At 38.6% G+C, this 144,179-nt stretch overlaps 8 protein-coding genes, 1 long non-coding RNA gene and 3 pseudogenes across 18 annotated transcripts in view; 5 read left to right on the top strand and 7 right to left on the bottom strand.

Annotated features, from left to right (window-relative positions):
• The window catches only part of LOC104599232 (metal tolerance protein A2 pseudogene), a 7,155-nt pseudogene extending 2,303 nt beyond the window's left edge, over positions 1-4,852 (bottom strand). Inside the window, exons 1-2 of one of the 3 annotated variants that reach the window (XR_016082966.1) lie at positions 4,396-4,818; positions 4,087-4,195 (exon numbers count right to left, since the gene is read on the bottom strand). The product of XR_016082966.1 is annotated as a metal tolerance protein A2 pseudogene, transcript variant X2 (transcript). Of the gene's footprint in view, positions 1-3,951; positions 4,024-4,086; positions 4,196-4,395 lie in introns of those variants that run through there. The other 2 variants (XR_016082965.1, XR_016082968.1) reach the window with 2 other exon arrangements.
• A 13,778-nt stretch (positions 4,853-18,630) lies between these two features.
• On the top strand, positions 18,631-21,721 carry LOC104599231 (ABC transporter G family member 6-like). Its single transcript, XM_010261678.3, has one exon. The coding sequence runs from the start codon at positions 19,157-19,159 to the stop codon at positions 21,413-21,415; it is 2,259 nt and encodes a 752-aa protein (XP_010259980.1). The 5' UTR covers positions 18,631-19,156; the 3' UTR covers positions 21,416-21,721.
• Positions 21,722-42,747: 21,026 nt separating this feature from the next.
• LOC104599230 (FKBP-type peptidyl-prolyl cis-trans isomerase) lies at positions 42,748-43,622 on the top strand. Its single transcript, XM_010261677.3, has one exon. It carries the CDS (start codon positions 42,890-42,892, stop codon positions 43,490-43,492), a length of 603 nt encoding a protein of 200 aa, XP_010259979.1. The 5' UTR covers positions 42,748-42,889; the 3' UTR covers positions 43,493-43,622.
• A 14,041-nt stretch (positions 43,623-57,663) lies between these two features.
• On the bottom strand, positions 57,664-69,011 carry LOC104599229 (LisH/CRA/RING-U-box domains-containing protein). Its single transcript, XM_010261676.3, has 7 exons — positions 68,347-69,011; positions 68,033-68,227; positions 66,455-66,577; positions 62,838-63,023; positions 58,965-59,098; positions 58,433-58,619; positions 57,664-58,022 (listed from the first exon to the last, which is right to left on the bottom strand). Exons 1-7 carry the CDS (start codon positions 68,641-68,643, stop codon positions 57,921-57,923), a joined length of 1,224 nt encoding a protein of 407 aa, XP_010259978.1. The 5' UTR covers positions 68,644-69,011; the 3' UTR covers positions 57,664-57,920.
• Positions 69,012-71,194: 2,183 nt separating this feature from the next.
• Positions 71,195-74,837, top strand: LOC104599228 (zinc/iron-chelating domain protein). Its single transcript, XM_010261674.3, has 5 exons — positions 71,195-71,584; positions 72,520-72,598; positions 72,699-72,786; positions 72,892-72,994; positions 74,477-74,837. The coding sequence occupies exons 1-4, from the start codon at positions 71,336-71,338 to the stop codon at positions 72,983-72,985; spliced, it is 510 nt and encodes a 169-aa protein (XP_010259976.1). The 5' UTR covers positions 71,195-71,335; the 3' UTR covers positions 72,986-72,994; positions 74,477-74,837.
• A 1,856-nt stretch (positions 74,838-76,693) lies between these two features.
• Positions 76,694-83,662, bottom strand: LOC104599227 (uncharacterized). Of its 2 annotated transcripts, XM_088896997.1 has the most exons (5): positions 83,346-83,662; positions 81,600-81,775; positions 81,425-81,503; positions 77,722-77,914; positions 76,694-77,156 (listed from the first exon to the last, which is right to left on the bottom strand). In XM_088896997.1, exons 2-5 carry the CDS (start codon positions 81,626-81,628, stop codon positions 76,951-76,953), a joined length of 507 nt encoding a protein of 168 aa, XP_088753123.1. In that variant the 5' UTR covers positions 81,629-81,775; positions 83,346-83,662; the 3' UTR covers positions 76,694-76,950. The 2 variants fall into 2 exon arrangements, with proteins under 2 accessions (XP_088753123.1, XP_010259975.1); XM_010261673.3 differs by lacking the exon at positions 81,425-81,503 and having other exon boundaries at positions 83,346-83,656.
• On the top strand, positions 79,280-79,946 carry LOC148802132 (AP-3 complex subunit sigma pseudogene; annotated as a pseudogene).
• A 3,833-nt stretch (positions 83,663-87,495) lies between the features above and the next one.
• ALS3 (aluminum sensitive 3) lies at positions 87,496-89,693 on the bottom strand. The gene is made up of 3 exons (XM_010261672.3): positions 89,257-89,693; positions 88,170-88,415; positions 87,496-88,031 (listed from the first exon to the last, which is right to left on the bottom strand). Exons 1-3 carry the CDS (start codon positions 89,485-89,487, stop codon positions 87,717-87,719), a joined length of 792 nt encoding a protein of 263 aa, XP_010259974.1. The 5' UTR covers positions 89,488-89,693; the 3' UTR covers positions 87,496-87,716.
• Positions 89,694-93,366: 3,673 nt separating this feature from the next.
• LOC104599223 (uncharacterized) lies at positions 93,367-106,534 on the top strand. Of its 3 annotated transcripts, none has more exons than XR_016081871.1 (3): positions 93,367-93,936; positions 98,457-105,816; positions 105,908-106,534. It is a non-coding gene; the product is annotated as an uncharacterized LOC104599223 (long non-coding RNA). The 3 variants fall into 3 exon arrangements; XR_016081872.1 differs by having other exon boundaries at positions 93,368-93,936; positions 98,457-105,270; positions 105,908-106,530; XR_735493.2 differs by lacking the exon at positions 105,908-106,534 and having other exon boundaries at positions 93,403-93,936; positions 98,457-98,912; positions 99,130-99,726.
• LOC104599222 (uncharacterized) lies at positions 103,352-104,504 on the bottom strand. 2 transcript variants are annotated; one of them, XM_010261670.3, is made up of 3 exons: positions 104,052-104,504; positions 103,791-103,964; positions 103,352-103,696 (listed from the first exon to the last, which is right to left on the bottom strand). In XM_010261670.3, the coding sequence occupies exons 1-3, from the start codon at positions 104,502-104,504 to the stop codon at positions 103,514-103,516; spliced, it is 810 nt and encodes a 269-aa protein (XP_010259972.1). In that variant the 3' UTR covers positions 103,352-103,513. The 2 variants fall into 2 exon arrangements, with proteins under 2 accessions (XP_010259972.1, XP_010259973.1); XM_010261671.3 differs by having other exon boundaries at positions 103,791-103,961.
• A 5,921-nt stretch (positions 106,535-112,455) lies between the features above and the next one.
• LOC104599221 (chitinase 2 pseudogene) lies at positions 112,456-113,683 on the bottom strand (annotated as a pseudogene). Its single transcript, XR_016082811.1, has one exon. The product of XR_016082811.1 is annotated as a chitinase 2 pseudogene (transcript).
• An 8,514-nt stretch (positions 113,684-122,197) lies between these two features.
• On the bottom strand, positions 122,198-124,643 carry LOC104599220 (Tetratricopeptide repeat (TPR)-like superfamily protein). Of its 2 annotated transcripts, none has more exons than XM_088898894.1 (2): positions 124,416-124,643; positions 122,198-124,329 (listed from the first exon to the last, which is right to left on the bottom strand). In XM_088898894.1, exon 2 carries the CDS (start codon positions 124,297-124,299, stop codon positions 122,647-122,649), a length of 1,653 nt encoding a protein of 550 aa, XP_088755020.1. In that variant the 5' UTR covers positions 124,300-124,329; positions 124,416-124,643; the 3' UTR covers positions 122,198-122,646. The 2 variants fall into 2 exon arrangements, with proteins under 2 accessions (XP_088755020.1, XP_088755021.1); XM_088898895.1 differs by having other exon boundaries at positions 122,198-124,321.
• Between the last annotated feature and the right edge of the window lie 19,536 nt (positions 124,644-144,179).

Raw genomic sequence — 144,179 nt, 5'->3', positions numbered from 1 at the left:
AGAAAAAGAAAAGAAAATGATTCCGCTGATTCTTCCATATTGTAACTTGATTCTCATTAGCAGAACCACGGGAACCAATCACTGGAATCATTCCATAGAAGTTGCAATGATGTGTCCTATTACAGAGATTAATTCAAATCTCTAAAGTTTGTTAAACTAAAAACTTGATTGCAGGAAGAAACTTATATTTCCTCAATTTTCTTGGAGGATTCATGCTAGTATGCCAAACATCTACATCTTAGCCATTAAATGTCTAGATTACAAACATACAAGTAATCCAAGAAAGAGAAGGGCTGAGAATTATCATCTGTAAAAGACAAACTGTAGCATGCTGACCAGGATCTGTTTCAATATGTACCTGGGAGATTCTAGAGAAATAGTGGATCTAAGCAAGCAAAGTGAGGAATAGGTACATACTTTGAAAAGAAACCACTATCTATACCTAGAGAAATCTTGGATCTTTCCATGCAAAACAAGTTTACTAGTTGAGTCATCTAAGAAAAAAGTCTACCATGTAGCAAAACTGTTGGGCCCCAAAACCCCACATGACCCCTTTTCTACCCTCTTCTCATGGGGCAAATTCCAGTCCAAGAGATTGATAAACCCAGTCCAGGAGCCCTTGACAATGTCTAAAATAAGCCCATTTTTTACAGGTATTTTGTAATTTAAATTAATAAATACCTAGTTACCTACAAAAAGGGCATTAAAGTACTCATCTGGTGGCACCCCTCTGTTGGCTAAATTAGAATTTTATGGAAACGTTATTAGTTACTAAACTTTGACCTATGTAGTCTGGGCAACAGAGGACCATCAGGAGTGTTAAGTGTTTAGAAATGAAACGGGAACACTTCTAAACATTTTCCCTGGACCATTGGGAGATGGGGACTAGATGAGCTGAGTTAGTAACCGTGCTACATGCCTTGAGGCAGGGAAAATCATTGAACTACAGGAATCTAGTGGTTGAAGGGGATTTTAAGGTGGTGGTTAGTTGGATGAAGCACAATAAACAAGGGGCAATTAGGGAACAACTCTTTTGGGATCAAATATAAGGGAAAGAAAATGGGAAAGTGGTAGGCAGCTAGCTGAAAGCCTAAGCTAAGGGTTGTATTGCTTTTCTGGAAAACAGTGTGCATACATATCATTCTTTTATATAATCAAGAAAACCTCTTTTTTTTTCTGTAAAACCCCATGTTACCAATCGAAAAAAAAAAAATCTAATTTCTTTAAGCATGTAAGATAATCTCCATAGACCTCTTCAAAAGACTTTGCCCCATCTGATTGTATTTGAAGATTTTCCTTCAATTGAACGGAATGAAGTTTTTTTGCAAGGTGGCACTATAACAATGGAAAGAATCTGCAATTCATACTCTAATCTTCACCCATACACTATAGTCAACCAAATGTATTGCTAAAAGTGCAGCCGTCATAATTGCAGATTCTTTTTCTTTTTGAGTAGTAAAAGGTAGAGAGAAATTTATTAGAAAAAAAGAAAAGGTAAATCATTACAGCAAAAAGAGGGTATTGAGATACTAAAGCAAAATTAGAAGTCTCAGCTACAGTGGGACTTCTACAAATGCACAAGACCGTAGACAGCTTATGCATAAGTTTCAATAATGTCCAAGGCATTCAACAAAACTGCTACCGAAAGATGATCTATCAACATCTTGAAAGTCTGATGATGTTGATATCCATTTTGGGATAAGAGGTCCAATATCTGCATATAATATAACATCCAAGAAGGCATCTCTTCCTATCAAAGATTTGTCTACTCCATTCCCTCCAAATCCCCAAGCAAACAGCAAAAAAGGATCACGCTGTAGAATATCTTTGTCCTAGGATCTCTTCAGAAGCCACCAACAGCTAATTTCATAAGGGAAAGAGGGGCTGAACATTTGTTGGTGAAGTAGAACAAAGAAATATGTTCAACAAAAACCACCATGCTACAGTGTAAGGACTAAGAAGAGGTGGGTAACTGACACCTTATTGAAATCACAAGTATGGGTTTGCTGCCAAGTGAGAAATTAAATTCTGGATGTGGGCAATGCAGCCAACTGATTTTTTTTTTTTTTTTGTAATGCCTTCATAAAATGTTTTACCATGAACCTCCCATTGGAACACATCTTCCACCAATAACATACAGATCTGAAAAGGTCAATTATAGTAGCTCCAAACTTAAGAGGGAACCATATTCCTCTATCTTAACTTCAAAACATCGTATTACCATAATGTCTTTGGAGTTGAGCCTGCATAATCATGGACACAGATCACATAGTTTATCCCCTCCCTCATCCACCATCCTCCCAAAATCAAACGTAAGATCCCTCCCCATCTATAAATTTTGTGAAACTAGTAAATTCTCAATGAAAATTCATTACTTCCTTCTGAAGACCCACCTTATAAAGTAGACAAGGATTTCACTCCCAATGGGGAAACCCACAGTCCAGAAAAATTTAGGGGCCGTTTGGCAAGTCTTTTTGGGAAGATCTTCTGGTAGCTCTGACGGTCAAAATACGCATTGAGCTTTTGCATGAAGATCTGAGCAGCCCAAAGCTAGTTTGGCTACCACGCATCTTTTCCCGAAATCAGCCCAAAATGGATATCTTGCGTCTTTTCGGCGCACCGACTTTTGGCAGCTAGATATGTTATGAACCAAACAGAAAAAAAGACCGCGGTGCGGTCTGCCAGGCTTTTAAACAGCCAAAATACCGTGTGGAAAGATATGCTAAACGGGGCCTCATAGTATGGTTGATGTATCAGTTTTCCAGGTATAGAAAACATGTAAATATGATGAAGTGTGGCAATCTAAAACATTGAAGTCTGTAAAGACAGTAAATAACAGAGATCAAAGATATGCAAGAACCAACTCAAAGCAAAAACATCACTTTGGATCAGATTACAGAATGCAACTAATCTGATTTAGACTTGAACAACTAACACTATTAGAAAGGGCTGAATTCCATATGGAACGAGCTAAAATACAATATATGCAAGAGAAACCCAGCCCTATCATTGAACAAAAAAACAAAAACCCAGCCCTATCAATCTATTGAAGGAATGAATAGGGCATATGTAGCTAAATATGAGGTTGCTGATTTTGCAATAAGAACTCTCCAGTTTGCAAATTGTAAGCAATGGCAATTAAGGGAAGAATTATACTTTTCTAAAAATCATCAAATTTAGTGATTAAATACCAGCAACTCAACCAAAACTCAAATTCAGTGCCACTTTTAAACAGTGAACTGAAATATTTGTTGGTTCTCTTTGTTTAGTAAATCAAATCACAAAAGTACATATATTAAAGACTGAAGACTGTAAAATAACTAAACTTGGGTTTAGGAATGGGTAGACCAAATTAGTGAGGTAACTGATGAGGAAATGACTGATAAATATACAGATAAGAGGGAACTTCCGAAACTTTGCAACATAAGTTTTATCAATTGAAATCCAACTTTACACAGTAGAATAGAGCAGATTTTTTTTTTGATGAATAACAGAAACTGGTTTATTAGATTAATATAGAGAGAGTACAAAGGTGATAAAGGGAGAGATAAACTCTCTTAACTCTCCCAAAGACAGACAACATAATTACAATACAGCCCAAAATAAACGATCCCTTCCCACCCCCTGCTTTGGTAGTGTTGATAAAAAATAAGTGTCTCAAGAAACACTATAAACGCATATGGTAAACTAAGCAACAAACAACAGTCCACAAGGAGCTAATTCATAATAATTACAACTAGACAAGTATTTAATGATAAAACAGTATATATATATATATATATATATATATATATATATATACCCTGAGATGAAAATTGATAAACCTGTGAAGTGAAGTAAGTGTGCTAATGGACTCTCAAATTGATGAAGTGGATTGTTTTATAACGCCAAGTGGGTCAAACAAATTTTCCAAACTTGCATAGTGTTACTATACATTTTCTACCAACTTACCTATAACAAATTGCAGTCTCTAAGTTTTGCATTTACATGCTTATGCCTAGAAAAGAAAATAACCCCTTCAACTGTTCAGTCTTGATCCAAAATGTCCAATAGCTTAATATACAGGCTGAAGCTATTGTCGTTTACCTGGATTCAATCCCTTCGGGATAAGATATGACCAAAAGTGAGGTTGTTTCAGATTCAGGCGCAACTAAGACCTAATTCATCACTTTTGTACCCGATTTTACTGTTCAACCTAGCCAATATTATAATAAACAAGGAAATTTATTAACTACCGGAAAAACAAAACTGACATGTCACAAGGGAACAATAGAGAATAAAATACATACAAACCCTAGCAGACCAGTGATAATAATAATAATAAGACTGAATTGAAGATAGACTCAGAATAATAAAAAAAAAAACAAAGGAAAAGGATGAATATGACATACATACCTGAAGACTGGTTTTATTATCCTCTTTCTTAATGTTATATTATAATAATTGCAAGAACAATGATCTTTGAGATGGGATTCTTAGAGCAACGTTTAGTGCTATACTGCTATTGTCATTGTCGACACAGCAATGGAGATTCCGTCTTTTCAATGAGGAAAATGAAGTTTCCACCAAGTTGAAGATTTTCTCTATGATCAGACATTCAGAAATTCAGACACTCACTCTCTCCCTATCTCTCTGAATCAGTGTCAGACCGACGCGGGTGATAACATATTGAGATATAAGGCAACGCAGGAGCGGAATCTGATTTTGGAGTTGGAGATGAATAGATGATCTTTAAACCAGAACCGGAGACCATGGAACGTCCAAAATCGTCGGAAGCGTTTGGGACTTGTGCGAATTATTTGCTGCTTTTGATAACACGAAAGCAAAACCTTGTTTTGTCATTTACTAAAATACTCTTATAGTTTTATCAATCAATTTACTAAAACGTACCTTATAATTTTTATTTTATTAAAATATTTTTATAGTTGCAATCAATTTACTTAATCTATCTTTCATTAAATAAGAATAGAAAATGACAGTTTTAGCCTTAATATCCATTTAAATAAATTTAATCAAAAGAAACTAAAAACAAAAATGTCATTTTTGTTGCTAGTAAAACATGGACAAACACTTTTTGTTTTCAATTCAAAAAGTGTTGAATTTTTGGAATAAACCATGGTTTTTAAAAATGAATCGGTGACTGAGAACCGGTCAGAGGTCCGGTTATCAGTTCGAACGATCTGATCGTTCGACCCAAACGGCTAGCCCGTTCTGACAAAAAAAATAATTAAAATTGGAAAATGGTCAAAACCGTTTGAACGGTTAATCGGTCGATTCAACGGTTTGCTGACCAAAATCAACAGTTTTGAGGGAAAAAGCGATTTTCGAGGAAAACGGAACCGATCAGATGACCAGTTCCCGGTTTTTCCAGTCCGACCGTCTGGTCCAATCCGATTTTGAAAACAGTGGAATAAACAACCATGGATCCATACTCTTAAACGTTTTTCACTCAGTTTAGGGGTATTTTGGAATAAACAACCATGTGTCCATGCCCATAAACATTTTCAAATGGCAAAACAAATAATTCTTAATGAAAGGTTGATTAAATAAATGGGTTGCATAATATAAGAGATATTTTAATAAAATGCAAATTATAAAATAAATTTAAATAAATCTGTAAAACTATAGGGGTGTTCTAGCAAATGAATTTTTTTATAGATAAAAAGAATTCTTATTTGATACTCGACCTAAAGCCCTAACTCTTTTTTGAGATTCTTTTAATAGAGAGGGGTACGTATTATGATAATGTTCTACAAACCCTTTGTTGATTGACACGAGGGGTCTCTAGATGCATCTAAAATGTAAAAAGTAAAGGTAAAATTGAGAATGCTGGAAAAGTGCATGAGAGTGAGTTTCAGATAAAAACCAAAGTAAAATTCTTTTTCTTTTTACCAATTTTGTTTTTTAAGCATAAAAACCATTTTTTAAATAATCATCAAATTTATTCAAATGCTAAAAAAAACTAGCAACTAAATTCATGCAACGCATGCGATTAAATAAAAATTTGGTAGGAGATTCTAGACAATGGTTTTATGTGCATATTAATTCATAAAAGATGTAGTCATAAAATATTATTCAACAATTTTTATAATATTCAGGTAATTATGAATATTATAAATATAAACATCATGTTATTTTTTCTCCAATCATTAAGCATCTTTTTTCACTATCTTATTAAATAGCTTGGGTATTCTTCTTATGACTAATCAAGCTATTTAATAAGATGGTGAAAGAATGAAAAATGTTGATGATTAGAGAAATAATATGGTGCCTATTGTTAGGAATAAGGGTGATATACAAAGTTCTAATAATTATCAAGGGATTAAACTTATAAACTATACTATAAAACTCTAGGAGAAAATAATTGAATAAAAAATATGGTTTGAAACAAATGTATCAAAGAACCAATTTGACTGTATGCTAGGGTGACCAACCATGGAAGCTATATTTCTTTTGAGACGATTGATAGAAAATTTAGAGAGGAGAAGAAAGATCCTCATATGATGTTCGTTGATATAGAAAGGGGGTTCAAAATAGGTATTTAGATTTTTATTATATACAAAAGTGTGAATGTAGTGTGAAAGGTTTTTTGGACCAAAATTACCCTCTATTTCTTTATTTGAGAAAGAGTATAAAAGTCGCTTTATTATAACTTTAATGTCAGCTTCAATGGCTACTAAAATACCCATATTTGTGTATTTAATCTATCTCTAATTGTAAGGATTGAAAATGTAACTTTAATTATTACTTTCCACCTCATTTAATTTCATCTAGTTAAGTTTTATACTTAACTGCTTAAGGTATTAAATCACATTTTCTCTTATTAAATCATATATATTTTTAAGTTATTTTTCACTAATAAATGCTACTAATTAGATCTATGTCAATATTTTTAATAGTATAAATCCATATATTCAAAATTGACTCAAAAACAAAACCATTCTTTATCCAAGTGGTGATTAAGCAATTCAACCATCCAAATCAAATTGATCAATCTAAGAAGTCATAGTTATGTAATAAAATTTTTAAAATAGAAATAAATATAGAAAATTAAAAAAATGTAGAAAAATTAGATAAATTTATGTAATCAAATTATTTTTATTGACAATGAAAATGAAATACATAATTTAGAATTGACCAAAAATGAAATATTAAAATTAATAATAAATAGTTCAACTTTTGGGTTAAATGTATTAAACTTTAATGTCATAAATAAATAATAAAAATTAATAAAATATAAAAATACAAAGATAAAAAATACGTAGGTTTTGCAAAAAAAGAGCATTCAAACACATCTATAATATCATATATTTATCATATTAAAAAAAAGTAAGTGTAAAATACTAGCATTAGTTTTACACACAAAAATACAGAAAAAAAGAAAATTATAGTAAAAATTGAACACATCTATAATTCTATATTTACACTACTATTAAAAATATGAATAAGATTGCAGAATTTTCTTTTGACTAAAATACTCATTTCTGAATTAAGTTCCAATTTAATTGTGAGGTTTAAATTGTAAATTGAACTATTACTTTCACCACATTCAATTCACTCTATTTAAATCTTACACTTTTTTTGATAAATGAACAAAAAAAAAGATGCACCAAAAAATAATACATTACAAAATGAAGAATCTATCCAAGCAGTATGTGTGCAAATGGATTGGATCATGATCTGATCCTTTTTGTTGAATTCGGATATCCCTAGTCCAAATCTTCGAATCAGATCAGGTTGGATAATAAGGTTCGATAAAAAATTGGATCGAATTTGGATCACTCCCTATCATATATAAGTATGCTATTTATTTATTTATAAACATATTATTTATATTGCATTTTTGTAAATTTGTTATATTATTTATTTTTTATAACAAATGTATATATATGATGAAAATAGTTGAAAAGATTCTTGCATTTTTTTCTTTATTTAAATTGTTATATTTTAATTTTCTTTTAATATTTTATTATTTTTTTAAATTAAATTGGAACACATCAGATCCAAATATCTGATTTCCTCATCGAATTTGTATTCAAATCCATTTTTATGAGACGTGATTGGATCTGCTATTAATAGTATTGGATCAGATTCGGATATACCTTGATTCAAATCTCATCCAATCTATTTGTATCCCTAGCAAGTAGGTAGTTTTGTCAATGATACTGAAACTTTACAACTCAATTCGATTATCACATATTTAGATGAGGTGTTTATGTTATCAGATTTGGATTTTGCAATGTACATCCAATTAATAATAAAAATTATAAAATATAAAAACAAAAAAGATGCATACAAATTTATAGAAAATTTTGGATATATTACTACTATTATTATCATCATCTAGAATTTTTGCACGTGCATGCTTACTAGTTTAATTAAGGATATGTATGAGATAACACAGATGGGAAAGATTTCAGATTTTACAGTTTGCCCTTATCTATTTGCACTAATCTTAGATGAATTAATTAAATATATTCAAGAGGAAGTTCTACGATGCATGTTGTTTCTGGATGACATTGTTTTAATTGATGAAACTAATGAAGGACTAAATGTAAAATTAAGTTTATGAACAAATGCTTTAGAAACAAGATGTTTTAAAATAAGACTAAAACAAAGTATATGCCATGTAAATTTAGTATTAAAAGGAGTGTAAATTAACATACACACGATTGGAAACCAAGAGATAACTCAATGTAACTATTTTCTATACCTTGATTTACTAATTCATAACAAGGGAGAGATTAAGGAGGATATCACCCAAAGAATTAGAGAATGATGGACAAAATGGAGAGGTGCATTTGGACTTTTATGTGATAGTGTGAATACCACTTAGACTAAAAGGGAAATTCTATAAAACATTTGTGAGGCCAGATATGTTGTATGGAGCATAATTTCAGGTAGCCAAGAAACAATATGTCTAGAGAACGAATGTGGCAGAAATATGAAAAGCAAGATGGATGAGTGGAAAAACTAAAAAGGGTAGCATTAAGAATGAAGTTATCCATAAGAACCTAGGAGTAGCTCTAATAGGTGATAAAGAGAATAGACTAAAATGGTTTAGGCACGTGCATAAAAGACCACAAATTGCATCAGTTAAAAGAAGTGTTTTGTTACACATTGAAAGGGCTAGAAGAGCTCGGATAGACAAAAAAGGACATAAGTAGAAATAGTAAAAAATGATTTAAGCACTAATAATTTAACTTCAAATATGGATTTAAATAGAATGGATTGGTGAATTAGGATTGATTCATGTAGCCCGCCCACCCCATATAGTTAGGATAAGGCATGGATGATGCTGATGATTTAGGTAATTATGATATGAGAGGAAAAAGTGAAATACATAAAATTAATATGTATATTAAATAAACAAAGAGTTGAAGAATCATATCTCACAAATAAAAATATAAAAAGATGAATAAAAAAGGATAAAAGGACTTTCAAACCTGAACAACCCACCTAAGCCTAGGTTGAAAAGCTTGGCATTTAACCTTGGTTTAGGTTTGGACTTGAGGTCAATGTTTATAATTAGTCTTGGGTAGATCCAACCATCTAAATTATATAGAGGTGGCAATCTTACTTGTCCTTGTTGGGGCTCCAACTTGCATTGCCCCAATTGGAGTGGGTCTTTGTTTGTTGATCGAGTTTGATGTGGGTTTGGCACCCCGCCTGATCACAAATCAAAGAGGAGAGGTGAGGGGTCCTCTCACCATAATGGTCACACAAACCTCCTCCTCCTTTCATTTCTCATACATGTGTTTAGTTATTTTTTAAATTAAATCATCGAAAATATAAGAAGTTAAAATAGAAAAAAAAACATCTCCAGTCTTAATTGTTTGTAATAAATTTATTATTGCTCTCACTAATAAGATCTCTCCCTCCCTCTCTCTCTAATAGTCAATATTTGTAACATCTTCTCTCATCTCATTAAATTCCAAAACTAAGCAAGGTTGCCATACATATATAGTTCTTTTTACTTTTTCTTTTTTTTTCTAAATGCTATAAACTCCGGCCATTACAATGAATGACAATAGTCTCGGGTGCTCATGAAAATGAAATTTACTAATATGTGGCATTCTTGGGCAGTCGCAAATCAACGAGAAGCTTTATTAGACTTTGTGTTATTTGACAAACTGTTAACGTGGAAAAGTTCTACCTAAGTTATTACTTTATTAGAAACTTCTTATTGAAATCTTCCCATAGAAGGTATTATGGTAATAGCTAGTTCTAACATATACAGGCTAAGTAAGTAAGAAACTGTGAGAGGCTGGTTGAAATTGAAATGAACCTAAGTTCTAACGTTAGAATTAGAGAGCATAAACATTCTTGTATAACTAACCATAATAAGAACGGTCCTTCTCGTCACTATAATATATTCTCTTGGCATAAATTCCAATAAAAGGTAGATAAAAAGGATGGTCCACCATAACAACAAGAACCAAGAAAGAAAGGAAGGAAACCCACTCAGTCTTTATAAGGCAAATTTTGTCATTACACTCAAATCATCTAACAGTATTGTTGTACCGCACACTTGCAACCTATTCTTCCATTTGGTATGATTAAAGGAAAAAACTATGATGCAGAAAACATATGGTATGGAAAGAATTTTGACCAATCAAAAACCCACTCATGAATTTTGATAAATAATATCTGATTGGCTACCACGTTTATGATTCCAGTTGATTGGTCAAAAGTTTTTCAGATATCATATCTTTTTCATATCATAGTCGAAACCATGATTAAAATGATCACGTGGTTTAAATTACATCATACCCGAGATGTATTTGGAACTTTTAGGTTGATCGATATAAATTGTTATTTCTATTTAAAATTTCAATTATAAATCTCATGATTAATCCTATGCATGCATTTTATAGTTAAAGTGTTCATCATTTTGTACTGATTAACTCAAAATATTTCAAGTACAAACAAGAATGGTACCAAAAACAATCTCCATTGACTGTTTTTCAAATGTGGTGTGGCTTGTCATCAACAAATGTGATATTTTGTGGATCACAACCATCTGTGGATGGTCTAAAATTGTGGAATAAAACCCTCAAACGAATAACCCATAGCCATAGGTGTGGCGTGTTCTGAACAAACTGATAAAAAAAAATTACATTACAAAACTGTGGAACATACTTGACCTTAGGGTCTAGATGTAAAACTTTAACCTAAACTCAGGTTGGGCCTAGGTTAAGAACCTGCCTTGAATTAAATCGACTATGAAGCAAAAATAAAATAAAATAAATTAAAATAACCTAAGCATACTTGACCTTCCTTCCATGATATTTTTACACCATATATATGCATACTCCTGGGTTCGATCCCTAGTGATGACAAGTTAATAATAGCAATAGGACAGTGTCGGATCTGATCGGATTTGATAGGACTTGATTTGAATTTGAATCTTATCGGTAAATCGGATTTTCAGATTTGATTTGATATCTGACTTATTTTCTTTAAAAATAATAAATTATTAAAAGGAAAATAAAAATAAAAAATATAACAAATTTATAAAAATATAATATAAAAAATATTTATAAATAAAAAACTAGCATATATATGTATTATATATATTTATATTTATAAGTATATAGTATATATCAGATTGGATCTTCTCGGATCGGATAGGGGTGATCCGAATCTAATTCAAAGATCCAAACATGAGTGACCCAAATTCGACCAAATAGGATTGGATCATAATCTAATACATTTTTACTCCAAAATAGCAAAAACAAAAATAATACTAAGTTCAATCCTACAAACGGATGGACTTTAAAGGCCTGATATGTTGGTCCCTTGTATCTAAACCGTCCCAAATATGTAGGCCTCTTGATAAGTTTGAACATTAAAGCTTTTGAAGGTTAGATCCATTCACTCGTAGAGGTTCATATCAACCACTGATTTAAGTATGTATATGTTTGGTTCCGTTTACATTTATTGACGGTGCCACATAGGCACCATGTCAGCAAATGTCTCATTAATTGTATTTGTGTACCGAAGTTTGCAAAACTGTGCGCCTCTCCCGTTTCAGGAAGCTTCATTTTGGAGTTTCCTAAAACGAGTAGGCATTTATTGGCATTTTGCTTATGTGGTGCCTAATGACGCTTATGTGTCATAAATGCCCTCATTAAATGCGTTTCTCGGTTTTACAGTCACACAAATACAAATTATTTACTGAATAAATGTAAATGGAACCAAACACCCTGTGTGGTTAGTTGTGTTGGGTTTGATAAAAAATAAGCTCGCTCAACTTTCTGTTTCTCTCTTACCAGAAATAGACTGAAGTTATAGTTCTGGAGATATCGACCATTCTAAATAGCACCGTGTTTGTGCTTGGGCCTGTTGGCAAGATAGATTGTTTATTGTGAGTCTGTGACATGTTAGTATGTTACATGAGATTAGGGTGACAAAGAAAAACTGAATCGGAAATTTTGGTTAATCAAATTGATTGGATCGATATTTTGGAAAAATCGAAGGTATTGGTTTGGTTTCAACTAATCAACGGTTAACTAAATCAATCGATACACACGTGCACACACACACACATATATATATATTATATATATATATATTATAAATGAGTATATATGTATTATATATTATAAATATATATTTATAATACATAATATATATTATATTTATAATATATTATATTTATTATATATTAATCATACATAATATTGTGAAAATCGAAAAAATCAAAAAATGATAAACCGAACCAATGGTTAACTAAACCGATTGACCAGTTAACCAATTGGCTTTAATTCAATTTTGGTTACCGGTTTTCCAAAAACTGATACCACCGGTTTGATTTGAAAAAAAAAAGCCCAACTGAACCATGAGCACCCCTACATAATATGAAAGTAACCACTAAACCAAATGTACAAGTGGCCAAGTGGGGTTGATTAATTTGAAGAATTTCAACCAGTTTGGGCTTGGGTTTAAATTTGGGCCATTGGAAATTTGATAAAAGTCCAACCCAACCTGATTCCTAGTTGCACCAATTAATCCAAGCTTTCATTGGAATAGGTGGACTGGATATGACCCTTGACCACTAGAGGGGCGTTCTCTCATGTGAATGGTTTTGTAGTTAAGAGTTTCAGAAACAAATCAAAACTATCTGACTTGAAAACAAATTAGTTCTTAAAAGAAAAAATTGAAAATATGTTTTTGATATATGTGCTATTTATTTCAAAACTCATATAAGAAAAAGACGTGTGATCATGTTTCATAAATCATATAATAGCGTTTTAAGAATCATTATTAATTTGGATGGTTTCAGAAAACATAAATAGTTTTCTAAAACAAAACCAACTTGTTTTCTGCTTCTCAAAATAAAAATACCATTTAAGAGCATATTTCAATTTTTTTTTACTGATGTGGCAAATTAAAAAACAAATGAAAATAAAAACATTAATAACGTAAAACGCCACCTTAGATTTATTTTCCCAATATTTCCAGTCCTGGGTGTGATTTCACGCACGCCTAACGGCCCAAGTCCTAACACACATTTGATTTGAGGGTCAAGTGGTCAACGAACTCCATGTTCGACGGCTACTCTGCAATAAATTTGTTTTCAATGACTTTGGCTAGTCATCGCACGATTCCTCTAATCTGCATAACTTGTATTTGCAGCTAGCTAGCCAGGTTAGAGTATTATGTCGATCCATTGAATTAACTTTGAACGGGCAAAGCGAGGGGTGCAACGTACAAACAAACAAAACAAACCACAGAAGGCTGATACTGATACTCATAGTCCTCCTTGTGTCCACCTTTCACGCAATGTGAACATGGCCATATCGTTCACAAACCCAAACCCAAACCCAAACCCAAATCCAAATCCAAATCCAAATTTACCAGTAGTGTTACCGAAAGCCCACATACACTGTTACTACTAGTACAAAAAGGAAAAAGCTTCTTCCAATAAAACGGAGAACTTGGAAAAAAATAACAACCATATCACTGTAGAAATGGATAGCCTCAATCACATCACAAGTATTACCAAACAGCCCTTTACTAAAGCATTACCACAAAGCTTATAATGTTACAATATTACGATGTACCTAGTATCGTTTGTTACTAGCAGATCTGAACTCAACAGCAACACCATAAATGATAGTCATGCCAAACACTACCTAATTGTAATGAGGTGATCTCTTGGGAATCTTGAGCAGTTCAAGGATATTCCTTACATCAGCAGTAGTTTTGTCAATAATTTCAGTGATGTAACCTCCTACCAGACGATTAGATTGGTTCCAATTGTTGTATTTGAGTTTTGGAAGCATTTGTTCTTCACTCCACAAATTCAGTACTTCATTTTCAGAGATTGGAATGTGAGACTTGGGTCTACCAATCTCTCACTCTCTCTCTCTCTCTCCATCTCAATCAAGAGGAAAACTGATCAAATGTACACAAGTTGCTAATGTTTATAATTACAGAGTAAGGATACTTTAGGATTCGAGTTATGGATGTGGTGGTCGTTGAGAATTATGTATATAAGGCAAAGTTTGTTTCGGTGCAATTTCATTTGCATTGGTGCAGAAGTACGGAAATGCAAATGAGTTAAAGTCCAATTTTATCTTACTTTTGTTATAGGTTTCGTGTTATTTGTTTGGAGCGCATAAAAAGCAAAATAAAAATTAAAGTAGAACAATTTAAAAGCCAAAGCAATAAGTTGATGGTGCAAATTAAAGTAGAACAATTTTGTGGCTGTGTTTGGTTGTAATGCGTATTTATTTGCACCGATGTAAAATCATGGTAGTGCAAATGATTTTGGTGCAAATTGTGATTTATTTTTATTTTAAAATTTACCTTATTTTGTTTGATTACAGTTGAAGTAAAATAAGACCTGAAACAGAATAAAGTAAAACCCAAAATAAAATTAAGCTAAAATTTATATTCTTTTCATTTGCACTCCCATGCATCTATACTAGTACAAATAAAATTACACTGCAATCAAGCATAGCCTATGGCTCAATTTGGAAGGAGTACAACTACAAATATGCACAGTTCAAATATATAAAATATAAGGTTTGTGCTCTACAAATTTGCATCTATACTCCTTCCAAACTGAGCCTATTTTGCAAAATTTTCATTTGCAATTTTGCACTCCCATCCATTTATAATAGATGCTCATTTTGGAAAGAGTGCATATACAAATATATATATAGAGTAAAACCTTATATAGAATTTCTAAATCTTGTATTTTGCACTCCTCCCAAACTAAGTCAGAAGAAATGAAATTGCATTGTAAACAAACACAACCTAATACCCTATTTCAGTTCAGTACAAAAGAATTCATCAATCATGGGGCATTTCATGGGTTTCTGCTTAACAAGAATTACAACTTTATAAGATATTCAAAACTCAAATTTACAGAATATCTACACGTGAAGTATAAGTGAGATCACGTAACTATTTGTTTACTCTTTTTGGGCCAGAAGACATTGTTTCGATGTAATCATGTGCGTGGCCGTGACAGCGCTTGCATGGGCCCAAGCCCACACTGTACTTGCCAAATAATCGCCCCAATAGGCCTAACTCATTCTAGCTAAATTTTTCTGAATTGGTATGTTCAAATTATTTTTTTTGACGGGTATGTTGAAATTAGTTGTGTTTGTGAGATTTTAATATTTCGTAAAAGGCCAAATAGGGTGTCTTATTATGCCTCTAGGCTGGGCCAAACTTATGAGGATCAGGGCTGCGCTTGTCTGGCCCATTTAATTATTTGGCGTTCAGGATTGACCTCGAGCTTTGACCCACCTTTCCTGTACATAAAATCAGTTAACCATGTAAATGTAAACTCTAGTCTCTAGGCCTATATGACTGTACCTAATAGTGAGGAAAACCTTAGGGAATCCTTCCAACACTATTAACATAATGACACCCTAGCTTTGGATTCAACCTGGCAAACTGTATTTTTTGTTTTTATTTGCACCAGCACAAATGCATAGTGGTTTAAATGAAAAAATTGCAAATTCTGGTTGATTTTTGCTCCAAGTTTCAGTTAATTTTGAAGTTCCATACATTTTGTACTGTTGTGCTAAGAAACGAAGCCCTAGTTTACTTCCAGCTAAAAGGGAATGGGGTCCGATTCAGTCTTTGGCTTATTCAAGATTATACTGAAATTCAATCTAACCTTATTGAAGTTCAACAAACTCCTGCATTGGTTTGCCTATGGAAAGGTTAAATTTATGATGCATCCACTGTATTGTATTGTATAGTAAAAGATGTGGTTAGTTGAATATAATGGTAAGTAGGGGTGTGTCCAATGTGAGTCCATTACTAATGGACCAGGTCCAATCCAATCCAATAAATACTTTAGACCATTCAGTCTGGACTATTCTAGTTCAATATGTCTTGTTGGTCCATTTAATTCATTCAAATTGATTTTGATTTAAATGAATCCAATCCAAAACCGGTCTATTGACACCCTAATGATAAATACATTTTGTTAAACATGAAAATATGCTTTTCAAAATATAAACCAATAAAAAATAAATAGATTTTTAACATTATTGGTTGAGATTTAGATTTAACGGCAGCCAATATATATCGTAAACCGTTGCAACCTTTTTCCTTGGCCTAAAACTACATTCCTTTTCTTTTGTTCTTTGTGAAACATCAAAGCCTGAAAAGGAACCGTTCCTTTTCCAGTTTTCCTATTCACGTATATACTAAAGAAGTTGTTGAAAGACAAAAAGACAAACAGGTTCAATTCATGCCAAGGTATGTGACCGATATGTGTAAATGGGGGGGTGTTTCTTGTCATTTACTTAGTATGTGCTTGGTACCGTTTATGTTTATTGAATAAACATTTATTTGTTGGTAAAATCAAGAAATGCAATAATTGCAACCGTTTATGACAACTGGGCGCCACTAACCTCAATTAGATGCCACTTTTCGAAACAGTGAATAAACGCCTGACCGACCGTTTATGAAAATTTCAAAAAATAACTCTACAAATGACTAACATGCACATAAACCAAAGTTCATTTTTTACATTTTGGATGTATGTAAAATAACAAAAAAAGAAAATGCTGAGTGGCACCATCAAGAAAAACATAAATGGTACCAAACATCACCGTAAAAACAAGTTAGAAGAATAAAAAAAAGTCCGTCAATTTATCAAAAGCAACCACAGCCAAATGCGGAAGTAAATTAGAAGCAGGCAACAACGTACATGGCCTAATCCTCTAATATGCTTTGAAATTAGACATTTCAGGCTCAGTCACGACATGTACATGATTACGCATATTTCAGTCTACATCCACCAATTTGACCAAAAGCCTCCATAAAATAAGCTTTTTGTATAGGTGTTTGTTAGCTCCAAATTTGGTAAACTCTGGCTCAGCTAAACTAACTACCCGCGTAACAAATTAGATAGACGCAGGATTAATTTCCTATTTCTCATCCTGGGATGAATAACGGGCAAGGTCGAATTTTAGAGACCCACCTCCCTCCAACCTGCCCAAACCTTCCTTCTCCTCCTTGTTCAAGAAGGGAAACGATTCACGTAAGCTTGAAGCCGCCATTGACCCAGCTGACTCGTATGCTTCAGTGGTTGAACCGTCTGATATGATGTTTATCCTACTTGGGTTCCATATTTACACAGATCTGATCAAAGGGCCGAACCTTAGTTGAACAATACTCCAATCCAAATGGATGATTGGGTCACAGAGACCCTTATAAGTAATAATTCACATAGGAATCCAAATGAAAATTGGAATGACATTTTCTTCCCAAAGGAGGGGGCCATTTCCTCATCAAATGGGGAAATGCCATTACAGCCGGATTGAGAATAGGATTCTAATTTGGTCCAACCAAACAATTAAAATCATAATGATTCATACCCCTATTCCCATGAACCAAATGAGACCCAAATTCATAAATCACACAAGCGACCCCAAAGATACCTGGATCAGTTTCAGTGAGGACCCTGGACGCACTTAGCCGTAGGTCCTGATTTAATGAAGAGTGAGGAAGGTTCTCAGTTCTCACATAACCAATGTGATCGTGATTGGGTGCGACTCTTATGAGTTATTGCAGCCTTCGTACGTCTGATGTTAAAAGTCATACGCCCAAGCCATTACTACATATTTGATAATTCCACCCAGATGCAATTGGAAGTTAAAATATTTCTCGGAGTAGAAAGTATTGACAACAATTTTCTTCACACAAGACCTTCAGTCCACAGTAGATAACCACCCATACCTAATCGGCTAATCCCATCGTCCAATTAGTCCAAGAGGACTGGAAAGAGGAAACAGAATGGGGAGGCAGAGTTGAGAGTTGAGAGTTCAAACCCCAACCCCCACCCCCTCGAAAAGGACCATTTGCCACGTGTCAACATCCCAACCGAACACAACAAGCCACGTGTCTACTCGTGCTTTCGTGAAGAGAAGAAGACGTGTAGACATGAAATTAGGAGGTGTAGGTCACCATTAATTCGCCACCCATGTTGTATTCTTTATATTTAGAAAAAGAAGAGATTTAATTAAAACATAACCCTAACACACGACACGACACGACACGACACGCATCATATCATATGATATGATGGTTATCGGATTCGGAGTTTAGTAATAAACTTTGATAAAAATAAGAATTAAGAAAAAATTATAGGTGAGAATGAAGTCAGAAGGTCTTGTGATTTTAGTTGAAGGTGCAGCCGCAACCTCTCACCTACTTGGCGCCCAAAAATGGTTAAATGGGTCTCCTACTCTCCGCTCGAGAACGGTGCCTTAAAACGGCGAAGAAGGAAAATAGTTAAAGGCGGTTTGGTAGTCGTCATTAGTGGGGTCATCCTTCTCTCTCCTTCTACTAGTCTGGACTCTGGTCTAGTCCTTCTCGAGTCGAGTACAGTTGTATTCGTTCGTCGGCCAACTAGGAGCTTGGAGGGAGAGTTCACAATTTAACCTTGGGGTTTGGGATGGGTTTAGTCTGGTCTAGTCTTTCTGTGACTGTGGTGTGAGGTTCGTTTCGTTAAAACCCTAAATAACCCCATAAGCTACCGTTAACGTTAACCATTTACCAATCTCCTCCTCCTTGGCAGTCGTACTCGTTCGGTTCCTCCCCCCTATAAAACCAGATTATATAGAGTTGGTTTTGGGTAATAGAAAGTTAATACCAGGCCTTCTCTCTGCGCCCAATGTCTCGCGTCGGAACCGACGAGAATATCCCGGCGAGGTTGTTCGTCGATGATAAACCAGGTTTGGAGACAAAACATGCCTTAGAGCTCCAGGGTCCTGCTGGGACACCACGCACCAGGTCCTCTCCCACTCTAGGTGAACTGCTGAGGCGGGTGGGAGAGACGCGGTGTGAAGCCTCCGGTAATGAGACTCCGCCGCACCAGGTGGTCAACATGAGCGACACCAGCCTCGACCCAAGGTCTCTACCTTTTGTTCTCTCCTTCACCAATCTGACGTACAGCGTCAAGATTCGCCGTAAGATTTCGTTCTCAACGTGTTTTCACCGAACCAATAGACTCGGAACTACAACGGAGCCTATCGATAACGAGCCTAGTAGGTTCACTAATACAAAGATCCTGTTGAATGATATCTCCGGCGAAGCCAGGGACGGAGAAATCATGGCTGTTCTTGGCGCCAGTGGATCGGGGAAATCAACTTTGATTGATGCTCTTGCCAATCGCATCGCCAAGGGGAGCTTGAAAGGGTGTATAACCTTGAACAATGAAGCTGTTCCTTCTCGTCTACTCAAAGTGATCTCTGCGTACGTCATGCAAGACGACCTTCTCTTCCCGATGCTAACCGTCCAAGAGACCCTCATGTTCTCGGCGGAGTTCAGGTTGCCCCGCACGCTCGATAAGTCGAAGAAGAAAGCCAGAGTCCAAGCCCTGATCGATCAGCTAGGGCTCAGAAACGCCGCCAACACGGTGATTGGCGACGAAGGCCACAGAGGTGTCTCAGGCGGAGAACGCCGTCGGGTTTCCATTGGAATCGATATAATTCACGACCCCATCGTATTGTTCCTGGACGAGCCAACGTCTGGACTAGACTCGACGAGCGCTTTCATGGTGGTGAACGTCTTGAAGCGAATCGCTCAGAGCGGGAGCATAGTTATCATGTCCATACATCAGCCGAGTTACAGAATCATAGGCCTTCTCGACCGTCTAATATTTCTGTCACGTGGACAAACAGTGTACAGTGGCTCGCCGGCAAATTTGCCGAATTTCTTTCGCGATTTCGGGCACCCGATTCCAGAGCACGAAAACCGGACCGAGTTTGCGCTCGACTTGATCCGGCAACTCGAGGGATCGCCGGGTGGAACCAAGAGCTTGGTTGAATTCAACAAGTCGTGGCAGCAAAACGTGAAGCATCCAACGATCCCTGAACACAACCAACATGAGCACTCGCTCAAGGACGCAATCAGTGCAAGCATTTCAAGGGGGAAACTGGTTTCCGGGGCGACGAATGATGCGAGCCCTATGTCGTCGTCGATGCCAACGTACGCAAATCCGTTCTGGACCGAGATCGCTGTGCTATCGAATCGATCGGTGACGAATTCGAAACGGATGCCGGAGCTGGTGGGGATCCGTTTTGCAGCAGTCATGGTGACTGGTTTCATATTGGCTACCATATTCTGGCATGTGGACAATTCACCCAAAGGAGTTCAAGAGCGACTGGGGTTCTTCGCCTTTGCCATGTCCACCACATTCTACACCTGCGCCGAGGCGCTCCCAGTGTTCCTGCAGGAGCGGTACATATTCATGAGAGAGACGGCTTATAACGCTTATCGTCGTTCTTCTTACGTTCTATCTCACTCTATAGTGGCCATACCTTCTCTGATCTTCCTGTCCTTGGCATTCGCGGCGATAACGTTCTGGTCGGTGGGTCTGGCCGGGGGGTTTTCTGGGTTTCTGTTCTATTTCCTGATAATCTTCGCTTCCTTCTGGGCTGGGAGCTCGTTCGTGACCTTCCTCTCGGGAGTGGTGTCTCATGTGATGTTGGGGTACACGGTGGTGGTGGCCATTCTTGCATACTTCCTCCTGTTCAGTGGCTTCTTCATCACCAGAGACCGGATTCCGGCATACTGGATATGGTTCCATTACATATCGTTGGTGAAGTACCCATACGAGGCGGTGCTGCAGAATGAATTCCTGGACCCGACAAAATGCTTTGTGAGAGGTGTGCAGATATTCGACAACACGCCTCTTGGGGTGGTTCCGGAAGCTCTCAAGTTACGGTTGCTGAAGACGTTGAGCAATTCGTTAGGAATGAACATCGGCAGCGACACCTGCGTGACGACGGGGGTCGACATATTGAGGATGCAAGGGATTACTGATCTGAGCAAGTGGAATTGCTTGTGGATCACAGTGGCCTGGGGCTTCTTTTTTAGGATTCTATTTTACTTTGCATTGTTGTTGGGGAGCAAGAACAAGAGGAGATGATGAGATTCAAGTTACAAATTACAACATCAACAACAACAAACAAAACTGCCATTACTACTCTAAACTGAATCAACACTTCGGCGGGGGAGGGATTTTTTTTTTCTTTTTACTGTACTCTTTTTTGGGTTTTCCTTATGAATTTGACATGGTGGTGGGCGGAGGTAAATGGGGCTGGGTGGCTGAGTTAGGTACTTTTGTGTAAGTTACATAAGACTTTCTTTCCTTTTTTTTTCCTCCCTCTGTTGCTCCGTATTTATTTGTGAAGTTTGTGCTTAAATCAATGAAAATTCTTAATAATTGGACAAATTCAAACTCTCTGACATTCTATTACAGGAATTACAGGCTTTTTCTTCTCCCATTCTGAGGGAGAATTGCATCTTCTCTGCATATTATTATGTCCATAAAATGAAGCAGAGGTTAAACCAACTGTTAGAATGGAAATTAATGGTCTGTAATTTCTAGTACGTTATCTCGAGTCACATTGTTTTACGTAACGCACTTTGATTAAAAAACCACGGTTTGTAACGTACAGTCGCAAGTCGCACTCGCACATTGATTTTTCTTTTTTTAAAGAAGAGTTGACATCCGACTCCAACGAAAAACGGGAGAAGTACGGATACACACGATGCAGAATTCTCCCTATAAACACATCTTACCCGTAAATTTGACATCGATTCACGGTCAGGATGCATTCCTCCTGTACTTTGGGGCTATGAAATTTTGATCTGGATCATTCTCTCAACGAAAAACGGGGACATCGGCCATGGAAATTAAAAATCAGTTTAAAATTGAAAATGATGTTTTCAGTTTTCAGGAAGGGCAAATTTCTTGAAGTATCCAAAGGTTTAGTTAATTAACTATCTACCTCTACTGTTATCTTATCCTTGTGACAATTGACTATTATCTTAAACTATCCTTATGAAAATTGATTAACTCTACCCTATCGCTAACGTCCTTAATATTCTGTCAAAATCCTTACACACGTGACACCATCTAATGTAAATATTATCCTCCATCCCTCTTCTCTTCACTTCCTCTGTTCTTCTCTTCGACCTTCTTTCTTTGACAGCAACACCACCGTCTGAGTTTTTCTGTCTCTCTGATGCCATTTTCAACGTTTGAAGCAAGGGGGTTCAGCAATGGAAATACCACAATTAATTCCAGTGTTAGTCACCCTTTTCGCTCTCTACCCCGTTGAGCAATAACAAGCTGGCAAGCCCTTCGAAATCAAGAAAACCGCCATTACCGAACTCATCAACAACAGAACAGCGAAGTTGACAGGTTACGAATAATTGGAAGAGAAGAACACAAGAAACCTATGAAGAATAGAAGAAAAATGTAGCTCTAGCATCCCACCACACTCCCCTTGTTCCTTGCCATTTAGAAAGCCGTTAGCAGTTCCCTGAAACATCGATCTGACACAGAGATGGATTCCATCTGCTCGGTAACCAGGACTGTTGATTATCCTCCAATGGGTCTTGAATCTGGGTTCTGGCACTGGCATTGTCATTTGGCCCAGAACATAGTGAGTGAGAACAAGATGCATTTGGGCACCAAAGCATAAAAACCACCACGGCGCTTGCCAACACCTGGCCGAACTCAAACTAGATCATCCTCTGCTATTTCGTGAATCCTCCTCTCCCTCCCAAGGTTTCACCCTTTCGCTTTCGTACTCAAACTCGGATCCACGTCCGCTGTCATCTGCTCCCCAACTCATCCCTCCGAGACCAATTGTTTGAAAACTGACCCAACGACCTGAATCAATTGTGGAGGATGGTGATGGCGAGTAGGGATTGCAGGAGCAGAGGCGACGGAAAGAGCCCAAGGAGCCGTTGGAAAGAGATTCCACGTCAGGGTTCAGTTTAGGAGCTCTTGAAGTTGGAGAAGACAGAGGTAGAGATTGCAAAAATGAAGAGCTTTAATGCGGTTAAAACTGGCACTCGAGAATATAGAGGACCAGCTTGAGTTCTTCCATGTAAGTTTCTGGAATTTCTACTTCGTATGGCCAATCAGAAAGTGAGGAATCAATGGATGTAGCAACATTCGTCTTCAATCCACCAGATGCGAAGTACAAGGGCAACATTTTTTCTCTTCGGATTGTGAAATTTTTTTAGCAGTTGAGTTTTATTTTGAAAATTGAAGAAACAACGGAGGGCAAAATCGATATTTTATTTTTTCCATTACTATTTAACCACGGCAACAATTATATATGAGAAACAGTAGAACTTTAAAACAATACTAAAACAATAGGGTACCGTAGAGATGGTTTAAAAAATTAGAACTTTCAAGAATCATCCCTTCTCACACACGAGTCACACTCTCATACATACTATTCTCGTGCACATGTTTTTTGACTCTCCCTCTCTCTCACACAAACACACACACTCAAGTCTCAAGTTCTTAATAGTTACTCCACGTCTTTGACAACTTTGCTTTCACATGCATCTTACGTAAGAGCAGTTTAGGATAATAGTCAGTCGTCGCATCGAGTAAACTTAAAGTGTAAACGTTGCATTCCGAGAAACAATGCATGATGAATACGAGTACATGCATATCGCAAGAGCCCGCATGCAAGTATTCTCGTATCGTCTTCAATTCTACGAATCACCTTACTACATCACGACAATCTATGTATGTACTAGTGGGGCCATTCTTATGCTGATATGGCCACCGGCCGCGGCATGAATTTTCTTACCTTCTTAGCGACGGTTTGGAACCCAACATGATAAGCCCCGATATTGAATTGGATTTAAACTAAAATCAGACATTGAATTGGATTGATCGATCTAAAATGACTCAAAGTATTTATTAAATTGGTTTAGATATTTATATTAAATTAAATCAAATTGAAATAAATCCAATTTAATTGACACCCGTAAATATAACAAATCATGATTGGCGGGTTATCCTCATGATCATGTGGAAGACATCACTCGCTTACACTGATAATAACATCTCAACCAATCCAATCTTTGGTGTACCAAAGGTAATATGAGTATATGTTTATAGATATACATGTATGTAATCATAAAAAGTTGAGTGGAAACGCATTGAGAAAGGAAGCTGAATATCTTATTCTCACATGCATGTACCATTCTTTAACACATTAATTGCTGCAGTAAGTGCAATAAAAGTACAGGAAAAAAATGTGCAGCAAATCCTTTTTGTAAACAGGAAGGGAGTTTTCACAAGCAAATTAGCATTTAGATAAGAATCCTGATTTGAGAACATCCAATTTTGATTGAGTTTTCAAGTCATGCCAAAACCTTGTGATCATGGAACAGATACGCCACTCTCATCAAATAAAAAATAGTGCCCCTATATAGCTTATTAGTTGTATAGCAGCGTTGGTATACATGATCTGAGTTTTGCCACGTGGCCTTATCATTTACCATGAAAATTGGACCATTTTCTCTTTTATTAAAGGAGAAAAAGTTTTTTTAGGTATACATCTCGGCCTTTTGGCTAATATCAAGTGAAATAGAGCGAAAGTGATGAAGTTTAATTTGGAGAGGGGTACCCCTATGATTATCCCCATCTATCAGGGGTACCCTAATCAACACTTATTTAAATATAAATTTGGAGACAGGATAATTTATGTGGGGATGGGCTTGTAAGCGACTCATTTGAGGCTGCAAATCTCTTATAAATAAAAGCTATGACTGCAAAAGGAAAAGGAGAGGAAATTCCAATACATGTTTGAACCTTTTCAATACGGCTGAGTTAAAGTCTTTATCTATGGTGCTATATTTTTTACCTCTTCCAAAATATATTTTGAATGTCTTGATCTTCGCTACATGTATGTATGTATGTATGCATGCATGGGCGGAGTCAAGGGGGGATCTAGGGGAGTCATGGCCCCTCTTATGGTTCAGAAACTTCCCACTGAAAAACAGTTTTTCATGTAAATTTTTTCTTCTCCCCATTTTCCATCTCAATGGTTGGCCCCCCTATGAGCCCATCCATATTTCATTTATGTTTTGACCCTTCTTATAACAATTTCCTGACTCCGCCCCTGTATGTACGTATGTATGTATGTATGTATGTATGTATGTATGTATGTAATACATATATGAATTTAATAGGTTATATTTCTCTTACATGGAGTGACCTTGTAATCAATATAGACCATTTGATTCTGTTGTTTGTTGATGTTTTCAACGATTAAGTTTCAATATAAATATACTGCCCCATTTGAGAGTACTTATTAGATAACAATTTATCCTAATAAGCACTTATGAGTATTTGATAAAAAAAGGGCTTATTTTAAATAAGGATGATATAGGTATTTTGAAAATTATGTGGTAGGCCAAAATGAGTCATAAATGCAATAAGCACTTATTTCCCTGAAAAAGAACTTATTCAGCTTATTTACCAAATATACATAACAACTTATTGGTGTGCAGGCCCCTGGCCTGAAATAAGTGCTTATTCCAATAACTAAAAAATAAGCACTGCCAAACTGGAAAGAAGTGAGTGATTATTTTTTTCTATAAATACATGTTGAGAGAAGTATAATAGGTAGTTAAGATTCCTTTTGTACTCCAAATTAACTTGCTAGATGTGAAATTTCATGGATCATATGGGTAATTCACTAAAAAAACCCAATTATGCATAGATAATGTTAATTGTTAAGAGTATTGTCTCAATCAAACCACTGGCATCCCACGATCACTAACAAAACCACCAGAAGACAATCCAGCAGGGACCTCAATACTATATCCCTTCAACTTCAAGGCAACCCAAGCAACAGAAACAATACATCTCCAGGTAGAAACTTACTGCTCAAATGACAAAAATTAGTACGGGGACTGATCAGGGTCCTGGATTTACCCAAATCTTGGGAGGTTATTATTTACCCAAATAAATGAAACTTGGAAATCATTATTTTGCCGAAACATGAATATGAGTTTTTTTCTTTCCTTGAGACCCACCGACTTATTTGCCCTCATTTACCCAAATCAATAAATCCATTCGGGATTTCCTACTCACTTTTCCTGCCCATTCTCTATCCACCGTGAATTAGAGCCAAACGTCTCTGTTATGAATTGAGAGATGTGTAGCTGCAATTCAGCGCGGGTGAAAAGTGGGTAGGAAAAGTGAATAGGAAATCTGGGCTCGGTATTTGAAAGACTATCCACTTCAGCCTCTTTAAAAAATTCATGCAGAATGTTTTAAAGCAATTGAATCAGCTTAGCTGCAGCTACTCAACCCTCCCAAACAGGCACTAAAGTTAATGCGCAGAGATGGTTTAGGATCCTTTAATTTATTCAAACTTTGTGAAGAAAATGGTTTTTGTTTCTCTTTAATTTGTATGATTTCATAATTCTTTCAGGTTGGCTGTATTGCAGCTAAAATTACGTATTCGCCCTATTTAAGTGAGTTTGGTGTGATAATAGTTGCTAGTGTTTAATGCAAACCGAATCTTCAAGGACATCCATGAAAAATGGAACTATCTTTTCAGGCTTCTAGATGAGAGACTCTAGCTTCTGAAAACAAAGAGATATAAATAAAGCAAGAAGTAATTCAACATATCTGCTAGCTGTGAGGTCCATGCATGTACCATAACTTTGAGTCTGTTCAAGGCTATTTTAACTAAGCCGCATCTTAAGCCACGTGAAGGTTTTGCCAATTCTAGATCCAAAGTCCAAACGCCAACTACTCAAAACTGTCCCCGGCTTAACAACTTTGAAATATAAGATGGCCGCCCCTTCATTAATAGGGATAACTATTGTTCAATTTTCTTTAACTTGGTTTTAGGTTTTATTTTAGGGTCAAGAATTTTCCATCATTTTCTATTAAAATAACAAGAAAAGGCAAATTATAGATAATTGTCTAATATTTAATAATTAAAATATCGATATGATATCTAATACAAGGCATATTATATTAATTCAGATATGTTTGGATACATCAATCAGCAGGTTTTTGAAACACTTAAAAGTTTTGTTTATCTTTGCCAATCCCATGATCATTGTAAAATAAAAAAAAAAAGAAAGTAAAAATAATAAAAACAAAAAGGAAGAATATTGGCCATATCAATGCGCATGGGTATCAATATTTTAATCCTTCGTCTGTACTTTGTGTCAATGCCACTTAGACAGCAATATATAACTGTATTTGGTGAAAAATTTGGAAAGCCAAAATCAACTATCAGTCAATTATTTAAAGGGCTTTCCACTCCAGTCTTTTTGAATATCTCAAGGTTTTTAAAATCGAATCTGACAACAAATTGGTTAGGGGTCCAGTTCCCGGGTTGAACAGTCCAATCATTCGAATCGAATAGATGATCCATTCTAATAAAAAAAAAAAACGGTCAAACTCTTGAATGATTCAAATGCCTAGGTCAGTGGTTTGCTGACCAAATCAACAGTTTTTAGAGAAATAACAGTTCTGAGATAAAACGAAACCCATCACCTAATTGGTTTCCATTTTCCAATCCAACCATCCGGTCTAATCCTATTTTGAAAACCATGGAATATCTTACAGGGAGAGATTCAAAGCAGCTGAACCAGCTTACTTGAATCTTTAACTCATCCCCCTCAAATGGGCCCAAAAGCCCCGTGGAATTTATGAATTTCAGCACTTTCTCCCAACCGTTATCATATTATACTTATTTTATTTTATTAGACCATTTTGCCATTTTAACTTAGGTTTTTAAAATCCTAATTCTCACACGCTTCTCTTAAACTTTCTTTCAACAAAGTTCATCTTAAGAATGCATTGAGAATGATTGATTCATAAAACCCTTGAGAATGATTTATGCTTTAGAAATTTTATCATTTCGATATTTGTTGCTGTCAGTCCATAAAATTTCAAATAGGCAATTAAGCAATTTTACTTTTACCATCAACCCCGGTTATCTATAATTTACTCAAAAGAAAAAAAATAATTCCAAAGATGACCAGAATTTCGCACAAGCGACATGTGATTCAATTTGCCGCCCAGCATGCAGCATCCCAACTATGCAATTACTTGTTGGGTCTAGGGATGTCAATAAATCGGGTAAATGATAATCATGCAATGACACAATAGGGTTGGGTCGGCTTTAAGCGGGTTTTGGTTTTGGTTTGGGTTTGGGTTTGGGTTTGGGTCGAGGCGTACCCATTCTTGATCGAGTATAGGTGTATTATGTGTGAGGCAGGGTTGTTCAGGTAGGTACTAATCAGGCAAGCCTGTATCGAATCTGACCCGTTGACATCCCTTGTATGCTTCATCCACACAGATATCTGAGTCGTGGCAACCAATCAGGCAATCTAAAGATTCTATACAAGGGACGGGGCATGTTGATGAATGGTTTCTTCATTTAAATCATTTTGAGCCAGACACTCATAATTTCCTTTCACTTGTCTCATAAGAGTAGGAAATATTGGAGGAAACGGGTTTACATGAAGAGGGTCTCATTTTCCTTACATCTCTCGTTTGAGCAGAATATTCGTCATGTGAAGAAAAGAAATGAATGCAATTCAACTGCATACGATCTATTACAGAAAAAAGAAAAAAAAAAAAAACATTTAAGATTTTATGTGGCTAGGCGTTTTGTGCCTCTTTTCATGAAGATCTCTGCAAAATTCACTATCATACGATCCTAGCAAGTAGGAGTGTCAATTGGACTGGATTTGGTCCAATCCGATCCGATCCAATGTGAGTTCATTTTAAATTGATTAGGTCCAACTCAATCCAATGAATGTTTTAGACCAATTTGGATCGGTCCAATTTAATGTTTGGATCGTCTAATTTATTCAAATTATTTTTTATTTAGATTGGTTTCAACCCAAACCTAGTCCACTGATATATATATTCTTATCTTATATCAATGGTCCAGATATTGGCTTAATGCAACCCAATCCAATATAAATTTGTTATGGACGGACTAGGTTCAATCCAATCTAATAAATATTTTTGACCGGATTGATCCAATCCAATATATCTTGTTGTTATATCCAATCCGTCCAAATTGATTTTGGATTGGACGGGATCCAATCCAAAACCGGTCCATTGACACCCTTACTAGCAAGAGGTAACCCATTCCCTAGCCCTAGTGCAGATAGGATTTGATCACGGTCTCTGTCATAATCAGCATGAGACCTACCAACCATAAGGTTTTAGGGGTCTAAAATTGGCACAGTATGGACACGAAACACATTGAGAAAAGCTTTAAAGAAAAGAGCAGAAGTCGAACTACAAAAAAAAAAAAAATTCTTCATTGAATAATTAAGAGAAAATTTAATATAAAAAATTGTCTTAGCTTTTCCCTAACTATTCTTTATATTTGATTACACCCTTATGGCTCCTACAAGAAAACTTCCTAATCTATAAAAACACTCCATAATAGAATCATATTAAAATTCTACAAAAAAAAAAATCCTAATTGAACAAAAATTCAGAAATCATGACTTAATACTAATTTGATAATTATGAAATAGAATAGAAGTCCTGTGCTGACACTACTAGATTGGTAAATTTGAAATAAGATAGAAATTCCGTGCTGATGTTGTATTGGTAAATTCGAAATAAGATGGAAATTCTGTAATAGCGCTATCTTGGTAAAATCAAAATAAGATGGAAATTCTGTATTGGCACTAACTTGGTAAATTCAAACCAGGATAGAAGTTCTACATTGGTGCTAACTTGGTAATTGATTACTTGGTTCAACTAGTAACGTAATTTGAGCTTTCTTATATATGTTGGAGTGGTCCCAACTTATTAGCCTTCTCTTGTAATGCATAAAAAATTTAGGATTTAAGTTTTAAGGTTTAAGGTTTTTTATATAAAAGCCAAGAGGTGATTGGACTGTCAAAGCGTTCGACCATGGTAGGAGCGAATATGTGATAATAACTGAAAAAAATATCACAATATTCATTATTGATCATTCTCTCTGTGAAACAAATAAAACAAAGTTAGGAACTCATGATTGTCCTGAACTAAGAAAATGGAGAGGTAAGTGTTCAAGGGTTGAATTGTCCTGAACTCATGATTCAGACACCAAGGGTCAGGGCTCCTTTTCAAGTCATAAAGAAGATGGTGAGAGATGTAGGTCTTGACTAATTTTCTAAGGAAGATCCACGTGGTATGGAAAATTAAGAAAGACTAGCCGGCAATGGAGAAATCGGTTTGATTTGATTGAGTTAGGAACGTTTTCTACATTTAATTTGATTAGTTAGCTGCTAGTCTCCTGGGATTTATGAGTTTCTTGGTTGATGGGTGGAAAAATCATCCAAAGGAAGAGACTGTGAGGGAGAGAAGGATACTATGCATGCAGTAGCTGCATCAGTGCTGAAAATGAACAAGTTCGATCCATTATGGGTGTTGACTGCGGAGCAACTGCTCTCTGCTCACATTAATGCGAGAGAGTCATGAGTCACAACTCTAAAGAAGGTCAATTGAGTGGTGTCTCCGTTGGTGTGTAAATTGAGTAATCCCAGTGGAGAGATGTAGTTTCAAGCCCGCTTTTTCTGCTCATACTCTTAGAATAGATTAAATTTTTATTAAAAAAGTGTTGTATTATACCAAGAAATAAAAACTTTAGAAAAGAAAGTAAATCACTTGTGGTTTGTGGGAATTGGCTTAATTAGGATCTCCTGTCAACACCCTATCAACTTGATTTGTGGGGCCTCTTCCTTTTTGAAGTCTTTATTTTAATTTTAAAATAGAAAAAGAAAATTTTAAGAGACAAATTAAGAAGAGAGAAAGAGAATGAACGAAGACAAAACCAGTATATTATTCTCTTTCTTTATTTTTTTTTCTTTTGGTATTAATTAATTTCTTAAAAGATGATAATAGCGGGATTGAAAACTGCACCACCTCTCCGATTAATCATGGTATTCTCTTTCTTGTCTGATGCATAAATATGAGGGAGACGGGATTTGGAAATGGAAATGAAAGAAGGATAAAGATGATACATGGGTAAGTGGTAAATTATATTTGAAAATGAGAGGGATTTGACAAAGGATGGTTTTAATTTTTTGGATAAATTTCTTAAATTATTCTTATGGTTTAGCCAATTGATTAAATGTATCCTTACTGTTTGAAAATTGACTAACACTAACCCTATTGTTTCTAACAATTGACTAATACTTCCTTTATCGTTAATATCTGTTAACAGAAGTTGTTTTCTTTTTACTTTATTTTTCATTTAATCAATCCTTGTGGTTGCTGGGTGCAAATTCATATTGTGATCAGTGAACTGATTTGTATTGTCACAGTGGTCTGATCAAGACTTCATCCATATCAAATACAGGGTATCTTGGCCAACACCAACCACCCAGAGGACTACATAACATGTTGATGTGGATGACCGATCGGGTCATCGACCTGTATCCAAAAGTCCACTTCATAAAATATATTTATTGGTTAAGGGTGTTCATGATTTGGTTAATCAAACCATGATGCATTTTCTAGAAGCGGACCAGTAGTAATGATTTTTGAAAATCTGTAATCAAAATCATTTGGTTAATCCATTGACCGGTTTAATTAACCATCGGTTCGATTCATCAAGTTTTTAGTTTTTTAGTTTTTACAATATATATTAACAAATTATTAATATATATATATATATATATATAATATTATATTTTAAATAATAATTAATATATATGTGTGCGTGTGTATTGGGGATTCATGGGATGGGAACTGGGGACAGAGCAGGGTGCACGTTAAGATACTGGTACTTCTCACCTGTTTGGATGCAACTTGTCTTTGCACTACTTTTTGTTAATTAATTAAAAGCATTTTAACCATAAAAAAAAGGAAAAAAAAAATCGAGAGACTGTGATTACGCGGGTTTCAGTAGTATGGCACATATGGATAATGGATTGATTGATTGATTGATGCTTTGTGGAGTATGGAGATGAAGTAAATGCAAACTGTACCCGTACTTGGAATACGATGCCAGTGTTTACTCACATTAATGACACCATTTATTTTAGGTGCATACCTAAAATTAGAGCGATCTTTCTCCACAAGGGACAAAAAAACATAATATCAATCGCCAATAATTAATGAAATATCTTTCCACCATAGTTGTTAGTTATTAGTTATTAGAGAGATAATGTAATGTAATGTGGGTTGAACTGGTTCAAGAATTTGGATAAAAAGAGATAAGTAAAAATAGTTATTAAGAGCCAAAAAAAATATATATCTCGTGAAAATTCTATATATGTATAATTGATTACCTAATTTTCCTAGCTATTTTGTTGTATTACAGAGATTAGTGTAAGTTCTCATCACAACTCATAAGAGCTAAGAGAATTATATACATTTGTAGAGAATTGGGACCTACTTTTAATGGGTCCCACTAGCCTGATAGGATGATGATGTTATCAATTCAACTGAATCATACTCTATTGGAAAGTGGAACAGTGCCAGTAAAGCTTAAGAGATATTTTAAACAATTAAGTAGTAGTTGAAATCTCTTCAATAAAAATATATAAAATTGTTGATATTTTGGATAATGATCCATCCGGCATGGGCCAGGCCCATCTGATGGTGATGTTGATGGTGAATCCTAACACAATACCCAGTAACTCGTATGGTAAGAGCATGATTCTTCCCATTCTTTTACATGTTTTACTAACAAAGTACCGTCATTTATATGAACTTGTGAAAGAGCTGCAAAATCCAAAAGGACGTTTCACTAATAAAGGACAAAAATTCCCGACCCACCGGTTTCAACTTGACGACTACTCTCTCTCTCTCTTTCACTAACTCATATTAGCCACATCACTAGGGATTCTATGGGACCAAAACGGGTCTCCTTCATCACCATCTTCCACCCAAGGTCGTGTTAGTCTGCAATATTTTAATTACAGAGAGAGATTCATTTTCTCGACCAATTCTGATAAAACCAATTCATTTGTTTGATAAAGACAGAGAGACGTGATGTTAATACTGGCCCCACTAATAAAAGACACTATGTATCATCCATTTTAAAGCTAGATCCTTTGCACCACCCGGAAGCTTCAGCTTGGTTCCATTTTCTGAAGAAGCAATTTGCATCCAATGTAGCTGAAAGAACATAACAAAACTCAATAATGGGGAGTTCCCAGACAGTAACCTGTGTCGTTTAATATCTGCGGTGCTAACATTTTCTGTCCTCTAATGGTGGACTTGATTGATACAAATCAAAACTAGAGCATGCAAGATGACAGGAAATTAAGTGCTGACAAAAAGGATGCATTGGGGGTACATTCATCTCAATTGCCTTAATAAGCTTGCTTCCTTATAGAAGGGATCTTGATCAACCATCCAATGGTTCTCTTCTTTGGCTCCATTTGTTTCAAGTGAAAATAGTCCGAATGCAAACTCTAACTTACTTTGCGTTTCAGGTATCACTTTGTTTTCTTTGTTTGGAAGGAATAAAATGATTTCACCCTGTTCTATTTCCCATCTCTGTTTCCCTCACAATTAATACCAAAAGAGAATGAAGGTTGTCAGGTAGGGAGAAGATGACGCAAATTTTGCGTTACATTTTGGTAGGGGTTGGCACAAGCCCACCATTTTATTAGTTGTTTTAGCTTGGTTTGGCTCAGTTTTAAATCGAGTTTCAACTTTTAAGTCGAATTCGAGTCTAATATATAGGCTTATTTATTAATCGAGTCGAGTTCGAGCTTGAGCCTAGTAAAGCTTAATTTGTAAAGCTCGCGAGTCTAATCAAGCTGTATATATATATATATCCCTTGGCTTGACATCTTAACAACTGAGGAAACCTTAACTCGAGAACTTAGCTGCTGAGAGAGACATGCAATCAAAGACAATTAAACTCAAGTCAAACCAGACTCGAACTTCTAAACTTTCGACTTGAACCGAACTCAAATAACCAGATATTCAATTCGAATCTACCCCTATTTTTTTGGATGCAAAACTTGGATCACTAAGAAATGAGAGCACTACCGGTTGTTGGTTTAAAAACTTAATTCGAACCACCAAAACGAAATGATTTTCCTAATACGACCACCAAAATCACACCGCTCAATCACGTTAGCTACTTCTTTTCTTTTTAATTTTTCTTTTTTTTCTTTGGACGGATAGATAATTTACGGTTAATGCTGGTGATGACGGCTTACCTAAACAATAGAAAAGCACTATATGCAAACAATTAATCCATATTTGCTACGACCTGGGCTAACACTGAGAAATTACAGCCTTTGATGTATTTCTGTGCCCCCACCTTGAATTAGATGAAGTGCATGACATCAAGGTGGGGACTGTGTGGAGGAAGATATATATATATATATATATATATAATTGAGTGCAAGTCTCATGAAACACGTCAATTGCTAGCTACATTATTTGGTTTGGTTTGGTTTGGTCATTGGTGGAGTGAAGGAGTGGAGTTCCGATCATGTTATCACCACCCCCACACCAACACTTGAACACGTTCTTTCACTTCCATTGTGCAAATGGGAGGCCCGGCCTAAACTTGATGGTTACTGTGCGACGGAAAGTGCTGGCAATCCAGTAGGATTGAAAGCCGACTCTTTGGACAAAAGACAAAAACAAATCTTTTATGGTAATAAGGTCAACTAAAATATTTTCGTTGGTGTGTGCGTTCAACAATCAATTGAGAGAGGAAGACGAAACCACATTTAATTAGAACAAAAATGTCTAAAAAGAACAGCAAATTTGCATGAAATGGTTTCTTGAATTGCAGCTCTCAAGGCCGACAATTGATGTTGAGCAATTTTAGAGGCACTTTTTTTGTATTATTTTCTTTTTCCATGTCCTTTCCTTTTTTCTCTCTCTCTTTTTCTTTTTTTTTTTCATTTTACAACTATTACAAGCATAAAATTGAAGGAAATTGATGAAATATAAGGAGGAAAGATGATATTCTAGGACACATGTTGTACCTAATATCTCTCTATTTTATTTTTGGGCATTTATGTAGCTTTGCCTCATATTAGGGAGGTGCTACATGCTAAACGCCTAAACTTGCTTAGCTGGTTTGGGTGGTTTTAATGTATGTGGGGTATTGATTTTTTTTTTTTTTTTTTGTATTTGGTGTCACTCACCACTAATAATTATATGGGGTACTGATTTGCACACTAAGGGTTTTAATTCTTGACTTCTCAAAGGGAGAGAATTCATCTCTCTGCTAGGGTTCTGAATTTCTACTGTGGAACCAAGTTGGGTTTGCACACCAAAGAGGTGCTGGGTCTAGCTTGCTTCAAGCAAGGGACAATTGCTTCATGTAATGCAAAAATAATGTTAGGATGAAAAGCATGACAAAAGTTTTTCATAGACATTTTTTTTGTAGGTATTTATCAAAATATCGTCACATGGGCACCACAGCATTTCTCCCATTATGCAGATCTGTATACATAAAGACTTGCAAAATCAAGCTGTACATATTTTCGGTTGGCAAAAACTTTAACATTTTACCTAATGAGTAAACATTTATTTACTATTTTATTAATAGGATAACTAAATGTTAATAAACTAATTTATTATATATTATTTTTCTCCATTTTACAAATAAATCAAATACCAACATTTAGTGAATAAACACATGCTAGGTGGTCAATATAGCCAACCTACCTCTCCGGCTCTCCCACGACCCCGGATTCTGGGGAATTAACATAGAGTAACGATTTATCTTTTTCATGTTTTCAGAAAGGAGTAACGATCTATCTTCTGATATTGGAATTTCAGTCCAAACTAATTCGTCAGTGCACGTGGCATATGCTCTTGCAAGCTAAAACCTGTGGTGCAAAAACGACGAAATTATTTCAAACAAAGCTTATCCAGCTGCAAATCTCAGGTTTGGTTGGTTAAATGATCTGGAGTTGACGTTCGATTAGCTCTTGAGATGCAATCGTGACCTCAGGCTCAATTCAGTGAGCTAAGCTCAAATAATGGCAATGCAGCTAGCAGGGTTCATGGTCCCATAGAAGACAGTAAGTTAAGATTAGGTAGGTTTTTCTTGTGTCCTTCACCATGCAACATTTGCACATGGCTGATGGTCGATCAATCATTTTTGTTGATACTTGTTTTGGACTTTCAAAAACTTGTGGAAAACCTCTTCGACCGGTGCTTTCATGCCCGTCAGACACATAAAAAAAATTCTAAGTTAACCAAGTGGATGACGCTGGACAAGACTGATTCAATTGGTGGTCGTCTCTTTGATCATTGTGCCCTTAACATGTTTTATTGATAGCTTGGTTGGGATTTACAAACTTTCTTTTCCATCGTCCTATTTACTTTCTTTGTCAGTTTTTGCACTCTTCTCAATCATCAACAATGACGACGACGACGACAGTGAAGAAGATGACGATACCAACAGCAAGCTTCGAATTATTCAATTAGTGGGCCATCTTCGAATTGTTCCATTTGTAAGGTCTAGAGGCATGATTAACTACCAATCATCAAAATAAAAGTGGTGTAACAAATCTGGTTTCATCTAACAGAAATCCAAATTACTAAGAAGAGAAAAGGGAACGGAGCTAATGCAAAACCAATCAATACTCAACTGATTCAAATACAACTCTTGAAATCAACGTTGCAGCAGTACTAGCAGGCGAATCGATTTGAGAGCAAAATGGGCTGGGCCTAGGCCTAGGCCCAGGCCCAATGTGAAAAATAAAAAAAAAACCTAAAGTCTTGGGCCCAAGCCTAATCCAAGGCCTGAAAATCTAAGCACAGCCTCTGTAAAATTTTGGGCTGGGTCGGTCTGGGCTTAGGTTAGGCCCGCCCAAACTGCACCACTAGTAACAATACATCAAAAACCTAACATCCTGTTAGCAGTTCGAGGTCAAAAGGTGATGGTTTGAAAAACCATTGGTGGTGAAACGAATCATTCTAAACTGAGATCGGCTTCAGTCAGTGCACGGCCCATTCAAATACCGTTCAAACAGCCTTACACTAAGAATATCTAAGTACCTATGTACACTACTTTATGGGGAGATATTCCCAATGCAACGTGATGAAGGGTGATTTGGCACAACCTAGCAAAAAGGGGACATGTAGGCGCGATTTGATCAAAGGATGACAACTCAGCCAGGCAAGCCTAGTTTGCAACATTCGGAGTTCGGGTATTCAGCCACCTCGGTGTAATGGCACCCCAACACCCGATCCAGTTCGGGACTAAAGAGTCGAAGTTTCATCTCGGAGCTAATGAGCCAAAGCACCGCATAACCGACTCCAAAGGCCTTCCCAATAGATCCCAAATCTCTTGAGGTCACGATGAGCCAACAGATCCCGAATTTCCCGAGATCACGATAAGAACACATCTCGGTTCCGCCTGAATCGGATGTAGACGATAAACCTTATCAACGTACTGCTCTCCTTCAAAAATGGAACCAACCTTATCTCCACAACCTGGAGATCTCGAAGATCTTCCGTAAGGCCCACGACTACTCCAGTATATAAAGACTTGAAATCTCAAGGCAAAGGTGCGCGTGATTATCCTACTCACTAGCACTCAAGCTCTCAAGCATCCAGCTCGCATTCACAGCATAAACACTGACTTAAGCATCGGAGCGACCTCGCTGGGTTAGCTACCCCGAGTTCTTTGATATATTGTTTTGTAGATCAATCCAACTCGCTGCCCATTTGGAATTCGGATCGCCCTCCAGCTAGGAATAGCTAGATCGCGCACCATCACAACACGATAAAGGCTGTTCAAACGAGGCTTTGCACTGACTGAAGCCGAGTTCTTCTAAACTTCCTAAGGGTTAAGGCAGCAGGGCTCAGTGCAATTACGTCTTTGTTACACAAAATCTAAGTTGAAGGACCCTTATAACCTTTTTAATTGGGCAAAGCCAAATTGATTTCAACTCAAACATTATTTTTGGGTTGTTATTGTTATATAAACTTGTATTGATTTTTCTGTTATTGTATATTAATTTTTATTATGGTTGGATAAATTGTTGTTAATTTTTATTATTCTAAATTGAATTTTATTTCTTATTATTTTATATTATTTTTTACATAATTTTATTTTTATTTTACTAATTTTTATTATCTTTTGATCATTTCCATTTATTATAAATGGAATTTAAATATAGGTGAACCATACAAAAAATAGTTTCAAGTTAAAACATCTAATGATACACATATACTTGTTAATTTGTTTTAATATTGCTTATTAATGATTATTTTAATTTTCCTAGTTTATGTTAGTAATATTTCTGTTTGACTAACTTTATGTGTTGGCATTATATACTATTAATTATTAATTTTTACTACTATTACATATATGCTATTTTATTAATTTAATATATTAACATGGTAGAATTTCTATGTAACTCCCCATCCGGCCCATCCCCGACCTTTGTTAAGGAGAAAATCGAACCTTCGTCTCCAATGGGGACGAGTTCTTTATCGGAAACCTGAACCCCGAAGTTCAGTATTTTTAAACTAAAAGCATTCTTTGGGAAAAATGATTTACTTAAAAGAAAGAAAAATTCTTAACTATCATCGTTAATCACCAAGATAACATAGAAATCGAAATTTATCTAATATATGGAACATCATTATTGTAATTAAACAGAATTATTCTCAAAATTTGTCAAACCATTTCCCCATCAAGGTGGGCACTTCATTCCCCATCCCCTTTGCCTATTATCGATAAGATATCCTAGTTTTTTCTCACCCTTGCCAAAGCAGTCCCCATAACAACCTTATCAAGTTGGGAGGCTAGATACAAAGCGATTATCCTAATTAACTAAATTAACTTGTGTTATGTTTATTAAGTTTGGTTTTGTTAGTTAATTTAAGTTGACTAAGTCAATTTAATTGATTAAATTAGGTTAATTAATTTATCGCATTAGGCCAATTGAGTTAAATTTAATAAGCTACTAATTTACATAATTGAATTATCTTTAGTAAATTAGATCCACTTAGTATAATAATCAGTTTTGGATACATTACATTTATTAAAAAATTGATAGAAGAGAAAGGTGGAGACAGTAGGAAAAAGAGAGAAGAGGGATAAGTGTAATGACAGGGAGAGAGAGAGAGAGAGGTGAAAACATTAAAAGTAAAATTAAAAATTTATTTAGTGTTACCAAGTTTTATTAAATATAATTATTTGAAATAAAATTTAAATTGACTTTAATATAATTAAAATTAATTTTAATATTAATATTTTTATAAATTTCATTATTTCTTTAATTAATTTATATTACTTTTAGTTTCTAAATAGAATTTAAATGGATTGGAATTACAACCAAGATTTAAAGTATCGATACGTATTGGCCCATATTGTTTCGGGACCCCTACAGTGGATGTATCGGAGGTCTAACCGATTCAAGGGGTAGAGGAACCCTAAACCGGCCCCCCTGAACTAGTTGCGAAAAATATAAAAAAACAATAAAAATGAGTATTGATTTTTGAACCTTGATTACAACTTTTATTAGTTGTAACAATTACTAATTATTTTTAATTATAATAAGATTTTATAATCAATTATTATTTTTTATTACTTTGATTTAATTAGTATTTAATTATTGTCTATTTTTTTCTTATTAGTATTTAGTATATTAGATATTTTTTTGTTATCTTATTTTAACATTTAAAGTTTTACTTAAACATGTATATGGAAGGTGGAGGGAAATAGAGAAAGAGAAAATCTATTGGGGATGTGAGATAGTATTTAAGGGATATTTTAATAAAAAGTTTTAGGTGAGAAATTTTATGAAAATGAGATGTTTTAAGAGGAGTGATTCAATAAAATAACATCATTTATAGCAGAATTAAAAGATAAAAAAGTAGAAAAATACAGAGAGAGAATTAAAATATGGATTTTGGAGTATGATGTGGATCATTTTTTTAATTATATAGTTAGATTCTGTAGTAAAACAAACCTAAAACTGGCTCTAGTTTTTTAGACAGGTAGGTGGCTGAGCAGTCAGACCATCTGGGCCCAACCGGGGTCAGAAAAGGCTGGATTGTGGATTTATATCTGATTTATCCTTATTCAATCATCAAATGAAAATACAAAAGATAAACAATCAAACATGGTACGATGATGCAGTGTTTTGTTTTAAGCAATATTGTTGTATGAAATTGGTATATGGCGCCCATTCCACTGTGGTCCTGGTTCTCTCCAGATGGCACTTCAACGCCTTAAACCAAAGTTCTCTGAAGATTCTCACCCAAAAGGGTTAATTGGCTAAACCTCCTCTCTTCAAAATTTAAAAGAGGCCAGTAGGATGTCTATTTCAAATGGAAAAGCGCGTGATCGAAAACATCAAACGAAGTAGGGTTGTCTTTGGTAACATTATTGTTTCTTCATGAAATGTTTGGGATTGATCACTAGAAATTGGTCTTAAAATATGAGTGGTCATATCATATAATAAGAAACATTTTGGGTTGATTAATACAAATTGATGTTTTTATTTGAAACAATGTTTCATAAGAAACGGGAATGGAATCCAACACAATTCTAACAATACAGCCTAGTAATTTTCAATTCAAACTAGAAAGAAAGAAAGAAAGAAAGAAGTAATTTTCGATTCAAGTCTATCTCGCGGCATCAGTTGTGAATCACAACTGTTGGGCTGAGATTCTGTTTTTTCTTCTTTCTGTGCTTGGTAATTGGAATATCAGCACAAAACTACTTTCAATTTGATGACAAATCTCCATCCTTAGTGAATACCTAGCAATTATACAAGGGATTCCATCGACTATATTGCATAGAAACAAGGTGGATCCAATGTGATGTTATGAATTGATTTTGCTGATTTGGGTAGCATTAGAAGATGAATTGGTATGATGACAAATTCTGGGTCCCCCGAGAAATACATATATGACATGAGCCATCCCCATCTATTACACTTACACATACATGCTTATCCAGCATATATACATACAGAATATATAGCAACTTAACATTGTGGTTTGAGAGCAAAAGATGGCTTGCTTTCATCGTTATCAATTCATCATATTTATTATTACCTAAGTCTTGTCCCAACTAGGGGTTAGCTATATGAATCCAATTTCACTGTTCATTCTGCATAGTGTTTAATCAATTGTTAAATTATGAGCGCTTAAATCAGTTTTTAGGGTTTGTTTGATTCATAGTTGGAATCGGAATCAAAATCCTCTAGATTCAGAATCAGAATGGTCCATTCTCAGAGTTTGCTTGGTTCAGGCAGAAATGAGAATGGAAATTAAAATCAGCAGGAGTGGGACTTCATTCCCAAGGAAGGGCAGGGAAAGGCCATTCCTTCGAATGGGGGAATGCCATTCCAGCAGGAATGAGAATGAGATTCCAATTCCGCCCAACCAAACAGTTGGAATCGGAATAGCCCATTCCAATTCCGATTCTAGACTGACCCTTATTCCTGTAAACCAAACGGACCCTTAGTTTCTTACTACTTTCATGTCCTTTTTGGTCTGTTGTAACTCTTATTCTGATAGTTGCTGGAGCTGGTCATTTTTATTTATTTATTTATTTACTTTTGGTCTCCTATGCATGTGATCAAGCCATCTTAATCCATTTATTTTTCATTTTATCATCTATTTGAGCTATTCATGACTTCATATCCAATCCTATTTTTCTAATTTTCTATTCATTGTCTCATCCATCTTGGTGTATGCGTTTCTATTACACTCGTTGCTGGACTTGCAAATATTTTACAATAATTAGAACATTCTAATTGGTATGGATTGATTTATTGCATTAATTTACTTTCTATATTTATTTATCTAAAGAATAATTTAAGATGGAAGATGGATGGAACAACTTGTTGTAATAAGAGCAAGCTTAGAATCCAGAATTTAGAGTGAGGATTACGGTGTTTGATTTAAACCAAGCTTTGAGTTGAACCTGAGCCTAATACGTAGGTTCATTTGCTAATTGAGTCGAGCTTAAACTTAATGAAGACCAGATTATGAAGCTCGTGGGCTTAATCATACTTATATTATATAATATTTTTAATTTTTTTATATATAATCACAATAATTATATGTATACTTTTTAATTTTTGTATATGTATAACAAGGAATGATTATGTATAATTTTTTATTTATTTACATGAAGGTTGTTGGTTCACTATTGAGCTCAAACCAAGCTGAGATCGGTTTGAATCTAGCGAAATTCAAGCTCATGTCTCTAGCTTTTCCGTGGTGGCTCGGTCAATGAAGAATCCCTCCCAAACGGGTCCTTGAAATGATGCAGAGTTAGAACTTAGAAGCGGCCCCGGCTGCACGCTTCTCCCGGTGGCAACCACTCATCAAAAACATATTAGTAGCCACTAGTCTGGCATGTAGGGGTCCCACCTAATTCATCACAACCGCAAATATAGTTTCTTTTCATAAATATATTTTATTTATCAAGGGCCAAGGGAACGAAGAGTACTAGTGACCAGAGAAAAAGAAAATTTTGGAGGATAAAGGGTGAAGGCGTGAAGCATTGCAAGGACATAAATCCTTCTTCAGAATCCCAAACACAAAACTGAAACGGAGAAAGTGAGCGAGCAGTAGTGAGCAGCCGCCGCAGAGGGATATAATTATAGATAAAAAGAAACAAAAATGGCGATGTTACCGTCATCGTCACCGCCATCGTCGCTGCAGCAATTCTCGAAGCAGTTTCCTGCCGCGTTCTCTCCCATTGTCATCTTCACTGCCAGACAACAACAATCCAGGCCTCTTCTTTCTTTCTCCACTAGAGCTGTCGACCCCGAAACAAATGCTTCGTCTGATACAACCGAAGAAGCATCGGCAGCCGCAGCAGACGACGATGACAAGTTCGAGAGCCGGTTGGCACAGGTCCGGTACAGGTACAGAAGCGGCACTGGGAAAAAAGCGGAGGTCAGGAAGGGCAAGAGATCCAAGAAGGGCTCCGGTGGCGGCGTATTTCTCCCGCCGATTCCACTGAAAGAGCCAGTGTCAGGGAGACTGAAGGTAGACTTCGGATTCAGCCCTTACACGGAGCGGATAAATGGAAGTCTCGCGGCTCTAGGTCTGGCGGCACTGCTGCTGGTGGAGCTGGCCTCTGGTAAGAGCGTAATCAACTACCATACGCCTGCGATAATCTTCGTTCAGATCTATTTCGTAGCCGCTGTTTCGACGCTCTATATCAAGTACGAGAAGGAAAGAATCAGCATCTGGCCTCAATCCCCCAAAAAATCTTAAACATTTCTTCTTATATAGAATTCAAAGAAGAAGAAACACGTTAATGTAGTTCCTGTTCGTTGATCATTTCATTCCTTTCCTCCTTGAAACAATTTTTGGTTTTAGTTAATGAAATCTTCCCTTTTGACAACTCTCCATACTTGATGCAATGTACGACAACCCATTGCTCTCTTCTTGTTTTGGACATTTGATGCAACGGGTGTCTATCTATAATCTATGTTCATTCTGATTATTCCCCATTGCCATTAACAAAAAAGTGGTTCCATCGACTTAGGATCAGGATTCTTTAAGCACAGCGAGAAGTAGTACTCTAGAGGGTATTATCTCTTTCTTTCTTAAGCTTCTGAGCTTTAGTTGATTTTAATTCCAGTAGAGGTAGAAATTGTTTTTGATGAAACTGTTGAGCATAAGGAAGGTAATAGTAGTAGCCCTGCCAAAAGGGTATTCTACTCGAGATGCATGGTTTCAATTAGATACAGAACAGAACAAAAGATGATAAAACCATTTCCATCTTCCGCCTGAATTAGTAATAGTAGATCTTGAGGCCTTACTTGGATAGCCTGATTCCTGAATCAGCGTAGGACTGCAAAGCAATCAGATGATCCCTGACCAGGTCGGGGTCGGGGATGGGGAATGAGGTCCCCACCCCGCCCCGTCCCCAAATATAACATTACCCAGTGAGGGATGTTAGAGTCGTTTCAAAAAAGTCGGTGTATGAGTTACCAACGGAGGGGTGGCTCGTTGGTATGTTATTAGTGGTGCGTGGCACCAATACCAAAAAAAGAGTTACCTTGTTGGTTTGCTGAGAGACCAAGCCATGGGTACAGATAATTCTAGTTTCATATAACTGAACAATGAGCACATGCCATAAACTCTACTGCTTGATAGGGAATGTCTATAACCATTTACCACAAACAAGGAAAGTAGACCACTTTGCAATTCCAACTTAGTGTCAAAGAACTTTTTTGATAACAAAGAAATTTATTAATGAAAAATGAAGATACAAAGCCAGGTGATGAAAAGAGTCACAAGACATCATCAACAAAAAAAAAGGAAACAATCAATACATCCATCTCTCTGATTCTCTCCCACACATTAAAACCTCCCCATGCAACTCTAACAAAAAAACTGTATTTAAATTATAATGCCAACCATTAGCCTCCTCACCAATCCCCAGCAACAGACTAAAAGTAAGAACTTCCCAAAATTATACCCCGCAATCAACTTCTTTCCTTCCTCATGAAAAATCTTATCATCTGTAATCACTCTCATCCCCAATACAACGAAACTCCTTACCTCCTATCTTTTACTCAAAACTTTAAGTAAACTGTCTTTCCCTCCCCCTTATCATACGCAATTTCTACTTCAGAACCCATTTATTCATTGCATTCCCCCTTTTCTTCCTCCTCCCCCTCCCCCTATCCTTATCCCATTTCCCATAGCCTTCTAGTCTCATCCGAACAAACCCTTCACTCCTTTCAGCCCTTTCTTTCTCCTTCTTTTGACTCCCCCTGCTTCAACTTCAATGTAATCAATCATCTGATTCATCTCATTCCAACTCAAAAGCCCTCTATTCTATTATGTTTTTCCTCCTCTATCATCTTCTTTTCTCTTTCCTCAAGCTTCTCAAAAACTCTTTTGGCTGCCTCTAATCCTCCTAGGTAAAACACAATCATCACCTTTGATATCACAGTCTCTTTATCAATCACCTTCTCAGTATCATCCTTTTATTCACCTTCCTTGTTTCATCTATATAAACCTCCTGATCTTCAATCTCCCTTATTATATCTTCTAACACCTCCATTTTTCTTTCTATTTTTTTGGTCAATTATCTTTTCATACCTCCACTTCCCTCCATGTCTTCAGATTTACCACCCCAACAGCCTCACTTCCAACATCGATGTCCCTATTCTTGCAAAAAATTATATCTTCATTAATATTTTGCCTCTCCAGCTCCTCACCATTACCCTTTCTATCAATTATGTAATCTTTCCCTGCTTCATGTGGAAACTCAATTCTTGAACTAAATTCCTTCTGGTCATTGTTCAGAAATTCAACTACCTTTGTAAACCAAATACCATCCTTCATTGTCTTCCTCTTGCATACCTTTTAAACGTCTTACAAGGACCAGCCTCACACACACCATCTTTTAATCAATAAAAAACTTCTGTAATATGTACTATTCTCAGTGTTAGGGAATTCCAACACAATCAACTCTATGCATTTCAGCATATACATCCGCATGCAGGTAGCAAATCATCAATAAAATGCAGTGAAAAAATGGAAATCCACAGACCCGCAAAGAGGCAATTCAGATGAACCAGATTCTGGTCTCCAAGATGTGGTGCCAAGTGATGGTGGCCGGTTGTTCAAAATTGGATATCCAGTAGTAACACCAGGAATTGGACAATCCAAAGTGATTGTACTGGAAACAGTTACGTTCTCTGTCCCAGGAGCACAGCTAACATCAGTTTGACCATAATAATCTGCCCACTGCTTATAGTGGTGTTGTTGATAATGAAGAGGTGCCACAGCTACAGCAGTGTAACTATGAGCACTGCTCGACTCTGAAGGAATATAATTTGGATACTGTCGGGACTTGGGAGGGATAGCTTGCATAATTCCATTCATTCCACAAGTTAAGTTAGTCTGACTAGTATAGTTGTTGCTTGGGTAACCTCCAGTTGTCTAATAATCACCAGCATTATAGCAAGTGCCTGAACAACTTGTAGAGCCCACATAAGACCCTGTATTCTGAAATGAAGTAAGAGGCTGATAAGGAGCACCTGAGTTTTGATACATTCCTGCTTGTTGAGGGTACGGATGGTTGGTTTGCTGTGGATAACTGTAATAATAACCTGGATATCCTGTGTTGCAATAACCATAAGGATCAGTTGAACTTGAGTATGATGAATAGCCAGCATATTCTTAGGACACATTTACTGTTCCAAAACTGGATGAAGTAGAAGCCTGTGACACAGTATTCAAGGCTATCCTGTAAATTCTTCAGAAGCATCTTTGCCTGCTGATCATGACAATAACTCGAAGTTGAATAATTTTCGTTAGCAGATGAGCTGTTATCTGTCATGTGAATGGTCCATGATGCAGTTACAGATCTTGTTTCTGAGGGAAGAGGGGTATGCCCAAGCGTAATCAGCCCATATGAAGATGGATGTCCTTCACTGCTGTCCACAATTTGACGTGGCTGGTCAAGAAAGCAACCAAAAAAAGATGATTTTCATGTTAATCACTCGATCCTTGAATTATTACTTATTACATGTGTCAAACAGAAGTAGCTCAAACAATGCAAAGACATGAAAACACAATGGTATAATGATGATGATGATGTGTAATGCTTTGCATGCAAACGCAGCAATTGGTGTCAGCCTTTATAAGAGATTGAAAAGTTGAACATACAAATATAACCACCAGAAACCCAAATGTATGTGGAAAATGATTTGGAATATATTCTCATTTCGTAAATGCATTCTGGAACATGTTTTTAAGCTGTGTGCCTGCTAAGCTTCTTGATATTTCTGCTTTTTGTATATTCCCAGTGTATTAATGCATGCATATTAATACAATGTACTTTAAAAAAACACCCCCGAACCCAACAAGTTGATCAGACCAGAAAATTAAGAATTTGAATCACATTAAATAATGGTCTCTAAGCTCCTGAGGCCTCGTAATAGTCATAAGAAGTAATCCAAATAGATTAACGTAAGAAGTAATCCAAACCATTTAGTATTGAAAAAGAGTAACTAAAATTATGGTAATGCGTCCAATAAGTAACGTTAAGGCTTTACTGATTCAATTAAATGCAGTTCAAGTTTCAACCGATTAGTTTTGTACCCCAAAAAATATCAAAAGAAATAGAGGAAAGGAACAGTAGTAGGGGTGTAAACGGTATTTGAAAATCTGATTTCGAATTCAATATTCATTATAATTGAATCAGATTCAGATAATTTGAATATTTAATTGGTCGAATTCGGATATCCTATCTTTAACGAATAGTTAATTTGATTCGAATTTGGATATGACCTGATTCGATTCAATAAATATCCAAATTCGATCGATTATTTATTTCTTATATAATATATAAAATATTTTATATAATTTATATATAATAATTAAGTTATATAAATAATTTATATATTTATATATTTTATGTCAATAAAATATTTATTAATTATCTAAAATAATTAATTAATCGAATTCGAATCAAATCGAATATTCGAATATTTAACTGGATTCGAATTCGGATATTAATTTTCAATATCTGTCGGATATTGAATCGAATTTGGATATTGGATTTTCTAATCGGATTCGAATTTGGATATTGCCTAATCTAATTTGAACTCAATCCGTTTACACCTCAAGGAATCAGTAAGGGAATTGATGGTATGCGATCTGGAAGATGGTGCACGATTTGGAAGTTCCATGATTAAGGATAGCTTGGATGTTGGACTATGTAGGTCGCTTGGTCTAGTTATAAAGAAAGAGAAAAGATCAGAGTACCCAGGATATTTTACTCGGTGTGGGCACTCCGATGTTTAAGTCAGCGAATTGGAGTTTCTTGAGAGCTAGAAAGCAAGAGAGAGCTAGAGAGCCTGAGTGCTAAATCGTGCGTACCTTATGAGGTTGGAGGTAATGCCCTTATATAGGCGAGTTGTTGTGAGCCTCATGAAACACGTCTGGGATCTCTGGCCTGTCTGGTTCAGAGGTGAATCACGCCTAAAAGTGGACTCCGTGTAAGCAAATAATGTCAATCCAATTCTACCTGAAGCAGGCGAGGTGATAACCAAATCTTTGTGGCATCGTGATCCCGGGGAATTAGGAGGCGATAATCCACTTAAGGTGGAGGTCGCTCGACACGTCAGGTAGGTCGCTAACCAGAAACAGGTCAGATTGGTAAAATCAAGTCGCCTCTTACGCCGATCTGAGGTCTTGCCTAGCTGTTCGTAGTTTGGCCTACCGGGGTAGTGCTGAGGTCGCTGATGTAGTTGTGAAGTGTCTGAAGTGCTCCTGGGTCTACTTACATGGTGTTGAGGTGTCATTCTGTTGTTCTACAATGCCTCGTGTCATCATATCATTGGAGGACCAAATTACACCTCATCAATTGCCCCCCATTCCCAAGTCTAGCATGATCAGTCCAACGAGGGAGTAGTCTTAACCCGAGGTGATTTGGTCCGATTTCCGTCCTTGTTTGTGGTCTAACCAATGGCTCGAGATCAGGTTAGTTTGGATAGTCTAGCCTAGGTACAAGGTAGCGTATTGGCGACGCACAAACGCCACGCAACCATTAGGTCGTGCAGACGTCAAAAATGCGCTAAACTGATTTCACCTCAAAATATGAACCGTCGCACCCTTGCGAACCGTTGGATCCAACCGATCTCAACCATCCATAGTTCGGTTCATCCATCTATAAATAGGACCCTCTGGGGCCCATTTCTCTTGTTCCTATCTTTGGAGTTCTAGTGAAACTACAGAGTTCAGCGTTGTTGGAGTTGTTAGTGTTGCGACGAGGTCGATTTACTCATCCTAGGTGAGTCATCTCCCTTAGTTATGCTTTATTCATAATGTCCAATAGTGAATCCAGGGAAGAGAAGGGTTCGTCCTTCCAAGCCAGTTTGGTCCCACTAAGCTCTTTGTCGAGAACGCCTACAAGATCATAGCTCGATATAGGATTCTAAATCAGTTCGGATATTCCCTTCCCCTTGGGTAGTACCTGTGGGAGCACGAGGAAGACGAGGTCGCTGTCTTTGAGGAGGCCCTCAAAGACCAGATGTTGTAGGAGAAAGAAGTTGAGCTCACCGAGCAATAATCGAAGTTTCTCAACGACATCCATGCTGCTAAGGTCCGTGCAGTTGAAGAATTCAAGACTTCGCCCAACTTCTTAAAGGAAAGGGAAGAGTTTGGGTCTAATGCTTTTCGTCAAAGATTCAAGCTATGTCGGAAGCTAGTGGTCTCGATGTGCCCGGAATTTGACCTCAGCAAATTAATGTCCTCGATGTGCACGAATGAGATGATGGGTCAGGTCAATCAAGAGCTTGACTCTGACTCTGAGGAGGACGAGGTCAATGTGGAGGGTGTGGGGGCAAACGAGCCCTATAAATTCTCACTTTCTTGCCTCTTTTTTTGGACCCCCATGTATATATATTGTATGTAGAGCCTCTGAGATCGGCTTCCTTAATTTTTTTTAGTAGCGATGTACTCTTTGCTTCTTTTGTTTAATGGAATTGATTTTTTGCACATCCTGTGTATTTATCTTTTTGCCTTAGAAAGTAGGCTAAGTATTATAAACGCAATCCGAAGTGTTAGGGTAATGAGGTGCACTAGTTTCCTAGGTGCCAAAGCGACTAAGCTTATGATTTTGGCTAAGTCAAAATGATGTCGAATTGTCGAACTGCCGACGTATTATGAGGTTGGCATAGGGGCCTTAGAGTTGAAAGCAATTTGCCTTCCCCTCATAGCGTAGGTCAGCTAGACCAGGTCACCAGGATGGGTGGTCTCATTTGTCAACGTTCTACGCACAGGGTACCTGCCTCCCCTCCAATGTTTCGAGCTCGTACGTACCCTCGCTGATCACCTTGAGAATTTTGTAGGGGCCTTCCTAGTTCGGACCTAACTTTCCTACGTCAGGCTCAAGTATCGTAACCTTCCTGAGTACTAGGTCACCAACTTGAAATTGGCATCCCTTAACTCAGGCATTATAATATCTAACTACTCGCTGTTGGTATGTCGTGGTCCGAATATAGGATAAGTCATGGACTTCTTCTACCAGGTCGAGGTTGGTCCACAACTCGTCCTTGTTAGCCTCCTCATTGTACATCTCAAACCGCAAAGTCGGCACCTCGATCTCGATTGGGATGACAACCTCTGTCCTGTACTTTAGGTTGAAAGGAGTCTTGTCAGTCACCATCTTGATTATAGTTCTGTAAGCCCAAAGGACATTAGGTAGCTTGTCCACCCACAACCCATAGCTCGGGATAGTCGAGCTTTGAGTCCATGGAGTATCACCTTGTTTGTCACTTCTACCTAACCGTTTGCCAAAGGGTAAGCCACCGCAGTGAAATTTTGCTAGATTCCCATCTCGGCACACCAATTCTAAAATTTTATGTATTCGAACTGCTTCCTATTGTCTGATATCAACACCTTAGGGAGTTTGAATCTACAGACAATGCTCTTCTAGAAAAAGTTCTGCATGTTTCGAGTTGTGATGGATACCAATGGCTCAGCTTCTACCCACTTCATAAAGTAGTCATCCATGACAATCAAGAACCTCCTCTACCCGGTCATAGGTGGAAAGGGACTGAGGATATCTATCCCCCACTATGCAAATGACTACGGGTTAGTAAGGTACCTTAGGTCAGCAGGGGGTTGACGAGGTTTGTTGGCATGCCACTAGCACATGTCGCACTTCCAAACTAATTCTAGTACGTCTTCCTTCATTGTGGACCAATAGTAGCCCTGTCATAGCACTTTCTAGCAAACACTCTGCCCCCCAAGTGTCCTCTGCAGAGACCTTCGTGGATCTCGCATAGCACCTGGTTTACTTCAGTTAGGTGCAAGCAGCACAAGGGAGTGTGAACGACCTATGATACAGTTGCTCGCCAATGATTACATAGCGAGCTAACTGTGGCTCCACCATCTGACTTGCATTACGCTTTGCAAGTAGGGTCCCATGGTGTAGATCGTCAATGAGTGGATACATTCAGCTCAGCTCTACAAGCAAAACAGGAGCGACCCCTTCTGCCACCCTTTCTATGCTAAGTCGAGGCAAGTCTTCAGTGTAGACCATTCTGTTCATGATGTCGTTGCACCATCTAGCTTCGAGAGTGCGTCAACCTCGGGACTTGCTGGATGTACCAAGAGTTGAAGTTAAGCAGGAGCTCTCTAACCTTGGCCAGGTAGGCCAACATGGTGGGCTCTTGGGCCTCATACTGTCCCTTCACTTTGCTGACTACCAACTGTAAGTTGCTGCAGACGATGATGTGTTTTGCGTTGACCTCCTTTGCCAGGGATAACCCTGCTATCAGCGCCCCGTACTCAAATTCATTGTTTGATGCTCAGAACACGAACCAGAGAGCATACTCTAGCTTCACCTTTCTAGGTCCATAGAGTATCAGCCCAACTTCGCTTTCACACTGGTTGAATAAGCTGTCAACATGGAGGGTCCAGAGCTCCTTGTCCCAGGTCGGGCCGGGTGCCGCACCGGTTGATGCCTCTGAGGTGGTCACGAGCTCAACAACTTCAGGGGTCGACATGCTGAACGTGCACTCGGTGACGAAGTCAGCCAGGACCTTTGCCTTGACCACTAGGCACGGTGCAAATCGGATATCGTACTCACTAAGCTCGATTACCCATTTTGTTAACCTTCTTGAGACCTTGGGCTTCTAAAGGAATTGCCTCATAGGTCAATTGGTTAGGACTATTATGGTGTGGGCCTGGAAGTAAGGGTGCAATTTTCGGGCTGCTAACACCAACGAGAAGGCCGGCTTCTCGATATTCAGGTTCCTCGTCTCAACAACGTACAAAACTTTACTTACGTAGTAGAGGTAAAGTTTGAGCTCGTCCCTAGGTTTCAGTCCGGTTAACAAAGGTGGCGAACTGAGGTACTTCTTTAGCTCGTCAAACATGATCTAACACTCTTCAATCCACTCGAAGTCTTGGTTCTCCTTGATGGCTTTAAAGAACAGAATGCATTGCCCAACCGACATAGACATAAACCGGTTGGCTTTGATGCCACGTCAGTTCACTATGTACCCGAGGAACTTGCTCGATGTGACCCCAAAAACACACTTGTTTGGGTTGAGTTTCATGTTATGCTTTCTTAGAATGTCAAAAACACAATTAATATAAAAAATTAAAGAGTTTCATGTTATGCTTTCCTCTTGAGCTCCATCCGCTCGAACACCTCCAAGAAGATGATATCGGTCAAGCTTCCGGAGTCGACCAAAATCCACTTTACCTTGAAGTTGTTTATGACTAACTTGACTATGAGGGTGTCGTTGTGCGGATACTAGATCCCGCGAGCATCATCCTTGGTGAAGTAAATCACTTCCCCCACACGAGAGCACTTCGGTGGGTTCTCATCCTCATGCTCAAGCTCTCAAACCGAGTTCTTTCCCGTTGAGGTGTTGTATCCTGCCAGTATGGACCCTCCCGTGATCATGTTGATAACACCACAGATGGGCCGCTCTATTGATGGTGAGTCTCGAGGAGGCTGGTCTTTGTTTTGGTCCCTGTTCGATTGTGGCACTTTTCTTGGTTGGTCAGAAGGTCATCTTCGGTCCTCCCGCTTGATGAGCTGCTTCAAATAACCTTGGTGAATCAGCTCCTCAATCTCATCCTTGAGGTTACAACAATTCTCAGTGTCGTGGCTGATGTCCCGATGGAAGTGGCAATATTTGTTTGGGTTCTTGTTGTTAGGGTTCCTTCTCATCCGAAGTGGCCATCGGATGTACTTACTCATCTTGATCTGCATCAGAATCGCTCCCCTCTTTGCGTTCAACGTGGTGTAGTTACGGTTCTAGATGGGAGGGGTGTGAGAACGCTAATTCAAGGACTTGCTACTTCTGTATGTAGGCCTCCTTCTTCTCCACAACGACCTACTACGACTGTTGTGGGGGGGGGACCTACTGTGCCGTGGTGACTTGCTCTTCCAATACTATTTGCTGCTCCTCGACTCGTCTTCTGACCTCTTCCACTTGTCGCTTAGCTCCAATCGGGATCTGAGTGCTTCTTCGGCCTTCGTAAACTTGGCCGTTTGGTTGAGAAGTTCCTCCATAGTGGTTGGAGGGTTCAACTCAACCTTCCAGTGCAAGTTCGAATACCGGACACTGTTGATCATTGTGGTGAGCTGGGCAGCTAGGCTGAGATTGGGAATCTGAAGCCGCTCTAGGTTGAATCGTTTGATGTAGTCCCGAAGCTTCTTGTTAGGTTGCTAGACAACATTCAACAAACAAGTCATCAACTTTGGGCGCCGCTTGCTCATTGCGAAGTGTGTAATAAATAGGTTGACGAGTGGTTCCAACTTTTGATGGAGTTCATGGCCAGCCCCGAATACCACATCCGAGCTGTGCCCCGAAAGGTGGTTGGGAAGGTCATGCAAAGACTCACGTCGTTTGCCCCGTGTAGCTACATTAGGTCCTAGAAGTTGTTGAGGTGGTCAACCAGGTCAGTTATCCCGTTGTAGGACAGGCTAGGGGCCTTGAAGTCTTTCAGCCGTGGGTTCATAAGGATCTCAATAGCTAGTGGTGAAGTTTGGGACACTGGCTATGCTGACGAGGTGCCGATCTGACCCACCTCCTTTTCTTCCTCTTTCCTTTCTGCCTCCTCGTTGTCATTTGGAGTGAGGTGACTCGTTCCTGTGGCGCAACGTGTGCGTCTGCAGCGCCTTCTCTATGACCCCTTGGTTGAGCTAGTGGCCTCGGTCCTGATTGGTGATGTGGGCCTGTGGCCCAGCATAGTTCCTCAACTGAGACCTGGTTCTAGTCATCGAAACGATGAGGTGGGCTAGGTACTGGGTTCTAATTTTGGTTGTCAAGCCACTGGTTCTGGTTTTGACCGGCATTCTACCCAGCGGCCTGATCTAGTTGATGCTACTATTGTTGTTGCATCCCTGCTAAGGCGACAAAGTGTCCTTCCCATGTCCTCGTTTGCAGGTTTATCCCGTGGATGTACTGCATCATCTCATTGAACTAGTGCACATCGATCTCGACAGGGACTACTAAGGGATCAACTGGCGGGAGAGGTGCATTAATGTTGAGCAAAAGGAGGTTGGGATTCTGAATGATGGGGATGCCTGGTAGGGCCAGGGGCATGGTAAACTACCCAATAGTCACAGAGGGTTTTGGGGTGCACAAAGGGTTAATCTTGCACCCCTATGACCGAGTTGTTTTTGTTAACAGGGTTGTTGATGGGAGTGTTGCTAGAAGATTCCATTGAGGATATACTTGGAAAGGAAGTGTGAGAGTACGACTTTCGTGTAGAGTTTCCCACAAACAGTGCCAATTGATGGTGCGCGATCTAAAAGCTCCTTGTTAGAGGATAGCTCGAACGTCGGACTATGTAGGTCACTTGGTTGAGTTGTAAAGAAAGAGAGAAGATCATAGTACCCGGGCTACTTTACCCAATGTGGGCACTTTGATGCTTAAGTCAACCAATCAGAGTTTTTTGAGAGCTAGAGAGCTTGAGTGCTAAATTGTGCATACCTTATGAGGTCGGAGGTGAGGCCCTTATATAGGCGAGCTTTTGTGAGCCTCACAAAATGTGTCCAAGATCTCTGGCATGTCTGGTTTGGAGGTGGTTTCACGTCTGGAAGTGGACTTCATATAAGCAAGTAATGTCTATCCAATCCTGCCTGAAGCAGACAGGGTGATAACCAGCTCTTCCTTTGTGGCGTTGTGATCCTAGAGATTTTGGAGGTGATAGCCCGATTAAGGGGGAGGTCGCTCGACACATCAAGCAGTTCGCTAATTGGAAACAAGTTAAATCAATGGAAGCAAGTTGCTTCTTACTTCAACTTGAGGTCTTGCCTAGTTGTTCGCAGTTAGGGGTGGATTCGAGCTGAGTCGAACTGAATACTACCAGGCTCGAGCTCGGTTCGAGTAAAAAATTCATAAGCTTGAGCTCGACTAGCTCAAGCTCGATTTTGAGAACAAATATTTTATAAAAATAAAAAATTATATATAAAAATATTTTTTATTTGATATTTAAAAAATTAAGAATTATAATATTTTTATTATATATTATTTTCTATAAATTTATTATATATATATATATATATTATATTAACTATCATATATATATATATATATATATATTCGAGCCGGCTCGCGAGCCTCACGAACCAAGCTCTAGTAAGCTTGAACTCGACTCGTTTAATAATCAAGCCAATAAATTGGGCTCAAGCTTGATTGAAACCAAGCCAAACCGAGCTCGAACAGCTCATGAAAAGCTCAGCTTGTTATTACCCCTATTCGCAATTCAGCCTACTAGGATTGTGTCGCTGATGCAGTTATGAAGTGTCTGAAATGCTCTTGGATCGATTTACGTGGTGCCGAAATATCAATCTGCTGTTCACAATGCTACGTGTCAAATTACCCCTCATCTGACATGACCTCAAGCAGATTGGGATCCAGTGTATTAGTGCTGCCTCCTTGATTCGCCATTACATGAACATCCTAATTCATGAGAAATTCCTCACTAACGAGTTCATAAGACATAGCAAAATAACATGAACCCATTTAATAAAACGACAATACGGAAAAAACAACCAAGAAGACTTATTCTTCCTCATTGAATTTTCCAAACTCCACTAAATTGTAGAAAGACAAACAGATCCCAATACCCATTGACTTGTTAGATGTACGAATAATTCTTAGTTTTCTTACCTCCTAAGAATCTCGATTCTCGAGAGGGTACTTGCTTTTGACCTCAAACAAAATCTCCCTCTTTTTTTGACGCTGCTGATTCGATGGATAGGATGACGATCGGGAAAAAAAAGACTTTTCTAAGATGTGATGTACAAATCAGCTCTGATATGTAATGTACGAATCAGCTCTGATAACCATGACGTGGCAAATAAGACTGGTAATGTAGAAATCAGCTCTAAGCTCTTTTTTTCCCCTTCCCTGATCTCTTGTAAATTTTGTTGCTAAACTAGGGATGATCATGGGCCATAAGCCCATAACCGCATGGGCGGGTTAGCTTTGGGTTGGTTTTACAGCAACATTTTCAATCTACTGTTGACCCAAATTGTTCAACTATCACCCGGTCATTCTAGATCCGGTTTCAGACAACCCAACAACCATCACAGTTTGTCTATTTTAATTTAAGTGCTCATAATGGAGGATAAGTATATATTAACAATTGAGGCCCTGGGTAGAAGTAATAAGTGGTTTAAGCACCCATAACCACTGAACAACAGAACGGAATTATGAAACAGAACTTTCAAGTTTCAACCTTACTTTTAGTAAGATAAAAGCAGATTCATTGCTTTTGCATATAGTTGAATGACCGAATTATAATTTATCATCACTTGGCCTTTACCAGAAAAAAAAAATGAGCTAATTGATTAAATTGTCACAAAGGATGTAAAATAAAAAAGATGATACTAGTGATAGGATGTGTCCCCAATGCACAAAGGAACTTTCAACTTTATAGCTATGCATTTGCAACCGTTTTAGACAATAACCATATAAAGTAGATGGGTCAGGGGTGTTATAAGTTTCAAATGAATTGATCCCTAAATCAAATTGAAATTGAACGAATAGAATCAAGGGCCCACCTTGCACTAGGTGTACCGAAGAGAACGGTGGGCCTCAACACCCAGTGGAGATATCCACAGAGCGATGCTGCAACTTTACAAAATTACAATGTACTGTCTCCTGGCCTTGAACGATTTGGCGTGCTGGCGCTATAAAATAATGCGGATCGAGACATTAAGTTCATATGTTTTTTTTTTTTTTAATGAAAAAAATGGATAAATTTGCTATTATTTCTGTCTTCTTAGTTCAGATAACTTGTTTTTAAAATATTCCATATTTTCCCTTCCAATCCCACAAATCAAAACAAAGTATTCATCATAAAAGAGGCAACACATTTACCTTGATGCAGACAGAACCCAGGACTTTTGCTTTAAATGCTTTTCATCCCTGGGTTTGGACAACCTACTCCTCGAATCATTTCTTTTTGCCCTTGTGCAGTACTTCGACTCGGTTTGGAAGGAGTACAAATATAAACCTTAAATTTTATATTATTTTGCATGTATTTGAACTGTACAAATTTGTATTTGAACTCTTTCCAAACTAAGCAGACCACTAATGCGCACAGAAGTGAACCTAGAAACTTTGACGCCTATAGACTTTAGAACCATTACACAACTTGGTTATTGAGGATGATATGTATAGCTAGGTTCGATGTCTTTCAACCCTATTTAAAGTTTATGATCATTTGAATCATAAAAAATGCATAGCTGCGCCTGTAACATCTGAGATCAACCAAGTTCATACTGCCTGCAAGTTATCTTAGAAAAGATGGGCGACTGAAAACATAAACAAATTTCAGTGGCAACCTAGCTCCCTCTGTAACTGCACTACTTGAGGAATTACCCAATCCCAAATCTCACTGCCTAGGTATTTGTGCCAATGTCGACTACACAAGAGTGCTCAAGTTCCAGAGAAATTCATTGATATATATAACTGTGAATTCATCATATAAATATACATGTAACAACACTCTAGACCCAAGCACAAAACCATGGGATGAGAGGAATTACCTGCTCAAGTGATAAAAGGGGACATAGTTCTGTTTGCATGTTCAGAAACTAGCCATTTTTAGTAAATAGAGGTGCCAACAGATTCAAGCTTCAAAATAGAAGGCATCATCATCTACCTGACTGAGTAATCTTGAACATACATGATTATGAAATGAAGGCCTTGACAAGCTCCGAATAGTTGCATACAAGACCTGTCCTTGGACAGGTCACTTTACCATTGTTCTTCTTGGCCATTTCTTCAAGAGCCTGCCACACAGACAACAGGTAATAATCAAACACAATGTTTGAGAACCTAACCAGATGTCAACTGCTGGGACTTATGGCCACAGTTTGCCAGTTTAACCATCTTCATTATACCAGAGAAAACTATAAAGGCGAAAGTGAAAGAAATAGACAAAACAAGAGAAATGTGAGGTAGGGGAGGAAACAGGATAAATTTCTTATATAGCACAGAAGGTTAATTTTTAAACATTGTAAAGGAAGTTTTGCACTAAAGGGTGTCTCGGTGATGTTTGACTAATAAATGTCCAAGTTTCACCCAGAGCTATTTGGCAACCATTTCAGTCTGAATGGTTTAACCATCCACCTGGGCCTGCTTTATAAAACACTAGGTAGACACTAAAATCCACAACCATTTCATTCGCTTAAATGCAGACCTTTGTACTGTAAACATAGCCATTGGGTAGTACAAGTGGTGGGTTCTCTGTATCCATTAGCTCTTTGGTGATATAGCACACAAGCTTTGAGTGATGTTGCTTGGAGAATGGTAATGACGATGCCAGTTTCCGGAAGCTCTCCTGTGATAGAGGGTCTTCTTTGGTGCAATCATCTTCATAACAGAATCTAAAACATGCTAAGGAAAAGGAAGATCATTCTCATAAAAATCAAGGACGCACGCATGCATGACATCTCTGTATGAATGATTGAAAGAGATGGCATGACATCTTCATTGATGCCATTGTCCCAGCATTAACCCACAATATGGTTCCAATGCTGGGATGCATCATTCATGATTTTTGTGGCAACACTTTACTCTGAACAATTATCAAAAATAATACATTGAACTCTGAACCTGCTTTGAATGCAAATATTAATTATAGGCACAAGGGAGCTAAATAGATCTTTCCCCAATAAGGAGTGCAGATGCATGAAGCAAAAAATTCCCAATGAGGCACAAAATATGGATACGGAGTCTTGAGAGCCGACAGGCCTGCTTGTAAATAAATATTCAGCAACGGCTCCAGGGTCATGCCGTATAACTTGCAGAACTCCTGTTTGAACTGTTCCACAAGGTAGTCCCATTGCCTTGGTTCAAACAAAACCTATCAAATACAGAACTGAATTATATTTGATTTAGCAGTAATGGTATAATTATGCAATAAACAGATATAAAGAAAACCATATAGATACATTTACCAATAATTATTAAGATATTATGAACACTGGCAAGATCAGATTACAATTAGATTATCACTAACGCGCAAAGAGTAAAATATTTTTGTGTAGATCCCTTTTACATTCTGTTGGATAATTTGGGGAAAAAGAAAGAAATAGGAGTTAAGGACAAGAAAAAAACTGTTCCCAAGTTTCTGATTGGTTGTTGGTTCATTTGGTCTTTGAAGATGCAGGTAGAGATTCATCTGGAGCTGGAGTTTGTTCTTCTCCTGATACTGTGGTAGAAAATGATTAGTTTATGTTTTGTTTACTGGCTTTTCTGGGGCTTATGCATTGGGTGTTAAAGCCTCACTAGCCTTTTATTTTTTCAATAAATTCTTTCTAGAAAAGAAATAGAAGTCTGGTGCAAAGTGCAAAAGAGTTGGCACTGCTGCCAAGTATTGGCATGGTTGATTCATTAGTTCTTTAGTGTATAGCACCAGGTATCATGCATAATTTGTAAATACAGGTATGAGAAAAAATATAGTCTTGAGGTTTAGTTATACTTCATTTAAATAAATAATTGATGTTAGAGAAATTCATCGAAAAAAAAGGAACAGAAAAATGTTGTTGATTTCATTCAAAGAATCAAGTAACATTAAACAAGCAGAATATAGAAAAGAGGAAGAAGAAAGAAGGCAAAGGTAAAGAGAAAAATTGAAGGCCAAAAAACATCTGCCAACGCCTTACTTTTTTAGGTCTTTTGATAATGAATAAAATTACAAATTTAACCCTGATTGTAGAATGAAAAACTGCTTCTACAAGACATAATAATAAACTAACCAACACTCTTCATCAAACAGAGTATAAATATTATACATGCCCAACTTGAATAGGTTATTTTCCAGTTTGGACTTAACAACTCCCTTGGAATATCAGCCAACTATTAGTCACATTTGACGAACAATAAGCATACATCTCCAGTTTGGACTTAACAACTCCATCATGTGTGTGCTCTTTGCTGGAAGAGCAGGGAAAATACTAACCATCTACTGTTACAATGTCCCTATGCTTCTAGACTATGGCAGCTCTTCCTGTTGCTGTTTGGAAAAACTTGGGTGGCACCAGATGCAGTAGTTGATCCACTCAAATAAGATGTTTTTAGTGGCTCCACTCAAAGACAAGAGATTCTTTGGCAATGCATTCACGGTGAAGTGCTATAGGGTTTATGGTGTGAAAGAAATGTGAGGATTTTTTAAGAAAAATGCAAAACTGCAGGGCTTGAAGTTGTTGGTTAGGCAGGAGTTAAGGAACGGGGAAATTGAAGGTGACTGTCAAATGGTTATAGGCTGGATGACAAGGCAAGACCAAACTCCTTGGAAGTTCAGACCTTTAGTCAGAATGGCTCAAGCTCTAGGTGCTGATTTGAATGCCTCATTCAAATAGGTGCCTAGGAATGCCAATATATTGGCTGATTCTCTGGCTAAGGCTGGGGTTGTAAAATCTTGTTTAGATTGGGGATGCCCAGGACTGGCCACTAATGTGTAAAATGTAATTGGTGCTGTTTTTCTTTTTGTATTTTATTTTTTCTCTGTTGTCAGCTGTGGATGGCCTCTTCGGAGGCCCAGCATTGTATGCTTTTTTGGATGTACTTTTTGTGTGCAGCTTGGTGTTTAATGAAAATTCTCCCTTTGTTGCTTATAAAAAAAAAAAATTCTCCATTTGCTACTTGTTCTCTAATGAAATGTCTGTCCACCTCTATAAGTTTGGTGCAATCATGCTGAGTAGGATTGTGTGCAATACTGGTTGCTGCTTTGATGTCATAGTAGAGTTTCATAGGACCATCAAACATAATGCTCAATTCACCTAACAAGGTCCTCAGCAACTACAAGTGCTTATTGTTCCTCTAAGAAACAATATTACCACCTACAAATGCATAAATAATTACATGTAGATCACCTATCATCCAGAGAGCATCTTTGCATCTAGATGAACTTCTATCCAATGTTTTAAAACGCGGAGGCGTGAGGCATAGTTCAGAATGTAAGAGGGGCATAAACCTCCCAAACACAAGGAGGTGCAAGCCTCCTTAACAGGAGGGGGATGAAGAGGAAGGAAGGTCTCATTTTTCTTTATTTTTAATAAAAATCTTTTATATTAAAAAGAATGAAGATGCATAGCACTAGTTGAGGTGTGCATGAGGGGCTTTCCTTCCCTTTCCTTTTTTTTCTTTCTTTTCTCTTTTTTTTTCTTCTCTTTCTTTCTTTTCTTTCCCTTCCCTTCCCTTTCCTTTCCATTCTTTTTTTTCCTTTTTCTTTCTTTTTTCTTTTTTGTCTTTTTGTATGAGGTGTGCATGAGGCGCATAAGGCTTACGCCTCTAGCACGCCTCATGAAAAAGGCTTATGAGGCGTATGCCTCAGAGGTGTCAGCGCCTCTAGCCTACACCTCAGGGTCAAGGCGATTTGGGGGCACCTCGCCTGGAGGTGCACCTCCAGGCATATGCCTCCCACGCCTTTTAAAACACTGCTTCTATCTTTTGATGACCATAAGAAAGAATAGAGGAGACCTATACCTGGTACCCCCGTTAAGCAATATAGCATTTTGTCTACAACTAAGGTATAAAAGCTTTCCCACTACATAACCCATGTCTATAAACACCTCACCATCATCTACACAACTTTTTTTGAAACTGTAAGGTAAAGTAATTCATTAATATCAAAAGGCCAAAACACAATAAAGCCCCTGAAAAATGAGAAACTGAACAGAGGATGACCAATCTGCCCAATACAGCCACCCCCCCCCCCCAAAAGAAAAAAAAAAAAAACTACTCCTTACAAAAAGGAAATCAAAATCAAAAAAAGAACAAGTATGTCTATTTCTGAATAAAGGGGTGATTTGCCAAATAAAATCAAGCTAGCACAGAAGTTTTGACTAACAAATTTAAAACACAAGGCAGCAGGCTTGAGATAGTTCTTTATCCTATTTTAGATTGGAGTTGAGTTTTGAATAAATAAATAAATAAATAACCATATAACTTTCAAAGTTAGTTCTTTTCAGTCCCACATTAGGCAGAGCATGGAGTTACCATGGAGCATGGACTGAACTGAAATAAACCATATATGGCCAATCCATGAATGATTTGAATGCTTTGGGGAGCATTATCTTCTCTTTTTTTCTTTTTTTTTTACTTAGTTATTTCCCCCCAAGTCTCCAGTCCCATCCAATCAGGCCATTCCACCAAGCTCCAAATTAAACAACCAACTCTCTAACCATGAAATGTGCTATATGAAGTGACACATCCAGGCAGAGCATGGAGTTACCATGGAGCATGGACTGGTGGACTGAAATAAACCATATATGGCCAATCCATGAATGATTTGAATGCTTTAGGGAGCATTATCTTCTCTTTTTTTTATAAATTTCTTTTTTTTTTTACTTAGTTATTTCCCCCCAAGTCTCCAGTCCCATCCAATCAGGCCATTACACCAAGCTCCAAATTAAACAACCAACTCTCTAACCATGAAATGTGCTATATGAAGTGACACATCCAGGAAAGCATGAAGTAACTAATCAAAAATAGAAGCTTGGGAAGACACCAGTATATTTAGGAAGAGTGAAAATTTATAGAACATACTTCAGGTTCACTTGAATAATGCATAAAAAAACAGAGACCAAATCAATGTTCACCTTGTACTTTGGGCATTCAGTATTACTCCTAAAGGCCAGAGTTGCCATGACATGCTGCAGTTCTTTCATATGGGTAGCCCCCCATGAGGATAGGAACTTCCTAGCATATGTGATAGCTCGCAAGTTGTTATCTGCTCGAACCAGCTCTATGAACTCTTGAAGTCTCAGTTGGAACTCAAATATACTCTATCAACAATAGCAAATTTGAGAATTAAACAGGTTTAGTTTCAAACATGTGCAAATTGTTGCATAATCAACAATTTCTTAAAAAATCATTATCATATCACTGTATAGTTTTGTAGGAAAATAGACTGATGTCAGTTTAATAATGGTCATCAAGGAAGAACATTTGCCATCTCACATAGCAGACATTTTTCCCTTTTTTTATTGGAAAACAGAACAAATTTATTAAAAGAAGAGATAAAAAAAGAGCACAGCAGCAATAATGAGAAAGGAGAAAACAACCTCAAATGAGGCAAGACAAGATTAAAGCAACAGCAGGCTAGGATAAACAGAAAGTCTTTGCAACCTGAACTTTTTGGATTGGTAGCTTGTAAGATTTTATTAAGTTGTGAAAAATGAATAGCAAAGTACAAAGAAGATATTGTAACAAGCACCTCATATAAAATTTAGGCTAGCCCTAGCTATTGCCCCAGTATCTAAACATTTAATTTCCTATTAGGGTAGCCTCCAAATAGAATTGACTTCTGATCACGCCCTGCCTTGCCAATCCATCAGGCATGCTATTTATTGGCTGATCTATGGGTACAAATAAAATATGTCTTTGGTTCTCTATCCAGGCTTCTCACTCACTCCCATGACTGAACTTTTGCACTGCCAAGTTCCAAGACTTTCTTTTTTGGATTATGATTACCTGAGAGTAGTCCCCTTCTACAACAATCCACTATGTTCAGTTGTTACCCCAATATTAATCCTTGGAACACTGCTAATAAATCAGCTTTGATTGAGTCACCTTGGCTAATAGGTCCTGAGTACATAGCCAAAATTTCCTATTGATGGTTCCTAATTCTTAAAGACACTACCAATACCTAAGGTGCATGGATTGCTCATGATTCACCTATCAAAATTTTCTACCCATTGCTCATCCATACACTGTGCACTCAGTAGCTCAACTTTTCTTGGAAAATGTATCCAAGTTACATGGAATACCAAAAACTATTGTGACTGGGATCCTGTATTCACTAGTAATTTCAGGAGAGAATAAGAAAGTTACAAGGGACCCTTCATACCACTCACAATCAGAGGGTCAAGACTCAAGCAGAGGTTTTGAACCATTTCTTGGAAAATTACATGTTTTCTAGCACTTCTCCTAGGACATCTTAGAAGTTAGAAGACTACTTAAAGCCTTAAAAGTGTTCTCAAAATGCCTTCTCATGCAGTATATCTAGGGCTGTTCGTAAGAAGGCCCAACCCGAGTCGGCCGGGTTTTCATCAGCACCGGTCGGTTTCGGGTTGTACAAATTCATAAACCGATGGTTCGGGTCGGTTTCAGTTTTCTTGTGTAAAAACCGAAACCGAACCGAACCGACTTAGTTCCTACTTAACTAAAAACTGAAATATCTGAAAATATATATTCCAATATCTATATCTAAAAAATATATATTATGAAATATGTCAGATATATATTTCCAGAAAATATATATTCCAATATATTTGTATGTATATTTTTGTTATATATATATATATATATATATATATATATTTCTAAAATACATATTTCAGTTTTAAATATATTTCCAGAAAACTAGGTGGCCATGGGGGGCATGGATGAACTTAAAACCGAAACCGACCCAACCCGACTCAAACCGACCAGGTCGGTTTTGCTTAACACTGGGTCGGTTTCGATTTCCATCTCAGGTAACCCGACCAGGTTGGGTTGGTTGGAAAAACCTCAGTAAACCGACCCAACCCGACCCGTGAACAGCCCTAAGTATATCATAGACAATGGTATATATTTATGTGAAATTCTGTATTGCAGCTATTGCCTTATTTGAAGAACACCAACCTGTTGGCCAACTAGTCTTGAATTCTAGAAACATATTCCAGCCCTTTTCTTTGCTCTTAGCATAATTACATTGTTATAATAAAAGCAAGGGAGGAGAAGGAAAAGAAAAGGACAAATTACCCAAAAAAATAGTCAAGATTCTTCTACCAGTTATACAGGAAAACTCCACACCCCTTGGGTGAAACATAAGAACATCAACAAATGGTTCAAGCCTCCCCCAACTATGAAAAACCTACTTCAAAAACTCAGGGCCCAGCAAGAATATGTTGATGAAAAAGAACAATGTTTGCATATACATAACTTGTGGACACAAGCACACCAAAACAAAGAGAGTAACTCTATCTCTCTTACACTATTCATATGAGGCTCTGCAGATTCTGTTCCTTGTACCACCCCCCCCCCCAAGTTGGAATACCAAGGCAGCTCAAAACCAAAGCACCGGGTTTATCTCTAGATATTGCTCTTCCAAAGCAGTTCCTCCAACAACCTTTTGCACATAGCCCATCCACTGTTATAACTCCATCTTTCCTACCTTCTTCACATGCCTTCTCTATTTCTTATGCTTCACAATCATGTTCAACCAACAGAAAGAAGTAATTAATTGCATTTTCAACCCCCTCCACCCTCCCCAAAAAGAAAGGAAAAGAAAAAAAGAAAATTTTCAATTCCTTATGAACTCAGCAATTAAGTTTAATGGATTCCAAGGTGTTTATTAGCCTTGATTCACACCTTCACCTTGTTCATTTATGCAGTACCCACCAACTCAAAGCATCAAAAAGTATTGAAACCATCAGTGCTTTCTTCTATTAAATCACCATCTCAATCACTTGAGATAAGCGTGAGCAAGTTGTATCCTGAGAAGATCAAGCTGGCCCAACATTATTTACCTGAAAATACTCCCACTCTTTTCTTCCCCCATTCTCAATGGTGGTTACATAACTAGGTACCATCGTTTGAACCTCTCCTCTCATTTCCTGAGCCATTACCTCTATCAGTTTATCAGCAAAGTAAAATTTTATTAATGAAACAGAAAATGCATTTACAATTTGTACATTTCTTTTTTTTCGATCAATAACTTCCAAATTTTTATTAATCATAAAAGAATGTAAACATATATACAGATTTTCTTTAGTCGATGAAGCCTCTTATCTCCTACCAACTCACTTTATTTTCATTTATAACTGTGCCCAAAACATTTTATCTCTCCCCACCCCTTGTTTTGAAAGTGAATCACCCATGCTGTTAGCCACCCTTTTTACCCAGTGAAATCTCACTTCCATGTCATTCTCCTTCAATGATCATTTTATTCACATTTATACCCTTTGCACACCCTCCATAAATATAATAGCCATTATCTCCGCCCTTAATGAATCTCAAATACCAATTGATCCCGAGAATAGCACAATGATGTGACAAGATTCGTTTCTGAAAATGCCTCCCACTCCTGATTCCTCAAGGCCCAGGATTTCCCCTATTACTGCCATTCAAACATAGAAAAAGAGTAACTGTGAAATGTGGCTAATTCTTGATCACCAATAATGAAAACAGGGCAAAGGTCAGGATCTTTAAGGCAAGAATTTGATAATGTTACCTTGGACTTCTTCAACCTTGACTTGTTCTCCGCACACCAAGCGAGAGCAGGGCCTACCTCCTTGTTCTGAAGAGCATCAATAACCTTTCTCGCTTCATGGAACACATCAATGTCAACAAGATCCTGCTACACAAAAATTTATATGATTAACAGTCATAATGCTAGAACCAAAAAATGATTGATCTCTTGGAACATAAAACAAACACTATCTGAAATGTTGATACATACATACATACATATATATATAACAGTAAATTTTCATTTCATTAAAAAAGCAACCATAATGCTCAAAAGGAAAGCAGTAGCCAGTAGACCACCAAGTACATCTTAGCTCTTCAGTTACAGCCTTGCCCTGGGCACTCCCATTCTAAAGCTTCTCTCGTCACCCCTTCTCTAACTAAAATCTGCCAGCATGTTAGCACCTAGGGAGTGAGCCAGCCTTCGTCCATAGGATAATAGTTAGCAATCTACTTCCACTTCCACATTCCTCATTCCTTGCATCACTGACAGCTTTAATCCTTTAACTAAAACCAGTAACTTAGCCCTCAAAGAGTTACCCTGACCAAGCAGGCCTGAGTAGCTGAGAATTAAACTGCCACAGTGATCCCATACCACTCCCCCCACATCCGAAGCCCCTGGATTAACCAAGGCAACATCCATCAAAGTTGAGTAATAACCATCCCATCTGCAGGAGGAATCCATTCTACCACTCTTTGAAGACAGTCAGGTTGGAATCTAGCTAATATATTCCACCCCTTATGTAGATCATTAAGGGTAACACCACTGAATTCTTCACAATTTATAACCCAGTGGGATGCCCTTATCTTTGTGAGTTCAAATAGCTCCCCCACCTGTTTATATTTCTCTTCAAAAATCCCTGTATTTCTCGTACGCCACAAACCCCATAAAACTGCAACATGCACACATTGCCACAAAACCTTTTGCATCTGAGTGCAACCTCCTAAAAAATCATTTTTAAACAAATCAACCACTTCAGATGGAGCCACCCAAGTTTTTCCCAAACAATGAAAAGAAAATCCCCCACAATATAGAAGCATAAGAGCAGTGCACAAGGAGATGGTTGGTGATTTCCCCACTCTCGAAGCAAAGGACACACACATGAGGTGAGAGAACCCAGTCATTCCACTTCCTTTGGAGTCTTTCATAGGTGTACATGATTTGGTTGACAGTCTCCCAACAAAAAATCTTGACTTTTGGGGGAGTAGGACTATAACAAACCTCTTTGACCGGGAAAGGGTGACTCTTATTAGAGGGATAAAAAGGTATTGAAATAGGAAGCACAAGTAAAATTGCCCTTAACAAAGGGAGCCCAAACTCTCTCATCATTCGCCAAGGAAGACAAGTTTACATCTTGAAGATGAGAGAAACCAGCTCGCTAGTTTCATGGTCTCTCAAAGGTCTTCTCAATCCCAAGTCCAAAACCAACCCATTTCCACTCACTGAATGTTGATAAAACTCAAGTAACTAAGCCCTAAAGGGAAACGACCAAAAAGCAAAGCACTAAAGGGATAATCTTTCCGTAAAATAAGACCAGTAACCAAAACATTAAATGCAAACCTGCATATTACTGCTTTCAGCAAGTTTAATTGCGGTGTCATAGTATGATAGCCGCAACATGTAGTCCACGAGAATTCGCTTTACTCGGGTGCTGTTCCACTCAGAGAGGCTCTCCGTTCCCGCAGACTCTAAGTGATCCAACCGAGCTCGACATCTCTGAGCTTGCAAGTTTTCTGTCTTGTTCCCCTCTTCCAACTAATTAACCAAAACAAATGAACTTATATTTATAGCAGTTTGGTTAAAACAGACCAAAAAATGATGATTGTGTGAAGAGAATGAATGTGAGAGAGGTCAGAGGAGTGGTAAACGTGAACCTTTCTTTTAAGGCCTTGTAATCTGGAAACGAGGGATGTAAGGTGATGAACCGCTTCTTCTTTGGACATGTCGCGGTCGGCAGCTTCGGCGACACTGGAGATTACAGCAGACATCTCTTTCTCGACGATCCGGTGGTTCGCTCGCATTGATTTCTTGAAATGCTCGAACGGAACCCTCAAGAATTGGTGCTCCAGCTTCAATGACTCTGCCAGGTGAGTCAGCCTAGACGACGGAATCGAAGCGGCTGTCGCCGCCGCTGCTACAGCCGTTGAATCGCCGTTGGGCAGCGATTCCATCGCCGTGTATAAAGGAAAGGTGGGAGGAGGAAGGGAAACAGAGAAAGAAACCTCAACGACCAGATCAGGGGTTTACAGAGATTTACAATACAAAAACTACAAAGTCTTATGTGGAGATAATTTTAAGATCACGAAGGATCGTATTTTCCTGACATTAACGAGACTTCTCCTCGTTTGTCTGAACAGGAACAGAGAAACCGGAATCAGAGAGAAGAGGAGATATACGCCTGTCGGTCTCTCTGGGCAAGAGAGGTGCCTTGCTTGGGCTTTTGCTTTTCTTCTTTTTTCCCCAAATCTCCAAGTGAGTATTATCTATGTCCATCAACCATCGCTGTGAACTCCATGTTCCTTAACTTTAATTATGCATAAATAACTAAAATATGATTTTATCATTGGATAAATTACGTAGATTTCCGTAGCTTAAGGTATGTTCTAGTTCTTTAATTTTAGTTGAGTCCTACTTTTGATACCGAAAAGGCATGATACCTGAAAGACAGACTGATAACTCATAACCTACGGATCTGAATTTAGCGGGTTTGGATCTTATTTTTATTTTTAAAGACTATGTGTATATTCTTTTTAGGGTTAAATACTTAAATTACCCTTATTGTTTAACATAACAAATGGATAAAATCTTCTCCTATTAAATATATAAAACTATCTTATTATTTAAAATAATTCCAACTTTTCTGAGAATGGATAAAATCTTCCCTTATCATTAAGGTGTCATTACAATTACAACCCGTTTGTATGTGATATCATGGGACATATATAAATTTTTTTTAATTTAAAAATTACCATTTTTGTGATTGATTTTAAGGGAGAATGATTGTTCAGAATTCATAGGCCTGAGGTATGTAGGTGCCAGCTCAGCTCAGAATTGATGCTAATTTGCGGGCAGGTATGAGTTTTTGATCTTTTAATGTTTATAGATTTACGGAAAAATTCAGAAATCTGCATTAGCCTAGCCTATTCGTACTTTTTCTGTTTATTTTATCTTTCATTGTTCTTTTCCTTTTCCGTTGATTTTACGTTTCATTATTCTTTAAATTTTCATCTACCCAAGAATAAAATTTATCTAAAAGTTTTATGACAAAGAGTATTGGCTTGTGTATTACAGAGGAATGAACATCGGCAGCAACACCTGCGTGACGATGGGGGTGGACATATTGAGGATGCAAGGGTTAGTGATCTGAGCAAGTGGATTACAATGGCCTGGGGCTTCTTCTTTAGGATTCTATTTACTTTGCGTTGTTGCATTGTTGGGGAGCAAGAACAAGATAATGAGATTCAAATTACCAGTTACAACAATAACTTCCATTAATCAACTCTTTGGTGGGGTAGGGCATTTTTCTCTCTCTCTCTCTCTTTTTTTTTTCCTTATTTACATGGTGATGGCGGAGTTAAATGGGGCTGGGTGGCTGAGTTAGGTACTTTTTTGTAAGTTACATAAGAGTATTTCACGTTTTGTATTCAGCATTAAATCCAACTGTTCAATTTGTGAAATTCATTATTGTTTGGCTTAATTGGGGTTCTGATTGTTAAAATGAACCAACCCAGATTGCAGACACAATCGTTCAATATGGGGATGGGGTAAAGCCCATGTATCTCAGAGGTGGTATCCCTTTAGCCCTTTCTTTTGCTGGATTCGTTTATGGAATCATCCGAAAAAGAAAAGACAGTTTCCTAGAGTTTCCTTAGAAGAAACTGATAATTCCTTGGAGGAACTTTGTGATGGGGAGAACCTTCATAACCTCAACTTGACGCCTTTACAGTGTAGAGAAGAAGAAGAGCTCAACCCATATACTGAGGTCGATGAATCCATGGAAAGCTCTGTAATTTAAGATGGGTGACGAATTTTCATGCCTAAAGACTGGGTCATTGCTATTCAGGAGAGGGAACGAGAGTTAGAGAAGGAATTTCTCTGTTATTGTAGGATGAAAGACCAAGAATTGATTCTCCTTGCTTCAAGAAAGATTCAACAAATATTATCTAGTTTTGGGACTTCAGATTTAGAGATGTTAGGGCAGATATAGGCGAAGAAGGAATGTTACATTTTGAAGATTTGAAGAAAAATTAAAGATAAAATAATCCGTTAGGGATTCCGGTTGTCTATTATCTGAAATGTTGTCCGAGTTACTTAAAATAATAATCTCTTAAAACAGTAGGGGTAGGTTTGTGATCATTTACTAAACCATAAGGGTGGTGTAAGAATTGATCCGATTGTATTGGACCGGTTGCGTATAACCGAGTATCTCCGAGATTGTTATTACCCGTATTCGTATTTGAATCTGTCTGGATATTATTACCCGAGTATCTCCAGCGTGCACATCCACGGTGGGGCCGGAGACCTCGTCGTATATCATTGGATTCGAATATTCTAATAATGCTGCTACCATGAATGGTTGTGATCATCTGATTACGAATATGTGGTTATTACTTATTTTGTCTTATCCTCCATATGATTAGACTCAGATGGGCAGAAGAGCATCCGATTAGGTCATGTTTTGACTTTTCAATGGGAATGAACAAAGTTGCCTAACGTGTCTACCAGCTTGACAGAGACGGGAAAAACACGTAATCTTATCTGGTTATCTGGGTACCGTTTGCATAGCGGGAAGAAAGAGTAGTCTCCAGCAGTCGTACCGACTACTGACCAGCGAACGACCAGCTCTCTGCCGGCGGTCTGCCTATGTCTCAGGTGGTGGTTGCCATTGCTTCCGTCGGCACCGCTGGTTTGACGACCTGTGGACCGCGCCAGAGAAGGGTAAAGGCCGAAACCAAGGACAAGGGGAGTAGCAGTAGCAGTCTCGGCTTTGGCCGAGAGAGGAAGGAGCCGTCGTGGCGGTGCGCACAGGGGTGCGGTGCTTGCTGCAAGCTCGATAAGGGCCCCTCCTTCGCCACTCCTGAAGAGATATTCGAAGACCCATCTGACATTCAGGTTAGTTTGTAAATCCTATTAATTGGTTGTGTTTTTAATTTCTTTATCTTCTCTCCTTTTTTATTAGTTGGAATCATAGTTACATGGGATCCTTATGCACTTGGAGTTTAATTTTGTCCCAGTAGAAATTTTGTTTGCGTAAAGAACCAAAGAAGTGAACACCATGTAATTTGTGTTCTAAGTTCAGATTGTGTTCTTGCTAATTTGTAAATTATGTTTGTTTAGATGCTTCAATAAGTTATATATACATTCTTCTTGTTAGTTTGCTTTATTTTCTTTTATTTATTTTTATGCAAGGCAGGTCTTCTTTGAAAGTAATAATAATTTTTTTCCAATTTATGCCATTATCTGAGTCAAGATGTGTGTATGGAGTTGAGTTCATCTAACTTAATCCGTACTGGAGCTGCTGTTTAAATAAGCTTATTATGACATAACCAGCGTTTTGGGGCTTATAAAATACTCAGAGGAAAGTTAATATGGAGATAGCCTTCCTAGTTCCCTTTATTGTTTTATGGAATGGGGGAAATTTGCATTCTTTAACCTTGTACTTGTCCTTCTCTATACCCTAATTACGAAAATAAAATAAAGCAGTAAACAAACAAGTGGAATTGGATGATTGGTCTCATTGTGGAACTTGATGTTTCTTAATTCTTAATAGGTCGCTAATAAAAAATAAAATGTTTCTTAATAGGTCTATTTTTCTTGGTTTTGACCATGTTTTTTTATCCTCGTCCAAGGTTCAACAAAGAAGCATAACATATTACTCCAATCAATCTCCCTGATAACTGACAAATTGAGCTTAGGCATGGCATCCTTTCAGTCTCTTTCAATGATTTTGACATACTTACAAATGAAATTGTTCTTCACATATGCCCGTTTGACATGTTTTCTTGTATTTTCTACCTTCTTGATTATCTTCATTTCATAAATTCCAGCTCTATAGGAGCTTGATAGGTACAGATGGATGGTGTATACACTTTGAGAAAATCACACGTACATGTTCTATTTACTCTGGTAAGTTTACTTGGCTCAATGTCTTCTATAGTAGTATTTTGCTCAAGGTGTTTCGATGCTAAAGACCTTAACTGCCAACACTGTTAACCTGTTTTTCTAGATCGTCCATATTTTTGCCGTGTAGAGCCTGATATATTTCAAGCATTATATGGGATTGACAAGAAGAGGTTCAACAAGGAGGCATGCAGGTCCATAACTCCATTTGATACTTCCCATTCTTTCATACATGCTATAATTGAGTACTTTTATACTATCCCTTTGCAATTTCTGCTGACTGTTTGTCTTTCTTGCAGCTTTTGCCAGGATACGATAAAAGCAATTTATGGTTCCCATTCTAAAGAGTTGGATAATTTCAACCGTACCATAAGGAACCCAAGTTCTACTTAAATTATTCTGGTAAGCTGAGATATCTCAAATACTGATATAGAAGAGGAGCTGGATGGTGTTTGTTCTGGTTAGGTTGCAACTTCAATCTGGCTAACCCAAAACCAACCTGACCCAACCTAAGAAAAAATGGACCAGTTGGGTTGGGCTCAAAATTGGGTTAGGATTGTGGACTTGACATTGGAAAGGGACACCCCCCGTGTGGGCCCACTATTAACTTCTCTTTCTTAGCCCTAGACTCTCACCTTCAATCCTATTCAGTAACCTCCAAGGGGAAATATTAGAAGAGGGGAGATAGATCCTATTAGCCAACAAAATGGCACTACTGGAACCAAAATATCTTATACAGAAAGATGGATTGAGATGATTCTCATTGTATTATGATTGCACACCGATATGTCTCTAAACACACTAAAACACAATAATACCCATAAATAATTGAATTTTTATAAATCCATCAAAAAATGTTCAAATTTTAATAATGTGTATTGTCCTTCGCTTTCTTCAGGGCTAGAATTTCCAACATAAGGAGTGAGTTATGTCTGCTTAGAGAACTAGTTCATATCTTTGAATTCTGAACTTCTCACTCTGATATATAGCACTACACATCAAGTAGTGAACTCTTCTTTACTGCTTTTGAAACTAGGAAAGTTATTGGGGAAAAAAGAAAAAAGAAAACTCAGAAGGAGTATATAATGTAGTTCCCTTCTTTCTACTTTTGTATTCCCTCTTGTACTCACTCCACTGGATCATTTTGCTGATAAGGTGCATAATTCTCTGCATCTTTTTTTTTTTCGTTCTTCTATCCTCTCAATTTCCAGTTAGTCAAATTGTGTTCACTGTTCACTGATCAGAATGGGTTAGAGTTGAAGAGATTGGATTGGATTAGGCTTAGATAGGGGGTTCAACTTCAACTTGTTTTGATCTTGTTCAAGTTGCACCCTTAGTTCTCATCCCAAGGTTTTATTAGTCAGTACTGTGGCTTTCTGTGTTTCTCAATGTCATATAAATTGTGTCTGCCTGGCCAGTCAGCCATTAATTACTATGGCCCTTTTTTCCTTTTAATTTCTGAGGAATTCTGGCAAGGAAACTCAGGGTGCATCCCCAACTTCAGCTTGGCTACAGACAAGTTAGAAGACATGAAAAGATGCACTAGAAGACAAGTTTGATCCGTCTTTTCATCAGTCCAGCCCATGTAGTGCCTTTGTAGTTAGGGTGATGCAAGATTGTGTTGCTTCCTTGAATACCTGTTTATTTATTTTACGATCTTGTTACTGATACTGTGTGAAATTCCAGCAACAGTTCAACTAACCGGACTACCCTGCTACAGACACCTAGGGATACGTTAAAAGTTGTATTGTAGTGTGTCTTGTCATATGTCCAAGGTGTCTGTTGCAGGGTAGAACAGGTAGCTGAATTACCTGCTAGCACTCCTCATTCTGTTTTGCCTGAATCGTTTTTATTTGCAAATATGCATTGTATTCTTGCTTGCAGTTCTATTGCTAGTGGGATTAACGTGGAGCCTTCACTCCCTTCTTGTTCATCTCAAGGGATGATCCCTTTGAATTGAAAAGCAGCCTCACTGAGTATAGAGTGATGCCAATTCCTAGAATGAGGATCATAGAAGGTTGAAATTACTTGGAAAATGTGATGATGCAAAGGATAAAAGTACAATATTCCAAAGTGGGAATGAAAGCAAAATGAAGAATAGAAAGGTTTTATGTTATACTGATATTATTTTGTAATGTTTTTGCTATTTTTTCCTGAAAATCTAGGGTTTTTTCATTGTTAATGAAACCCTTTGATTGTGTTATTGATAAAAAAGCAAAATTAAGAATATATTAGAGTTTGGCTTCTTTTGAGTTCAGAATTCCATTGCTAAAGCTTTTACAAATACTGGAATAGCTAGATGCCCATGGTTATTACAACTTTATTCACAATTGTTATTGATGAAGATCATCCTCTCTGTTAGTGATAGGAGTTGCACCTTCTGACAGTTACTAATTGTTTACTGGTGGCATACCTGTAGAATTGTCTAATTTAAGCTGGATAACAAAGGATTGCTTTACACAATTCCCTGGGTTTTCAAGGCCATCTATCTAGCCTGGATGCATTTTCTACTACTCTATTTTTTTTTACTAAATAAGAAGTCTCTTCCTGTCTATGAACCATGTCTTCCCAGGATGTGAGGATCACATGTATCACATGTCAATGTTTGAAATATGTCTGCTATCATGTTTATGCCTTTATACATCTGTATGCAGTTGCAGTATGCCTTTGATTATGTCCTGATTACAGTTTCAACCTTTTTATTCTTCTTCTCATACTGCATTCAATGATGACCATTTCATACATTCTAGTCTTTCATGATACTCCTCCCAAGACCCCAACTCCTAATTGAAATCACCCAACTGGAGGTGGAAGGTGGTTATCTCACAGACTGCCAGCATAGCCTATGTTTAAAATGTTTACCATGGGAACACTCTGCTGGCAGAGCCTCTCTTCTCATCTTCCTTCTTGCCAAGTATGCATGGAAACTTTTTACCCTGTTTTCTTCACATATAACTTTTAATATGCACATGTAGGTGATACACTTGAATTCATTGAGCTTTGCAGTTTGCATGGCTGGAAAGGCACACTTAAAGTTTAACTTTGGGATTTGACTAGAAATAATTCTTCTTCCCATACACATATATGCATATAAGTTTAAATATCATGTTGTAAATATGAAGAATCACTGTATGCTGGGACTTGGGATGACTCATAAACATGCAAACTGGTTCATAATACATATGATATTAGTAATTGTGTGAACAGCGTGCATTTTGATCTTTGATTAGTTAAATGATTGCTTGCCTACCTAAAATTATATGAAAGATAAGTACCTCAAAACATATATGAATAAGTAGTGTTAGTACTGAAGAATGTATTTCTTACCACTTCTCAAAAAAAAAAAAAATCACAGTATTAGAGTTGCAGCTTGGTGATATTTCATTACTTTATGCATGATGTTATTTAGTGCTTTAGCTGTTGGAATTTAAAGAACACTAGGTTACTGTATGTTATACCAAGTTATTTAAGTTGTTGATGTTGGTCCTATATGAAGCATACATCAGAATTAGTAGCTGAAGTTTCATGTTTGGAGCTTGCATCATTCACATTCCAATTGATCAAAAAAAAATCATTCACATTCCACATCATGTCTGGGCTTTAGTTCCCATCAATCTGGATAGCCTGCAAAACCTGGCAGAATAGAATCCTCACCAAGAGAAACTGATAATCCCACAGGACACAAATATATAATTGATAAATCCAACGTCCACAACTATCTGTTCTAGAGAAGTAAAGGATTTAGTGATTTTTATCCAAAGCTGGCCTTTTCTCATGGTTAATTACATTTTCTTTTTGCGGCACTAATACATCCATAAATGCTGAGGAAAAGAAACCAACCACCATTCGGTTGCATTCCAATCAACTAGTCCTCACAGAATTAATCTGTTCTAACAGAAAAGCAACTACTGGCATAGACAAGGATCACCCATAGACATAGATCATTCATTTCTAGTGAACTATATCATCATTGTCATCTAAGCCTTGTCCCAACTATAATCAGCTACACGAATCCTGTTTCGCTATACCGTTCTATTCAGTGCCATAACCATCATCCTGGTGAACTATATCTGTGCTTCAGATGGTAGCAGACAACAAAAATTTTCTAAAGTATAATTTTTCTTGGTGCATTCCAAAATAAAATTTGCATACCATAGGTACACCAAAGTCTAGACTCTGCTACTCATTTTACACAAAGCAACTACCAATATAAACAGGGCAATAAAGCCCAAATAATGTCAGACAGGATATGATTTCTTATATCATATCTCTAGACTCTGCTACTCATTTTACACAAGGCAACTACCAATATAAACAGGGCAGTAAAGCCGAAATAATGTCAGACAGGATATGATTTCTTATATCATATCTCCAATACCGATTTCATCTTCAATGTCATCACCCTCATCAAAGAGCTTTAGAAAGCGTGCCTGATCGTGTTCTCTCTTTTTTCTCCTCCAGTATTTATAAGCAGCTACAGCACCAAGGATGGATGCAACAGAAACCAACACACTGATCATTATCACCCAAACCACATTTATTCCTTTTCCTGCAACAACTTTGTCTGTGAACCAGAAGTATGATCAGAACCTACAATCACATGGGAAACACCAGAAATACAACTACAAGGTATACTCTAAATAAACTGAAATGCAAAGACATGGGTAGAGGAAAATGTCAATGAAATGCTAAACCAACAGAAGACCAATATTTTCGATTCATTCTATTATTTCTGGACTAACTCCTGGATAGGGCTGTCAATGGGTCAGAATCGGATCAGATAAGCCTGGATGGCTGGATTTAATTAGATACTATTTATAATAGGGTTAGACACAACATATAGTGACATCATTAGTAAACTAGAATGGTCAAACCATGATTGATATTTGGAGGGAGGTTAGGACTGTATCCAGTCTACCCCTCCCAAAAACCCCTAGCTAGGACCAACATATAGTGACAGCCTACTCTAGGATGGGCCGCAGCTATGACATCATAAAGATACTGTGACTTTAAGATCCTAAATCCTCCGATTAAAATTGTTTTATACCCCTTTATTTGATAAAGATTTTCCTAAACTAACATATAAGTTGACATTGGTAAATAAATGAACATTTTATAGAACTGCTCACCAGTTTCAACACACTGGCTACATAAAAATGTAGCATTGAATTCTTTGTCTTTGGAATGCACATAATTCCCATCAGGAGCCATAAAATCAGAAGGACAAAGTTCCCACTCATCAAAAATCGCATCTGCTTTTATGATGTCTTTCTCATACAACCCACATCTCTTACATTTCTTATCTGCAAGTTCAGTCAGGGGCTGCAACAAGAACATCACAATTTCATCATTAGATGCCTTGAATAAAATTCCACAAAAATAAGTAACCAATTTACAGGGTACAGCATCTGCAGTATAATGATCTATTGCATGAACTAGGCAAGTTGGAGATACAAATTCCAGTGAAATCTTACAAGCCTATCTGCAAGTAAATTAGTAACAAGAACCATCCTAGGCAGGGACTTCCACACTCAGTGTTTCAAAGAATTAGGAGTAGAATTGGAAATGAAATGCAATTCTTAGGTTTTAGAAACATGTTTCATAACAGTTCCGGATTCCTTGCAGAAAGAGGGAGGCTTATAAAAACATTTGATTGCTTAAGCACCCTTCCGGCCAATGCGGGACTCTCCTCACTCAGAGAAAATGTTTTTTGTATCTTCCAACAACAGTTAATTCCTACTAAATAGGAAAGTTACTCCAATAAGCACAGCAAATAAGACATTCTTCCATGTGTCCCACCCAATGGGTCAAATCTCCCACTCTTCCAGTCTTCCCCCCTCTCCCCTATCCATTTGAAAAAGCAAGTGGACATAAATAAATAAAATATATCCATTTAGCAATGTGCCCTTGAACTTCATCAACAGGTCAAAAGTCAAAACACTATCCATTTTCATTCAGCAAGCTCATCACTCTTATTCTTCGGTCTGTCTTAAAAACACATACACATAAACATTATGTATATATTCATAATCATGCATAAATCCACACACACGCACAAGGTCCATATCCAATCTACCCCTCCGAAGACCCCGGATAGCTGGGACCATCATTAATGACTGCATACATTCCATCATACTCCATGATTTGATTAACTGGCCTGAGAGTTACCCTACACCTCAATGTGGTCAAAACCCCGGGAGCAACTCAAACTAAGTCCCTGGAGAAGCACCAGCATTAGGCCATTGCCCAATGGTGGTCCCAGCTATCTGGGGTCTCGAGAGGGGTAGACTGGGCACAGTTTGTGGCCGCCCTCAGACTCAGACCTGTGTTCTCAAGTTTGCCAGCCCAAGATTTTACCATTACACCAAATAATGCCCTTGGAGAAGCACCAGCATCTTGGCTCTAAATTATATTGGAACTGCCATCCCAAATCAGACCAGAAAAAACAATGGTGATCTCTACTGCCATATTTGAAAACACCTTTTATACAAGGACCTAAACCCCCGATTAAGCAACCCTCAAAATCAAGCTTGACAGATGAGGTATCCACTCCTGCACCAAAACCTGCTGATTGACCGAGGAGGATGGCAATGGCTTAACTGCTTTAAGAAATTGAAACCAACCCAGTACTATTATCTGCAATAAGATGGAAAGCTTCCTTTGGATAGGCAAAAGGCGTCTTTTCATATGGAAAAAACTCTCCAAAAAATTGAAACTAAATACCCAGAAGGCAAACAGCAAGAACTTCTTAAAACTGGAACATCAGTAAAGCAAAATTTATCCCTTGCAAGCTATTTGGACGAATGCCAAATGATTTCCTTTAAGCATACTAGGAAACAAGGGAAAGGTGAAATGCGCCACCTTCAGCTTCAATTTAGGAGTCAACATGATATGGGCATTGGTGGTGATGAAAGTTGAACACCCAAGGCAAGATTTGCCTTGCCAAATTCTATGATTTTCAGCCTGCAGAGAAGCAGCGAGAGCTGAGAATGTAAGCAACTTTATCCAGGCTGATGCAATTTCCGGTCCGGATACCTTGATGGTATACAAGCATTATGCAACCCTTGACTTTGTCTTTGTGTTTGATAGTTCTGAAAATGAGCTAGCTATGCTTGATCTTATTTAAGTATTTGTTGAGACAGGACAAATGCTTCAAGAATGCATTTGAGCATGACATTGTGTAATTGTGTTCAATTTTAGCAAGATGCATACTATTTTTGATGAGATCATATTTGGAAGTCAAGTGCTTGAAACAAGTTCAGCAACTGTTGAAGAAATCACCAAGTTGGAGAAGGCCTCAAATGCAATGGCACTTGTTCCCAAATCAGTTTCTGGCTGGCAGAGTCGATGACACCTGTGACATTTGGTTTGCAATGTAATTGTGGATGCATTGTTCTTGCACATTTACAGAAACTTTTGGTGTTTATGCCGACATTTGTATTTGATATTGACATTTTGCATGAAGTAAAATCTTTGAAAGCTACTACAGAAAAAACGTTTAAAAAAAGTACACTAGGAAACACAATTTAACTATTGTGTCTATGGTTGTGCAAAGATCATGCAGAAATTCCATTGTATTTATCAGTTCAAATGTTTCTAGAATTTGCAATTAAGGGTGCATTTGGTTGTAATGCAAACGCAAATATGTACATTGTATATTTACCCTCTTTTCATTTCATGAATGCAAACACGGTTTAGATTTTAAACCGTTTTTACACTAATCGGTGGTAAGTGTGGTCCCCATCATTAAATGCTCCAATGCCTTTATCAAAAGAATACAAAATTGTATCCAAAAAATAGGTACAATAATGTTCTCTTTTCACAGTACAAAATTGTCAGAAAATACATATGATAATCATTACTTTTTTATATGTCAAACAAACACTCGCAAACCTGCAAACTGCAGTATATAAATACCCTGGTTCAATATTTGAAAGGAGTACACATACAAATATGTACGGTACAAACACATACAAAATAATGCAAATTACAATGTTTTGCACTCTACACATTTGTATTCGTACTCCTTTCAAACTGAGCCTGCACCTTATATTTTGTTTGCATTTGCACTGTATATATTTGTATTTATAGTCTTTCCAAACCAAGATTCAAAATATCGTTATGTATTGATTTGTATCGACCGATACGTATTATATTGTAGCCTTCCCGATACACCCCTACAGGGAGTGTTTCAGGTCAAACCATGGTTCAGAGAGTAACTGGGCCTTGAACTGACCCTTCTGAACCAGATTCGAAAAATCAGCAGTATCCTCCTAATTCCATCCTAGTGATTGGAATACCTAGCAAGGTCTACCTTTTTCCAATTTCCTATCTTTCTTGATGCAGACACGGCAGGTTAACGACAATTAACTTGACATGGTAAAATGAGGAATGAGAATTAAGGCCATGTTTGGTTTGAAGGAAAAGGTAGGTAGGAATAAGAATTAAGGCTATGTTTGGTTTCCCTTCCTTTCTTTACCTTTTTCCTTCAAACCAAACACAGCCTAAATGTCCTGCGAGGACAAACCATCTTTTCCCAACAGCATTTGCTGTGGAAAGTTGAATGAGTCAATCTGATTATAATTAAACAGGTAGCTTTCTCATCACCTATCAAACGAATAATAACTAGAGCTGGGATGTATTTCAAATGCCCACTTAACCATACAAGTAGTTTGGAGAATCACCAGAGTTGAACTTGCGGCAGAATTCTGCAGCATCCAGGAGCAAAAACTAGAGCTGGGATGTTTTTCATAACCTATCAAACGAATAGTAACTAGAGCAGGGATGTTTTTCAAGTGCCCACTTAACCATACAAGTGGTTTAGAGAATCACCAGAAATAATGAACTTGTGGCAGAACTTTGCAGCTTCCAGGAGCAAAAGCTGCCTTGTATGTTATGCAATACTATTATCCTGGAAATATTTGCAAGACAAAATAGCATCTAACAAAAAATAAATAAATAAATAAATATTTTGATTTTTTAAATTGTATTAAGAACCACTACAAACCTGCCAGGATTCTTCACCCTTGAAAACATATATGTGGTGTGCTTCCGTCACATCCGGTAAAATTGTCTTGTTCTCCCCTTGACATTGAAAATAAATTGTTGGTTTTGCACTTAGCCATTCATGAGTTTTAAAAATTTGAATCGACGTCAGTGTAACAGTTCCAGATGAAAAGGCTCCTGCAAATAGACACATCATTGTTTAGGTTTCTGGAAAGAAAATAAATTCCCATTTTCCATCCACATACCACGAGACCAAATCATCCCCCACAACATCTCCGCCTTAGATTGAAAACATCTCCCAATGATAACATCATCATTTCTGGGATTATCATCTGGAGATGTTTTCAATATACGACGAAAATGTGCTGTGGGGCGTTGTGAGGGGCTGATTTGAACTCACATACCACATAGTATTTGAATCTGATGTGTGCATTCCTAATTAAGTTACGAGCTGGAAAAAAGTGAGGGAATTACAGAATGCCTGATTTATAAAGCCTCAAATTATGGAGCACCTCCATACGCACATATATCATATATGTATGTGGGCGGAAGACAATTGTATGAGAGAGACATTTGTGCGTGTCTGTGTTTGAACGAGAGAGAGAGAGATGTAGGAAAAAAAGAAGGATGCCAAAGATAGTGAGTTAACAAAGTAAGAAAGCTATGCAGGATACATGTCCCAGTCCCACCTTGCATAGAGGAAATTTTCCAAGTAGATAGATTTATGTAGTCACTGCAGGCCACAAAAAATGAAACCACATTATCTGTGTAATCTGGGAGTGTGTTTTTGGGTGTTTCCATTCCAAAATCATGGAACAGAGGTTTTTCTTTTTCATTTTTTCCCTTTTTGGTTACAAAGGGAAGAGAAGCACTAAACAAGACGGCTAGTGCGGCCCGAACAATCCTCTTTCAAAATTCTATCAAAGTCTGAGAAATTAAGATCTTGATCATGATCGATGCTTTCCAGGTTCTCAACTTTGGCTAAGAAATCAGCTATTTGGTTTCCCTCTCTATGTCCATGCTAAATAAATTTGATTTTTTCCTCTGATTTGCATAACAAGGGTTTGGATGCCAGCAACAATGTTTCCAATGGTCGAAGGAGGATTGATTCTCTTATTGATGTTATCAATTACAATTTTGGGTAAACGGAAAACGAGAAATGAAGAAAGAAAAGTAAGGGAAGCCAACACGTTAGGACAATCTGAGCCAAACTAACTACTTTACATCCATTCTCCCAAAACATGATCGAGACCCAATAATCAAAATTAACAAATGAAAACATACAAAAGATCCAAAAAAAAAAAAAAAAAGCGTATTCTTTTGTACGTGAAACAGCGTCCTCTGTTCCTACGAAAGATTTAATTTCTAATGTCAAGCTACTAGTAAGATCAGTTTCCTTAATGACTCACGACCCATATGATAAGATCCCCTTCCTTCAATGCAACCAATTTGCTCTTTTTGTCACTGATTATCTGGCCAAAGTCCTTATTGAACGGGTTTTAAATGTCCTCCATGCATAAGATCCCCTCTATCCTAGACAATTCTGAATCTCCTTAATCTGTCTAAAACTCTAACATACCCTATATGATCGATGATCAATCTCCGAGGCGTAACTCGCCATTATGCTAAATTCTTTTTGTGTCGACGATGCTACCCTTGAAACCGGGAAGAAGAACAGAATTTCTCAAATAGAAAATTGTCCTGATCAACAATTTGAAGCACGAAAATTGAAAGAAAAAAGGATTACCTGGAAGAAAGCAAACGAAGACAGGAAAAATGAGAATAACACTACGAACTTCTGAATTCAGCAAAAATCGAACCGTCATAACGCTTGCTCCCAGACAAGATCAAATGGCTGATTGGCTGATTATTCATTCAGAAAGATAACAGCGCAGAAGGGTGGGGAGGGAGTGAAGATTGGTGCAATATGGGAGCTGGTGTTTTCCCGGGAATTCGTAGCATCAGAGAAATGTTTCTCTCCGTATTCCGGGTAATGGGCGGGAACATGGGGAAGCACCTTGCGCTCGCAGAGGACTGGCTCTCCTTAACCGTCCAGTCGAAACGAAAAAAGAAAGAGATCATAGCCGTCAAATAAACTTCAGAATAGTCTGATCCCTAGATCTAAACCGTCCAATAGGCAATCTGGAAGGTAGTTAGATTCAATTTAATTGGAGCCCGGATCTTTGGAAGTAAAAGCTCTGTTCGTACATTAACATCCCGCCGCACATCGAAAATATTTCCGTACATATGATTCCTAGAAAACGTCACGAATCTTCTAGAGGTGGATTGAACTGTAAAAACCCCTTTTTATTATAGAAAAATGCCTCGCCCTTAATTAATTAATTATATAGATTTTATAGTGTTTTTTTTTGTTGTGTTTTTATTATAGTCATTTGTTTAAATTTCGTAAAGTTTTATTTTCATTCTATTAAATTGACCAGTCAAATATTAAACTGTAAGCACAACTCATACCAATTATATATCCTCAGGCCTACAAATTAGTCACTTAAATGTTTTGTTGAAAGTTGAAACAGCCATGACCCCTTTTTTTTTTTTATTTGACATCAAAATAGTTTAGTTGGAGGGTTATTTTTATGAAAATAGTTTAGTTAGAGGGTTATTTTTATTATAGATGGATGGCGGAATGCACATGAAATTAGAAAACCTCTCTATATCTTGCTCCCACTCACACTGTCACACACATCCGGAGCTCCTAAAAGCAAAAATCATACAAACATCATGGTCATGGTCATGAGGGCACAACATGCAGCGTACATCACATGGGTTTTATCCGTGCTTCACATATGACATATCTAGAGGGGAAGAAGAGTTTAGAGGGAGGGAACTTAGGGGTGCTCGGATCTTAAATTGGCAAAGCTTATACAAGGGGAATGTAAGACTTGGTGGTGAGGAAGGCTTCAATCCTCCTCTATTTATAGAAGCAACTCATCTAGAAAAAAAGAAATCGGTTAGATCTAAAATAGGGTAGCATAAGTGGGGTTTCACCACTTGTCCACGTAGGGATACTCAGGTTTGGGTTCCTGCCCTTCTCCTCACGATCTCCACATGAGCACGAGTACAACTATTGCCCTCTTTTAAAAGCCTGTTTGAGTAAAGTTTAGTAAATTTATAAGAGTGTCTACCAGTGTGTTTGATAATACTTTCCAGACGTCTGGTGTCTGAAAAACTTGTTTTTCAAACACCGGACCTGTTTGATGATGCGTTTGAAAAATAATTTGAATTTTGTTTTCGGATTTAAAACTCAAAGCATGCAACCCGGCTCTTAACACATTCAGACGCATTTTAAAATTAGTAAAAAGTCAAAATTACCCCCCCCCCCCCCCAATATTTTTGAAATGACGCACTGATACCCTTGATTATCCCCCAAACCAAAAAACCTAGCTCATTTTTGTTTCAACGCGAAAGAAATCTTCGCTCAAGAAGATTGCTCCAAGTATGTCCGCAAGACCTTCTTTTCTCTCATGTTTGCTTCTTCTTTATCAAACATCAGATCTCTCACCATAAATCTTCATTTTTTAGGGGTTATAGTCATGCCAGACACCTAGCGAAGGTATCTTCTTCTTCAAAGGCATCTTCCTTCTTCTTCTTCTTCTTCTTTTTCTTCTTTCCTATTTATAGTTGTTTGATTTGTTTGGTTTGTTTACGTTTAACTATTGAATCTCTTAAGTTTGTTATTAATCATATGCAAACTGTAGATTATTTGATTTGTTTATTGAATCTCTTAACTGTTGAGAAAACTATTAATTTTTTAAAATTATTTTAATTTTTGTGTAAATTATTAATTAGTAATTATTTTTTATTAGTCATTAGTTATTTTTATTAATTTTAATTGTGTTTTTATTAATTATTAATTTTTAAAAATAATTTAAATTTTTATTTATGTAAATTACTAATTATTGATTATTTTTATTAACTACTAATTACTAGTTAATAATTATTTTAATTTTTATTAAGTTTTAATTATGTAAATATTTTTTATTATTAATTATTTTAATTTTTATTGAGTATAAATTACTTTAATATTTTTATTAGTCATCATTTATTTTTAATAATTTTAATTGTGTTATTTATTAATTATTAATTTTGAATTTTTATTCGTATTATTTCAATATTATTTTGAGTTTCAAAAATTATTTGGTATGAAATAGTGCAAATTGAACTTAAAATTATCAAATAGTCTGTTCTGGGGGTAAAATAGTAAAATCAGGGAACTTCAGATGCTGAAGGGATCCAACACAAACAACCTTATCTATTCAAAGCCTCTAAAAAGTAGAAAAGCATCATAACTCTTTTAAGATTTTAGACACTTTTAATATCTTTTTAACTTTTCAGATTTCAGATTTTAGATTTATGAAATGCCACCTAAGTGTCCTTTTGTCATCGCAAGTCGAGTGCGGGCATATTGCACTATTGAATGCTATTGTAGTGTGGAAGCCTACTATAAGGTTGTATCAATTCCTGAAACAAAGTTATGGCAATAAGGCTCTTAAGTTAAAATTAATATGTTTTGCACTGCGATGATGATTTATTGTTTCATAATGCGGGATAGAATGTTTGTTGCAATTCAATGGGTGTTGTATTGTGGGGGATTTAGGCTTATGTTGAGATGTGAGTGTGTTGTGGTGTGTTTGATTACTCTCCAATGCAATTCCTATGGTGCTTAAATCTATGTACTTAGAGGCGGAATCAAAATCTCATTCCCAATTCTGGTAGAATGGCATTCCTCCATTTGAGGGAATATCCATTTCCTCCCCCTTCCTTGGGAATGAGAATCCCATCCCATTTGATTTCAATTCCCATCTAAGCCAAAAAGTCAAAGGGAATATCATTCTGATTTTGATTCCAAAGGATTTTAATTCCCTTTCCAACTGAGAATCAAACGGATACCAAGGGGCACTCTACATCAACAAAAAATAAAAACATGTTCTTGAGCTTTGTTTTTGTTTTCAAAGGGAAAAATAAGTTGATTTGTTTAAAAAAACAATACATGTTTTCAAAACCAACAAAATAGTGATTTTTAAAACAAAACCAAATTTTCTAGTATAGAAGTTATATGAACATGATGCAGAAGAAAATGTTTTTCAAATCAAATGAAAGAACATATTTTTCATTTCAGTTTTGAAAACAACACCAAAAATACACACACAACCAATAACATATTTTTGTGTTTTTATTTTAAGAAACCATCTATTTTTAAATTAAATAATTTTGATTTATTTTCGAAACGGACAACAAGAAAATCAATTCACGTTGCAGAACGCCTCCTAAGATCATAATTTCTCCTCACAGAGGCCCGGAACCAGATTCCGTGGGCCGGAATTGCTCGACGATGAGGCTCGGGAAATTCCAATTCCAACATGATCCCCATCAGCACCAGGTTTGTCTTTGTCCAATCACGCAACGCAAGGAATGGATGCCTCCACAATGAGTGGTCAAGAATCAAGCATTGGTAGATGAATATACCCAAATAAAGCGTAGAGGGGATTCGATATTGCTGGGAAAAGTAGAATTCCCTCTTTTGCAGTAAGGACTAAAGGATGGCCAGCGCCACATAGCAACAGTGAAACTGTCCAAGTACTGTCTCTGTGGCTCACACTGCTCACAACCCAAAATAGATTTCTGGGAGTCTGGGAAGCACCTTTGGAGAAAAAGTCATCAATCGGGTGGGGGAGGAATAGCCCTGTATTTTACAGTTTGCACAATTCATTCTGGGGGAGGGAGGTTAAGAACAGGGCCAAAATACGAAGTCTGACTGAATATTTTATTCTTTTGGTGAGTGGGTGGGTCCATTAATTCATTCCACCAAATCCTGTTTCCACTGCAATAATCCAAAATGAAACAGCCTGTAGGCTGTAGAGAGTAGAGACAAAGCTATATATTCACCAAATACTCCTTGTGGGATTTCCTTCATTAAATGGTTACAGAAATTTAAGAGTTCAGCAAATTTCATTCACAAAATCACAAGTTGGTAGAAAATCAAGCTTCTGTCACTGAACAAAAACTCCCTGCAGTTGCATGCATTAGCTCACATTCAACAAGTTGGCCGTAGGAGATCTGCTATCATCTATATATATGCAAATGCAACACAGCTGGGTGCCTACTCGGAAGCAAAGACCTTGGTCTCCAACTGGTAAGCTTTGGTGAAAAAGGCGGGCCAACAGAGGTAAGTTGACATAATGCTGCTGACAGTTGATGCCCCGACGAGCATGTTCATAACCACGATCTGCAGCTGAATGGCCTCCAGAGGAGACGCGCCTCCCATTATAAGACCAGTCATTGCGCCCGGCAGAGAGATCAGTCCCACTGTCTTGGCATTGTCCAACACAGGAGAGAGAGCAATAACCAGAGATCTTTTCACTTGCTGGAGTGTGGCCTGACGTGGGGTTGCTCCAAGGGCCAATGCTGTCTCAACCTAAACAAAGATTCTCACAATTCTGACCACTATTTCTTACTTCTGTTTAAGAAAACCTGGAAATGTAAAATTGATCTACCGCTTTTAACTTCCTTAAACTAAGATGAAATTGTTTAAATTGGAAGTGAGTCAATTTACCAGGCTTTTCTGAACTTTTATGTCGTCTCGAAGTCTTTTCATTGTAACCCCAGTTACAGTCATTGCGTTGCCAACCATCATTCCTGCAACAGGGATGATGTACCGTGGGGTGAAGGGGAAAACATTCAGCACCACCAGCAAGAACATGGTCACTGCAGTTCCGGCCAAAATGGAAGCTCCGGCAACGTACTTCCCACGCGGCACTTGTTTAGCGCGCTGCCCTGCTGTATAACCAGCAACAGAAACCTGAAAGGGCACGAAGACATGTATAATTCGATGAAATTATTATCTTCAACCGCTCAAGGTCTTTGAATCGGGTACTGATCTACTGGAAGAAGCCTTGAGACTTGGGACTATCAAAGATCTGTAACCCCTCCTAGAATTCAGTGTCTTAATTCTAGATCCATCTGCTCATGTGGATGTCCAATGAATGTAGACAAGAAGAAAAATTTAAAGATCAACAGAAGAGTCCTAGAAATAATATCTAGCGCAAAAAGCGGTTTCAACTTCATGCGAGCAAAAAAAAAATGAAGGAATTTGGAGCTAAAATCACCACCAATTCAAATTCCATTGTTTAATTTATCAGTCATATAGAAACCCCACCAACACTCCAATCTCAAGCACAAATCTACATAAGGTAGAATCTAAGCTCGCCTTTAACACAGTGACAGCGCTGATGATTTATACAAACAGAGTACACGCGTTCCCCTGTTTCAACTAGGACCATCTTTGTCTGAGTCCATTACTATAGACCTCTAACTGCATATTGAAAGAGAAACACCCTTTTCTCCCTCTGTCTCGATTTATAAGGATCGAGCTAAGTTCATAACCATGAATGTTACTAAGTCAACAGATTGCTGTACCATCGTTAAATTTTATGAACCTAAAAAGCCTTGTTTCAATTCAGAACTCAGAAGGTTTCCTGGGTTGTTAATGAGAGCAAATTAAGAAAAAAAGGATTCTAACGCCAATTCTCCTGTAATTCATTCCTCATGCAAGTAACCTGTCCAACTATTTCCCAAAAATCAAACTAAACCTCTGTTCCAGAACTAGAAGAGAAAAAAAAGATGATTGTAAAGAAACGAACCATGAACAAGTAGGCAAGAACAATCCAGCCACCGTTATTCTGACTGAAAATAAACTGAAGGACGAAGCCGATAATAGATAACTGAACAAAGGCCCTAGCAATCGAATAGATCATCTCCTTCTCCAAACCCAGTTTCTGTACCATCGACAGAGCAACCGCCATTAAGACCACGGCAAGTGCTGCAACCGGCTTCAACATGCCTTTGAGGAAGCCAACCCAGTCGAAATCCATAGCGGGTTCTCTGCAAGAACTCTCTGACTCTGAGCGTACAACCAAACAGCTTACAAGGATGGCCGTGGCCGTGGAATGATAATCCCCTGTTTTGAAGGAATACAGATCATCTTAAGTCCCGCTGCTGATAAGTGAGGAGAGACTCTCGTGGAGTTTTTCTTTTTTGCTTTAGAGACATCTCGTGGAGTTGTTTATTGAGGAAAGTCGACCTGGAAAAGGTCGGACCTTGCATCATGCAACGTCAATTCGACTCATTTTTCTTATTTATTAAATAAGGATGAGCGGAATTAGTGGAGCACGGAGAAAGTACGTACGGCGATACGAAAGTGGAGGGTACACAAAACGGAAAAGGAGGGTTCTTTGTCAGCATCTTTTGGAAGTTTTCGATCACAGATAATTATTTCTTGCCACGTTAGACCCAAGTGTCACGACGTAGATGTTGTTCCGTCTGTCACCTTGCGCAGAAATGGGATAGGCCAGTCCGTATCCAGTGCGTTTGGACTCTAAGAAATTTTTTCTTTAGACTCAAATACTCAATTGAAGTTTTTACACGTTTTCCGATGCTCGACCAGTCATCACCGGCAACCGATCGAAACTTTAATGCTAGACTGCTAGTTATGAATGACAAAAATATTGATAAATCTAAATAAAGCTTTTGTAAATAAAAAAAGAAATAACTAAACAATCAACATTGACAGAAAGGAAGGCTCGAAACCCTCATGTTTTCGTGCTCAAACCCTTCTCCCCCGACAAAGCCTTCCTCGCCGTCGTGACTTTGGATATGCAAGACAAATCCTCACGTTCTAGTCCAAAGGCAACTTAAGCCTTAGCTCCTCCAAGTTCCAACCATTAATGCGAAGACAAAGCTTTTGTCAAGTAAAATAAGGTGGTTCTGGCTTTAGATTTGCAAGACACGAGGCATCTTCTTCTTCCTCTACGGTAAGCTTTGGAAAGTAAAAATAATAGTTCATCTTTTCAAGAAAAATATATCCCAAGCAGTCGCATATAGAGCTTTTTTTCTTGGTAGGTTTTCGAAAATTTCTATTATCAATACATTATAGGGTTTTCGGAAAGTGGTATTATAGGGATTAAATCAATGAATCCATTACCTTGGTCAGTGTTGACAACTTGTAAAAATGAGTTAGAGTTAGAGTTTTGCAAAAGATTCTTGAACACAAATCAGTGGATTCATTAACTTTTTCGTTCTCAATTTCTGCCTTTTATATTTTGGGGTTTCCAAGATTAAAATGAAATAGGAGAATGACTTCACATCGGTAGTTCACCTTTGAACACTTTGATGTTTGAAACTTTCCGTTAACACTTAATTCCGTTGCTAAAATCTGTGGTTGTCATTTGAACAGATTGATAAGGCTTGTTGTCGTTACTCGTTGGGGGAGAAGGTTCGAGTCGCAGAACGTGAGAGTTTGTAGAGCAGTGCTCTGTCGTGTCGACATTAGTTTTTGTTTGCAAAGATTTTAAATCTTTTATCAATTTTTATTTTATTTAAGCTCCAACCGATTGTTGGTGATGGCCAGTTAAATATCAAATGACGTGTCAAAATTTTAATAGATTTGCGGCAACAGTTAAGATGCACTTCCGATTGGTGGATTTGGTGGGATTTTTTAATATCTTCGAGTACGGTTACAGTCAACAGTTAAGATGCACTTTCAGACGGCTGCGGTTCTGCGGTTCGATACCCCGTTTTATGCCAATAGCAGTGTCCGCCCATGAATTTTATATGAGATTGTTGCATCTACACCCTCTTCATTGTTTTGAGCTGAGGAAGCAGGAAAATTACCAAAATACCCAACTTAGAGAGAGAGAGAGAGAGGATTTTTTATAAATTTTATATATTTTTTATTTTTTTGCAATTTTATATATCATTTAATTTGTTTTCTACAATTTTTTGCCATTTTGTACTTGAGATATGTTTTTTGAAAACTTGATCATTTATGTATTTTTTTTTCTACAATTCTGATTTTTTGGTTAGAATATATTTTGATAAAAAAAAACATATCATTTTTTATGTTTCTTTTTGAAAAGTTGGATTTTTTGGTTAGTATAATTTTTTTTTTAATTTTTATCAAATTTTGTGTCTTTTTTTGTGGTTTGAGAAAAATATTGAGAGTGGTGGATACACCTATCAAATAGGGTGGATTCTAACCCACTGTTCAAGCAAGATATAGAACTCTTTTTAGGGTATTTTGGTTAGTGTAAAACCACATATTTTCATTTAAGGGAAATCTTGACATTTAAAAAATATTGGTATGATGACACCAGCACTGGTCGTTGCCCAAGTTAGACAGATTTCATGGCAATGAGAATGGGAAAACATCAAATGAAATTGGTTTAATTGAATACAATGGTTGTTTAATAGGCTGTGGAATCAATGATAATAATCTACATCAATAATAAAGGACAATCTTCACTTTATCCCACTTTACAAATTTTTATTTGTTTTTTATTTTATTTTCTAAAACTCTCCCTTATGGTACAACATATAGTACCTTCCCTCCCTCTTGTTTCGTGCCAGATTCTCCCACCCATCATTATTTCCAACTATACAAATAAATACGAATTTGTGAGGTGAGAGGAATAGGATAATTCCCTAATCATAAATTCATGGGGTTCACAATCGATCAATCTCTCACTTATAGCATTTATGCTTGGCGTGGGGCATTATCATTTAATACACAACCATTGCCATTCAACTAATCCAAATCAGGTTTTGAAATCTCCATGGGTTCTATCAGTGTGGCTTTGTTCTCCTCCTCTAGGGGTGATCATTAGGGGCGGAGCCAAGTATGTTGAGCCCCCCAAACATTTTGTTAAAACCAGGGAGATTAGGTTAAAAACATAATAAAGTGGATTCTTACACCCCCTTCCCCCCCTAAGGATGCAAACGGAATAGATCAAATTCAAATCAGGATATATTTGATTCGATATGACATTGTTAATGTTGGATCCGATTTGAAGATCTGCTTGGATTTGATAGGACTCGATTTGAATTCGCATCCTATCAGTAAGTCGAATCTTTGGATTTGATCCGGTCCAATTTGTTTTCTTTAAAAATTAATAAATTATTTAAAAAAATAAAAATATACTAATTTAAATAAAGTAAAAACAAAAAATGCAAGTATTTTTTAATTATTTTCTTCATATGTATACATGTTTTTAATAAAAAATAAATAATATAACAAATTTATAAAAATATATTTATAAATAAATAACATATATATGTATTATATATATATATATTTATAAATATATAATATATATCAGATCATAAAAAAGCGAAAACACTACCTTGACGATCATAAAAAACCTAGAAATTGATCTAATAGAAGCCTTATTCTTCAAACACATACCTACCTATTCTCAAAAAATTGAGAATAATTAATTCCATTATTTGGCAAGAGAGTTGACTTTAGACATATAGTTACCCATAAAATAAAAAAATGTCCAACTCCGAGTTAATTTATAAAAAAAAAAATTGTATTCACTCTAAAATATGTGAGGCTCATATTAATATTTGTAATTCAACTTCTTAGATTAAACCTGATTTAATTAATTAAATTAAAATAAAAAATGAAAATTAAATATAATTATAAGATAAATAATAAAATGATATTATTAAAAAAATAAATATGATAAATATAATTGCACCAACGACCAGTTACAGCCATGACCCATGATATGAGGAGATGTTCACAATACACGGCTGCAATGGCACTGATCCGAAGAAGAAGGGACGAAGAAGTCGCCGCCGCAATTCATTGTTTGTCGTTTTTCCTTTTTATTATTATTATTATTATTATTATTATTATTTTTGTCTTTTAAAACAAACTCATTGTATGTCGTTAGATTTTAAGAAACCACCTCCGATTCAACAACCGTTGACGTGTCGAAATATTTTCGCTTCGAATTCAAACGCACTAAATACGGAGTAGGAGTGAGTTACATGTGGACACGTGGAGATGACTAATGGATTCGGATTGAAGCAACTGCCATTCTCTTTCTGCCGCCAACAGAAACTGCCATTTCTTGCTTTAGAGCTTTTGAGCGAGGCCTAGGTCTATTTCAGAAGGGCGCCTTCACTGACCGAAGCCGAACTCATCGACGATGGTTCGATTGTTGTCCATCCTTTAAACTAGTCGCATTCAAAGAGGGCTTTAAGGTTTCTGAGATTCGTGGATAACAACTCCTTTTTTCGACCATCGTGAATTGCTTCTATATCCATGGTCAAAGCAGCGATTGGGGTTTTTTCTTCACATCTCGGGGGTTTCTCCTTTTTTTTTTGTTTCATTTTCTTTTATTAAAAATGATGCAATGCATTGTTACTTGTATTATCAATGTGCAGCGCAGCTGTGCAGGGTATAATTCGTGGTTACCTAGTTTCATCTCATCTCTGAGCTTCAAGCAAGGAAGAAAATGGTTTAAATTGCCAAGGTGCGAATACTTTACTAACCTGCTCTGAAAAATTATAATTCGCTGTGCAGTGATTGTAGAAAAAAATATATATTGCCCAAGAGATTAGTTTCCATCTAAATAAAATATAACCGTATTTGCACGTTCTATTAACTAAATTTGTTGGGTTTCTTAAAATAATAATAAAAAGAGATAAAAAAATGTGCATTCCATAACTCATACAGCTTAAAAATTGGGAGAGAAAAAGTAGGGCTGGGCAATGAATTGAAGTTGATTATTTGAACTCAAGGATGAATAGTTATGTGGAAAACAAAATATCAGGATGCTGCAGGCTTCAAAGTCAAAGCTCCACAAAAGTTGAATGTTGGTGCACTTGATAGGACGAACTCCTTGCCCTGCATCTAAACATTGATGATTCTGTTGAAAGGGACAACTTGTTTGGACTTTGGAGGAGGTTTGGCAAAGGAACTTAGAAAAGGAACAACAGGAAAAAAAGAAAAACCTTGGGATGATGGGCCCAAATCCTCTTATCTGGATTTGAAGGGTCCAACCAAACATTATCAAGGGGGCAAAGCAGATTAGACAAACACTCAACATTTTCATCCCTTAACCCTCTATGGAAACTAAAGTTCCAAGTCAAAGCTGACAGATTTAACAAATAAGAAAGGAATTTTGAAACCACCTCTTTTTTTATACAAAGAAACAGAAAACAAGGATGGAAAAAGGTCTTTTAGGCGAAGATCTTCAATCCAAGTGTCCTCCCAAAACCGGATAGAATTACCAGAACAAACATCATACCTGACACAACTAAGAAACTGCGGGAGAAGTTTATGAATTGCCTTCCATGGTGTTGTTAGGCTAGCTCTCCTTGATGCACTAGCATCCCATCCATTCTTTGAGCATCCATGAATACTCTTCACCATTTCATGCCAAAGCCTCTCTCACTCCAAAGGCCATTGCCACAACCACTTCCTTAGCAATGCCAAATTCTTTTTAACCACATTACCTAGACTTAATCTCCCTTCCTCTTTGCTTCAACCCACAACCTCCCATCTAATTAAGTGATCTTTTTTACCTCTGTCCTTGGGATACCACCTAGGGAAGCAAAGAAGTTAGAAAATATGATGAGAGATTTCCAAAGAGACCGGGAGAAGAGGTAGTAAGTAGGTAGATTCATGAGGGTAGCTCCTATCAAAGTGATCCTACCACCCAAAGAGATATAATTCTTCTTCCACAAAGCTAACCTCTTCTCAAGCTTCTCTATGACTTGAATCCAGAACCTACTTTCCGTCTCTCCTTAGGGTTTGCCCCTAATGGAAGCCCTAAATGGGACATAGGCCAAGAGGATATAGAATACTCAAGACAATCTGTAACAACCTCAATCTCCACAATCTCCAAATTGATTCCCACTATGCAGCTTTTTTTCTAGATTGATTTTCAACTTGGAGATTCCTTCAAAGGCTCTAATAATCTCCTTCAGGTTTCCCACCTTCTCATTATAGCCTCCATCACAGAAAATCACCAAATCATCTACAAACTGAAGATGAGTATTTGGAATTCGGTTTCTGCCTATTCTCCATCCCCTTATAACATCTTCTCTATCAGACCTAGTGATAATTCGATTGAACACATCAGTTAATAGGGTAAAAAGGAAAGGTGAAAGTCAACCCCCTTGTCTAATACCCCTATAGGCTGGAAAAAAATCCCTTACCACCCCATTTACTAGGATGAAGTAATGGCAAGTGCTAACACAACCAAACTAACATCCAACTACACCACCTTTCCTCGAACCCACATTTCCTCAAGACCTCTATTAGGAACTGCCAATCCACCAAGCCATAGGCTTTCTCAAGATTTAGCTTGCATACAAAGCCTCTATGCTTGGATTTCTTCATCTCCTCCACACCTCCATTGGCAATCAAGATCAGATCAGTTATTTGTTGTCCTCAAATGAACCCCTTGTGCTTGACCAATGATGGAGGGAAGGGCTTCTTAATTCCATAAAGAAAGAACCTTGGCTAGAATTTTATAATACTTGTTATGAAACTAATTGGCCTGAAGTATTTAGGATGTATAACATCAGGTTTCTTTTGGATTAGATCCAAGAAAGTATCATTGATTCCATGGCTGACTATGTGCTTATTTGCAAAATCCTTAAAGACATCATACAGATCATTTTTTATCACTTCCTAGAAATCATGGTAAAAAGCCATTGTAAAACCATCTAGGCCTGGAACTTTAGATCTATCCATTAAGAACATCTCCTGTCTAATCTCTTCTTCCTCAAAATTCCTTTCCAACCACATCTTCTCTTCATCCAATCTTGGCCAATTTACCCCTTCTATTTCTAACCTTTCATTCAGGGGTCTTCTATAAATTGATTTAAAGTGGTCCACAAACTTCCTAGCAATATCATCCTGATTAGTAAACACATCCCTTCCTACCTCTAATTTAGACAGAAAGTTGTTTCTCCTCCTTCCAATTGTCACATCATGAAAGAACTTAGTATTTCCGTCACCTTCCTTAATCCACTTGTGCCTTGATTTCTGCCTCCAACTTATTTCTTCTCTTAGAAGTACCTCTTCCAAGTCCTTCAATTGTCTCCTCAAATCTCTATCATCCTCAGCCAAATTAGCTTGAAATTCTTTCTCATCCAACTCTTCCAAAATGGTCCCTATTCCACCATTTTATTTTGGATCTTAGCCTCTACTGTTTCTTGTGAAATCTTACCCCTTTCTACTTTATCCCCTTCAATTCCTCATTCCACCAAATCTTTACTCTATTCACAAAGTTCTGGTGGGTTAACTACATGTTCTCAAACCTAAACTGTCTAGCTCCATTGATAAAATCTTCCAAACCTATTGTTATAGGACAATGATCCGAAATTACCCTAGGCAAAGCTCTAGACACCAAGTTTCCCCAATAATTTCCCAAGATAAGTTAAAGATAAGTCTATCCAACTTTGACCATAGAGGGGTTTCCTGTAGGTTAGACCAAGTATGTGTTTGGTTCCGTTTACATTTATTTAGTAAACGATGCCACATAGACGCCCCATCAGCAAAGGCCTCATTAATTGCATCCGTACGTATCGATGTTTGTAAAAGCAAACATCAATTTCTGTGTGCCTCTCCTGTTTCAGGAATCTACATTTTGGAGCTTCCTGAAACGGGTAGGCGTTTATTGGCACTTTGCTGATGTGGTGCCTAATGGCGCCCATGTGTCATAAACGCCCTCATTAATTGCTTTTCTCGGTTTTGCAGCCACACAAGTACAAAACGTTTACTCGATAAACGCAAATGGAACCAAACACCCTCCAAGTGAGTCTATCTTGTAAAAAGTGGAATTTCCTCTAACTCACAATTGACAATAAAGCTTTTAAACTTCCTCGTGCTAGTTGTAATGGACTTTTGGGAATTACTAGTTTCTTCAGAAAATTGTATAACATTGAAATCCCCTCCCAAACACCACAGACCTTCCCATAAACCCTGAATTACATATAACTCATCCAACATATCATTCCTTTATCTATAGTTATTATTGGGACCATAGGCAACAACCAAGTCATAAAAATGATCTTTTCCTAGTTGTTACAAAATTTAGAGAACTTTAGGCCATCAAACTCCTTCAAGATGGAAGACTAGAAAAATATCATGTATTCACCTTTCCCATACCGGCATTGATGTTGTGTCTTTCTGGGGAAAAAACTAAAGTTTCTTTCTTGATGCACCAGCAGATAGTGAAGGGCACAATTCTATTACATACGACCTTGCTTGCTAAAACCCCTAAGAAACCAAGATAAAAATGGCATGTTGACAGGTATAAACCCAATTTGTCAACCATTCTGGAAATAGCATAGAAAAGTCTTGTCTCCCAACAGGAAAACTGTTCTCTGGAAATTTTTTATGACCATTTTCCTGATATACCAATGAACAGAAAATGAAAAATGGGTTTAACAATAGAGCTAGATCTCTATAGAGGGGATTTATTTCTTCTGCGTACTAGAAAAAATGATTAAATTTTCTAATGATAGACTGAACAAGGATGCTTGGGAGTTGCACAATAACTTCTTGTGTGGACCCTAGCATAGAGCAATCAAAAAGTTGCTTTCACATTCAATTGTGGCTTGTTTGGTAATCATTTTGGAAGAATATGCAGTTGAAGCAATTTAATTAGAGTCATGGAATTATCTATCAAATAAATAAATAAAAGATTCATGGAATCCATTATCAGGAAAATTTAAATAAAATATAGGTGCTTTTGATGGAAAATCAGTATAGACAAGCACTTTCCATTTCACTTAGAAGGGAAAATCTGATTGCAAGTTCTGCTGCTACTGTAAATCAATTTAGAGGGATATATGATGTTGCAAATTTGTTATCATTATTTGGACTTTCTATGGAACCAGCTAAAGAAGCTGTTTCTAAGTACTGCAGACATGTTTAAATTGTAGAATTGTTGATATTGCTGTTATTTTAAGATAAGGTGCTCTCTCTGGTTCAGATAATTTGATAGTTCTTCATTTCCCGCTTTATGTTTTGCAGGTCTTATAATAGCTAGTGCTCTAGGAAGAAGAAATATTTCAAGTATACCATAAAAATCAAAAGAACTTCATCTAGAGGACATTATACACCGAAACTTGGTTTATGTACTGCCATTAACTAGATCAAATTTATAGTGATTAAGGTGATTTTTTGTTGGATAATATTTCCAAGATTTTATCTTCCTCTACTAAAGTTCCAAACCTTTACAACCATTGATTTTACTTGAATAGCAGAAGGGAAAGGACAGCATCTAATACTCATCTCAGACTTAATTCCAAATATTTGGGGTTGGCTACAATTATCCTCTCGTGCCATTGCCTGCTATCAAGATCCATGTTTTCTGTCAAATTATAAGTCCTTGAATCATTCTTTTATCATTTCAGATCATGTTTTCTTTGGTCTTCCCTTTGCTCTTTAAAAGCCTAGTAGCTGTCTGGCACTGGAGCTGAATTACAGGTACTGAATAATACTCAAGACTTGTTACATGCTTCCAAGGGATATGAGGGATCAGCTTCTGTTGTTGAAGTTTCCAATTGATCAAATAGCATTCATGGAGTTCCCGATGGCCATACATTCTTAACTAGTAGTCTATTGATACATCAAACCTCTTGGTTGTGAAGTTCTTTTGGTGTCTGTATCAAATGATTTTTCATCAGTTCTTACTGGTTGGCAGGAAAATGAGACCCATAAACTCTGGGATGACGAACTTAAACAGTCAATAGGCGTGAGCTAATTTTGGTCACATTTGGAACAGATCTGTGTTGGATGTAATTTTGGTCACATTTGTCTTACCATGTGATACTGTGCCCCTAAAAGTGTTGGTGTGCTGGATGTGTTTCACCATCTAAGGATTCTGTTTTTCCTGTTGAGGGAAACCTGGCATTACTTGTTGATATTGTCATTGAATGATGTTTCTGAAAAGCAGAATGGGATGAGGAGCATGAGAATGGTGTAGTTTGTCTTATAGGCAAGACGCAATTACCAGAATCTTATTATGAGATGAAAGGAGATGCTGATTCAATTTTAGTTGAAATGGAAGATCAAACTCAAGGAGGTTTACCCTCCAACACCGGATAAGTCTAAATTTTGCACAAAATACTGTTTTACAATTATTTAGCCATCTATTTGCAAGCATTTAGACACTTAGACTTGTGAAGTATTGTTCTGTCTGTTTTTTTTCTTTATGGTCAAATATTTTAATGTCATCAATTTATCAGCTCATTATTACAAACAGGAAAAAGCAAAAAACATAGAATAATGGTTTTCATAAGGGCTCTTGGTTAAGATATTGTTATCCTTGTTCATTATCAGAGTTTGATCTTTTATGGATCAGGTAGACTTCATTCTTTGTTAAGCAATCATCAGTAGTAAGATCTGAAATGGTTTATTTATACAAATAATAAAATATAAAAATCTTGATATTCTCAAATAATTCAGTTTCACATCAAGCCATTGAATGTAGTGTCATTGGGAGTTTAGATGATATACACGGTATGCCATTTATGAGTATGTCTGCAACTCAGACTTGAGGCCATGTGAATTGAACCTCAACTTACCTGCCAAAGGGAAAAAAAAAAAGAAAATTTAGCCTATTTTAGAGTCTAGGATGTTGTATTGTACCCTCTTGACTTAAGTTTGTCATGGAGTCTTACAACCTGTATGGTTAAGGTCATGCACAGGCTTATCAATTTTTCTTAATGGCCTTCTAGATTGAACATTTTGATCTGTTTCTCTTAAACAGTGTCCTGTCCATGCATTGGACGATCATTGTGTTATCACTTGTTCTTTTTTGGCTCCAAGGGGCTACACAACTGGGGGAGGGGGGTAGCCCCTCCCCCCCCCAAACCCAGGTGCAGGTGGGATTTGATCCCAAGTCTCTCTGCTACAACCAGCAGGAGGCCTTACCAGCTAGCGAGTTGGCACCTTGCCATTGTGTTCTCACCTTGTGGAGTGAGACTTCAGCTCCACTTATTTGTTTAATATTCTATAATTCACATTTTTAATGGGGTCAAGCAAGCTGGAGGTATTAAATGTGCAATTTGTTAGTCACCATGCCATCTTCATTCTTTACCTTATTTGTATGGTTGTGGCTTCATGGCTCTTGAAATGTCTTTTGTTGATATTTCGATTCCAGGTACCTTGGTTTATAGCACAACCATCCCAATCATTCCTCACAGGTCACAACATCAATTCCATTCTATCCATCTCCCCAACCTTTTGCAGTCTTTAAAATTTATTTGTTCATCTAGTTGCTATTGCGGAATTTCTTTTCTTCATACGGATGACATAACCATCTTGATTGACTCCTTTATCTGATCATCTAGTGGAAATTTGGAATTATTCTGTTTTTATATAACTATATAAGAAAAGGTTTCATTTGATTAATTTAGTTCCAGGTTTCCTTGGAGATGCTAATTCCTAGGCTTATTTTTCTTCTTAGACATGCATCTCAACATCTTGATCTCAATTGTGTTCAACTGTTCATTCTGTATGCTACCATGGCTAGCTAAGTTATTTTTCTTGTTCAAATTATTGTCAAATAGGTTTTCCTTTTTTTTTTGATAAGTGAATTATCATTTAATTAATTGAAAAGATTACAAAGATAAGGATCCAGCTACTCAGGTGGAGTATACCACCAATAGCAAACATAATCAACATATTTTGTTTTTGATCCAGAGCATGAGCAGCTTTACTATATAACCTAGGTTTATAAACAAAATTCACATTGTTCAAAACTATAACTACAGACAAAATCCTATCTACCCAACTAGCAAAAACCCAAGAATTTGGTGTCTTTCCCTCGAAGAGCATTAACCATCTTCTTTGAATCTGAAAAACTATTTAAAGACATTGTTATGGGCCTGGGAATAGGATCTCGTCACGGGTCGGTCCACGGGGAAAATCTTCTGTTTTCCCTTATTCCTCCCTGTTCTTGATGAACCTATCTTGGCGCCCTAATGGTGATTTGTCCAAGAGATCACCTAACTCTCCTTGCTCTTTTTCTTGACTGAAATTTTCGATGCCTTTATTGAATAAAATCAGCTCCTTAAATAGGAGATTACAAGAGATAAGAGTCCTACTTTTAGGAAGACTCCTTGCTAATTAGGAAGACTCCCTACTAATCTATCCTATTGAACTGATAAGATAAGATAAGACTGAACTGATAAGATAAGATAAGACTGAATAGATAAGACTCCTACTAATCCCTACTACTGAAAGCAGATAAGGCAAGAATACTGAATAGATAAGATAGGATGAGAACACTAAATTGCTGCTGCTGAGAACACTAAATTACTGCTGCTGCTGCCGGTGTCCACATCAGACGTTGCTTCAAAAACCACCCTTAGCTCAGCTTCAATTGGTTCTTTCATAAACCCCAGATTGCCACCCACAGAAGAAAAAATTTTAGGATTAGTATAAGAACAAAAGCCACAACTCCCTCTATTTCCGGCACTTATTCCACCATCACACTGAATAAAATAGCTTTCCATGCTCAGAGAGACTAAGCATATGCTATCCTTTTTTACAACATTTCCTGTGGGGACTAAATCACACTCCTATAAAGATCTTAAAGTTTTATTTACTGAACTGAAAACCCAATTACAGGACCTAGCAACTTCCTGAAAACTATATCATTTAGAACTTGCCAAACAAAATACCATGCCACTTCCGGCCATGACAAAATGTTGTTTAAATTAATCCTGAGTACTCATTCCCATATTCAGAATTAAATAAAAAAAATTGTTGCAAATAGGTTTTCCTTTGACTCATCTTGTTGTCAGGATAACCAGTATGAGGCTATTAGGTGATTATCACATTGACTGTGGAAGCAGTATCAAATTACAAGCAAACTTTACTGATCCATAAATGACTTGGACTGAGTCAGCATCAACTCGCATTTCTTTTTGGTGTTGTGAGGTCATTTATCTTTCCCCCCTTACTTTGATCTCTTCAAAATTCAAACAGACAAACAAATTTTTTTAGAGGCAGATACACAGTGGGTTTCCCAGGTCATGCCGACAAGAATCTACATGACCATCCTCCCCACCTCCAGGGTTGTCTCAAGGCATCATAGTAGCAGTCTTTACCCAATAAAGTCAGATTCTGTTTCTAATTTAGACTCAATTATGTCTGACCATTATAAAATTTCAATTCGTTATTTAATGAACATGGACGGCTACTATCATTCACAATTTTAAATTGACAGAGAGAGAGAGAGAGAGAGAGAGAGACATTGTTAAATTAAATGCTATTGTTTGTGAGCAAGAACTTAAAGAGATGAATTCATCAAAAGGAGTACTGAGACTGCTTTGCTATACCGCGTGCAATGACGAGGCCTTCTGCTTTAGACTCTAGTGGACAGAAAAAGGTCTTTTAAGCATGTTGATACTTGGAAACTTCCTGCAGGTGCATCGTTAAATACAGAGATCCAAATTCCTGGGTGAGCTTTAGTACTGTTGAATCGTTTAATATATTCGTAGTGTGTAAAGTGTAAACTATCATCACATCACTCGCCAGTTACTAAAAAAGCAGCCGCACCACTTTTCCCATCCAAGTTGCGCTCAGTGCCCCAGTCTTAGCTTTGTGTTATAGAGCTGCTGCTCCTACTTCTTTCCTTTCCACTTGCCAATTGGCCAATATATAGCCCCCCTGCAAACCTATGTCCTTTGTTCTTATGCGCACCTACTTCTGCCTCCTTGCCTTTGGTGTTCTATTTTTAGTGCGCATGTGATCGGATCTGATTCTGAACCCATCTGATCCGATTAAGATCCGAGGAGTCCAGTTATTTTTTTTTTGCATGTCAACATTAAGTATTCCATGCTCATAAATTTATGGTGTGGCTTGACCCTAACACTACAGAATCTGAACCGATTGCAATTTGCAAGCAAGTAATGTAGTTGTTTTAATACCAGACAATTAATTAAGCATATTTACATCGATGTTAAGGCATACTTGCAACAATATATAATGGGGGCAAAAACAAAACAAACTACAAATGCTAAAATGGGAAGTTCCGAATTGAATCCCTTGTTCTTGGGCTTCAGGGGGGCTTAAGGCTAAGGAATTAAATTTGTGGAGAAGGCATGGAGGAAATTGATCCAAACATCATCTTCATCCTCATCTTCGTCCCCCACGCTCTGGTTCCACTGAACTTGACAATTCTCTCCCACCTCTTCATTCCTTGCAAACCGACCTCTGATGCGTGGCCTACTGTCCGCTAACGTCTTCCTACATGCATACTGCAACAAGCAAAACCATGTATAACTATAACATACAAAAACAAAACACAAATACATTTGAAGAGAGAGAGAGAGAGAGAGAGAGAGAATGAACCTTAATCTTCTTATTGAAGTTCCTCTGATTCCTCTTGCTTCGGTATCTTTCAATTCTTTCTTTTCGCTCTTCAGCACTGTAACGAACAGCTTTGTTTGATCCTTCGGCACTGCAATTCTCGTGAGATAACGGGCTCCCGGAATGATGACTGTGTTGCACCGTACTAATGGCCTGCTACAAAATACAAAACCCAACAAACTTCATTATACGACCGAGCTAATTAGAAGAAAGACGAAGGGTTTAAGTGGTGAGCTAGCGCACCTGCAAGTCGCCCGTGCTATAAACCTTTCTCATGGTCATGGGACATGTCTCCAATTCCAAGGCCTCTGGACGAGATTCATTGAAAGATGAGAAAATGGGTTGGTGAAGCTGCTGCTGCTGCTGTTGATGATGATGATGAAACTCGTTATTTTGAAGTGAGTGACTGCTCATGCTTCTGTGGATGAGGCTGGGTCTCTGAACGTAATGACTCAGTCGCGCATTCGGTGTCCCGTAACTGCTGCTGCTGCTACCGCTGCTACCAACCTCTGATTTCAGTGCTGCTAAAGCGTCACGAATTGAGTCGAACTCGTAGCTGATGATTCCGCCCGGAACAAATGTTGGAGGAGATGCCACGGCTGGGAAGAATAAAGGGGTGCTTGCCATGTCCGGCGGGTAGCCGACGAGATTGGGGGAACTGCAGCTAAGCGCGTACAGATCTCCATGTTCATACATGGCGCCAGCGAGTGGGGTTGGTAGCGAGTATTATGGCTAGTTGTATGCTATGGAGTATGGAGTATGGAGAGCAGTCTCTCAACCCCTCGGCCTTTTTATGCACGAGGAAAGAGATGAGTTGAGTTGCACTGCTGCAGTGCTGGATGCCTGGACAGTGACGTGGATGCTGATGTATAGTTGAGAAGGCGTTGACCCGCCTTTGCATTGCAACTCGGACGAGTCATCAATCATCATGTCCATGGACCCTTGATTCCAGAGTCAAATATCCAGATTATAAATAGGGGCCGGTCTCGAAACTCGCATCTTTTAGCTTTGAGGAAATCCTGTCTCTTCATAACCACATCACTGATATCTCTCTGAGATGTCCCTTCATCCCGTCGTTATAAAATGGCTTTGAGAATATTTGCACAGTTTCTAGCTTTGAGGTGGTCTAAAAAAAAGTAGAAAAAGTTGAGAAATCAGACCCAAGATGCGTACATGCCTCCTATTCCAAAATCCAAATGCATGGAGATGGAGAAGTCTGGTCCAGAGACTGATACGATTCTAGATACGCCTGAGTTTCAAACAAAACCGACTCAGAGCAACCCGAGGAGACCCGACTGACCCAGATAAAAGAGTTGAACTAGCAATTTTCAGTAATCACTAATCAGTACTTCCTTGGAGTTGGAGTACTGGAGTTTGGGCTTGCACAGTGGACACCGACTGCTTGAGTTTAGTAGTTTGGGCTTGGTTTAGCCAGTCACCGAATGACACACAATGCAGACAGGTGAGTGACGCACTCAGACGGTCTATTTGAGATATGCTGGAGTAATTATGGTTAACAAAATGGACTGATAAAGGAATCGAACCATTGGTGATGGCTGGGCCTGGCCGGCCCTGGGCCCCCTAGGATGTTAGATTATGAGATAATAAAACCATCTGAGTGAGGGGGAGGGGGTACCAGTTGTTCACCTAGACATTCGGTCAAACAATGGGCAGGCAGGAGGGGCGCACTTTTTCACTGTAGTCCAATGTAACTCCATAATTCAATTGTTGCTTAGGCTTTATGTTGCCTCAAGACTCTCTCAGAGTCAGAGACATCGATTCGTACCCAACTTGCATGCTGAGGCAAGAAAGGAATAGGCCCCCACCACTTGCTCTCGCTCTCAAATAAGAAGCAACGCACAGACTCCGGATCTGCTACTTAGTACTGGCCCCTCCTTCCCTCCCTGCCGTGCTGCCTGCCTCTCACTTCTAACCCAATTAACCCAATTACATGCCAACAGCTGTTCTCCCCTCATTTGGATACCCTCTCAGCCTCTCTGACTACTAGGTTGAGGACTTTCCTCCACTAGTCTTTTTTTTTTTCCTTTTTCAAATTGAATTTCAGTTTTCTTAACAGATTCAATCTTTTTGTTCTTCAGTGCTGCTGCTCATCTGATTCATCTCTTCTCTCACTCAAGCAGTCAATGTAGGAGAAGAACTAGATCAAGCTGCATACAGCAATTAAGGGCAAGGTGTACCACTTAGGGTACTGTCTTCAACATAAAAAATTATCAACATCTTCTAAGCCCTGTGCCAATTATATAGGGTGGTTGGCCAATGCCATATCCATTGTTAAATTATGGGTTCTTAAGCCATTTCTGATTTTTCACTACTTAAGCTCATGTATTGTTTTGATTTGTCCCTTTGCTCTTTTAGCCCTTTCATCAATTCTTCTAACTAGTTCTGTAGTGGTGTTGCTCTTTATCTCCAAAATCCAAATTATCTTTTCTACTTCTCCTCAATTCATCATTTATTGAAATTATTCCTAGGTTTTTATTCATGGTTTTCCCACTCATCGATCTCAGAAGTTAGATTTCTATAACACAATTTTTTGGACACACTGTTTCTTGATTTCCAACATTTTCCTCTATACAATATAGAGATAATGGAAATAACGAAATGTTTCCTTGAGCTGATTTCTTTTATGTCAAGAACCGAGAGAAATTTAATTAATCTATCCATGCCTTCTAAATTTGCTACTCAAGGTGATTGTTCTGAGGTTCAAAAAGAACAAGGGAGAATAGTGAATATAGCAGGAAGGCTTCCACTAATGGCATTATTAGATAAATCTAGTTTTCAAAGTCTACACAACTTGCTTACTTATAGAGAAGTGTTCTTCTAGAGATGAAGTTGTGATCAAGGATCAAGAAGGTGAGAGAAAATTCTTTTCAGTTCCATCCTAGCTATCGAGAATAGAATTAGAGAGGTTACTGTATTGAAGAGCAAGGTAAGAGAAGGGAAGTGGTAGAAGAGAGAGGGGAAAAAGATAGAGTTTTGGCTGCTTGAGAGAGAGAGAGAGAGGGGGGGGGGGGGGTCAAGTGGCCCTTATTTTAATTGGATACCCATTCATCACTTTGACATAATTTAGTACATACCATGTGGGGAGCATATAGTTCCAATCATTTATTTTAGGTTAGGGATGATTAAGAAGAGGGTTTAAACTTTAGGCTCCATTTGGGAAGAGTGCAAATACAAATAGGCAAGGCTCATGAAAATGACAACACACTCTTCCCAAACGGAGCTAAAGACAAATGAAACAGATAGAATAATACTATCATTGCAAGTAAAACCCCAACTTCACCCCCAAAAGAGATGGGGGGACTAACCTGTTACGTTACAAGCTAGAAAATCCATAGAAACAAATTATAGACGTGGGTTTTTCACTTTAGCATAGAGACGAAACCCTAGTTTTTGCAGCTTGTTCAATAAAATCATTAAAGCTCAGTTTGGGAAGAGTATAAATACAAACATGTAGAGTGCAAATACATACAAAATACAAGGTTTTGCACTCTACATATTTGCATTTGTACTCCTTCCAAACTGAGCCTAAGATAAAAGATTCTGATCCATTGATATTTAAGAATATAACAGAAGTGTGGAGCCCTCAACTCCCAATAATAATATTCTAATAATAGAAGTTTGGTTCTGTCTTTTGATGATGATGGGCATGTTGAAATACTTTTAAAGTTATAGGGTTTTACCTAAGAAAAAATTAGCCAAGGTCCCCCAAGGGCGGCTCTAGCTTAGGAGGGAATGGGATGGGCATCTTCTCTGCTAGACCCACAAGAATCCTCTATACCTGTTCATAAGGACAAACACAAATGTTATAAGAAACTCAAATACCAATGATGATCACGTAGAACCAAGAGATATGGTGAGAGCAAATTTGGTCGGAAACTAAAAACTACCAACTTAAAGCTGAAGATGGAGCCATTTGGAGGAGCCAACTCTCAACTCTCAACTCTCAACTCTCTCTCTCTCTCACACACATACACACAATTCACTAGTCCCCCCACCTGGGGGCTTATGACCCACTTGAGTACAAAGCCAGTCGTCCAGGCACCCATTTTGACGTAATGCACAGTGCTTTCACTTGATCAACTTGTGTATTTCGAAGTGTCAGCCAACTTGGCATTAAGATGTCACATGCAACTAACAAGAAAAACAATCTTTTTTTTTTTTTTGGGGTTGGAGGAAGGAGACCCTTCGTGTGGCACTGGATTTCAATACAGCCTTCTGCAGATGCAGATGCAGAAGGCAATTTTGAGCTGCTCCAACAATTCATCCTTCTATTTCTTTTTTTGTTCCACTTTTTCTGGATCCAAAGACACCTTAATTCGACATTCTCTAGACAGATACAACCAACCCAGTTGAACCCAATTAAATATTTCCTGTTTGGGTTGTCGTTTTCAATCTGATTATGAAGAAACAGGAAGATTGAGCAATTACTGACCCAGAAGGCTACAGGACCTTGTATCTAGTTGTCTGAAATGAAACCACTAGAATCGAATCCCAGCACTCTCTAATTCAAGGGCTCATCATCACACATATCAGAACTAGTTGACTTGTCACTATTGACCCACACATTGAGGGTGGCACACCAATGGCAAACACTAAGATTTGACCTCTGCGACATGACATTTTAAAGTGGGTAAACTACAATTAAGGTATAAATGTCCTCTTAAAACTTGATTGCTCTTTGTTCAGGGCTTCAAGCCTTTCCAAAGGGGAATCAAGGCCTAGAGACCAAAAATAAATCGTCCAAGTAGACTAGGAAATTAACAATTAATTAATTTTTCTTTTCAAAAAAATAATTGAAGATGCTCTTCTAGTTCTAGTGTATAAGAAGCCAATAAAATAGTGGGATAAAAAAGAAAAGAGAACTATAAAAGAATAATAAGCAGAGCAACCAAAGTATTCAAACTTTCCTAGGCAATTCATAATAATGCATGCCTACAGAAGTAAGGTAGCAGGCAATGATGCTTTCATTTTCTTGTGTGGAACATAGAAGGAAGTGGGTAGAAGGATTGAGACACGAGTTATTTTCTAGATGAAAAGGAAAACTTATTCAATAGAGGCTCGTGGTTTTGTCGATTGGGTCAACAACATAAATAGTATCACCACTAGAGCCGCTAAGTGGGTCTGGTATTATTAGGTTGTTAGTTTTAGATGGGAAATAATAAATTTGTGGAGTATGTCTTAATGGGTTTCTGTAAGTGGAAAAGAAGATTAGACCCCTAGTAGCTTTAGTATTTTTCTTCATTTGGTTAGTCAATTGAGGATTGGAGGAGAGCTACATTCTTCTTATATTTTGATTCCCTAGATTACTGATTCAAGTAAGAATTTTAGGGTTTGAAGAATTGCATTGATGGGCTGCCAACAATTCCTCAAGGTATATATGTGGGTACCCAGAGCCTGTGAGTGACTTACTGGGTTCACTTTCTGCAAAGCTATAAATGAGTTTAACTTTTTCAAGTGGCCTGGGTTTATACCTCCACCAAGTGCTTGGAGTAACTGTTGGGTATGCTTTCCCAGTGGATCTGTAGGATTCCTTCTTGTCACGGAACATTTTTCCTCTTCTGGCCTCGCAAGTGTGTTGTACTTCCTTGAGTACAGACTGCACAGGGCACAGCTCACGGATTCAATGTGGTTCAGTTTGGACCACAACTGAGCACGACCTTAATGCTCATATCCTCTTTTGCTGGAGGGTGCTCCCACTTCGGATCCTCAGTTTTTGTGGTTTAGCTAGGAGTTAATTCTTCATTCAATCTCCTTCCTGCACAGTTGGAAGCCAACTATAGTGTTCATGTTGAAGACACCACATGGTTTGTTTACTTATATCATCAAAAACTTTAACAATGTTAAAGATGCCATAGGTGTTGTTTTATCATAGGTTCGTTTATGTTTGAGTTATGGTGCAACAATTTTCATAAAATACACTATATACTTTGCCATTCTAAATTGGACCACAAACATGCAAATTTGGAAATTTCCTAATTCCTTTGCTATTGGTCCAACAAAGAGCTAGTAGAGCCTTGAGGTGGATGGATTAGCTGAACTTAATGGATGTGTGATGCAGGAGCTGAAGAGTCAAAATTGGAATTTTATGATGTTTCATGTATTTCTGTGTTTTTGGACAGTAGGGGTATTTTTGTCATTTTTGTACTTTCTGTGGGGTCCAATGCTAGGATTTATATAAATTGTCTAGTTATAGTTTGTTTATGTTTAAAATTTCAGAGTCATTACATAAGTAGGATTAGAGTTATTGAGTCTTCTTTGAATTGAAATAGGATATGACAGGTTAGTTTGAATTCTACTAGGATTATTATGAGTCTAACAGTTTGACTCCTAGGATTATTATGAATTTCGAGTCTATAAATGTGTAAGAACGTTTTACACAAAGGCAATGAATTATATTGAGTTTTCTTGAGCTTATGCTAGCTATGGTGAGTGATTCCCATGCCCTAGAGTGGTTATAGGCACCCTGTGAATGATTCCAAGTATTTTTCTCTCTTCTTTCTCTCCTTATTTTCTCTCTTATTCCTTCAAGAAGCCATTACAGCCATTGACAACCATAAAACTCTGATCAAGAAGACCATTCAACATTCTCTGAGCTGGTCCTACATCAATGTGTAACCAATAATAACACCCCGTATCAGCCATGCATGCAAAGTGAAAGGTCGATAATGGTTGTGGGGCATATACACCTTATGGGATGATCATCATCATCATCTAAGACTTGTCCAAATATATGGAGTTGGTTACATGAATTCTGTTTTACCAATCCATTTTGTTAAGTTCTATATCCATCATCAAATTATGGGTGCTTAAATAATTTTTTACCACTTCCACCCAAGTCCTTTTCGGTCTACCTCTGACTTTTCTAGCCCCTTTAACTTGCAATAGATCACTTATCTTCTAATAGGCGTTGTAGATAATCTTCTATGCATGTGACTAAACCATCTCAGTTTATTTTCAATCGTTTTATCACCTATTGGAGTTAATTTTCAGGTTCCTTTATATGACTTAATTTCTGGCCCTATCTTTTCTAGTTTTATCAATTCACCCATCATTTACAACTTTGCAATTGCATTATCACCTTTCAAGAACTCTCAAGTCAAAAAAAATTGACAGAATAACGTCTTTTCTAGTTTGATTTTTTCCATCCAATCAAGGTCAGTTTAGTTCTCATGTGTGACTTCTTGATGTTCTATGCTGTGTGGGGGGAACCATTTGTTTTATGTCATCTTTGACTTGAGTTTGGGCTAGCTAGTAAATCACTTTTGGCATATAGGGTTGATATGTTAAGGGTTATCAGACTTGTAGCAAAATCACCTACAACTACAAGTTCCTCTTGCAATGTGATTTTGATGGAATACTTCATTATTTTCAAAGTTGCAGTAATGTAACCATCCCACCGCACAGTTTCAACATATTTCTCTGTCACATTTTCAACTTCTAGAAACATGATCTATCATCCAAGTACTGTTTAATGGAAATGACCGTCGTCGATTCATTGCAGCAGTAGTGAGATGTATTCCACACTTGTAAACAAGTGTTTGGTTGTGAACAAAATGGTGGTCTAAGGCATCTCACTGCAATGTTATGATGTTGCATATTAGGTTCTGTCACATAGAATGAAGGACACAGATGGTTTTGTTTGAAGGGTACTATTTTATGGTGTTTGGTTGCATAAAATGACTGTAAAATGAACACATAATAAAAAATAAGTACTAATCTTAGGAAAATGACTTTCTTTCTGATTTTTCATGAAGTCATTTCTCTATCAAAGATTCATCATCAGCATCTATCGAAATATGGTCCTGATTATATGGGGTCAGCTACGTGAATTAAATCATGAACACCTGAATTATTTTGTTGTGACAAACTCAAAGATGTAGAACGATTGGCAAAATAGAGAAACAGAAAACAGAGCAACCATGTGGAATTTGCCTCGATGGAATCCAATTCCTCCTCTACTTCTGAATTCCATGATTATCCGAACGCAGAACTGGTTCCCCATCCCAATTAAAGTTAGTAGTCAATTAACCACTTATTTTTTCGAGTCTTGTACTCATCTCAGTCGAACTGGTTCCCTAAAAGCTATTTGTTATTTAGGATTGTCATGGGCCAAGCTGGTGTAATAGATAGTAAGTGCCCAATTTACTGAGGCCTTTCTTTGAATGGATAGGCCCATCGGTAGGTCCAATCCATAAATAGGTCGGGCCTGGGCTTAACTTTAAACCTAGAGTGAACCCTGGATCAAAGTTATAGTCCCCATCGGCCATCGCATCGGTCATCCTCTAAACGGAGTGCAGTAGGCCATTAATTGCTACCTGGAAAATGCAGTGATATCATTCATACAATCTGTCTCTCTCTCTGGTCGTCGAGCATACTTCGTTTTTTGTTTTTTTTTTTTTTTTTATTGGGTCTGGATTTCTTGAACTCGATCAGAAGCTACCATATTGGAAATGCAATAAGATTGAGATCCTTCGATAAGCTACCATATTGGAAACCGAAAGTTGTAGTGCCAAGGATGCAGCCTTTTCAGTTTATCAAGGGATATCAGGGCCCATTTGGTTTATAGGAATAGGCCGATTCTAACTGTTTGGTTGGGTCATGGACTCATGGGTGGAGTGGAATCCCGTTTTCATCCCTGCTGGAATGTCATTCTCCATTTGAGGGGTGTTATTCATATACAAGATACATCCATATAACACTAGTTGGGGCTTGCCAAAAGTGTTTGAGATTGCTTCTCATAAAGGAAACCATTTGCCTTGGAGTCATCTGCACACCACACAAAGATGCCGTGAAGTTGATTACGCTCTTTGAGAGCAGTGCACGCTTCAAAGAAGCCATAGTCTGGAGACAGACCACCACTGCCATCGCTGATGAAGCTGGTTAAGACCTTACCTCCTCTGTAGCTAGAAGTCTGTGTCTCAAAGTAATGTATAAACTGGGTCACGGTTGTGCTCTTGTCATAAGCGTAAAATTGGAAGTTAACATAATCTATAAGATGCCCATACTTGCTCCAAAGGGCCAAGTAATGGTTCTGAACCTGGTCATCGTCGAAGGGGGCTATTGAAGCAGATGAGATTACTCCTTTCCCTTTCAGTATTGATATAAGCCTTCCTATACACTCGGCGAAGGTGTCGGGATCAGATTTGAAGTGCTCATAATCTATATCGATGCCATCCAAGTTGTACTCGTTGATGATCTTCGTGAGTGAAGAAACAGCATTTTGAACCCAGGAATCGATTGAAGTAGGCTGGAAGTAAGCAAAGCTACTGCCGACGGTGTCGCCTCCTAAGCTTAAAGCCACCTTCACATTTGGGCGGCCGCTCTTGATGGAAGAGACCCGTGAGGGGCTGAGGTTGTTGGAGTCCCAAAAGATGTTGAATTTTCCGTTGGTGGGAGAGGGAGAAGAGGAGGTGGTGTAGTCAATAGCAAAAGCCAGAATGAAATGGAAGTCGACATCGGGATTAATGGGGACATCAGAGAACCTAACGCCCTTAAATTCTGCTCCGATGTACTCTCGGAAGAGATTCGAGTTTGCTGAGGCTACATGGGCTGGTGGAAAGAAGAGGAGAGCTTGAAAGACGAGAAGACAGAGAAGCTTAGAAGACGCCATCTATCTTGAATCTTGAATGTCTATGACAGAAATTGGTACATAAAAAGAGACATTTATACATCTTCAGAGAGAGAGAGTAACTTCGATGAACCGGCACTCCAGTCCGAAGATGATGTAAAGAAATGTCAACAAGGCAATCTTTTGAGTTTTGAAAAAGCAACGATTAGCTTTATGTGGGGGAGTAGTATTCATTTATTTTATTTGGCTTTGTTTAATCCGTAAGGCTCAGTTTGGAAAGAGTATAAATGTAAATATGTATATATTTGTACAAAATTTTATATTTTACATTATTTTATATATATTTGTATTTATATTCTTAAGGCTCAGTTTATAAGAAATATAAATGCAAATATGTAGAGTATAAAACTTTATATTTGACATGCATTTGCACGCACTGTATACATTTGCATTTATACTCTTTCCAAACTGAGCCCACTCATTGATGGGCCTCCCATTTGGTCAGACCATTATATGAATAACATCATTTACATCCGCATGATTTTAGTAATGTCAAAAATGGGTGGCAATTAGAGGGGAAAAAAATCAGAAATCCGTTGACAAACTCAAATAGTTGCAATAGTCAATGAAAAAAAAAAATTGCGAGTGGTTCCTGTTGAGGGAGGGATGATGGTGATTAGGGCTGTTCATAAGAATGCCTAATTCGACTAAACCGATCAATTTGGACCAACCCAATTCGAGTCGGCTGGGTTTTCATCAGTACCGGTCGGTTTCGGGTTGGGCAAATATATAAATCGATATATCGGGTCGATTTTCGGTTTTCTTGTGTGAAAACCGAAACCAATCCGACCCGAACCGAATTAGTAGAGTTCCTAGTTTAAGTAGTTTCCTACTTAACTATAACTAGTCTTCTACTAGAACTAGAAGGCCCATTAGGCAATTACAGTTAGAATAGGCAATCTATCATAGTTTCTAACTTTCTATAATCTTTTACACCAAATAGGCAACCCATTAGGCAATTACAATTAGAATTCAATTAGGTGTCATTTTGTACAGGAGCAAAACCGAAACCGACTCAAACCGATCCAATCCGACTCAAACCGATCAGGTCAGTTTGGCCTATCAGTGGGTCGATTTCAGTTTCCACCTCAGGTAACCCGACCAGGTCGGGTCGGTTGGGGAAACTCCAATAACCCGACTCAACCCGACCCGTGAACACCCCTAATGGTGAGAGGAGCTGGAACCGTTTTAGCAACGAGATTCCTACACACTAAAATAGTGGGAATTCAGTCACGTATTACCAACATCTTCCCATGAATTTAACATAAATCTAATGTATGGGACATTTAGATATTACGTAGAAAAGTTTTTGTGTGTAGGAGACCCTGAGTTTTCATAAATTCACTAAAAGCATCCAGCCTGTGCTTTTTGATAAGACAATACATTTTATGATTCTTTTACCCTTTTTTTTTTCTTAAAATTTTCAAACTCATGTGAGTGTGTTTGTGCATATTGGTAAAAAACACCAAAGCATAACAGGTCTCCACCCCCCTCCCCCCAAGGCCCCAACAATGCAGAAATAAAGAAAGAAATGTGGCAATGCTCACAAAATGAGATAACGACTGATATTTTGTTAATTTCTAAATGTGACTCTATCCCATCCATAATTTCAGTTTTTTTTTTTTTTCTTGTTGAAATAAATATTCATGTATGGTGGATTCTTGAAACAAGGGAACTGGTTCCCAACGAGGACTTGAAGATGAATGAATGAACCTACTATTGGGTGGGTGTTAATACCTTGCTTTGTAAAACACATTTCTTCTACGTAAGTGGACTTCAAGTTGGAGCTTGAAAGTTGAAACAAATTTTGGATATGCCATTGGTATTACCTTGTGTTGCTGCTAAGGATGGGGCCGAGGGCAATAAAGTAAATCTATTTTTTTTAGTCGAGGCCAATGTATCTAATCCAAAAGTAAGAGAATATGTGGGCTTATAAGTAGGGAAGGAAGAGTGAGCAAAATGTCTTACCTCGGAGAGGGACACCCCTAATTATACTTGACCTTGCTTTAGGAGGATTAGTTGGAGGTGATTAACAATGGGCAGCCAATGCCATGTTGTCACGGGAGTAGTTCTACAGCGGAAGAAACCCGTGCGGCGTCCTGGCCAAGGCAGGCTAGGACAAGCCTTTCTGCGCTTAGAGGCTAGGAGTTGCCCGATGGGATGGCTCCACCAACGTCAGTAGCACTGGATCATGACCTCAAGTCCAATGGCCGGGGCACTCTCCTGGCTCAGACCGGTCCATGGGAAGCGCCACTTACGTGCTAAAGGGGGACAACCATCATGGAAGGCGACCATGCGCCGATGAGGTGACTTGGCACCGTTGTGAAGGGTCTCCTGTATGCTGATGATGACAGGCACCTGTGTGCCATGATGATAGGCAACCGCTTGGGCCAGAACACACCCGTGCGCTAAGGGCAACGGGATAGCTCAATCAGCTTGGGCAAGGGGCTGGCGAAGTGAAGGGACATGCTTGAGCCAGGCCCGCATGCCAAGCCTCCCTTGAGTATCGGTAGCGCAGTGCCAGTCCAACACTGTCCCCATGAGCAAGTGTGCGCCCATGAGGAACCCTGGTAGCCATGCTAGCCGTTAACCAGGGCCGTCCGCAAGGGGATGAAGGTCTAGGAGTGCCAAGGTTAGGCACCCAAGGAGGTCGACCACCCCTCCTCAAAGAGTACGTTAAGCTTTTGGTGATCTGCCTGAAGATGACATCAGTTCTCCCAAAAATCTTACAGGCAAAAATGACGGGCATGTCCCTAACGTAAGCCTGCCAAGCGTAGGCAAGGCTAAGCCTGCTTTGAACCGTAACAGGCTCCCCCACTCAATCCATTGTCGTCCTTGACAATGGGTCTTCCTCGTGAATGGGCATCTGTGTCCCGCGCCATTCACTTCCTTGCCAGTTCGGGGCTCGCCTGGCCAACCCGGGTCTTGCCTATATTGGTGTCCATTTATGGGGACGGAACCATTTCACCATGCCGGCCTGCCTGGACTTCACCCCCAGTGTCGAGGTTACTCAAACCGCGCAATGGCTATGCCGTTGAATGTGAAAGAAGGGACCTCGAAGAAATGTGTGTGGTGCTTCGCGGAGGTCCGCCCCATGTATCATCTTACCTCAAGGCTCAACCGTCTTCTTGGTAGCTTTTCAGTGATGCTACCGAACACGTTGATAGGTCTACTCCTGCTGTTGGCGATGACATGGGTACCCTTTCACCATGCTGGCCTGCAGACTTCACCTCGCCGATTCGGGTTACTCAAACCTAGCCATGGCTTATGCTCTATGGGCCCTCGAAACTACGCTTCGCCTCGCCGACTCGGTCTACATCTTCACTCCGAGGGGGCCCCACTGCTGCTGCCTCAAGGAGACCTGACCGCTTCAAACACGAGTGTGACAACTTTTACCCATGTGGCGCCATCCTGGGCCTTGTCGCATGCGCCTATATCACCTTGGAAAATATTATTCCGTCTCTGTACGAAAACAAATCATTTCCGGCCTGGCCCTGTTGCCCCCTCTTGTCTCAAGTTAGGTTGATTTTGCTTTCCCTCAACTACTACTCATTTTTCAAACCATTCATTTATATATATATATATAGTCAATACATGCAACCAAACCAACCATCGCCAAATATCTTCTTCCATAGAAATCACTCGTCTTCATCCATTTTATATGCCTTGACTCTTGAGATCTGTATTAAGAAAATAGGGACTAGGGTTTCGTTTTCTTTGGTATTAAGAAAATAGGGTTTCAAACCCTTGCTGAAATGAAGTTGTATTGTTTGGTTGATTTATTTACCTGCGCCTCTATCCTATGAATTAATGTTTTATTTAAATTTCAGAACTGAAAGGTTCTCATTTCTCGACGTGGGACAAAAAATTCCAATATCCAGAGAAATTGAGCAATTAACAATTAACTCACTTTTTTTTTCTCCCAATGAATTGATTCCTATTCTGCGGTTGTGGTTCCTTCCCCATCATAAGTAAAGAGAACTGCCGGTGGTAATCAACCCGACCAAGCTAAGCTAACAAGTAAAAATTCATCTCCCCCTTTGAAATTTGATTTTAAATTATTGGATCAGAATGATTCACCTATGTGGTAAATCAAAATTGTTGGCCTGAAAGATCAAGGCTTTTAAAACCAGATCTAACAGGGAATTAACCACAAGGCGGTGATGTCGTTGCTCTAGAAAATAATGACATATCAGTACTATGTTGCAAAAATCAGTGTTCCAGAAAATGATAACATGTTTGGAATCGTTTTTTCATAAAAAATGGTGCTCCAAATCACACCTTGGAAATCAAGAAGGTGTGGTCCGGGGAAATACTGAATTTGACGTTTTCTCGATTTGGACCTCATTGCTGCCAACAATGACATGATGCGGCAGTGACATGGACTTCCTATAATGGGTATCAGTGCTGAAAATAGATATGGAGCACTGGTACCAAACAGAAGGTGTTGTTGTTGCCCCAAGAAATGTCCTACCTGGCAGCAATGTTTCCAAACAAAAAATGGTGCATCCAACCCACACATATACAGCACCGTTTTTCTATGCACCATCGATGCCAAACATATACCAAATATCAAGGTTTTTAAAACCAGATCAGACAAAGAACCATCCTAGGGACTGGTTATGGGGTTGAATGGTCCGACCATCTGGTCTGAACAGACAGACCACTCTGACAAAACAAAAAAAAAGAACAAAAAAACAGCCAAAAACTATTGTCTAATTTGACGGTTCGACCAACCGAGTCAGTGGTTCAATAACCAAATCAACAGTTTTTGTCCAAAAAACGGTTTTGGGGTGAAACGGAACTGATCAGGTGATTGATTCCCAGTTTTCCCAGTCTGACCATCTGTCCCGTCCGGTTTTGAAAACAATGCCAAATATCCCTTCTAAGCCAGCCAATTTTGTTAGCTACATTGCCTATCTAAATTTGTAAAGTAGACATCAGATTGGACCCAAATTTTACAGATGACATATTTAGAAGATGAGTGAGTGAGTAGTTTTGATCTGCCATGAAGCCATTAAGTTGGCTACGTTAAAGACCAAGTGACTCACCCGCAAGGTCAATGAATCAGATTTTGGCCCAACCCAATCTAATTTGATATTAAAAACAATAATCTAGATTCAATCTGATCGATATCCAATACTGGGGCATTTTTGGTAGTAGATTCAACCATCCAAAACCTTATAAGGGCATTCTCAAGCCATGGTTCAACTAAACATAATTTCTCTTCATTGGCCTGTTCTGATTTTAAAATATTGGTTACTATTTAGATGAATGAAAACTGATAAGAACAAGATAACTCATGCAGAATCAATAAGAAATATCTGATCCACCATTCATATATAGTTACCTTATTAGGAAACTACCATACTAGAATTCATACTTTGCTCCGGCCAACTGAACCCAATTATAAATGTTGTGGATTTTTTTCGTACATTTAATGGAAAAAATGAGCTACATTAATATCATCCTCCTTTTTTAAAAGGAGTAGACCTATCAACAAGTCTATGTTTTATTTCTTCAAGTGACCAATTACAACATTAGTACTTCTCATTTTCTTCTCCCAAATGACTCTGACTAGACCTTTTCTTAGTTCAAATAGCTAGACTGAGAAAGTAGTTGATGAAAATAAATGGTGAACCATCAGAAATGCTAAACGCAATGGCAAAACTCAAAAGTAATATATTGTTCAATGAAAATATATTGTTGTATTATAGAACAAATACAACAGGAAGAAATTGTTGGAAAGAGAAAAGTAATTCTTTAAATCATTGGAATGGATAAACTAATGGTTTAAGAGAAAGTACCAGGTATACAGAAGTAACGAAAGAAAAATGGAGCACCAACAGAAACTGACATATATTTGCATAATTGCATAAACTTATGATTCTGATATAGAAAAGAAGAAATAAGGAAGAAAAAAGAAAGAGATTGCATTTCAAAGGAAAGATTGATATCTCAAAATGGAAGAAGCTAAAGTATAGTGGAGAAATGCACCTGTCAAAAAACAAGAGAAGAAAAAGTTGACCCATCCAAAGTAAGAGCATGAACATTAAAGAACAAAGTAGCAGAAGTTGGTAAGCCATCTAATCTAATGTCAACATTTATCCTTGTGTTCTTGTAGGATACTACTCATGGATGCCTAGACCCACTTCAGATACTCTGTAAGCCGATGCCATTGTACATTGCTCACTGAAAGCGAAACAAGAATACTTTGACTCAACAAAATTCTTTGTAAAATTTAAAATATTGTTAAAAATGAGAGAAAAAAAAGATGGAAAGAACAGCGGCATTATCGACGATGGACTTCAACTCAGGTGATGCTGGCAACCCACACAAGAAGAAAGAAGAAACATCATCATCTTTCCTAAGTTTTCATGTGGAGGAATTCCTTCAAAGCTCCTGAAACTACTATTGGGTACAAACTGTAAGTCCAAGGAGATTTTAGACCCTATAATTGAAAGATTCAAGTGTAAATTAGTAGGGTGAAAGAAAGGTTATCCTTCCAAAGGGGGTGAATTGATCTTGGTTTAAAGTCCCTTATCCAATCACCCCATTTATTTTCTATTTCTAAAGTCAGTAACAGCCTCCCTGAAGCGATTCTACTGGGACAGGTTGAGTGATGAAAGAAAATTCCACCTTGTAGCATGCTCTTGTGTTTGCACAAGAATTCGAATATGTGGTATTTTTTTATTTATTTTTTTGAAGAAACCAAATGTGCTACTAAATCTGTTAAAATTAGCCAAATTTAAAAAAAAAATGTTAAACTGAAATTCCACGTAACAGCAGAAGTGACAGCCTAGAATGGATACCCCATATTTTGAAATCACCCCTCTTTTATTAATGTGGTGAATATCAACCCAGTAAGCCTCTTCAACTCCTACCTAACCTTTTTTTTTTTTTGGCTCAAAGTGTCCAATCTTCAAAAATATTCAGGAAATGTGGGGTACTATGTTGGAAGAAGTTCAAGTGGTGCTTTTTAAGGCATGAGAAGAAGGATACCCCTTGTTTATTACTTTGAATTTTTAATGTAGGTTCAATCTATTTTGGTTGAGAGATGTGACAAAATTGGCAGTGCTCTGCTCTGTATGGCATACTCCGTCAAATCCAAATCCAAAGTACTACAGTCATACATATCTTACTAGTGGGCAGGTTGGATGTCAAAGAGTACCACCCCAATCAAGACCAGGAAATAGCTGAGACTGAGAGGTGGATATTTTGTCTTGGATGACTCTATGATGACCCCTACCACTTGCAGAAAATCCAGAATGACTTCGGAAAATTTGCCACTGGGTTTGCACCATTTGATCAATTGGAGGCATTATAGCTAAGAGGTTATACTGATCCCATCTCATGGTGGACAAACTTTGGGTCTGGTACTCCTCTGCTACAACCTCTTGTATTAAGACTACTTTCATAGCCAGCATCATCCTCCTGTTATGGGAGGAACTGGAATGCATACACAAGGATCCCTGATATTAAAAGTAACTCTCTATCTTCTCAAGTTGATGATATTGTATATCTTCATTCAAATCTAAAACTTACCCAACAAGTTTTGAAATGTGGTGGGTGAGGACAATGACATGGAAGACCAACCAGAACTTGGCATTACTAACTTGATCCTAGACTATCCTGTTCTTGAGCCAATAATGTTTTCTGATGAAAACCGAGATTGTGGGATTGAAAATTTAGTGGCAGAAGGTACAGTTGGAATACCAGGATCAGTTGTTGAAGGTGATGAAGAAACAGAATGGGGAATGAATAGAAATGCGATAATACTGATGTTTGTTTCAATGTGCTTGAAATTATTCCAGCATTTCTGATGAAGACATTAGTTACGTGGTGTCACTAACTTGATATGGCTTCACATGTACTGTCTCACATTTAAAAAAGTTTTGGAGGACAGCAGAACAAGAAAAAAAAAGTGAAAGAGAATAACAAATATATTGCAAGGATTAACAAATTAAGATGGGGAAAACTAAGAATGGATGAATAAATAATGAAACCTTAACAGAAACAAATGAAAATAAACCCTAAAAATGAAGGCAAATCCGACTATGTCAAAATACAGAACCTGTTGGCTGTTGTAGGAAGGCAGGAATTGCATGCTATTGAGCAAAAACTATGCAGAGGGAGACCAAGATGTTCTTAATATTAATAATATTTCCAAGAGTATCATACTTAAATATGGTGGATGGATGGCAAGTTTCTTAATTTTAACGATAGAAAATATTTCCAAAAGTGCTTTGATGGAATTGGCTATGGATACATAATTGCACTGGGACTTGATTGAAGCTATATAATTGCACTGGAACTTGATTGAAGCTTGTTTAAGTCGCTAGTGAACCTGGAAAGCTTTATCAAATAAAGAGATTTCAGCTAGAGAAAGTGTGAATCACCGAACTAAGACTCTAAGGCCCCATTTGTTTATCGGTACATAAGAGGGGGAAAATTGGTCAATGGGCATCTCTTTCCCATTGACCAACTTTACATTGTTTAATCCTTTTGCAATAAATATTAGGCCACACGGAAAATTATCTTAGTTTACCTAGTAAATCTTACCCATCCCCCAAGTGGGTAAGTAACTTTCCCAAATGAGCAAAAAGTGTATAAAACATAATAGGACAAGTTTGCCCTTATTTGGGAATCAAAAGAATAAGCAAGTGTTGCTCAGGAAACATTTAATTGAGTAAGTGTATTTGCCCAGGTAAGTGGCAAATTTGTAAATAAACAGGACCTAAGACAAACACGCACTTCATAATAACAAATAAGATTGGGGGTATTATTTACAATAAAAAATCAGGTATTGGGGTAGCTCTTCCCCAAAAATCCATAATAATAAAATACTTGAAAGCCCACTCAGCCATATCTTTATTCTCAACCTAAGTCCTTGTGTCTATCCATCTAGCTAGCCAGTCCATCGCCTGATTGTATGGGAGTACTTGCATTGCAATCTCTCCTCTTACAACCTCTTCTCTTTTAAATGGTTGTGGGTTTATCCACCTATATCCAAGCCAGAAGTCAGAACACTCAAATGAACCAAAATAATCCAGTGAGTTTAAGTGTGCTGAGTCAAATGCTAGACTAGACTATGTTGACCTGAGTTTTCAACCCTCCAATGGTCTTGCTAGAATTTGGACCCAACTAGGTTACAGGAAATAAATCATAAATTTTTTTTGAAAAAAAAAATCATAATTCAACCTCCTCTTCTTGTATTTTAGGGGAATAGCCTAAACCTCTCATGTTATAAACTAAACCGTCGACCACTGTGAGGATCTCATTAACCTTAGTGTTTGACCTGTCCTCTGCCATAAATCTGTGAGTTTCTCCACCGATCTCAACCCAGCTATAGCCAGGATTGGTTTTCAATCTTCTATCTTTCATAAGCTTCCGTACTCTTGCAGCCTGATCCCAGCAACCCACACTGGCATATAGATTTGCCAGTTGCACATGGGTTGCAGCACAGCCCGGTTCCAACAAAAGCCTACTCTCTGCAGCATGAATTCCAATCCAGACGTTCCCATGAAGCCTAGAAGAAGAAAGTAAGGAGCCCCAAATAACAGCATTAGGAAGGATGGGCATCTTCTGGACGAATTCTTGAGCATCTTCAAGCAACCCAGCTCGACCAAGAAGATCCACAATGCATGAGTAATGGTCTAAATCCGGCGTGAGACCAAGTTCAATCATAGAATTGAAGTAAGTTCGACCCTTTTCTACAAGACCTTCATGACGACAAGAAGAGAGAACGCCAAGGAAAGTAATGGCATCGGGTTTGATCTTCTGCTTCACCATTTCTTTGAGGAGGTCGATGGCCTTTTCTGCGAGACCATGTTGAGCAAACCCTGCAATCATTGAATTCCATGAGATGAGATCTCTTCCTTGCATATTCTCAAAAATGTAGAACGCTTCTCCAATGTTCCCACACTTGGAATACATAGAGACCAAAGCATTGCCAATGTGGGTATACGAATGGAAACCCATCTTAATTGTTTGACAATGAGCACTTCTCCCCTTTCCAAGAGAGCCACCACCCATGCAGGCGGTCAGCAAGCTCATTAAGGTGATATCATTGGGTTTTATCGTCAAATGCCTCATTTCATGGTAGAGCCACAGACACATCTCAACCTGACAGTGTTGTGCAAAGCTAGCAATAATAGCTGTCCATGACACAACGTTCCTCACAGGCATTCCCTCAAACATCCGATAAGCATCATCTAATCTCCAACATTTGCCATACAGGGTGACCAAAGAACTACCAACATATACATTCATAACGAATCCAGTTTTGGTTGCTAGAGAATGAAGTTGAATCCCGACGCCTAGAGCCTTTGAAGCCCCACACACACTCAATGCACACGAGAACGCATTAGCACCAACCACTCTCAACCCTTTCTTGTGCATCCGAGAAAACAAAGAAAGAACATCCTTCTCCTTATACAGGGCAAGAGCCCAACATTCAGCACCGGAGTCAAGAATTTCATCGAACGAGTCATGGGTTTTCCTCTCGGCTAGATTAACAGAAGTGGAGCTCTTACCGTCACGCTTTTCCAACAAATCCTGCATGCAAGATTGTAACAGGCGAAGATGGTCGGCATGCCTTTGGGTGGATAGAGAAGATTTTGGATTAACGAGTTCTAAAGATCTCAATGCCTTATACAAGCTCTTGGAGTTAGCCTTGTTTGCCAATTCTTCAGAGGCACAAGAACAAGACGTACGAAATTGGGCTACTACACGCAAAGGCGGAACCCGAACCACCACCACCATAAACGGTCTGCAAGAAGTAGAACGTGACTTGTTCTTGGCACATGTGCGCGCGAGAGCCCAATTCATCGCCCAAGACATCCATGAATCCTTTAGCTTGTTCCTGTAGAGCTTAGAAGTACCATATAGATAAGGCTATACTTTGTTTTTTGATAAGTTGAGGTTACAAAAGAAAGCAAAGCACACGCAGAACTCACAAGAAAAACACTAATTACACAGCCCGGGAGGCTACCCTTCCTACAGCATCAGCTAAACAAATAGAAGAAAGCTGCAAATTTGATCTTGTTTGGACTTGATCTTCACAATGACCAGCCGCAGCTAACAAATCAGCAGCTTGATTGTATTGAACGTTAACGCTGTCTTTCGAAACAATGCAAATGGAGTTCAGTTTAGGGTAAATTTGCACTCTGATTCACTTTTGTCTTTGTTTAACAACATTATATTTATATACTCACAAATGATAATACCAATGCATATTTATATTAATAATAAGATGTAAAAATACATCGATAAAAAAAAAAAAGTAAATGTGTGTTAAGTGGGCTTTTGATAAAAAAAAAATATGTATTTTATTGAAATTCATGCTTGCATCCATTATATGAACGTTTGTCAATACAAAACTAAATCAATTTTAGAATTTATATGAACGTTTCACATTCTACATATTTACATCATTTCCAAACGCAGACACAGTAAAAATGTTTTTCAACCCATGGCCAGACTGGCTAACCTTGCCAATTGCTCATTAGAAAGGCTGGTCTAAAATGGTCAACCCATCAGTCTTTAGTGTCTAATTACGATCATTGTTAAACTAGATGGTTCAATTGGTTGAATGGACTGATAATTAACCTTGGTAACGGCTCAGATAACCCACTAGACCAAACCAGTCAACTCTGTCCATTTAGTGTCTGTCTAGTTGGACCTGTCTAATGTTGGCTACAAATTGAATAGGCCAGTTTGAATTGAAGCTTCAGAGAGAACCGGGTGGTCTAGACCATCAAAGTCCACCACTATGGTGTTTGCTCAATTGGACCGGTTTAATGATGGTTGGAAGTTGAATCAGGTGGTTTGACCAGTTGAAAGAACCAGTAGTCTTGCTAATGAACTGGTTCAACCAATTGAGTTAACCAGTTGTCATTGCCAATGGGCTGCTTTCAACTAGTTGACTGAGCCGGTTGTCTTCGTCACCGGTCGTTGCTATTGTGGCTTGTGATCTAATTTTGTTTAGATATGAATATCACAGTTTAACTCTTTTGGCTTGAATAGTTGCATTACTCATATACGATTAATCTTTTGGTACCAATCCATTTATGTGAGTTCGCATCCTGTAAACCTTTCAATTCGAAATTGGATTAAGTTAAAGTCCATTCGAACACCCATTATAGCCTCGCGTTGGGAATGTCTCCCATGGAGTACGGAGATGTTCCCGATACAAGGCCGAACGAGCCTTGTGTATGAGCTTGGCATCAGTGTTCGCAGGGACACTCATTTTCCTTCATCTCTATGACCATGCCTAGATTTGGAACTCAAGAAATCAACCCAATCAGCGGAAATCTGTACTACAAACAAAGAAGAGAAGGAGAAGAATAATAAGGAGAGGAGGAGGAAGAGATTAAGAGAAAAACTTATCGCTCGTCACTGGTTGCAGGCCGTCGGTTGATTTTTAACGTCAAATGTTGATTGATGTAATCATTGGTGGTCTAGTCACAACATGCCTAGAGAGGAAGTCTAAAGTTTGGGTTTTGTTATTTTTTGTCATTTAGTGGCCGGTTCATTTGATTATACCATTCTTAACGGAGAAATTCCCCCTTAACTCAATAAGTCTGTGTTTGGTTTGAAGGGAAATGTAGGAAAATTTATACAAGATTTGTAAAGGTTTTCTTTTCTTTCCTTTCCTTTCCCTACTTTTTCCTTCAAATCAAACATAACCTTAGGATAAATTACAAAGACCTCCCCCCCCCCGGTACTATGGGGTCTGTGAGAAAGACCCCCCTGTACTTTGTTTTGTGACAAAAACCCTCATTGTACTATGTCCGTAAGACAAGACCCCCTTCTGTTAGAATTCCGTTAGAACCCGCTATTGCAATATTTTTTAACCCCCATACTACCCTTGTAACACTGTCCATCTTCCCCGACCTCACAAACAGCAGTGGCGGTAACTGTTGCAACGGCAACAAACTTCGGAACCTCCCTCTTTCTCCCTCCCTCTCCCTCCCTCTCTCTCTCCCTTGATGAGGAAGCGCGAGTCCAAGCAATCGCGGAGATCGTGAACGACATGGTGGAGCGCTCGCTCAAAGGAGAGAACGTTGATCTAAACGCCCTCAAAGCTTCTATGTTGCCGAAGCTAATTCTCCTTGATGATTTATGCAGGTTCTATGTTGCGAAAGTTCTCCTTGCATTGGAGTATCTACACATGCTTGGGGTTATATATCGAGATGTTAAACCATAAAACATTCTGGTTCGAGAAGATGGTTATATCATGCTCTCAGATTTCGATTTGTCATTGAAATGTGCAATGAATTCTGATGATACTCAATCCGGTCGATCTTAGCTGCTGGTAACCTTGTCTCTGCCGGAGCTGAAGATGCCTGAAGTGTGGGTTCCTTTTGGGGAGCTCGGGCCTCTTCTTGGGATATGGTCGTGCTATGTCACTGTGCTGAGCTGGCGTTCCTGCCAGGTCACCCCGTTTTCTTCCACGTGTCGCACAGTCAAGGGGTCGGGCCGAATCTACCTCCATCAATTGCCCCCCACTCCTCATGCCCGGGGTCTTGACCCAGCGTGGGGAGTTCATGGACTGACGGGTGGATTTGCTCCGTGGCGTGCTTAGTCCAGATTGGAGATTCCCCAGTCTAACCCACCTACGTTCTTGGCTCAACTAGGGTCAGCGTAGCTCGACCAGAGTCAGCTCAAGTCACGTACAGCTCACGCGCGGACATCAAGCGATTTATCAGCTATCGGACGTCAAAAATTCACGCTAAACTGATTTCATCTCGGGGGTCGTGCAGTAGGTTTTCTTGAGAGTTGTTGGATGGCTTTGATCTCGACCGTTGATGCGCGGGTACTTCGGCTATAAATAATGGGGTCCCTGGTCACTTTTCCTTCACCAATATTCAGTGATCGTTTCTTGAGCTCGCGTCCAAGGTCCTCAGCTCGCGTCACTTTCCCTAGTTCGGTAGCGTTCCCTTAGTGAGTCCCCTTAGCCTTTTCAATTTCCTTTCCTTTCCTTTTGCGATGTCTAGTTCGAGTAGTTCGAGTAGCTTAGATAATCTTTTAGAAGGGCCTGAAGCGGAGATCTTGGGTTGGGCTGACTCTTTTGATAGCCTTCTGGATGAGCCCGAGGTAGGGCCTTCAGCCCGGGTCACCCCGGGTAGCCTAGAGTCCACTTCTCGTTGGGTTTGGATGCCGGACACGTTCGGACCCTCCACTATGACGTCTGAGAGACTTCGGTCCCTTGTTCGTCAGTTCAACTTGCCCGGGGAGTATGCATATAGCTTACCTTCGGGCAACTTCCCTTGGGAGCACGGTCCAGATGAGATCGTGGTCTTCCGTGAGCAGCTCATTGCCGGGCTGCGCCTTCCTCTCCACCCCTTAATCGTCGAAGTCTTGAACCACTTTGGTGTCTCAGTCGGTCAGCTTCACCCGAACTCTGTTCGCAACGTCGTCGGGACCATATCCCTTTGCTGCGAATATGTTATTCCTTTGAACTTAGAAATTTTTTCTGCTCTTCTCATGCTCAAAAAACAAGCGAGCTTCCTTCCCGAGCACAGGCAGGCTTACTACCTGTCTCCCCGCCCGGGATTCAAACTTCCAAACAAGGTCCCGGCGTGGAAGCGGGACTACTTCGTGGTGCAAAGTGCTACGGGGTGGTCGTTTCCTACTCATTGGAGGGCGGTTGTCCCTAATCCCAGCATCATGTTAGATAAAGACATGGTGGAGATCTTTCAGTCCTGGGCCCAGGTCGGGCTCGAGTGCGAAGAATACCTCTCAGAAGCTAAGCTTATTCAGGCCGGTCTGAGTCTGGGTAGAGAAGACCCGCGGTGCCAACCTACTTGATGGAATGAAGAGGAGGAAGCGGGTCACCAAGCGTGCTCGCGTGGAGTCTCCTCGGGCCATGGAGTCCGAAGCCCCGAGCCATCCTCCGGTCATCAACTTGGATTCTCCCAAGGAACCTGAGGTGGTGGGGCCTATCCCCGAAGTGGCAACGGAGCCTGGCGTCGCAGAGGCTCGGGAAGCTGAAACTATAGAGGCTTCTTGAACTTCGACAGTGTTTTCCAGCTCAGGGAGCCAAAAGGGGGTTGGCAGTGTGCTGATTCCGAGTTGTGCTCTTCGAAAGAGTCAGAAGGCCATTTATCCAAGCGAGGTCGCGGAATGGTCCAAGCTTCCTCCAGGTCACATTGGCGCACGTGCTACGTCTCATGTCATGGTGGTAAGTTGACGCAGTTTTCCCTTTGTGCTTTTTTCCTTCTTTACTTTCTTGCCGAACTGACTCCTTGCTTGGCAGGCAAACTCCTCCATCCATGCCCTGATTATCCAATCAGAGAGGAACCTGAAGCGGGCACAAACTACCGAAGAGGCTTTGGAATCAGCTCGGGAGCGGGCGCAAACTGCCGAAGAGGCTTTGGGATCAGCTCATGAGCGGGTCCAGCGTCTTGAGGGCAAGACTTCGGCTCAGAGGAGTGAGTTGGAGAGACTCCAAAGGGAGAACGGCACCCTGAGGCTCGTCGTGAAACACCTCGTGACCTCGAAAGGGGGCCTGGAGCACGAGGTGTAATACCTCAAGGCCGACATCAAGGAGAAGTCTAAGATCTTCTTCCAGGCCCTTGAGGACACCAAGGTGAAGGCCGTCAACGACTACATAGCGTCGGAGCACTTCGACGACCTGATGGTGGGCTCATACCGGTGGGGCTTCAAACTGAGCCGGTGGATGATAAGGCACACCTACCCCGAACTTGATATTCGTGCCATCACCACTTCGCGTATTACTCCAGAGATGGCTGCTGTGGCTGACGAAGATCTAGACTCTGACGACGAGGTTGACCCCCAGAGTGTTGCCGAAGTCCCTTCTGAGGGCAAGGGGGATGTAGTCCCGAAGTGATGTGTACCGGGCATGTGAGCCCGAAGTGATATGTATCGAGCCTACGAGCTCATTTTCTTCTCTTTTTTTTTTGAACACTGTAAAGCAAACATTAGTAATGAAATACTTTTTCTGCTTAAGTGTTGTATAACTATTCTCCTTTTGCCAAAGTGACTATATTGCCGAGCTGCATAGAATTAGGTCCCCGAAATGAGGGGATTCCTTGAGGCGGGTTAACATAGTAAGGTTATATGCCCGATCCGTTGTCCACCTAGGTAAAGGAAACATTAGTTCAGTAGGCCTGGCTTGGAGCGAGCTATACACCCCGGGTTTCATACCCGTGTTGCCTGCTCTCTTGGCACTAACACTTAGTTTACGATGATGATGTCCCGATGTCATCCTCAGCTTGGCGCTTTAGCCCTTAGGATGTTTTCCTAGGTTTTTTGCCCATGCCGGAGAGGCGACTAGGTCTTGTAGTGTCGAGGTCTTTGTTACCTCGGCATTCTGGCCCTTAGGCTCTGGGAGCAGCTCACAACCCGCCCAATTCGGTAGCTTATAGGTAATATCGCCTTAAGTTGACGATGTTCCAAGCTCGGGGTATTTGCCTACCCTCTAGGGTCTCAAGCTCGTACGCTCCTCCGAGTGCTCTCTTTACTCGGTAGGGTCCTTCCTAATTTGGCCCGAGTTTGCCAATGCCGAGCTCAGGTACCATGACCTTGCAGAGAACCAGGTCGTTGACGCGGAAGTTCCGCTTCTTGACTCTGGCGTTGTAGTACCGAGCTACCTTTGCTGGTACGCTGCGGTCCTGATGTATGCGAGGTCCCTCACCTCGTCGAGCAGGTCGAGGTTGGTACGTAGCTCATCGTTATTGGTATTGTCGTTGTATGCTTCCAACCAAAGTGAGGGGATTTCGATTTTGGTTGGGATGACTGCCTCCGTGCCATAGGTGAGGTTGAAGGGAGTTTCTCCGGTGGCGGTTTTTTCTGTAGTTCGGTATGCCCATAGAACGCTGGGTAGCTTGTCCGCCCATAACCCTTTAGCTCGGTCTAGCCTGGCCTTTAGTCCGCGGAGAATAGCTTTGTTCGTGACTTCTGCCTGACCGTTTGCTTGTGGGTGCGCGACCGACGTGAAGTTTTGCCGGATCCCCATGTCTTGGCACCACTCTTGTGGGTGCGCGACCGACGTGACTTCTGCCTGACCGTTTTCTGTAGTCCGAAGCGGCACACTATGTTCTTCCAGAAGAAGTTCTAGACGTTTCGAGCTGTGATTGTTACGAGAGTTTCAGCTTCAACCCACTTTGTGAAGTAACCTACCGCCACTACTAGGAACTTCCTCCCACCCGTTGCTGGCGGGAATGGCCCGAGTAGGTCGATGCCCCACTGTGCGAAGGGCCATGGGCTGGTGAGATACTTGAGGTCGGTGGTGGGCTGGTGGTGAATATTGGCGTGCTTCTGACACTTATCGCATTTTCTGACTAACTCAACAGCGTCTGCTTTCATTGTTGGCCAATAGTACCCTTGTCGTAGTGCTTTTTGAGTGAGGGCCCTGCCCCCAGGTGTCCGCCACACAGGCCTTCATGAATGTCGTGGAGTACAAGCTCAGCTTCAGGAGGCCGCAAGCAGTGCAAGTAGGGGAGCGTGTAGGATCTTCGGTACAACCATCCGTTTATTATAACGTATTTGGCTGCCTGGCGCTGTTGCGGTCTGCGGGAAGGGTTCCATGTAGTAGGAAGCTCACGAGTGGATCGATCCAGCTCGGCTTTGCTTGGGCAACAGGAGCGACCTCCTCTGCGCCCCCGAGAATGCTAGGCCGAGGTAAGTCCTCTATGTACACAGTTCTCATGGTGTTGTCACTGGTGCTGGCTAACCGGGACAGGGCATCGGCCTCAGCGTTCTCTGACCTTGGGATTTGCCTGATGAAGTGTGACTGGAAGTTAAGCAGAGCCTCCTTTACTTTTGTTAAGTAGGCGATCATAGTTGGCTCGCGGGCTTCGTATTCGCCTGTAACTTGGTTGACCATAAGCTGGGAATCGCTGCATATAACTATGTGTTTCGCTTTAACCTCTTGTGCTAGGGCTAGTCCGGCTATCAACGCCTCGTATTCTGCCTCATTGTTGGATGCCACGAACTCAAAGCGTAGTGCGTACTCCAGTTTCATGCCACTTGGGCCGTGAAGAACTACACCAGCTCCGTTGCCTTGCTGATTTGAGGAGCAATCTGCGTGAAGGATCCAGGGCTCTTCATCCCAGTTCGCGCTTGGCCTAACCAGGAGAGATACCGAACTGGGTGTGACCTCACGGTGCTCGGACTCAACCGACCTGAGAGCACCGAGCTCAACCGGGCTAAGGACCTCGGAGCTGAATGTGCATTCTGCAACAAAATCCGCCAAGGCTTGGGCTTTGATAGCAGTTCGTGGCTTGTACTGGAGGTCGTACTCACTGAGTTCGATGGCCCACTTCGTCAATCGACCAGAGACCTCGGGCCTGAGCAATACTTGCCTCAAGGGTTTGTCGGTGAGGACGATAATGATATGGGCTTGGAAGTACGAACGAAGTTTACGGGCCGCAATGACCAGCGCATAGGCTAGCTTTTCTATCTCTGGATATCTCATTTCTGCTCCCTGCAATACTTTACTAACATAATAGATGGGTCGTTGGACCCAACCTACTTCCTTTATCAGTACTGAACTGACCACTTTGTCGCTTGCCAAGAGGTACAGTTCTAAGACATCGCCCTCTTCGAGCCGGGCCAAAACTGGGATATTGGCGAGGTATCTTTTGAGCTCGTCAAACACGAGATGGCATCCTGGGTTCCACTCGAACCCTTTGCTTTTCATTGCCTTGAAGAAGGGCAGGCAGCGGTCTGCCGATTTAGACATGAAACGACTCAGAGCGGCTATTCTGCCATTTAACCTCTAAACCTCTTTTACTTTTCGGGGTGGTCTCATATCTAGGATGGCCTTTATCTTGTCCGTGTTGGCCTCAATACCGCGCCGGTTGACGATGTACCCTAGGAACTTACCCGAGGTGACACCGAAGACACACTTGTTTGGGTTTAGTTTCATGCTAAATTGATGTAGAATTTGAAAGACAGAATGCAAATCTTGTATTAATTCATGCGAAAAATGTGTCTTGAAGACCATGTCGTCTACATAACATTCTATCTTTGTGCCAATTAAGGGTTTAAACAGCTTATTCACAAGCCTTTGAAAGGTTGTCCCAGCATTTTTCAGTCCGAAGGGCATAACCTTGTAGTAGTATAGGCCGAACTCGGTTATGAAGGCGGTTTTTTCCTCGTCGGCCGGGTCCATCCTGATTTGGTTGTATCCTGAGTAGGCATCCAGGAAGCTTAGCAACTCGTGTCCCGAGGTCGCATCCACTAGGCGGTTGATCCTGTGGAGGGGGAAGCAATCTTTCGGGCAAGCTCGGTTCAGTCAGTGTAGTCGACGCACATGCGCCACTTGCCGTTTGCCTTTTTTACCAAAATGGGGTTGGCTACCCAGCTCGGGTAATGAACTACAGGGTCAGTATTGAGCGAGGAGCTTCTCAACCTCGTCGTCGACCGCCCTCCAGCGTTCTGGGGCTAGGCTGTGTTTCTTCTGTCTAATGGGCCTAACTACAGGGTCAGTATTGAGCTTGTGAGTTATAAGGTTAGGGTCTATGTCGGGCATTTCTATCGTGGACCAAGCGAAAACATCTAAGTTATTGAATAAGAAGCGTACCAGTTCGGATCGCAAGGGCTCTTCCAGGGAAGCACCAACCTGAAGTGATCTGGCTGGGTCCTCTGCCGAGACAGTGATGGGGACAGTCTCCTCCATGGGTGTAGCTCGCTCCTCGTTTTGTTCCACCGGTCGCTCCAACTCGAGGTCACTGGTTACCTTGGCCTTTCCCTTGAGGGTGGCGACGTAGCACTTGCGGGACTCGAGCTGGTCACCCCGCACTACCCCAATGCCGAAGTCCGTGGGGAACTTCATAGCAAAATAGTAAGTGGATACCACGCCTTTAAAGCGTGGGTAATCAGCCAACCTACTATGGCAATGTAGGGGGAGGGGGTCGCAACCACCAAGAAGTCGTGCCTGAGTCTTACCGTGTTAGGCCACGCGCCGACTTCCACAGGTACTGTAACCTTTCCCAGGGGTCTGACCTCTTCTCCGCTGAAGTTGACCAGCAGGGTGATCGCGGGCTTCAAGTCACTCTCTCGGAACTGGAGTTTGTCAAAGGCCGCTTTAAAAAGAATGTTTACCGAACTACCGGAGTTGACGAGTACGCGTCGGACTTCGAATTCATTGATCTTCACCTTTATGACAAGTGCATCGTTGTGGGGGTAGTGAACCCCACGTGCATCATCCTCAGTGAAGAATATGGGGTCTTCCGTCCTCGACCGCTTTGGAGGATTTTGTTCTTCTCTGGCGGCCTCACGGGTTGATGCCCGAGCTGCTGCCGAGGTGCATCCTGCTACAATCGATCCTCCAACGATCACGTGGATCATTCTCCGAACTGGCCTTTCCTCCGGGGGCTGCTTCTGTGACTGTTCTGCTGGCTGGTTGCTGGACTCGAGGGCATCTCTGTTGTGCTCCCCCTGCCGACCTATCTTATTATTATTAGTATGTTGTACAAAATTTCTTAGGTACCTGCGACGGATAAGTTCCTCTATCTCGTCGTGGAGATTCTTACAATGTTCGGTGCATGATCGTGGTCTCTATGAAAGCTGCAATACAAATTTTTATTCCTCTCATTCGGGTTCCCTTTCAGATGAGGTGGCCACTTTACGTACGGGGCATCCTTGATCGTCATCAGGATCTCAGCCCGCTTTGCGTTCATGGGCGTGTAGTCCGCCCGATCTGCCATGGGAGCTCGGAACGGCTGACTTGGCTTCGCCCCCTGAGCTGAGTCTTTCTTCCTCTTGTCATCTTGGTTGGGAGGTTCGCCTTCCCTCTTCCTTTTTTCGAACTGCCCTCAGTTCTCTGGTTGATCTCCTCCTCCGTTCTTATGAATCTGTCCGTGAGCTTGAGGAATTCAGCTATGGTCACGGGCTGGTTGACCACCATGTGCCATTTGATTTCCTTGTGTGTCACACCCCTCTTGGTCGCCGCGAGCTGTACCGCGGGGTCTAGGCGCGGTATCTGTAAGCACGCGTTGTTGAACCGCTTGATATAGCCCCGGATGGACTCTCCTTCCTTCTGGACTATCCCGAGAAGGCTCTCCTCGGTTTGAGGGCACCGCTTGCTGGTGACAAAGTGCGCAGTGAAGACTTGCACAAACTGGGTCCAACTTCTTATCGACTCGGGGGCCAAGTTCCTATACCAAGTGCGGGCCACTCCCCTGAAGGTGGTAGTGAAGGCCACACACATGCAGGACTCGCTGGCCCTCGCCAAGTGTATCTGGGATTGGAAAGCATCAACATGATCACTGGGGTCAAAGGACCCATCATACTTGTCTAGCGGGGGGAGTTTGAAATCTTTGGGCATAGGAACAGCGAGGAGTTCTTATGATAGGGGGAAAGGGACTGAAAGAATAGGAGCAACTTTTACCTCATTCGAGCTTGCTTCTTCTTTACCTCGGAGCTCGGGCAGAATGCGGGTGGTAGTTCGGCGACTTCGTCGGCGCCTCCGCTGCTGCTTGGAAGGTCCGGTATTGGTGTTGCTCGCTTTGGTGTTGCCGAGCTCAATGGGCCCAGACAACTGGTGGTAGTTCGCGGCCAGGACACCGAATTGGTTCTCCGCGAGCGGGAGCCCGAACTTAGAGTGCCGAGGTGGTGCTAACTTGATTGGCTGGGAGGTTCCCGATCCGCCAGCGAGCTGCGAAGCGGGGGTAGTTAGTCTTTCCCTCCTGCCAGGGGATGAGGCCTGGCTTCTGGAGGGGTTCTGAGCCTGGGAAGCTTCCCCTCGGTGAAGGCGCCCGCCCTGAGGAGAGGGCTTGACCTGCTTGACAGCAGGGTGCCGAGGTGGGAGTTGTGGCTGATTCTGAGGCAGTTGGGGGAACTGCTGTTGGTAGTGGTACTGAGAAATGTGGTGTAGTACTTGTTGCTGATGGAATTGGTGTTGCTGAAATTGTTGCATTTGGGCTTGCATGGCTCGCATGCATTGCATCAAGTCATCAAGCTGGTTCTGGCTGGTTGCCAAAGGGACAACGGTCGGTTCGGCGAAGGTTGTCTCAATAGAGGGGGGAAGGGGAACGTTCACAGGCGCCACTGTTCGTGGCACATTGAGGCTAGGGATTCCGTCCGCCGAGAGGGGGACGGTGAACTATCCGATGCACACAGTGGCGGGTTGAGGGTGTTCCCCTACAACATTCAGGTCGGCGTTACGTCTGTCACTGCCGGAGGAAGCCATGAATGCTAAGTTTTCTTTGGAAGAGAGTTAAAGGTTAGGGGAGGCTTTTTGAAGTGTTCCCACAGACGGTGCCAAATGATGATGCTTGATCCGGTCGGTCTTAGTTGCTGGTAACCTTGCCTTTGGCGGAGCTGAAGATGCCTAAAACAAGGGAGAAATTGGAGATTTCTGGGGAGGAACCCGGTGGGAATACTTCGAAGCTCAAATTAGGACTCTTGAGAGGGCAAGGGAAATAGAAGATTTCAAGACCAGAAAGCGCAAACATCGCATACCTCTTTCTCTGGGGAAGAAGGTCTTTTATAACCACTTGGTGCACTCACTCCCAAGTTTCTGCCAAGTCAGGTATAACCGCCTCTGTGGGGGGCAGACATAACTGCCACTGTCCTCTCTGTCAGGGCCGTCTCTGCCACAACTGAGATGGTGGTAGCAGGTGGCTGTTACGGCGTGATTGCCATCTGTCAGATCCAGACTAGTCAGGCGTGTTGCCTCAGAGTACAGACCTGTCAGGTACGGTTTCACAGTTGCGCGACCTGGAGCTGAGGTGCCGGAGTGGTGCGCGAGGTGAAGTCTTGAGTTCGGATGAGAGTATGTCCTACTGTCCCGAGGTGCTGGCATATGGTCCGGACTGACCCGAGGTGGGCTAGTCCGGGCTTTGCCCCTCGCGGGCTTCTCTATTAGCCTCGGGATTCTTAGGGAGAGCTCGGGTTTCACCTCCCAGGAAGTCTGGGTTCCTTTTGGGGAGCTCGGGCCTCTTCTTGGGATATGGCCGTGCTATGTCACTGTGCCGAGCTGGCGTTCCTGCCAGGTCACCCCGTTTTCTTCCACATGTCGCACAACCAAGGGGTCGGGCCGAATCTACCTCCATCAAATCCTATTCTTCTTACATCCTCGTCATCAATCATGGAGCCCACAAAAAACTTTTTAGGTCCATGTGCAAAATCCCCTTGTATAGATCCTTTCTGTCATCCTGAGCACAAGTTTCGTGCTTTTCATCGAGGCTGCTTGTGGCAGAGCCAACCACTGCTCGGTCCAACTCCTTTGTTGGGACCACTCACTCATGAGTACTTAGCTCCTGAGATCATCAAAGGAGAGGGTCATGGGAGTGTTGTGGATTGGTGGACATTTGGGATCTTTCTTTATGAGCTCTTATTTGGTAAACACCCTTCAAGGGCTTGGGAAATGAGGAGACCTTAGAAAATGTGGTGATACAGAGCCTCAAGTTTCCTAAAAGCCCAATGGTCAGTTTTCAAGCAAATGATATGATCAGAGGGCTATAGTAAAGGATCCAGAGAATCGGTTGGGGTCAAAGAGAGGAGCGGCAGAGATTAAGCAACATCCATTCTTTGAGGGCCTGAACTGGGCATTAATATGGTATGCCATCCCACCAGAGCTACCAAAGTTTTGTGATCTCGGAGTTCCATTTATGCTTTCCCAGGAGAGTAAACGTTTGGAGTTCAAGTCTATAGGAGGGCATCTGGAGTTCAAACTGTTCTAGCATGTGATCTCTCTTCTATGGGGAGTTGTTTGATATGGAGTTCGAATTGTTCTAGCATTGTGTGCCGTGTATGATTCATTACTTCTTGTAGAAACACAATGAATAGATTTTGCCAGCCTCCACTCTCCAGCTTCTAAATGCGATGACGGTTATTTAGAGAACTGAGTTTTGGCTTGGACTAGTTAATATTCAATGGATATTTTTTGGGGCCTGCAGTCCTTACATCAATTTGTGTAATTCATGTTCTCTCCTCTGTGCGAGTGCTCCACCATGCCATTCACGATTCCCTTGATTGCCTGGACTCGTGCTTCCTTATCGAGGGAGAGAGAAAAGGAGAGAGAGGGAGGTTCCGAAGTCCACTGCCGCTGCAACAACTACCGCCACTGCTGTTCGGGAGGTCGGGGAAGATGAACAGTGTTACAAGGGTAGTATGGGGACTAAAATATATTGTAATGGCAGACTTTAACGGAAGTCTAACATAAGGGGGTCTTTGTCTCAAAGACATAGTACAAGGAGGGTCTTTGTCGCAAGACAGAGTATAGGGGGTCTTTGTCACAGACCCCATAGTACAAGGGGTCTTTGTAATTTACCTAAACTTTTACAAACCTTGTATAAGTTTCCCTACCTTTTCCTTTAAACCAAACATAACCTAAGGGGATGTATTTGTTTTTCATTTGCAGGTACACGCTTCCCATGAACCAAAGGGTTGACAGGATGCAAGCTCCGTTTAAGTTGATCCAACCATTGACCAACCCATTATAAATAATTTAGTTAGATTTAGGCAGATTATAAATGGGTGGATTGTGTGTGTTTGGGCAGGTTATAAATGGATGGTATAAAATTGCCACCCCTAAATTTGTGGAGATGTAAATTATTTGGAATTGATGGAACATAGAGACCTTCTCTGGGGCCATAAATCATGATCACATGGGAACCAGTGAATACCCTAATTGGTCTCTTTAAGGCTACATTTGTGGCATTCTATCTCCTTTTTGCAGTATTAGTGTTCATACAGGTCTTTTAACTCCTTATTCTTTTTTGCAGTAAAAACTTAATGTTGATAGAGGCCTTTTAACTGCAAAAGGGAGATAAATCCTTAAAATAAGAATACCAAAAGCAGCCTTATTGAATTTGAGATAAGGAAAAAGGTTTCAAAATATTATTTTTGTTTGAAAAAATCATTTAGAATTCAAGATCAGGTTGTATGGTTCCCTCATCCCTGTGATCATCAGCCTTTTGGCATTTAGGTAGAAGCCTGTAGCCTGTAGGAAGGGAGAGGATACTGAGTCTTGACTGTTTGCCATACTCTTGAGTTAGTGGAGCATATTGGGAAAATAGGTCATACCGTGGTACAAAATGCTGGTGCACTGAAATTCAGATATGATGAGTCCATGGCTACTACTTCTGAGTTCAAATCTGCCTCTCAAAGAATACGCTCTAAAACGTTCCACAAACCGTGTATCGAAAACATCCCTAATGACAAATACTACGGGAGATGTTAATGCACACTGAGATGTGCATGTGGGGTATTTTTGAAGTGCATTTTTGTAGGGGGGACAGATGTGAATTCACTACGGCCCTAACCCATCAATCAAACCATGTATTATATTAGAATTCCTCAGTCTTCATATATAGTGGTACAAAATCAAAAGGACCCATATCATTTTGGATGATTTATATGGTCCCAAGGACATCTAGTGACATTTATTAATGTGTTCCTAGTCTATGAACAGCAAGGTAGCAATCATCAAATCCAAAACAAGGCCATCAATATCATATGTGACACATGCCACATGAAAGAATAAATTCCATCTTTTTTATCTTCTCTTTCTATATATATATGTTTATTTTGTTAGAGAAAACCAGCCAAAAGGTAGACATGAATTTGGTAGAATAACATGGGCTAATGAGGATGGGTTGAGGACATTGGGACCATGGTCTCTTTTCCCTTCAAATCAATGGTAAAGCTTGCCTCTTATTAAGCTACTCTATCTCCCCTAAAGACCTAAAGCTCATTAGTGCCCTTAAAGCAACACTAGCTCAACCCCAAGTTTCTTTTCTCTTCTTTTCTTTATTTTGGTTCCAATCCACATGCAAACCTCATTATACCTATACTCAATGTTGTTGAAAAGCCAAGAATGGAACTAAACATGGGAACTTGGCATTCTAGGGAAAAGAACTAGTTAGTTCGTTAGAGAGGGAGAGAGAACTTGGAAAAAGTTGGCAGTGATGGGGTAGAAACTAGACAGAAACAAAGAGTCTTTCAAAAAATTTCCCGAGCAAATGAGTGAAGTAAAACATGCGTAGAATATACATGGAGTATCTATCAAGAAACATGTTCTCCTATTAAGCTCAAAGTAATAATTACTTAACTAATTAATAATAAGGATAAATTACAAATACTCACCCCAGGTTTCTAGAATTGTTCTGAACTAACCTCAATTTATTTGATAAATACAAATACCCTCACTTTGTTTAGTAGCACGTGTGACTACGGGTGGATTCAAGTCAAGCCAAGTCGAATAGTACGACGCTCGAGCTTAGTTCGCCTAGGAAGTACAAGGCTCGAGCTCGATTTGAGAAAAAATATTTTATAAAAATAAAAAATTATATATATATATATATATATATATATATTTTTATATTTAAAAAAATTAAGAATTATAATATTTTTATTATATATATATATATATATATATTATTTTCTATAATTTTATTATATAACATATATATGTATATTCGAGCTCGACTCGTTTATTAATCGAACCTATAAATTGGGCTTGAACTCAGCTCGAAGCTCTGTTCAAACCGAACCGAGCTCAAGTAACTCGTGAAGAGCTCGGCTCGTGGCCACCCCTAGTTGTCACATGATATATTCAGGTTTTGTGATAACAATTTTAACCTTGCAAATTATAAGGTGTCTTCAAACATTTTCAATGACTAAATTGTCCTTTTGTCTCAGTTTGAAAGGATACAAATACAAATATGTAGAATGCAAAATCTTATATTTTGTATTATTTTATATGTATTTGTATTATACGCGTACTCTTTCCAAATTGAGCATTTCGTACATTATTTGGAAACTTCAAATCAATTTTTACATCTTTTAATGTTAATTGGGCTATTATATTTCTCCTCAGTTGTCATGAATATTAGTAGATGATTACTTGGTTTTGGTGCAAGTTATAATAGTTATATTTGATTATATAATGTTAATTTATATTTTTATCCTATGTACATAGTAAATACCCTCACACTAGTACGTATTAAATATGAAAACATAAGTCTAATGATGCAAATTATTATTACATGAACATAAATTATTTGACTACTACTTGGTAGGATATGATCGATCTGAGGAGGCAATAGGCAGTTGTACATATTTTATGAAAATTTGAGATTCCAACCATTTATTTTGGCTTTAAATGTTAGAATTATTATCAATATAATGTAAAATCAATAATATCAATATAAAATAATTAAGTTTTATTAAATAATAAAATCTGTATTTTTTAGAAATTTGTTATCATAGACCATTCCAACTTCCAAGGATCTGAATCTAATAAGAAAAACTCTCAAAATTTAAAACCGTTGCCCATTACTAACAATGGCATGGTGAGGGACGATCACCATTTACCAATTTAAAATTGAATATTGAGAAAGTAATAAGATGCCGAGAACTCTAGGTAGGCAACCAAATGCTTTCTATTTGAAAATAAAAAGAAGTGTGGAAGGCAAAAATAAAAAAGAAAAAAAGAAAAGAAAAGAAAAGGTACAAATGGTGCCTGCCTCTATTAGGGTTGCAACTTGGATGGGTTTGGATTGGGCTTTTTGTCAAAAGTTGAATGGATTAATCTGAAGCCCAAGCTCAAAACAGTACTGTACAATGTTTATTTGGATTAATGGGATTAAAATATTGACACACACCGATACATGATACGGTTGATACATTTATTTTATTTTATTTTATATTAGTGAGAGGTCCCAAAAGAGGTCTTAAACCTTTTAAAATTTTCAAATTATTTGTGTATTGGTGTATCCAAGTATATCTGGATATATTAATACCAATATGATATGCCCGATAATTTAATCCTTCATGCATTTTAGTTAAAATGGGTTTATCGGAATTTAATTAAATTTTGAGGATCTTGATTTGTCTGTTTTTTTTTTTACAATATTGGTTTTCCAAAATAACGGTGAAATCAGGGGCGGAGCCAAGTATATTGGTGGGAGATCCTCCCCAAACTTTTTGTTAAAACCATTATTTATATGATTACTAAGTGGTGGTTAGGTCCAAAAAAAATTATTAATTTAAAAAAAAATCTGTAATAGGCATTCCTGGCTGGATGAGACATTATTCGATTTTATCTGGTTAAATGCAAAATAATCCAGTTGATTATGTAAATACGTCTATCCAGGTTGGGCACCAACATATATATATATATATATATATATATTGTGCGTGCATGTTATTTATTTATAAATATATTTTTATATTATTTTTTTTATAAAAAAACATGTATATATGATGAAAATAATTAAAAAAATACTTGTATTTTTTGTTTTTACATTATTTAAATTAGTATATTTTATTTTTCTTTTAATAATTTATTAATTTTTAAAGAAAACAAGTCAAGTAGGATCAGACCCGAAGATCCGACTTATCGATAGAATTCAAATCGAGTCCTATAAGATCCAATCGGATTCAACATGAACAATGTCGAATCGGATTTGAATATACATTGTTTTCAAAACCAGACCGGACTGGAAAAACCGGGAACCGATCAGGTGATCAGTTTCGACTTTCCCCAAAATTGGAAATTTGCCCAAAACCGTTGATTGTGGTCAGCAAACTGCTGACCCGGGCAGTTAACCGTTCGAACCATTCAAACGGTTTTTGACAGTTTTTTTTTTCTTAATTTTTTATTTTTTTGTCAGAATGGGTCAAACTGTCGGGCCGTTCAACCCGATAACTGGACCCCTGACCGGTTCGATCTCCGGGTCGTTTTTAAAACCATGTGAATATACCCTAATTCGAATCTAATCTGATCTATTTGCATCCCTAAAATGTACAAATGAGAATACAGATTTTGGACCACCATTTGATCCATGGACCTTACCTTTGTCTATTTGGAGGAGGAATTGGAGAACTGATTCCTAATCACGTGATTGTGCAAAGTGGTCTTTTTTATCCCCTTTTTTTTTTTTTTGATAACTCACCAAGCTCATTTCCAACATCCATCCAAAAATGAATATAAGACCCCACAATTTGACTGATTTAGATGAATTTACATTTCGTGCTCACAAAACTGTCTTTACACCATGTCTATGGCCTTTTGCAGCTCTGCATCTAAAACATTTTCCATTTTTATTCATTGGATATATTCTTAATGCACATTTGTAAGGAGGTGTGATGAATGCGGTTTCGCAAGTAAGAAATCTGAATTCATTCTAGATCAAGGGGTGTAGTGTGTAATATGAGCCAAGCCAATATTAGTGCTGTCAATGGATTGGATATGATATTGGTCGGGGTGAATTCAGCACTATGCAGAAGTATTTTTTTTTTCTTTTGCTCCATGGGGCTATGCAATGGGAGCAGTCCATCCCTCCCAAGCCGAGGTGCATGCAAGATTTAATCCCAAGTCTATGCTACAACCAGTAAGAGGTGAGAATGGATGTTAGTACTTCAAATATATGACTTAATGAGAGGGATTTGAATGAGGTGAAAAATAATAGTTTAAATTATATTTTTATCCTCACAATTAAAAAGGAACTAAATTCAAATTACATTTTTAATATTTTTTATATTTTCATGTGTATAAAAATAATTCTTATTTATGACACCTGTTTTTGTTTAATATGATGAATATATAATATTAGAGATGTGCCTAAATGATTTTTTTTTTGCAAAATTTATGTACTTTTTTAATTTTTATTATTTAATTATGACATCAAATATTGACACATTTGACCTAAAAGTTGAATTGTTGACCTGGACCAAATAGGAAATCAATTTCATTTTTTTGTTGTTTTTAAAATTTGTATTTCATTTGCATTATCAATGAAAACAATTTTTGTTTATGACATTTTTTTTCTTTAATATGATTAATATAAAATATTAGAGAAATGACCAATTTTTTCTACATTTTTTATTTAACTATGACATCATGGATTCACTCAATTGGCCCAAATGGTTGAATTGGCTTACCCACCACTTTATGGAAGAATGGTTTCATTTTTTTTTTTTTTTTGTTAATTTGAAAAAAATGTAAATTACTGAAACCTCCCCTGAAGTTTCTAACCGTTGCTGAAATCTCCCCTAAAGTTTGGTAATTGCAATCGCCTCTCTTGAATTTTCTAATACAATTGCAAGTAGACCCCCCCCCCCCCCCCCCTCTCTTAGAATCCTTTAACAAGAGGCACGCAAATGCCCAAAATATCCATGTAGTTATTATTGAGGCTAGTTTTTGCATTACAAACAATACAAACTTTAAACAACAAAAAAAAAGTTTAAAATTGTAACTTTACCTTCAAGGGATTCATATGAAAGGGAAATTTATAAAATAAATCAATTTTGGGAAAGATTGGAAGGGTTTGGATTATTGATTGATGTGAAGGGAAAGCTTGGAATATAAACATTTTAGTCAAAATAACTATGTTAAAGTTCAAGAGAGGTGATTGCAATTACCAAACTTCAGGGGAGGTTTTCAGCAATGGTTAGAAACTTCAGGGAACGTTTTAGCATTTTACCCTTTAAAAACATGGGTTTCTTATTGTTAAAAATTATTTTTGTATTTGATAAAGATCTAATTATTAGAATTATTAGATAAAAATACCTTAAATACAAGATTTAATGTGAGAGAATGTGAGTTAATACCTTAAATATAAGACATAATGAGAGGAAATTAAATAAGGTAAAAATTATAAATGATATTACATTATTAGCTCTTAGAATTAAAGAGGGACTAAATTCAAAAATAGGGGTACTTTAGTAAAGTTCCACACTTTCATTGGTACTTTTAGTGGTATAAATAAATATACTATATGTACATCTATATGTAT

The sequence above is a fragment of the Nelumbo nucifera genome, chromosome 2 (assembly GCF_055504915.1).
Source record: "Nelumbo nucifera cultivar China Antique chromosome 2, China Antique-T2T, whole genome shotgun sequence".
Classification (NCBI taxonomy): domain Eukaryota; kingdom Viridiplantae; phylum Streptophyta; class Magnoliopsida; order Proteales; family Nelumbonaceae; genus Nelumbo; species Nelumbo nucifera.
The sequence above is the reverse complement of the archived record's forward strand: the minus strand, read 5'-3'. Positions and strand labels throughout refer to the sequence as shown.

Excerpts from the sequence above, each read along its gene's own strand:
- LOC104599222 (XM_010261670.3), bottom strand. The coding sequence starts at position 104,504 with ATGTATGAACATGGAGATCTGTACGCGCTTAGCTGCAGTTCCCCCAAT. Across the intron at positions 103,965-104,051 it reads ATAGCACGGGCGACTTGCAG|CAGGCCATTAGTACGGTGCA; the intron begins GTGCGCTAGCTC and ends TGTATTTTGTAG. Across the intron at positions 103,697-103,790 it reads ACTTCAATAAGAAGATTAAG|TATGCATGTAGGAAGACGTT; the intron begins GTTCATTCTCTC and ends TGCTTGTTGCAG.
- LOC104599228 (XM_010261674.3), top strand. The coding sequence starts at position 71,336 with ATGTCTCAGGTGGTGGTTGCCATTGCTTCCGTCGGCACCGCTGGTTTG. Across the intron at positions 71,585-72,519 it reads AAGACCCATCTGACATTCAG|CTCTATAGGAGCTTGATAGG; the intron begins GTTAGTTTGTAA and ends CATAAATTCCAG. Across the intron at positions 72,599-72,698 it reads TACATGTTCTATTTACTCTG|ATCGTCCATATTTTTGCCGT; the intron begins GTAAGTTTACTT and ends CTGTTTTTCTAG.
- LOC104599229 (XM_010261676.3), bottom strand. The coding sequence starts at position 68,643 with ATGGAATCGCTGCCCAACGGCGATTCAACGGCTGTAGCAGCGGCGGCG. Across the intron at positions 59,099-62,837 it reads CTGAATGCCCAAAGTACAAG|GTTTTGTTTGAACCAAGGCA; the intron begins GTGAACATTGAT and ends TGTATTTGATAG. Across the intron at positions 58,620-58,964 it reads CTGTCGGCTCTCAAGACTCC|ATTCTGTTATGAAGATGATT; the intron begins GTATCCATATTT and ends AGCATGTTTTAG.
- ALS3 (XM_010261672.3), bottom strand. The coding sequence starts at position 89,487 with ATGGATTTCGACTGGGTTGGCTTCCTCAAAGGCATGTTGAAGCCGGTT. Across the intron at positions 88,416-89,256 it reads TTCTTGCCTACTTGTTCATG|GTTTCTGTTGCTGGTTATAC; the intron begins GTTCGTTTCTTT and ends GTGCCCTTTCAG. Across the intron at positions 88,032-88,169 it reads TAAAAGTTCAGAAAAGCCTG|GTTGAGACAGCATTGGCCCT; the intron begins GTAAATTGACTC and ends ATCTTTGTTTAG.
- LOC104599227 (XM_010261673.3), bottom strand. The coding sequence starts at position 83,424 with ATGACGGTTCGATTTTTGCTGAATTCAGAAGTTCGTAGTGTTATTCTC. Across the intron at positions 77,915-81,599 it reads AGGGTGAAGAATCCTGGCAG|CCCCTGACTGAACTTGCAGA; the intron begins GTTTGTAGTGGT and ends TTCTTGTTGCAG. Across the intron at positions 77,157-77,721 it reads TAGCCAGTGTGTTGAAACTG|ACAAAGTTGTTGCAGGAAAA; the intron begins GTGAGCAGTTCT and ends TCTGGTTCACAG.
- LOC104599230 (XM_010261677.3), top strand. The coding sequence starts at position 42,890 with ATGGCGATGTTACCGTCATCGTCACCGCCATCGTCGCTGCAGCAATTC.
- LOC104599231 (XM_010261678.3), top strand. The coding sequence starts at position 19,157 with ATGTCTCGCGTCGGAACCGACGAGAATATCCCGGCGAGGTTGTTCGTC.
- LOC104599220 (XM_088898894.1), bottom strand. The coding sequence starts at position 124,299 with ATGTCTTGGGCGATGAATTGGGCTCTCGCGCGCACATGTGCCAAGAAC.